Source organism: Carassius auratus, unplaced genomic scaffold (genome assembly GCF_003368295.1).
Source record: "Carassius auratus strain Wakin unplaced genomic scaffold, ASM336829v1 scaf_tig00214548, whole genome shotgun sequence".
In the NCBI taxonomy this organism is placed as follows: domain Eukaryota; kingdom Metazoa; phylum Chordata; class Actinopteri; order Cypriniformes; family Cyprinidae; genus Carassius; species Carassius auratus.
This window is the reverse complement of record NW_020527703.1, coordinates 40,940-185,118: the sequence shown is the minus strand read 5'-3', so window position 1 is coordinate 185,118 and position 144,179 is coordinate 40,940. Positions and strand designations below refer to the sequence as shown.

Sequence of the window (144,179 nt, the reverse complement as noted above, 5' to 3'; positions counted from 1 at the left end):
TAATCTAGGAGCCCCCGACTCAGAGCGTGGGGGAGCACGAGTGGCGACGCTCTGCTTTTGAGCCTCGCGGTATGAGGAGCCTGCTAGTGGCGTGGGTATCTCCCGTCCAGATAACCCACAAGAGCGACGAGGGAGGAAACTCTGGAACGCCGCCACCTGCTTACGGGCCTCCTGGAACCTGTCGACGACAGTATTGACTGTGTCGCCGAACAGGCCCGAGGCTTGGAGCGGGGCGTCCAGGAGGCAGAACCTGTCACGGTCTTTAATTTGGGACAGGTTCAGCCATAAATGCCTCTCCGCGGCCACCAAGGCTGCCATAGACCGCCCAATTGCGCGAGCGGTCTCTTTGGTGGCGCGGAGGGAGAGATCAGCGGTCCGTCTAAGCTCTGCAATATCGTCGGACTTGATCCCCTCTCCCTCGTCTACATCTCTCAACAGGTCGGCCTGATATGCTTGAAGGACGGCCATGGTGTGAAGGCACGCCCCTGCCTGACCTGCTGCCACATAGCCCTTGCCCACTAACCCTGATGTCGTTCTTAATGCTTTAGTAGGCAAGGCCGGAGCCTTCAGAGACGACGCCGAACCGGGTGACAGATAGCCCGCAAGCGTCTGTTCAACCCGTGGCATCGCTCTGTAACCACGCTCATCGAGCCCTGTCACATTCCCATAATACTGCCGCTGTCGGTGTGTGAATGAGTGAGTGGATGGGTGAATGTGAGGCAAATTGTAAAGCGCTTTGGATGGCCATGTGGTCTGTTGAAAGCGCTATATAAATGCAGTCCATTTACCATTTACCATTTACCATACTGCGAATCAGGGCCGAAAAGACGGGTGGAATATGGATGTTTCCACGACCTCGCTATCTCATCATGGAGGTCGGGAAAAAAGGGAAGGCTCCGAGCTGGAGGTGGTTGTCTGGGCCTGAGATACCGCTCATCTAATTTACTTCTCTGCGGTTCATGTGATTTTTGTGGGGGCCAGTCTATTTTTAACTTCTCGACTGCGCGAGTAACCACCTCCAGCAGCTCCTCATACTGGGGCGAAAGGGGTGGCGAATCCCTGCCAACTGTCTCCACATCCACCTCATCAGACGAAGAGAGGTGGAGTGTCGACCCCTCGCCCTGGGCGGAAGAAACCGACGAGCGTGCTTCCGATCCCAGGGTTTGGGCGCCAGATCTAGCAGATGAGGAAGGAGATAAGGACGTGCCCGTCTCCATTCCCTCTGCCAGATCCACCTGCGAACCCCACGAGTGCAGCAGTCGCTCTGCCTCAGCAGAAGCGGGGCCAGAGCCGCGGGGAACGCTGGCGAAGGCTCCCTCCTCGAAGAGAGCCCTCCGGGATCGAAGCGTCCGCATTGGCAATCGTTCACAATGCGGACAGTCGGCTCCCTCGAGAGCCGACTCAGCGTGCTTCGACCCCAGGCAAACCACGCATAAATCATGTGTGTCCCCAGCCGTGATGTAGCGCTGGCATGGAGGAACACACAGTTTATAGCGCGATTTGGTTTCGCCCTTCAAATGTCTCGTCTTAGCTTTAGACTTAGGCATCGTAGTCTAATGATACTGGACAGACAACAGTAAATAAGACTTACAAGACAGACTTAAGAACATGCACACACAGAGCGCTTGCTGAAAGACGCGAAGCTGAAGCCAGCTGCGTGGCACGTGCCTTTATAGCTTCCTGGTCGCTACGTCACCCCGTCCGTGACGTCACGCTCTTCCATTGAACTGATTGCACACGATATTCAGAGTTGTTCTTGCCAAAGGCGTTCCCCAAATGCGATCGACGCAGCTCGAGTTCCCGAAGAGGAACATTAGGATATTGACTAAAGATCATGTTCCAAAGCAATATATCAAAACCTAATTTTTGATTAGTAATATTCATTGCTAAGAACTTCAACTTTAAAGGCGATTTTCTCAATATTTTTTTTTTTTTTTTTGCACTCAGATTCCAGATTTTCAAATAATTGTATCTCAGCCAAATATTGAAATATCAGTTTTGAAAAATGCACCCTTAAGACTGGTTTTGTGGTCAAGGGTCACATGTAGTATAATCTGCAAAAAGATTTCTACATCACCACTTCTCTCTTTTCATACAGGCCACATTATCTTCTGGCTTTAGCAACTACATAAAATATGCCTTTTCTCTCCAACACCTTTGCTTTGCTTCAGTACAAATGATGTACTAGCACAGAGAGATGTAAATCAGGACCACAAACCCTATCAATCCATGAACACAGTTCTGCAAATACAGTATCTCCAAAGTGTGCCTAATGTAAACAAGAGAGGGTCCACTCTCAGGATGGTGTATTCTTTGTTTAACTGATTCGCCTGTTTGAGGAGGGCTTGTGGATCTGTTTTTAGGAACTGTACTTTGATGTCAGATTAATGTGCATCCTCATGCCAAATCCACAGAAGTAATGCAGAACGGCCAGGCACGAGGTTCACTGATAATGTGTGACCGTCTGAGAATATAGACAACAGGTGAGTCAGTGTTTGGACAGACGCTGCAGGTGAGAGGTCGAATTGGGAAAGCTACTTTCAGGGCTGGGACCACTTTCTACAACTGTTGGAACTTTTTCCTTATTTGCTGATTGTAAAGGCTGTTGAGCTAAAAAAAAATATCCTGACATTGTGTGCTGTTTCAAACCTATATGGATATATACCCACACTACAATTCATTTTTTAAAGGAGTCTGTTATGCTCACCAAAAGATAGTGAATAGACAGTTTTTTTGCAAATATTATTATAATTTGAACTTGAAAAACTGTTTTATATGTTAATATATTTTAAGCTATAATACTGTATATTCCTGTGAGGCCAGGCTGAAAGTTTCACGTGATCCTTCAGAAATCTTTCAAGCATGTTGATCTGGTGCTCAAGAAACAGATCCTATTATAATCAATGTTGAAAATGGCTGTGCAGCAGTTTTTTTCATTACAGTCATGATGCATTTTGTTCAGTGTTGTTTGATGAACAGAAAAGAAGAGCATTTATTTGAAGCAGAAATCTTTTTTAACATGATAAATGTTTTTTTTAGCAATTAAAATCATCCTTGCTGAATAAAAGTATTAAAAAAAAAGGCTGATACATTTAAAGAGCAATTTAGGGTGAAACAACAAATGTTTGCAAAGGCATGCTTCAGACTCAAATAGTTCACATACGCCGTCTAAGTGACCAGAGAGGGAATGTTGCAGTGAAACAGGTGGGGTGAGAGTGGGGGGTTCACGGCTCGGGACGCTCACCATCTGAGCACCACGCAAGCAGTGACCTCCCCAAAGGAACCACTTCATCACCTGCTCAGGAAGATCCCCTCTTGTTTGGGAAATGCTTTGCTTCTGCTCACTCGGCGAAAATGTGGAGCATTCAATGACCATCCGCTTGCTCAGACATCTAAAACAAATGTGGACATTCCGGTGGACCGTGGGAGGATGTAAAAGACTGATATCTTGATGCAACAAGAGGAAAGCACATGATATCATGTGGCTGTAGCAGCAGAGCGAGGGTGTGTACTCAGATTCTGTTGCTCTTTTCCCCATTTGCAGATTTGACAGAAGTGCTAGCACTTGCAAAAACAAACGCAGCATATTTCAAATAATAACATGTTATTGGTTTTCCACAGAGGTGGCATTAAAACTTGGACAGAGATCCTTCCTCATAATCCTTCATGATTCACCAACAGTGACAATTCAACTGATTTGGCACTTTTTCAAGGCCCAGGAGGCCACAGTGATTAAAGATGGACATTACAGACACATCTGATGTTAACATGCCCAGTTTGAAAAAAATAAAAATAAATTCACTATACTTACAAGTGGAGCTTCAGCCAGGAGTATTCAAATAGAGTGAACCACTTTAGTCTCCATTCTTTCACGAGGCAACCTGAGACTTGTCATGGAGACACAGCTGGGTATCGATAGACATTTCCTAATTCAATTCATATGGGTATGTTTCACTTACAATGTCCATTTAAATGGTAAATAGCAGGGCTTGAAAAAAAAAAAAAAAAAAAAAATTCAATCGGTTCACTCCAAGCAGAATCAATATTTTAACGTTTCTGTTCCTGTTGGTAGAAAATAAAAAAACACTTGTATAAGATTGCGGAAGTTACGGATCACATCGCATTTTATTAGCCCTATTACTTTCCAAAATAATGAAGGGTAAAATGTCTATAGTCGAATGTTTACAAGCATTATAAAAACAGTTATTAGTTTCTCTCCAAACAAATCATCTAAAGTTTAGGCTATAAAAACGAAAATCCAAAAAACGAATTAAGGTGAAGCTGATGCTTACCTCTCTCATTCGGCATTAATCCAAATGTTCCCATGTTCCTGACATATATGGATGCTAAAATATGATTTATTATATAGTGTTTTTTTTTTTTTACTATTTATTATACAACGGAGCAGTGTAGCTGTTTATTTGATTCTTTAACTGTATTTTATTTTGATAATAAACAGGCTTCAATATAGCAAAATGATGTTGTGTGTGCGCTAGGCGTCGGTGCGATGGTCAACGCTGGTTGGTTTTACAGAAGAAAGACATTATTCAAAGCTGTCAAGCTTTTGCAAAATAATTTAAACTGTAAAGCTTTTGCAAAATAAAGAAAACTATTCTCTGCTGTTTCGTTTTCCTTTCCGAAAACTTTGGCACATTTTTTCTTTTCTTTTGTTTCGTTAATCTGTCGATATGATTTAAGTGAAATATATGTACTGTTTCCGGTTTTCGTTTTCACTCCTTGAACCGGTTCAGAGTCCTGGTAAATAGTAATGATAATGTGAGGTAATTTTATCTTTATTGATACAGTAACCTCTCTGCTGGAATCAGTTCATTAATCAGACTGATTCAAACGTGCTTGTCTGTATTTTTTCAACGATTCTTCAAAAGGACACGTGAGTTATTTGTTTGTGAATTGCACTACACTGGTTGTGTCACATGGTTTTGAATAATTAAAAAGTTATTTCTTAAAAATCGCTAGTTTGAAAATTGAATGCTTACAAGCCTAAACGAATAAGGGAAACAACCAAACTTGTACAAGTGGAGCTTAAGCCAGAAGTATATTTCTTGATTTGATTCTGATTCATACTGTAAGTACATTGTTCAGTTACAATGGCCATTTAAATGGTAAATGGTAATGTGAGGTAATGGTAATTTGATGTTGATTCAGTAACTGCTCTGTTGGATTAAGAACTCATTAGACTGACTCAAACTCCTAAGCTTGTCAGGTTTTTAAATGATTCACCAAAGGAACTGCTCAAAAGAGTCATTTGTTAGAATTACACTGGTTGTGCTGGATGATTTTAATTCACTATAGAGAACGATTTTATAAGAATCATGAGTTCATGAAATAAACTGCACCAGCCATAGTGGAATTATTACATGCAGACTATGATGATAGGAAGACATGTTTCATGGAGCAAGCCATTTTACCTCACACATTCAATTTGGAGGGCAAACTGAGGTAGCACTGCATACATGCATTGGTTGATCCAGATGTGCATGCCTGCCAATGCCTAATGTCCTGACCCGACTGCATGATGCTTATCTGCTTTAAGTCTTTGCTGCCCAGAGAGAATACAAAGTAAACTCACTAATGAGGGTAGTTTTACGAGGGGTAGTATTTCCCCAACTGCTGAAAATATCTCTCACTCAGTCAACTCTATTACCTTCATTTTGGAATCTCAAATTTGGATTCCAGTATATATATTTAACCCCACCCATGATAAGTGTAACACGTCATGTTATGTCTTCTTCTGATAGACAACTGCACTCCATTTTCCTGAAATACGGCAAGCTCAAACATCCAGCATTAAGAGGAAACTTTTTCAAGAATAGGTAAATTTCCATTGCACTGATGGTCTTTGACTTGTGTAAATATTCTCCCTCAACAATAGGATGCTGCCTGTAGACATATGAGGAGTGATCTTGAGTTGTGCTGATATGAAATAAAGCTGCATGGTTGCCCACTTCTGCATGACTGACTCTGAAGCAGAGAATTTATTTCACTGTACATCTGTGGCATTTTCATCGGCTCAAAAATGAAGATTCCAAGTGAAAATTCCACGAATGTGCTCAGAACCATAAGATCATTGTGCTTGTGCTCCCCTTAACTTTAGGGGAGCGTTGGCTATATGGGCCTGCCCTATACTTTCAAGGGGCCAAGCTAAAAAAAAGCATTATTTGTGTTACTTCTTGGGCCTTATTTTGTCATAAATTATTTGTTGTCTCTATTCTTTCTCTACTGCTTTATGTTTTAATATTTCAAGAAGCCACACATCAGTGTTCTCTTTGTTCTTCAGTCCACAGAACTACAAAGTGAAGCTGTAATTTAGGCACCACACAATACGCCCTCAGACAATGTGGCATCCATCCTCTTCTAGTTCAGTGCTTTGAATTTAAACACAATAAACTGATCCAAATTAGTGCCCAGCATCATGATAAAAACAATAAATACTAGTAAAATAAATGTTATTAAAATATATAAAAAAAAAAAAATTGTTAAAATCTTTTAGACAACAACAACAAAAACAAAACTGGGTACACAAAAATATATATAAAAAAAGCTAAGTGTGGCAAATGATTGAAACAAACTTTCACAGAAGTTAAATTTAAACATCAGCATAATTAGAAATTCTGTGACAAATTACGCAAATGCCATTGCAGTTCAATACTTCAGAAGACAGTAATGATCATATGAATTTTGATTAGGAAAAAACTGCTATAGCCTATCATTTCTACTATTTATGAGAACATCCCCCAGGCCATGCACACTCCCAGAACTTTGCCAATGAAGAGGTCAAGTACAACAGACACAGACTTTTAATGCTGCACAATAAGGCTAGCACAAACAAAATTATAATCCAGATCCAAAAGTAAAGCTACACCTTTACATTTGTTCTGTATGTGATTTTGCACTCTGTTTTGCGTTGATGTTCCAGAAAACATCAACAACAACAGCATCTTTTCCACTTTGGTTAGTTACAGTAAGATCTTTTAATTACATTCAGCATTCTGGCATTGTTTCCGTACCTCTGCACATTATTAAGACGTCTTAAGTCTCAGCAAATCTTCTTAAAGGCTACTGACTGATTAGTTTCCTGCAGAAAGCGTCTCATGCCCGCTATCTTAGCGACTCCTTTTAAGGTCATCTTGGTATATGCTGATATGCAGCTGTGATGTAAACATGTAGCCTGTATTGTCTGCTATAGGCTAAATCTCTGAGATAACATGTTCGCCTTGGGACACCCCGAACAAACTGCTATGTATAACCGTCAGATATCAGAAAACAAGCCATGAGCTTTTCGCCATGATACTTAAGCTATAGAATCATAGACAAACATGAATTGCAAAGTATAGTTTTACAATAAATATCACTCAAATTAACATTTTTGATTTCATGGAATACAAAAGAAGATAATTTTTTTCCAGTACAACAAAAATCAATGGGGTCCAAAACAACTTTGACATTCACTGTATGAACAGAAACAAACAATAAAAAAAACATTGATTCTTCAAAATATATTATTATGTATTCTACAGAAGAAAGAACGTCATACCGGTTTGCAGTGACATGGGGGTGGGTAAATGATAACATAACTGTAATTTATTATGTATTTTAATGTAATTTTTTTTATCAACTGTAACTCTATCCCTTTAATTTTCATAGTTCTCAGAAATTTGCAACCACTATATTCACAAATGCTCATTTGGTATTCCAGAGCTTTCCTCATTGGCCTACAAGTTGGCGTCATGATCAAACACCTTTATTGTCAGGAAAAGAAATACTGCTTAACAGCATTATCCATAAAAGCATTAGCCAAAAACTTATTTTGCCTTTTAAATATACTGTACATACATAGCCTTACATACACAGCTCTGAGCCAACGGGTGGAAAGCCATAATGACAAATATCCCAGGCACGTACCCATGACACACTCTCAGGACATACTAGTTCATTAAAGTTTTGAGGCCACTGGGGGCATCAAACATCCTTTTCAAAACCATTAAGCTTGTATTAAATAGTAACTTATATTCACTCTGATTTTGTTAGACTGCTCTGCGTACAGTCTAGGGGCAGCTATAATGATACTAATCCGACTCAGCTAAAGACTTTGAAGTTTTATCTTAATCTATAAATACAGATGCTCAGATTTAATAGCATTTTGTTAATCAGATGGCATCTTGAAATAAATCTAATTCGCCTATGGCTGTCATAAAAAAGTTCAAGCCCAGCTTTAAGTGTTGCCTGGTTTTATATTCAATCTCATCCCTGTTAACTTAACAAGTAAGTGCGAGAAGCCTTATGCGGTGGCCTTAAGGCCGCCCTGCCAGATGGTCTGAGCGCAATCTGTCAATGCAATCTAAACAGTCGGCTACACACAACACACACAACAAATCTGGTGCTAATGGTGGATTTTAACCCAGAGAGGAGTTACACTGCAAAAAAGATTCTCATTAAGGTTGCTCTGTTTATGTTGCCTTAACTCATCAACTTCATCATTCTTTGATGCACATTTGAGGCAGTGGATGCACTATTTTAAGAGGTTTTTGCAGCTATTGCTCTTTAAAATATATAGGCTTAAAGGTGCTATGAATGGAAATCATAAAAAATGTATATGAAATAGGCTAGGATAATACATTTTCTCCTTTCTAGTGAACAGCTGTGCGATCCCAATGAAAAAGTGGGCCGTCGAGCAGGTCATAAATTGTTCTTATGATTGACTGTTTGCAGGTCTGACTTGAGTAATAAAACTGACAAAGAGTAATTCGATGGAGAGATAATAAATCCAATCAGATGAGCTGTTTGTTGATAGAGCTTCTTATCATGTATTGGAGTTTCACATGTATTGGAGCCACACATCATCTCCCACAGTTACTAACCTCAAAAATGAGCTTCTGCTTGTGTGTATTTAGAAATGTGATAATCTGTCAAGCTCATCATATTATTCCCTCAAAACCTCTGCTGGAAGAGTCAACAAATGCTTTTGCAGGTCTTTTTTTATCACCATGCCGAAGTCATCAGCTCTACTGTGAGGTATTCAAATCATTGCCACCAAGGTGAATCATGGGAGTAAGTCTGTTCTATCTGTCAACCTGTGTACACGTGATAGGGAACATCAAATACAAAGTGTGCAAATAGCAGATGTTACAACTGGGAGGAACTCAGTGAAGTTGCCACGCTATATAACCGAGACAAAAATCTTTTATCCAATTGTTTACTGTCCTAAACACATCATTAGATGCAAGGCAGTGGAATTAATAAAAGTTTAGCAGTGCATTTTTAGAATGCGGCAGACATCGCAAAATACGTCAGACACAAGCACAACTACATGTTTACATAGAAGATCAATGGAAAAGCATCACAGTGGAATGCAAAAATGCATTCTGTTTTAGCGCCACCTTAGTTTGTATGTGATATAAAACCAAAAGCAAATATCACAGTTAGAATTTCAGTGCTATCCAAACTATTACTGTCGTGTGTATTTCTGAGCTTATAAACATGGCTTGTTTCCATAGAGAGCGCATTTGATTCCAGCAGGTGTCTATCTGTTTCTGTTTTTAGCTATAATAATTATAATAAATAATAATTCAATCTGAATTCTCTCCGTACGTCAATCAAGTTGATTTGAAAATGAAATTGAAGGGGAAAGAGACACTCATTATCTCAGTCTCTGAAATTGGCTAATAATTATTGCATGAAGCCGAGAGTATCCAACTGATCTACATAAAAAAAAATAAAAAAACATATGGCAAAGACAAAGCTGAGGAAACTATGTGCACAGACAGTCTTTTCCTTCGGAAGGATATGATAAGATAGAAATCAGTGACAGGAAATGGTCTAAACGGTCTTCAGTATTCAACTCGTCACCCAAACTAGAAATAAACAAAGAAGAGCTGTATCTTGACTAAACAAGCAATTGAAAAGGCAATATACAATCATTATTTATCTATTATGATAATTATATGAACATTGCTTAAGAAATATTAGTCATGAGAAAGTAAAAAAATCTAATATAATAAAAAAAAAAAAAAACATATTTAATTTAAAAGGGAAGATTAAAAAATGACCCAAAATGAATTCCAAATCAAACCTTTTTTTTTCTTCTGTGGAAAAGAACATTTGAAAAATGTTTTACAAAAATTATAAAAAAAATAATGTGTGGCATCAACACTCAACAATATTTTATAATTATAACAACATCTAATGTTCAACCAACAACCTACTGAGTTAAAGAAAATCAATCATTAGTAGCATAAACACAAATAATTTTTAACTTTATTACTCAATAAAATTGGAAGTTGTTACAACAATTCCATTCTGGTCCTGGACCAATTATTCTTCAGTTAAAATCAACACCTAACATTGCACATGCTAAATGCAACTTATTTAACAAGCCAAGTCAATGGAGAAGTAATATATTACCTATCAGTAGAACAATCATTGCTCACATAGGCTAGTGCCAAAGTAGTGTTTACTTTAGTCACCAACAAGCTAACCACATCTTCTGTACAGGGGTACATATAACAAACAAACATAATAACAAAGAGTCATTTTTCCAGCTAAAGTCAGTTCACTGATGATTCAGTAGTCAGTAAACCTGCTCCTTTGAACGAGCTCCAGTATATCCAGCACAGCAGTCAGGAACTATTTTGATCAATGCCCATCTTATACATGGAAGTCTTAATGACATTTAGGGAATGCACATGCTTGCCATTCCTGACCTGCGAATCTGTTAGTTCTAGGCTTTCTCTTCCGCATCTGTCACTGCTTACCAAAAGCTCCAAATTAATAAAAGCAGGATAAGCACAGAAGAAGAAAAAATCATCTTTTATGTTTCTTTCAGAGGCATTTCCGTTTCATAAGAATCCCTCAGAATTCCTTTTAACGTGTATGACTTTGTTTTTAAATCCTGAAAATGCTAAATGTTTCAGACTCAACCGACACTTTTATAATCATCTTCACCTCCTACAGATATGAACTGAATGAAATCGCAAGACTTATGTTTGTGGGTGAGCATTCCACATTTGTTCTCAATGCTGAGTATCTGTGGTGGGCTGAATAGGACATATTTCAGCTCTGTGACATTGGGGTCCTCCATTCACTCGCACCCACAGCCGCTCAGCTGTTTCTGCATGTTACTCTGGGTTACTCCGGCTGGCTGACCGGACATGTGACATTCTCCTGTTGCTCAAAGACTCAGCATGTTTCATTGCAACACTGGGACCCCCCATCTGGAATTTTTCCCATCACTATACAGTGATGATAAACTACCTTTAGGAACACAAGATGCTGTTTACAACATACTTTTCTTATGTGGTACCTTACAACTAAAACTAAAGCACATATGGAAGGGCAACGTGTCTTTGTCCATAACAGCCCTGGGTGAAGAACACAGAGAACAGCTATCTTTTCTGTGCATATTTCTCTCTGTCGCTTACTGAACACATCAGAAATGTCAGTTTGTAACTAACAGACATGCCCAGAAGGTCCAGCATGCTTTTCATGAACCCCCAGAAAGCCATTTGCTAGGAAGCAGCGGGTGGAAGAGAAAGCACACTCAGCCTTCTAGGGACGAGCTATCACTTTCACTATTTTTCACTATTTTAAGCTGTATTTAATCTGAAATACTAACAGAACAGATAATTATCAGCATTTTTATAGGCCACATAATGGTGAAAAGGTTTTATTGTTATACGAAACCATGTTTTTCCAAAGTCTGGAGCGTCTGCTGTGGACTTAAATGGAAGGCTACCACTCGTCCAAGTGTTCATCCAAAATGTGTCATCTCAACCTTTGTACTATTCCTGAATCTGTTTTATCCTGTCCACTAAAGCATAACTTGGCACCAAAAGTGTTGGCAAACGATACGGGAGAGTTTCCACTGTACAAATACACTCCAGAGACTAGACACGGGCTTTTAAACATATAAGGTATAACAAAACAAACCACAGAGAAACAGCTTTTGGCAAAGGCTTTCGATTGTTCTGGTAATGAGGTGACTTAAACTACTCATACTCAACTTTAATCCAAACTGCATTACACAGATTAAAATTCCAAGGAACTCATAGATTTATGCTTAAAATTGCTTAAAATCACACTCCACATTAGCTGCAATGTATTTACATAATTATTTACATAAAAAAATGTGCGATGACAGCGAGAGTAATGTGTGCCATTGTCCTGCTAACATCTGCATCTCCTTCTGTTAAGAGTGTCTCACAGATGGACATCCATTATGTACGCAGATGAAAGGAAGGGGACGGTGAGGCATGCATATGTGGCAGTGCAAAGGGAACTGTACTGTAAATGTAAAGGATTACCTTTTTAATTTACAGTCAGATAAATATTTATAGATCTAAGTGACTGCTGAATTTGCCAAATCTAATTGCAAAACTGATTTTAAACATTGTTCTCCTTTTCATAAATGAATTAACAAATAAATGAGGGGAAATCAGGGTTTACATAAAATATGAAATTGTACATTTTAGAGTAGCCTATGTACAACACAAAACAGACTTACCAGCAGTATTGTTGTTTAGTCTGTAAATAAACCCAACAGCACATGGGCCGTTTACAAGGGCCTTAACAAAAAAGTCAAATATACAACTTTTATTTCAAACAAAAGAGAGGTAAATAGAAAAACTACATAGGCTATGTACCGACGAGTGAAACGAGTTCAACAAACTGTCAATATGAATGAATCACAGCAGCAAAGCTATACTGATTATTTTCAGTCCAGTCTTCTGACTGAATTTAATTAAGCTACTGGTCGAGACTAAAGCCTGTGATTAAATTTCAACCGACTTTTCAAAATATGCGGGACACAAAATATGCCATTTTTTTTATTATTTTCCCGAGCCCTAAACTTAAGGCTGGAGTATTTTGCGTGCTGAAGGCAATATGACGCAAATGCAGAAATCAAAGCGCGTGCTACGGCTACAGCGTGGCGCCTGATCCCCTCTCGCGAACACTTCAGGCAGAAAACCGTTATCTCGCAATAAACATGCCCCGCTTCCACTCAAACAGTTTGTAATCGTTTAAAACACTCAAAACTAACGAACGCATGACCCTTCTGAAAAGGCAAAATAGAAAAAAAACATCAAAACACCACTCAGTCCTGATTTGTTCATATCATTTCAAAAACTTCTAAAGCGTGAACAAAGAACTCAGCCGAACGATTCAACAAAACAGCACGAGGACAGCTTTCTATGCGTGTTTTATGGGATTATAAAGGATGTGCTTTAAAAAATCTAATCTAATATTCCAGTGAACAACTCATGAAACAAAGAATAAGGAATTTAGAGGTGTGCGGATTATTTCTGGACAGTCGGACAATCACTCTGAGCGGGATGCGAGTCTTCAGCTCGCGAGGAGAAACATTCCAGCGCGAAACAACCACAGCACGCCACTTCCAACGGAAAACGTTACTTTTATCCCACTTTGGATTCAACAGTCACATCTAACAACACATCTAAAGGAGCTAATGGCTTAGCTCAATAGTTTAGTTGGCTTAAAGAGACGAGCACTTCTGTGAAACAGGATGTTCACTCAAACACATTTCAAGAACTTTGATACATTTTGGCAAACACCAGAAAGTATAAAAGTGAGGGGATGCGTACTCACACTGCATGGAAAGGAGAAGCAGAACGCAAGCCAGTGGTGTTAACGCCATCTTGGAGTCGATGAAATGTTCAGTTTGCCTGTACATGCGCAAAGTCAGAGGCTTTAGGAGAGGATGGAGAGGGCTCGAGTCATACTCGAGCTCACCGACCGAAGTGTGTTTGTGAGAGAGAGGCACGTCGACCTATTGTATTGGGTTTCCATGACTACAAACAGCATCGTCCTCATGAATATTCAGGCTTTTTTTAAGGGATTGGTCAGTGAAGTTGAGCCAGTTCCGATTGGAACGTCATGTTTTTGAAGAGTTTACAATTTATTTCTGAGAGTCACTGCCGCTCAACATCATGACAGACTGTCTGAGGATGTATATGGATGGATCAGGGACGTTTCTACAAACTTTGAAACTTTATATCACACTTATCGATATGACTTTCCATATTTCCAGTCTAGTTTCTCATTATTTTATTATATTTCACAGAGACACGGGCCAAGAGAATTTATAATCAAATAGGCTACAGCAATATCTACCTTTGTAAAAATTAAAATAAAAAAAAAGAAGATTTATTATGGACTATTAATGAAATAAAGTGTACATTTAAGTGTACTTGATGAGAACCCACTTTCATGAATTTATTATTATTATTATTTCGATACATTTAAATTCACATAAAAAATTTTATACTTTGTAATACTTTCAAATTGATGTTAGACAAAGTGATTATAGTGAGGTTGAAGACAAACGCAGTGTATTTATATCTTGATGTTCTGTTTTTTATATACCAGTCAAGACCACTCACATCTGATGTCACAATTGTTTCACAAGCAATATAAATAAATAATACAAATTAATAAACAAAAATTACATTTACAGAAAAAAAGGAAACAAGATTATAAGAATCATATGGACATTTATTGTATTACATATTTATTTCCACACATTCTCTACTTACTAGGCCTACTCCTTGTTGCAAACTCCAAAAACTAAATTATTAACTTTTTTTTTCTTCTTAAAAAACAGTTAAATTAGATCAGTATATAGTCCAAAGCGCAGGACCCGTTGGAGCTCCATTATAAGTCAACATCCATGTTCAGCAATAATAATCTGGTTTAGAATTACATTATCCTAGAGGTTATTAGAACATATCCTTATATAAATAGATTTTTAATACGTCTTACTATACTGTAAAAATACATAAATAAATAAATCCTGTCATAAAAATAAAAATACCCATGGAGCTGTGCTTGCCAGAATAATAAGGAAAGATATATACAAAAAAGATATAAGCATATTTACAAAACAAACAGTAAATTGAAAAGTTTAATACTGTAAATGACCAAAAAAGTAAAAAGAAAAGAAAATAAGAAATAAAAGAAATAAATACATAGAGAGTACACATTGTCAAATAAAACACACCATCATAACATACGTAGGATTAAAATAATGCAATAAACATTAATTTAAGAGCATCAGATGTGACATAAAACTCTAAGTATGCAGAGAACAACTATTATTTACAATATTTTCCATCAGTTATTCCATCAAATGTGATGTGTCATACAGGAAATACTGCTTTCATTTTATGGTTTTCACTGTGAATTACACAAAAACTTGCTGTTTTTATTATCTAAAAGGATTTTACTGTACAATTACCTGACATATTCCGGGAACTTACTGTTAACCATTTCACAGGTTTTTACTGTAGCATTTTGTAAAGTCAGTAAAAAAAAAAAAAAAAAAAAATTACAGTCCATGTTAAAAACTAGTATTAGAATAGAAATATAATTTTTTCCATTTGGTTCAGTTGCACCTTTTCAACCTTAAGACTTTTAATGCGATTTCTTTTTGCACCACAAACAAAGAAACCGAGCAGTGAAAGCTGTTTGTTGAGAGAGGAGAGGCAGATGGTGTGTGTAAGGTGAACAGTGTGGTGAGCTCAGGGGAAATGAATGAATTCCCTTTGGCTTTGCGTGGATTGTGAGCATTCAGGCAGACATTCCGACATCTTCACACACTCACCACAACCCCTGGCCGCTGAACACAGGAGAGCAGTTTTGTGTGTGAAGATGTACTTGATATCCTGGGAGGCAACACAGGTTTGATCTGTCAAAAGAGTTTTGGAGTTTTTTAAAGAGCCTCATGTGAAAACTATACTGGAATCTTCATTAACTTTGGTATTCTTAAGGACATTACACATGGTTTACTGGAAAACCTCAGGCATCTGACATACTCATTAGTCGTCATGTCTGATGAAACAGTCTGGTTAATTGTAGACCAAAGTATAAATTAAATGCATTCTACACTAGAATAAACACAAATTAAACATGAATCTCTGCGTAATCTCAGATCACCCTCTTTTATATTGAGAATGAACACCAGCGCATTCATTTCCAAAGAAAAATTATTTGCGTAATAATAACACTATATATTCAGTAAATACCAAAGTATTTGAAACCATGCCTTTCTGTATTTAGCTGTGCAGGTCCTAATTTTCCTCTTATACCAGTCCAGCAGAATTCCTTTGAACTCTGTGTTAGCACACTTCCAAACCAGTCTTAAGTGTCAATTTTTCAAAATTTAGATTTATATATCTGAAAACTTTATACATCTGAAAGCTGAATAAATAATCTTTCCACTAATGTATGGATTATTAGGAGCAGACTATATTTGGCAGTGATACAACTATTTGAAACACAGGAATTTGAGGCTGCAAAAAAATCTAAATACTGAGAAAATCGCCTTTGAAAATGTCCAAATGAATTCTTAGCAATCCATGTTATTAATAAAAGAATACAGTTTTGATATATTTATGGTAGGAAATTTACAAAATATCTTCATATGGAACATGATCTTAAAGCTGCAGTAGCTAACCTTTGTAAAAATGAATTTTTTACATATTTGTTAAACCTGTCATATGTCCTGACAGTAGAATATGAGACGGATAATCTGTGAAAAAATCAAGCTCCTCTGGCTCCTCCCAGTGGTCCTATTGCCATTTGCAGAAATACACCGCTCCTGGTGAGAAACAACCAATCAGAGCTGAGGTCCGTAACTTTTTTTTGTGCTCAAAATTTATATAATAAGCGAGTATACTATGAATCCATTTTCCAAACTGTGTTATTAGCCTGTCCTGAATCACTAGAGTACACCTATAATAAGTGTTTATATTTGGACTATTTTAGATTAGTTCGAGGGTACCGCGGCGGAGTAACAAAGTACCTTTGTGATTCTTAATAGACATAAATAGAGAGAAGTAGATCCGGCTACGATGTTCTTCCGCAAGACGCAAGCAGATCTGTTTATTAACCACTAGAGCCTCAAAAGTTACCGACTGTGGCTTTAACTTAATATCCTAATGATTTTTGGCATAAAAGAAAAATCTATAATTTTGACCCATACAATGTTTTGGCTATTGGCTATTGTTTTGTGATCCAGGCTCACATATTTCCACCTACTATGCTAAAAAAAGGATGTGCTCATAAACATAAATATTAATGAGTTCAGATTTTTGCCAAAAATGATTAAAACTGATTCAGGCTTCATGCAGCCTAAATGGTCCATGGTCAAAGGCTTCAGTTCTTAAAAGAACATTATAAAATCCTCTTGAAGAGTGGATGTCACTTATATTCAGTGCAAAGCAGAGTCTTCCACTAATTTGGGTGGTAATTTTTTCACCTGAATCAACTTAAAATACATTCTAAACCAGTGGTTCTTAACCCTTTTGACTCCAGGACTTACCTTAATAGGACAACATTTGAAGGACCTCCCATATAAAAAATGTACCTCTGGTACTTCTTTTGTAATAAAAATATACTCAAAAATATGATGTAATTTTAATACAGCACATATTTGTATATTTATTTTAAATGTCTTATTAATCATTTAAATACGTTTTACTAATACTGATAATCAAGTTATCAGTACCCAATGAAGCCAGTTTAGCTTTCCCCTACAACAATGTGGGGACTTTCACCAGGGGAAAAAAGAAAACTGATCATTGTCTAAGCTGCATCTTAGCTCAAAATGAACACTGATCACTTCCTACTTGTGGTGAAACTAAATAAGAGTCATTTTTGTGGTGCTGCATGCTGAGAACAGACAATGTAACAAAACTAACTTCATATTTCAGATTTACAGAGTTCAGATACAGTCTTTCAAATTCCAACTACTGCTCATTCTATGATGAACCAATGACACAACGTGCGGTTGATAGGATTGTGACACTGGGGTGTGGTTGTTATTCTCCTCCACATATTTTAAAAGACAGCTGCATGATAAAGAACGTTGTAACTCTTTGCTTGCATAAACATTTCACGTTGCATAAGAGAGTTTTGTGCAGCTTCAGTGTTTACATCAAATGCTGTTGCCATGTCCGTCGGTGCGTTGTCAGTGGCCGTAACTCCTTCTCGTCCTGTGGGACACCTTTAAAGTCTGTAACACGCAGCATCTGTGTGATGCTGAGCGAGGCACGCCATCCAGGCAGAAACACAGGACAGCTGCATTTCAACTCCAATTAAGTAATGGGAGCTGACAGTGTCGTGCCTACAGTCTCGGTTCAAGGGGAGAGAAAGAGAGAGGGGCTGAAGCTCTAACCCCACACCCCTTGAATCCCTTTGGGCCAGGCTGGAGACAGGACGCAGGCGGACCCCATCAGCAACAAAAAATGATTGTGTATTAAAGTAACTGTAGGTGTCATGTGATATTGTAGCGTACAGGCTCAGTGAAGTCCAGCGCAGTGCAAGGGAATAAATTGCTTAATGCACTACGGTGAAGTGTAAGCACTGCGGGTTTACACACCTAAATTAAGAGGTATCAAGATTCACTGAATCCATTTGATGTGAAGCTCTTGATCCGAGTGGAGCGTCTTAAATACAGTAGTAGAATACTAGGCCATAAGAGGAGCTTTTGTAGAAGGTAAGTCTTGAACCTCTTACAAGTTTCTGTTCAAACTGTAATATGAAGTTGGATTGTGCTATGTTTATGAAATTTTATAAAATGAGTGTAATCTCAATATTTGTCCTGGAAAATGAAAACTTGCGGACAGTCATGTTCCTTTAAGTTTATATAAATCCATCCTTATTTCTGGGTTTGAAATAACCCATACTGGCTCATTAGAAAAATGTGACTCCAGAGTACACGCAAATAAATAAACAATAATAAAAAAAAATTATCTAGTTTTTATATTTACATTATTATTATTATGCACATTTTAAACACTATACTTTGTGTTATATTACCCTGGCGTTAATTGGGTGAGTGTTTATGTATATATATATATATATATATATATATATATATATATATATATATATATATATATATATATATATATATATATATATATATATATACAATGACTCAGCTAGTGCTCTTTTATAGTCATAGAAATGCTATTATAATATTTTTCTTTTGATACTGGAGCAAATAGAAACACAAAAATAATATTTATTGTAGTTTCTGTTCACCATTTAGAGCATAGGTCTTCAGCCCTGCTCCTGGGGATCCACTGTCCTGCAAAGTTTATTTCTAACCTGTTTCAGCACACCTGGTCTGTGACTTTTCAAGTGATCCTGAAGATCTTGATAAGCTGATTCAGGTGTGTTTGATTAGGGCTGGAGATGAACTCGGCAGGACAGTGGGTCCCCAGGAGCAGGGTTGGAGACCTATGATTAAGAGGCTAACAACGTTCATTTCTGAGCACGCTGGAAATGTGAAAAGAGTCCCTTGTGATGCAGAGCACTTAGGGACGAGTCCTTTGAAAACCAAATTTTGATAAAAGACCTCAAAGTCTTGTAGAAACTAGCTAAAACTATATGTTTGCTTTAAAAAATTATTTTGGATCCCATTTTTGCTTTTGGTACACTATTGGTAAGGTTTAGAATGGGGTTTACATACAACAACCAAGGTAATACAACATCGCCAGAGTAATGTTCATGTGTTCTGGATAAAACTGAACTCAGTTTTAGCACCACTCACTGGACATTTCACCTTAAAAGTGTTGCAAAACGAACAAAAGCAATATGTCACATAATTTTGCATTAATTTCACCATTTTCCAATTGGCCTTGTTTTGAATAAATAATAAGCGATTCAGCTCTTATGATGCTAATGAAATAGATCTATAAGCCGCCCAAAATATCAGGATTTGCTTTAAAAGAACCAGTGGTTGCCCATGTCTTTTCACAGCTCCATGTTTACTATTTCCATGTATTTGTCACAAATAGATTAAGTCACTTGAACACGATGCCTCAGTCACATTCCTGCACGTGATATACGTAGGTGTGCCCTTGGCCAATCCTGTACACAGATGGGTCTGCTAGCGCTGGTCTTATCCACCTGTTCATCCAGTCTGCCAAGACGCAGGCACTGTCACTGTCTGGCCCTCCATAATTACATCTGTCATGAGCTCCCAGCGTGTCAGGCATGCATGTGGTCAGAAGAGCTAAAGAGGGCAGAGACAGAGTCTGAGCCAGCCGAAACAGAGAGTTGTCAGCCACAGTCTGGCTGTAATCACAGCTCTAATAGGACAGAGAGGAACGTATCCAAAGGAGCAGACAGGTTAGAATGAGCAATGAAAGAATTCCTTTTAATGATTGAGGATTCTTAAAGGAATAGTTCACTCAATATTAATGTAATCATTGAACCTCTTTCTTTCTTTCTTTCTTTCTTTCTTTTGCAATAATGAAGTTAAAACATTGATTTATAATGCAATGCAGTAACTGTCCTTAAATACTACACAACAAACAAACAAAAAAGTTTTATAATTTAAATCAGTATTAATAAAATACTATAATAAGACTATATTTTTGATTCACTAAAAAAAAAAAAAAAAAAAAAAAACAGACTCAGATTAATTCATTTGAGGATGGGTTACATTGCTGCAATGTATGTTTTGCCACTTTGGTACTGGTAAGATTTCTAACGTCAAGAACAGACGGAATGGATAAACGGAAGTAACAAGAACAAGACATGTATCTCGGTTCCCAAGAATATACTGACAAAGAGAGTGTGTGGCTCTGGATGTCTGCCACAGAGCAGATGCTACACACAGAAACACCTGGGTCTACAGCTTGTCTAACCTCCCCGTGCACAGATTAGCCAAAGCCTCACACTTCTGAAAACCTCCTGAACCAATAATAATTATCCTGGATTGTATTTATAGCTCTCTCATTCACTGGCAGGAAATTTATACACCTGCGTTTATACAACTGTGTTAAGATAGAATGCAACTTGATTGGGAGGCATTTCTCATTTGCCTTTGATAACAGCTGGAGGGGTGAGTTGGAAAAGTGAGTTTAACAAGTTAGAAATAAATGAAATGGATGAGATCTCTATCTATAGATAAACATCATCCTCCCGAGGTGACGTAAGTTTCTGTCTACAAATATAAAGGATTTACAGAACAAAAAACATTTAAAAAAAAGAGCTAGAAAAAATAAACACTTCTTTCTTCTGGTTTATAATATGTGGTTAGGTTACTTGACAAGATAGATACTGACAATTATCTGATTCAGCAAATACTCTGTATAATCTGATATATAGTATAAAATGTACTCTAAACGTTTGCTAAAATATGTAAATAAACAAACTGTGTATGACACTACAGTTAGGGTTCATTGTAGATCCTAAAACTTTCGTACGTAGCCACAAAATTAAAAAAAAATATACAAAATTTTAATAAAATAAATAAAAATACAGATATTACATATAACAAAAAGCCTACTTCGGTCTCCCCTGTACATATTGTAATTACTATCAAGTACTAACAATTCCTTGCTTAATTACTATATTTTATTTTCTAGGATTTTGACTAGTCGCTGATATAATGCTTCACAGATTACTCAAATTCCCCATCGAGTGTGTGTTGGTCCCAGTGGTGTGTTCGCTCTAAAAGAGACTTCCAGTAATGGAAGGATTTTAGTGTTTCCCAACGGTTGTTTAAATTCCTGGCTGGTTGTCCAGGTTACCAGGCCTTTTAAGACTCTGCCAGCTCTGCTCAAACTCTCAAATGCCCTTGGTGAAGTGATATGGCATGCAGATGATGAACTCATAATACCACATTTGGGGCTAACAGGCTAACTTATTCAAGGTGTTTTTTGAAAGAGAGACTGGTCACATCTGGAGCTGGTCAGCTTTTCAACGTCACAAGCAAATTAACTCCATACAGTGTAATATGAATCCTTTGAAAAGCACGCATTTGAATAAATTACATTAAATAGAAGTTTTTGCACTAGTGATTCATACAGGAAACAAAGGTAAAACATTATACGTATCGTGTATTGTCATCTCTTTAGAATATTTACTGTATGTATTCATACATTCATTTTTGATCTATACATGTTTATTTATTTATATTTATAAAAAATATATTTTATTTAGCAGGGATGCATTCAATTGATCAAAAATGGCAGTAAAGAGTTTCAAAAGTTCAAAAGAGCAGCTTTTACTTGAATTTAAAATATTTTGCAACAATGTAAAACTCTTCTTTTATAATAGTCATTTATACTATTATCGTTTGTACTGTACTTTTTATCAAATAAATGCAGCTTTGGTGAGCATGAGACGTTACATACAATAATTTCAATACTAATGAGATCAGAGATCAAAGATGAGCCATTAACTTATATATATATATATATATATATATATATATATATATATATATATATATATATATATATATATATATATATATATATACATACACACACACACACACTATATGGTACCACAAGCGTCAGGTTTACAGATCATAAGAGAGGTGTTTCATGAAGGAGTCCTGGGCATTTTATGGAAATGTTTTATGGAAATGTGTCATCATACACATACACATACACAGATTTAAAAGAAGTTGTCAGCGAGATTTGTGCGAAGCATCGGTCCCACCGAGCGGCATCTTGTGACCTTCTGATAAAAGGAGCCCTTCATTGGTTTGGACTGGCCTCTAATGAGATTTTCAGATTTAAGCGCTGATGCTTCAGCAGGGCTCATGCTCAAAGCTTTCATGCAAACAAGCTTGTGTATATATAATTCAAACTCCTTTCTGTGACTTGCACACTATTTAGTGGGTTTACATCATCAATTTGTTTGGAAAATAAGCCACATATCCCTTCGGTCTCTTAACATTTATTTATATATATTTTTAAAAGAAATATACTTTGTTGTTGTAATAATAATAATAGAAAGACCTCACTGATAGATTATACATCTATCTATCTATCTATCTATCTATCCCTTTTGACTTAAAGACAGAATGGCAAATGCTCTAGACTGCCACTCTGATATCCCGGGCCATTTCCATGCTAAACGTTTAAGCGGCAGGTCTACTTAAAGGTTTGTTTCAAGCCTGCCAGCAGGCAAACTGAGGAGAAACAGATCAGACAGCACGGGAATATGAGGAAAAGCACACTGAGATGCTCTTTGACTTTTTCTCCCAGTCTTTGGAGCTCTAGTCTATATGAATGCATTTTTTTTTTTTTTTTTATTGTAACTCTGTAACCTGTTTCTGGTTTTGTGAATATGTGTTTTAAAATAATAATGACAACACAAGTAATGTTTTAAAATATTAATTGTACAGTTTTGACATCTTTTATACCCTGTTTCTCATGATGATTTCGAAATCAGCCACTGAAGTTCTGAAGAACCATTCTTTCATACCGCTTTCACATATTCATCGATATTTTCCACTATCCACAATGCTTTGAATTAACAGTACTTCTAGGCAGAAAAACACTGCAGATTTTTGTAAATCTACACTATTAACATTTATAAATATGTGATGAAGAATGCATTGAAAACATGAATGAATTATTGATTTCTAGACAGATAACACTGCATGGCAAACCCAAATGAGCAGAGTCAGGACAAAATAAAAACACTGGTTGATCACTGACATCTAGCGGTACAAATGAGACTCGCAGCTTATCCCTGAATTTATGCTTTGAACTTTTTTGTTCAACTATAAATTCGACAACTGCATTGACACACAGTTAAAATGGGCAAATACCATATCTGGCTTAAACTCTATAAGGAACTACTTCTAACACAAAAACACGTTCCTTTATGTCATATACCCTTCTACAGTGAAGATATGCTCTAGACATTATACTGTAGAAAAAAGACAAGCCACTTCCAGGCCCTGGGAAATGTGCTAATCTGACATGAACACAAGAACAGGATTACAGCCAGATTTCACAGACACACAAGGAGAGCAAATATATTAACAGTAAATTGTCCTGATTAACAATTGTTCTCACCTCATAGCTCAGTAAGCTGTACCATATCAGAGAACCATACAGATGGGCTGAAAACAGCACAGAGGAGTAATAGTGTTGCCAGATCCGCTCCTTTAACACTTGCCAGTTTTGGGCTAGTTTTGAGTAGCAATTTAGTAGCAGGTTTTGTTGTGAATGCCCGGTAAATCTGAGTACCAGAAAGCAGCAAATAGCCATAACATACAACTGTTCTTAAATTACTTTCTGGATAACACATTGGCATAAACCTAAACAGTCGAAATTGGTTTGATCAAGACTGCCTGGCAATTCACAATTTAAACACCTAAGAAGTTTGTCAAACCAGAAACACAGAGATTAAAAAAAAAAAAAATACAGATTCGCTTTCTTTTCTGTGAAATACTAAAACAATACAAACAAAGACTCAACATAATATACCCCAAAACAACTGACAATGATTTTTGGGACAATGAATGCCCCTTTCCGCTGATTGGTCAACCAAACCTGGCCCTTAGATGTGTCAGCTGTTCTCTGCTATATAATAATAGTTCTCTGCTGCCATAGCAGTACCGATCCTTAAACTGTACAGGGCAGGGCTTTCTTCTGTGCAACCTCAATTTAAAAAATATGAATCCACTCCCAGCCTATTTTATTTAGCTGAGCGTAGTTAAAGCTGCAGTCGGTAACTTTTGACGCTCTAGCGGTTAATAAACAGAACTGCTTGCGTCTTGCGAAGAACACCGTAGCCGGAACTACTTGTTTATGTCTATGAAGAATCACAAAGGTACTGGGTTACTCCACCGTCGTACCCCCAAAGCAATCTAAAATAGTCAGAATATAAACACTTATTATAGGTGCACCCTAGTGATTCTGGACAAGCTAAAAACACGGTGTGGTAAATGGATTCATGGTTTACTTGCTTATTATATACATTTTTCTACATTTTGAACACAAACAAAGTTACGGACCGCAGCTCTGATTGGTTGTTTCTTACCGGGAGCGCATGACTTTCTGCAAATGGCAATAGGACCACTGGGAGGAGCCAGAGGAGCTTGATTTTTTTCACAGATTATCTGTCTCATATTCTACTGTCAGGACATAATGACAGGTTTAGCAAATATGTAAAATATATATTTTTACAAAAGTTACCTACTGCAGCTTTAAATCTGTGTGGTGAAGCAGCGCCACCACTGGATCAGTGTTCAGTACACAGTAAATACACAGTGGTCACAGTGTTCATGTGTGAATGAGTTTGGTAGTGTGTGTGAGAGACAGTATAGAAGTGTAGGAGAGAGAGCTTGATAGTGTGTGCGAGAATAAAGTTTGAAATATGTCTTGAATGGCCTCTCCTAGATTAATTATTAATATTAATACAAGCAGTACAAGTAGTAGCTGTAGTTAAAACAAGTAGTACATAGTAAAAATCATAAAAATAAAGTTTAGTTTGTACATAGTTATATATTTTATCAAACTGATATTTTTCATAGTCTACATATTTCTTGCAGAATTATGTCAGCAATAATAAGAATAAAAAGATAAAAGCATATGAGCTCAAAGCTCAACACACAGACAATGGCAGTACGGAGTATATTACTATAGGTGGGGATATTTCACTAATATAGCTATATTGCCTGTATGATATGCTTATGTATGAAATAAGGTAGCCTACATTACCTTTTGAGTATATATATATATATATATATATATATATATATATATATATATATATATATATATGTGTGTGTGTGTGTGTATATATTAAAGGGTCCCAGATAAATTGATGATCACCTGTTACCACATGACACTCTGAGGATTGAGGGAGACGTCTCAAATGCACAAACTGAGATAACATCATAAGATTCTGTTTCTATATGAGCCATTAAAAATAGTCAGTGATAATGAAGTTAGTGTAAAATCACATTGAATTTAAATTGCCTTCTGCCTGGATATTTTAGCAGCAGGGTACAAATATTCTGTGACGCCAGTTGGTTCATTTTCGTCTGCTATTATGAGAGGTGTGATACAATATAGTTGAATTAGAAGATGATTAAAGCTTTCCTGTATTACAAATAAAGTTTATTCATGCTCAGTAATGAGTAATGTGCTATTCTGATTGTTTCAAACGGCCAACTTCTGCACACGTTTTTATTCATTATTATATAAATACTTTTAGTTCACTCCTTATCTGCAGTTTGCCTTATTTTTAACTAAGGGGAAGCAGATAGCTAATGCTCTATCAGTCACAAGAACCCGAGGAAATCCAATATAATCCACCTCTATATATCCAATCAAGACTCCCAGCTGAACACCAATCAGGAATTACAAATCGAGCTTGTAATGATTCCACCAGCCATGCACACATAGAAACACACAGTGACGTAAATGCTATCTCTGATCAGGGGTCCTCTGCTGTGGAGTGGTCTTACACCCTTGTGTGACAGCACAACCAAGAGACGCCGTAACCAACAAAAGTTGCTAAGCGATCCAGTCGCCCTGGATTAGAGCGCGAAGGCCCTTGAGACGGCCATGTCTTACATGCAGCATTGATCCCCACGTTACTGAGAGAGGCTAAGAATGAAGGCTCTTGGATTGTTTTTCACATCATATGGTTCTCCTCGTGGGACTCTTTCATCAGTGTACTACATCCATGTGCTCTCTTCTGTTTTTGTCACCTCCATTCACAAATAAGAATCATGTGAACACTATATACTCTATCAGTGTTTCCTAACTTTTATTGTCTTATGTATGCCCACAGGACCATCAAAAAGACTGAAATACCCCATTCACTGACACACACACAAAAAAAAAAAAACTGATATGAGGTTCAAAAATTTGGGCTCAGTAAAGATTATTATTTTTTAATGATTGATTAATTGATTGATTTAAAGAAAAATCTTATGCTCAAAAAGTCAGTAGTTATTTGATCAAAAATACAGTAAAAACAGTAATACATATACTATATATAAACACACACACACACAGGTGCTGGTCATATAATTAGAATATCATCAAAAAGTTTATTTATTTCACTAATTCCATTAATAAAGGAAAAGTCTTTTAATTTTGATGATTTTAATATTTGATGTTTTGTTATAGTTTTTGGAGCAAGCACACACAGGTTTCCATGTTTCAAGGGGAAATTCCATGTACTGTACAAACTTTCTGCATTTTTAGAGAAAAACATTCTGCATGATTTATACGCTTTTTTCATCAGAAAAAAATAAACCAAAAATAAAAAATACACATAGGGAACAGGGAACACACACACACACACACACACACACACACACACACACACACACACACACACACAACCGTGATACCTGGACAATTGGATAGTTGGCCAACAAAAGTAAAAACCGTAAAGGGAATCAATCATGTTAATTTATTTATTTATTCATTCTGATTCATAGTTTTAACAAAACAAAACTGGAACCTGGAATTCAGATTCAAGAAAGAAAAATTAAATAGCAGTAAGAGCAAGGTTCATGCATCTTATTGATGCATTGATTTACATAGGCAGGTATTCTTGCTTTTGTATTTAAAGAACTGAGATAAACAGTATCTAAATATACTAACTGTTAGTGTGCTGAGACTTGGGTGTGATGTTGTATGTTATATTTGGAGCAGGATTCTAGTGTATAATCGTGGTAGGAGCAGTTCCTACCGAAGGAGAGAGTTTTCAGCACCATGTGATTATATCTTTAGTTGTCAATTAAAAAATGAGACAACTACCTGCCATATTTAACAGTTAAATCAGAACTGAGATTAAATAACACATGTAAACTTAGATTAAGTGTAACTGACAGTGAAAAAGATTGTTGCTTTACATACAGCTCTTCAGATGTCTTTGATAAAAGCCATGACAACAGACAGTGAGATGTTTGGTGATTTACACAGGTCCACCTACCAAATTCAGTCAAAAAGTACCTTCAAAATAAGCAGAATGTTCCCGAAATTGCGTCATCAAATGTGTTTAATTTTCCTGTAAAAACTAATTCATTTGTTTGTTAAAAATCTACATTACCATTCAAAAGTTTGAGGTCTGTAAGAATTATTTATTTATTTATTTATTTGTACTGTTTTTGAAAGAAGTCTCTTATTCTCACCAAGAATCTGCTTGAATTTGAACAGTAAAAATCTCACAATTCTGACATTTTTCACCAACACTTTTTATAAATATACTTGTAGTTCTGAGAGGTCGTCTGAAATGTCATATATAAATAAAAAAAGTCAGAATTGTTAGATCAAAAGTAAATAATTTTTTGCAGTGGCAGAAGAGTTTGTGAGATGTAAACTAAAAACTATATTGCAATATTGTGAATTGTGAGATGTAAACTAAGAATTCTGCAATTCTGAGAAAAATTACTTCATCTTCTTCTTAAAAATTCAGTTATCTAGTTTTATTCTGTGAAGAAAACAGATGTCCATCTTTTTCTATCCTAATATATATATTAAAAAGCAACTCATTCCTGTGATGGATGTTATTTTAATATTCTGATTTGTTGCTCAAAAAACATTTCTTATTATTATCAATGTTAAAGACTTAACCTGCTTTCTTTTTTTTTTTTTGTGAAAACCACTATCCCTTTCTTCCGAATTCTTTGAACGTTTAAAAGAAAACAGCATATAAATATAACAATATAAAATGAATATCTTTACCTTCACTTTTAATCAAAACATCCTTGCTTAACAGAAGAAATAATTTCCTTACAAAAAATCTTACTGAAACAAATTTTTGATTGGTAATATCTTATAAAAATGAAATTTATTAACTATTAGGTAGAACACTAGACTAAAAATAGCTAACAGATATGAACTAAAAGTGACAAAACTCTACTTTCATGGCTGCATTTAACTGTGAATTTGTAATGGTTAATATAGTCCATGGTAAATATAATACGGTAAATATAGTCCATGAAGTTGAAGTTTGGGACTACGTTGCTGGTAGGTTCCTCTTCCCTTCCCTCCCCTTCACTTTAACATGCAGGGAGCCACACGAAATATACTGTGACGAATGAGCTGGAAACCATGGCAACAGCAGGGAACAAGCGGCTTGCCATTCTTCAGCTGTACGATCAGAACGACAGTCTGGCTGACCAGCAGAGTGCTAACGGTGGGCCGGCGGCTTGATTCATTGTTGTGAATCATCTCTGTAGGTCTAACAAGCGCGTTCATTTCAACACCTCCTTAGAACATGAGAGGGAGTTCGGTACAAGGAGGGGGGAGTGAGGGCTATCTGTGACTCACATTGGACACGGAGGAGCCGAAAAAGGTAGCTGAAGGTTTCTCTGTCACCCCCAATCCCGTCACTATCAGACCGCTACGAGGAGATGTGCTCTGACTCATGGTGAAGTGTAAGTACTTAATGTACCAAGAGCAGCATGTATCGGCATAGGGATGCTTAAACAATGACGATACAATGGGGCAAGTTGTATGAGCCATTGGCATCAGGTGTGGGCTGTATGTGGGTGGCAGCTGAGAGGAACATGTCATTCAAAAAGGGGCGTGAGGCCTTGATATTATATTACAATTGTGCTGATGTTTTTAAAGGTCATAGATGACCGTCCTACACACTGCAAATTCATCCCTGACCATGAAATCATGTTTTCAAAATGTTCTGTTTCATGCTAGACCCAATTATCTACTAAAAACACATTTTTATTATTTTAAACATGAATTATCTATAATGTGGTTTTCAAGGGGTAGAAACTAAACTTTAAAAGCTATTGATTTCCACTTTCTATGATGTCAGACGGTGCTACAAATCTTAAATAGTTTACTGTAGTATAGTGAAAACTGACTTAAAAGCTGTATTTTCCAAATCTGGTTCAAAATCAAGGAAAATTCCTTAAAGGGGTCATATGATGCTATTTAAAGATAATTTTTTTGTGTATTTGGTGTAACATAATATGATGACGTGCTTTAATGTTTAAAAAACACATGATTTTTCAAAAACTGTACATTATTGTAAGTCCTCTATGCCCCGCCTCTCTCAAACACATAGTTCGAGCCCGAAAGGGGAACAGAGTCGCGTGACAGACAAAGTGTTTAAACTCATATATATATATACACTGTAAGTACACTATAAGTACATGTAAGTACACGTACTGTTAAATAAAGTACAACCAACAAAACATACTTATAGTAGCTTATTCAGAAACGCAAGATTGTCATAGCAAAGTCAGAATGACTTCCTCTCCTAGGTTCACGAAACAGTCATCCATAAAATGCATTGCTGTTCTGTTGTAAGTAATCTTAAAGATTTTTAAATGCATCTACTTTCGGAAGGCCAAATAAAGTGCTTTTGCTTTCGTCTAGATTCACCAAGAGCTTGTAACACTCCAAAGAGAAAGGAAAAATTTAAATCGCATCATACGACCCCTTTAGTAGTGACCGAAAATCTTACTGAAGAACTGGCAGTCGTTTTGATTAAGCGCAACTGTGAACATTTTTCTAGTGATAGCTTTTGGAAATATTTTTCTGATTGTGAAAGCAAGCTCACCCAAAAAGGAAAATCTGCTGAAAACTGGTTCATCATCTCAGGCTGTCCAACGTGTATGAAGTTGCTATTTCATCATAACAGATTTGAAAGATTTAGCATCACATTACTTGCTCACCCATGGATCCTCTGCAGTAAATGGGTGCCGTTAGAATGAGAGTCCAAACAGCTGATGAAAACATCACAATAATCTGCAAGTAATCCACATGACTCTAGTCCATCAATTAACATCTTGTGAAGTGAAACACAAAGCTTTTTCACTTCACAAGATGATTATTATTGGACTTATGTTGGTGTTGATTACTTGTGAACGTATTTTATCAGCTGTTACTCTCATTCTGACAGCACTCATTCACTGCAAATAATTTTTTTTTGATGAGCAAGTGATGCTAAGGAATGCTAAATTTCTCCAAATCTGTTCTGAAAAAGAAGCAAACTCATCTACATCTTGGATGACCTGAGGGTGAGTACATTTTCAGTATTTAATACATCACAACGAAACAAGCGAATAGAGATTTCATCAGAGTTCAAATTTTGACTGAAAATAAACACCAGAACACCAGAACTTAAAACACTGCTCTGTGATGTTTAATGAATTTCTCAGTGAGCAGAATTGTACTAGCTTCTCACATCGGGCAGTTTGTATGCATGAAGAAGTCCTCTTATGGACCCCACTGTGAGAGGTCATGTCTGTGGGCAGAGAATTACATGGACAGTACAGTCATTCAGTGAGTCACCAAGACCTCCTAATGTCCACTACAGAACGTCTTCAGATTACAACACCACCACACACAACAAAAAAAAGAGTACATTAAAGAACACTATGAGAGTATGTGACAAGGTTGACATTTCATAGCACAGATTTGCCAAAAAAGCTCTTTATGGGTAAAAATTTGTATAATGTTACAGATATTTGGCTTAAAACAAACTAAAGTGGGCTTCAACATATAACGCATGGTCAGGTAGTAGGGAGTTGTGAAGACTGCACAGGAACCCTGTAATCATGTAATCATTTCTTCAATAACTTTCTTCATTCAAGCAAGCGCCTCAGTTACTTCATTTGCCTGCAATACAGGGCAAAAGTTGCTCAACGCTTACTGAAGCACTCAGGCCCTATGGAGAGATACGAAGAAGTCCCTGGTGAATGAACCCAGGTCATTCTGTGTAATGAAAACTAATGCTTATTTTACCCCATACACACTCTAAAATTCCTATAGAGCGTAAGAATGTATAAAGTGTGTGCTCCTGAAATCATAAACTTGATATGCTATGCTATGCTATGGAGAGATACGAAGCAGCCTTGTTTATGTCCCACTCATTGATCAAAATCTTGTGAGGGATCACAGCAGATGAAGCAAGGCATCGTGTAAAAGTGATGTACTGTGTCACAAATAGGTTTGTGGGATAATGAAGAGGACTGCTCTCTTTGACTGTGTCCTCTCTTTTCTTTCCTCCCTCTTGGGAAACGCTTCTCATGTTTTCCTCTCCTCAGCACTAATTCGAGGAGAGTCTGGCACCCCCACGCTCTCCCACAATTCTATTATACTGAACCTGCTGAAAACTAAACATGGAGACCAATGATTGCAAAAACCACCATGTTGCCCAGTTAGAAATTCAACCATTGTTTCTCACACATCTTGTAAAGCCTTTTAAAGTGTTTCGAACAACCTTCAGCTGAGCATGCAAGCTCAATTATCATTTGAAAATAAGTATGATTAGAAATCATTCTAAGCACAATGTATAGGTAATGAGACTCGCATTTAAGGGGGAATTAAAGTACACTAGAAAGTACCAAAAGCTGTTTGGAAAATCGGTTCAGACTGATTAGGGCCTTCTCTGCTACTTGCTGTTTTTAAATAACATCTTTGTCATATTGAGGCACATTTTTTTTTTTTTACTCACTCAATCAAATTGTGAAATGGTTATCTATGTGTAAATGTTTATAGAATTTCTCATAAGAAAAAAAAATTAAGTGAAGTGATGTGTGGTCAAGTAAGATGTCCCATATTTGAAATTTGTGGTCTGCATTTCACCCATCCAAGTGCACACACACACACACACACACACACACTGTAAACATACACCCAGAGCAGTGGGCAGCCATTTTTGTTGTGGCACCCAGGGAGCAATTGGGGGATCGGTGCTACCTCAGTCATGGTATTGAGGGTGGAAGAGAGCGTTGTATGTTGACTCCCCCCACCTACAATCCATGCTGGTACTACAATATAAGATTATATATATATATATATCTTAACATACATTTTGCTTTGCAACTTTAAAACAAATTATTTATTATAGATTTAAAAACAAATCACTTCAATGAAGTGGAACATGCATTCATTTCATGCTGAGTTGTAATTTCATTACAAAACTCAAACTATATGTTGTCTCTACTATTTTAGACACATCAACATTGTGACATAATTCCAACATTGACTCTGGTTTGGGATAATCACTCAATTATGGTATGTATAAGTTTTTTTTTTGTTTTTTTTTTGCTTTGTAATATAAATAAACTTTACTGGCTTAATTTCTTTCTAAACATGATGATATTTTATCTCTCTTTTTGTACTTTTACGTATGTGCGTATATATATATATATATGCGTTTTTTGACCTTGCATGCATGTAAACATATTGTAGGAGACCCCCAAAACAATATTAGGAACCTTAAAAGGAATGTATTATTGCCCTTGTATAGTGTTTAAAGAATTAGAAGAAAAAAAATCTGTACTTACTGCATGATTAGGTTTTGTGTATAGATGCCAAACAAAATGCTGAAGTCATCACAACTTTAGGGTAAGTAACTAAAATGGAGCCAAGCGAAACCCTGTTCCTGTTTAAAAATCCACTGTCATACAGCTGAAATTTTAATAGATTTATTTAAAAGGATGAATTCAGTTATTCCAGCATGGGGACTGAACCCAGGTCATTCTGTATAATGAAAACGAATGCTTATATACCCCATACACACCCTAAAATTCATATAGAGCGTAAGAATGTATAAAGTGTGAGCCCCTGAAATCATAAACTTGATATGCTGAAATAAAGCAAACTTTTATTATTTTTTAAATTCAATTATTGTTATTTTTTTTTAATGTATTTGTCCATTTCCAGAAGGGGTTGACCCTTAAGAGCAATAACACAATTTACACAGTTTATCACAACCCAAAGAGCAACAATAACACTGACAACACAACCAGTTCCTCCTCTCCAGGAAGTTACACTCCTATTTCTGAGGCAAGGCAGTGTTGGATTGCAGACAAGTCAGCCTCATCATTTCATTGTCTCAGAAACAAGCAATGTGTACCCATCTTTTACAGAAAGTCCACACTGGCTTTTTTAATGGATATGTGGGACAACTTGGCCACGCGGTGCCCTGCTGAGCCATATGAATGTGACTCAGAGTGTAATAACCAGAGAATGAGGCCATTAAGTCTGTATGGCAGTGTTCTGAAGACCCACTTTACATCTGACAGGGGGCTGTTAAAGGTCAAGGCCACATCCAGCGCTGTTATTCCTCTAATTTCACTCCCTGTCAGAATCGTTCTGATATCTGTTTGTGTGAACGGTTTTAAGTCGTTTTATTCAGGCCCATAATCCAACACTATTAATTGAATTATCAACATTTGTCATGCAAGACAGTTAATGCAAAACATGGATTACTGTATGGCGAAATGTTACATATCATACAAGACATGAGATCAAACATGAATGTTTCTGATGCTGAATATATATTTAAAAAAAAATGGGTCCAAAGGGGTAAGCTGGTCATGGTCTATATCAAGCTCATCAATCCAATGATGCAGAAGTGTGAATTCTCCTCGCACACAGTCATTTACAGGTCACATGATGATAAAGTGTCTGTTCAGTCATTTATTAATGTTAACATTTCACACTAGAAAGAAACCTTTGGGCAGTTTAAGGCTCTGTAATATGGTTTTGAATTTAAAGTTGCAGTGAAACAGAAGTAGCGACCAATCTTTTCTTTCATATTGTGACATTTCACAATCTGAGTTTGAATATTTGAAATTAATATTTCCACAAGCTATGAAAATTAATGTTTTTTTTTTTTCAAAATTATTTAATTAGTAGTAGTAACTTAAATCAAGGCACAGCTGGACACATGATAAAAAGTACATTTGACATTAAATGTCCATTCTCTGTTTTTAAGTATTTGTTACAAAAAGAACATGGAATAAATATTAGCTCATAAAGTCATTCATTATTGCTACATGATATTACATTAGTTTCCATTCATCATGTGCTGTCCACTACTGCCCATAGCGCAGTCTGTTATAGTTTACATCCAGGAAACCTGTAACTGTCAGTGAAATTAGGGAAGCAGGGATGCTCTGCCGCTACACTTTGTGCATTATGGCTAGCAATGCACCAAGACTGCAAATTTTCCCACCTGAAAAATTTGGGAGAGGCTGTCAGTTCACCGATTAAAAATGTAAAATCGGCCAAGGAAAATTGGCTTATATGTCAGATTGGATCTGTTATAGCCTGCATCCACAAAACCCGAAACCGCTTGTAAAATTAAGGAGAGACCTCCTTTACTGGCTGGTGCAGCCCTCTGTTTCGGGGTTGGTTGGTTGCCAAAAAAAGAAATAAAAAAATTCCCAGCAATATGCTACAAATAAGAAGTTTGATAAAACCTATTAATGTCGTCTTGTGTACCACTACTTAAGATGCAAACTCAAGTGCAAATATAATATTAATTAAAGCAAAACATGCTATTACTTATTTGATTAATCACAAGTTGTGCTTACCCTCGATTTTATATTCCGTCAAGAACTGTGACCTTAAACTTCTTGCAAATTCTGCAGAGTGTCAGCCAACTTCAAATCAATTGGTAAACTCCCAGTAGAGTGCATCACAAGCATTTGCATGCAGGTTCATAAGAGCCTTAGATATCCTTATATACTTCACAAACCTATTGGTTTTGGGCAAACATAGTTTATAAGAATAACATTATGTAAATTTGTATTAAATGAGATGCAGATATTGGCCTGTAAAGCATTCAGGCTTTGGAGGTCGAGTGCTATCAGAGATGGAGAAGTGATGCAGGAGCTAAAGCCATGATGTTATGAGCTAAAGCCGTGATGTATCCGAACTTGTGGAATAGACCTTGGTGTAGCTTGACATGTTAATGGAGGCCTGCTGTGTTTCAGGATAATCTTGTAAGCACTGTTTGTTTTCTGCGTAATTAAACAGAGCGAGTGCCTGCTAGTGTCCTCTCTAATGTGTGCTGCCTTCTCTTTTACTCTCTCACTTATCTGTGCATTGCATCAGGTTTGCAGGCGATTCCTTGGACTCGTTCCAGCCCGACCAAACATTTAGGAAGAAAAAGAAGAGAAGAAAATAAATAATATAATGTCACATAAAAAATGCAGGATAATATATAATATGATAAATTATGATGTCACTTGTATTTTTACTTAGAAAACTATTGATTATGATGGGAATTTTTTATTTATTTTTTACAGACAGTTGATCTTGAATTGCATTACACAAACAAACTCTAAACAGGCTGAATTCTCATGCCTTTAAATGCCTCCACATCACAAAAGTGATTGAGCTCAACTGGAGGTGGTCCTCAATATGCCAGCAATTAAGCCTGAGTACTGCTATAAAGCATTGACCATGGGGTCGAAGCACGCTGCACTCTGATTTATTGGCCCCTCTCCATTGAGAAAATGAGAATGTATATGAGGTAGACGTTCCACCGAGCATCTAATGAGGGCATTCCCGCTTCACTCCACTACTGCTGACTGAGGCTCAAGCTTTATTTCAGTTATCTGGCTTTAGTAAGGCACAAGTAAAGCCTGATAGCTGACACATTAGAAAACGAATGAACCGTCATTTATCTGACAAAAGTGCTGCTGGGAATGTCCGGATGCTGGAATGCAGCTGAACAGATGTGTATGCAAAACCTTTAGTTGGTGTGTAAATTACGTGCCGTTTACAGTTATAATCAGCTTTGAGTGATTTGACTCCAGGGCACGAGTGTAACTATTCTGATTATGTTTTCCTCAATAAATGAACTGAACGATGATTTTCTAATGCACCTTGGCTCCTTGTGGCATTAATGTGTTGTATTTTGTGTAATCTTGTCTGAAGGCAATGTTTTAATGAAATATTACCGTGATTACAGGCCACCCAGAATCCCGTTATAAATTAGAATGACTCAGGTAGAAAACGTCAGTGTGCTATTCATATTTACTTTATTTACAGAAAAAGCAGCTTAAGAATAGCTCCGTTTCTGTGTTATACCTTAAAAAAAAAAAGATAATTATCACAATAAATCAAGTGGTAAAACTGAAGGCCACATGACAGATTCGTCAATCACTAATAAACAATATAGAAATAAGACATTATCAGCACACATGGTTCCACAATAAACATTAACTTAATAGCATGAAATGCTCAAATGATCATGATAGATATAATATAATTTAAGTTATGATAATACATGTATGTAATGAACAAGAACTACTACCTTGCTATGAGTAATCCATAATATTTAATGCATGCAATGGTTCTGAGCGTTTTCATTTTTATCATTTTGCATATGGTGCTTGCAATGATCGCTTCAAGGTAAGGTCCATGTCTAGAGCAATTTAACAAGCTTATGTATAAAAATACATAATTCAAAAAGTTTACATTGGTTTCATTCTTTTCATCCATCCCAACACTTGCATGTCTTCATTTTTATTTCAGTCTGGTCAGTCGTGAAACTATTGACAATATATAGCACAACTAGCATATATTCCTCTGGGAAGGGAGTTATGATTAATTTTGTATCACCAGAGATGACATCAATTCTACGCACTTTACAGTTGCACAGATAATAGTGCACACACAAGAGTTGTGAAGTCTCAACATAGAAGCAGCTGCTGTGGAGGAGGAACATTTATGTAACTTGCATTCCCTGGTCAGCGTGATTTCACGTCAAGTCAGATGAGTAATGAAGAGCATGATTATGGATACATATTCAGATGGTCTTATTAATAAACATATTCCTACTCATTTATGGATGCTCATTTTATGCCTCTTAAGAAATCGTGTTGACAAGAGAAAAGAGTTTCTTATCAAAATATGTATTAGCCAATAAACTTGTGGCTAGTGGCAATACATAGTGTAAATACATGATAATAATAATTTGGCCTTTTTCAACAATTTCCATCCACCGGCCATTTAATGTACTCTTTTTTTCCCCATACAGGGTCAAATGATTCACATTACACTCCCTAACATGCTAATGATGGTATATGTCATATGAAATAACTGGGAATGACTTGAAGTGTTCAGACCAGTCTGACGCTGTCATAGGTCAGTGTGATTTTGGCAGTGTAAGATGAGACACTGATCCTGGACCAGCTGTCAGGTGGCCAATAAAGAAAAAGAGCTATGTGACAAGCAAATTACGATTTGCTCAAACATACATTTTGTTATCAGCAGTACGGGTCTAAAACATATCTCACTAGATTCAGAACACAAATACTGTTTTTAGAGAAAAGTATAATTTTTTTATACAATGTTCAATGTTTTAAAGAGAAATAATGACAATGCACTTGGATGTTGAGCATTACTAAAGACTTTAAAAGGTGTCTGGCGGCGAGAGGACAGCTCAGTTCAATTACATAGTTCAGTGGCCCAGAGCGAACAAACAAGTTCTACCTCGGCGATGGGGTTGGATTTAGATAGAGCTTTAAATCTTGCTGTTGGATTCTTTTCATACTCTCATCTTCCTTCCTGAAACAAAGACAGTTTCAAACTCTCTTCTATTGCAGTCTGAGCATCCATCCCATGTGTTGACGTGTATGTATCTATCTGAACTTGATTGACGGCAGTGAGCAACACTTTTGGCTGAGGCCTGGTGCAAACCCCAGTCCGGTGGGCGAGAGAGTCAGTACGAATGTTCCAGTGTGTCACTCAGAGCTTGATTCCTGATATCTCTATGAGAGCTGCGGGTTAACATGGTCTCAACTGGCTATTCTTTGACTGTCTGTCCAGAAATTATTTTCTAAACTCTTTTAGTCGGCCCGTTCCGGCACAAGGGAGGATTATATTTAGAGCGTCTCACACATGTCTCTTTGTGTAATCTCTCTGAGGTGCAAACTCAATGAACAGTTATTTAGAGCTCATTTTGCTGACTCACTCCATAATATAAAGGGTACTTAATAAAGGGTAATTCACGTTTTAATTAATCTAAAGATTAATTTTAGAACATAATGGTAAGTAGTTGAATAAAACATCTGCCAGAAGACACATTTAAGAACAATTGCAGTGTAAGTAATAAAATGATAACTCTGTTGTAACTTCAGAATAAAAAAATAATAATAACAACAAGTAACAGTTTGACTTAATATTTCACAATGTGACTTTATATCTCACACCTAGACTTTATCTAGCACTTGCAATTTGACCTTTGTATCCCACTATGTGACTTTATATCTGACAATTGTAATTTTGTTTCTAGTAATTGCACTATAATTTGTAATCTGGCCTTTATAATATTTCACAAATGAAACTGTATATCTCACACCTAGATGTTTTCTCACAATTATGACTTTATATCTCACAATACAAAGTTGCAACTTTGTTTTATTGTAATTGCGACTTTATTTCACACAATTGTGACTGAAACTTGCACATATTTACATCACAATTTAGCCTTGTATCTCAGAAATGAATCTTTATATTTTACAAACGAGATGTTAGATCTCACAATTGCAACTTTGTTTTAGAGATTATGATTTTATGTCGCAGACTGCAACTTTATATGTCACACCTAGACTTTATCTCTTAATTACAACTTTCGCATTTGACCTTTTAATCACATACAAGATTACTCATTTGAAACTTTATTTGACAAATATCTTTTTTATTTTTTACTGCGAGATAGAAAATCCCATTTATCTGTATGTGAAATCACTAGTCTTTTTAAAGAGCAAAAAGATTCCTTTTTCAAGCAATTAGAGAACTAGTTTTTTTTTCAAGAAGAGGGATATTTGAACCATTAGCTATAGCCATTCGGTCTCCATCAATTACAGGTATAACATTTGGCATATATGAGCATAAACTATGTTTATAAGCAGATGATCTCTTATTATTCTTAACTAATCCAATTAATTAATTTTCCCCCATTATTTCAGTGCCTAGAACAATATAGTGCTGTATCTGGTTATAAGTTAAATTACTCAAAAAGTGAGGCCTTTCCAATTAATATACCAGACAGTGATATTAGAATTCTCTCTGGATCTCTAAAATGGTGTCCCAGTGGTTTCAAGTATTTGGGTATTAATATTAGTGCCTCTCTTGATAAAGTATATCATGATAATTATGTTAGGTTGCTGAATCAAACTAAAACTGATCTTCAACGGTGGATGGATTTACCTCTATCATTAATTGGTAGAATCAACACAATAAAAATGAATATACTTCCCAAATTCATTTACTTTTTGATAGTTCCCTTTTAAAATTCCAAAATATTTTTTTAAAGACCTTCACAAAGCTATTTCCAAATTTTTATGGCATAAGAAAACCCCAAGAGTGAATTTAACCACACTTTAGGCTCCATATGCTAAAGGAGGCCTGAATCTCCCAGATTTTAGAATGTATTATCTAGCATCACAGTTCTGACAATTGTGGATATGGATGCATCCAAAAAACAATGATGTGAGATGGGTCTCAATAAAGCAGCATGAAATGAAAACTACCCCACTAAAGGTTATTCCATTTCCGGGCACAAGGAAGAAACTTTCTGTGATTACGAAAAACCCTGTTCTCCTGGACACATTTGATGCATGGCAGGAATCACATAGACTCTTGGGTTTAAACACATCATTACTTGTGAACACTCCTTTTGATGGAAATCCTAATATCCCAAGTGCCATTGTTGACAAAACTATACAAAGATGGATTAAGAAAGGAATTAAAACAATTGGTGATCTTTATGTAAATGGAATATTTGCTAGCTTCCTTTAGTTATCTGAATTATTTAACTTGCCTAAGGACCACCTTTTTAAATACTTACAAATAAGACACTGGGTAAGAAGTCAATCATTGGTGTTCCCTAATATATCTGAAAAATCCCTATTTGAAGACAAACTGCTCGATATTAGACATACCTCTACAAAGGGCTTAACATCTCCTATATACAAAATTCTTATTAGCAATCTTCATGCATACCAAAGATTTTCAACAAAGCAAAAGTGGGAATCAGATCTGGAGTGTTCTTATGATGTTAATGATTGGTGTACTCTTCTAGAAAAGTCACAAACAGTTTTGGTTTCAACCAAGCATAGACAAATTCAATTTAACATTTTACATAGAACATATTATACCCCCTACAGACTAAACAAAATTAATGATGGGATCTCTGCCAAGTGTCAACGATGTAAAATGTCTACTGGGACTCTTCTTCATATGCTCTGGAGTTGTCCAGCCTTAGAGACATTCTGGAAGTATGTCATTGCAACAATTTCCGAAATATCAAAGAATCGTATCGATCCTGATCCTAAGATTTGGATAAAAGGTGATATCAGTTCACTTCGCATGACCCATCATGAAGGCTATTTTATTCTGCTTGCAAGCACTGCTGCTAAAAAATGCATACTTAAAAACGGGAAATCCACGAACCCTCCAGAGCAAAAACACTGGATTAATGAGCTTCTATCTTATAGTACCCCTGAGAAAATACTTTATTCTGTTAGGCAAAAACCCACAGACTTTGACTATATTTGGGCTCCTTTTCTTTGTTAGGCTCTAATGATTGACCAGTTTGTATATTAATTGTTATGTGTATTTTTCCTTTCTCTTATTTTCTTGCTTCATCTCTGGACATTATTGTTTATATTTATTATTATTGTAATTCTATCTAACGTTGTGACAAATGTTTTGACATACATCTTTTTGCTAGATGTAAAAAAAAAAGGAAAATTCTGATATTCTTGGTAATTTTTCTTACTACATAATTTTATGTATATTCCCAATAAACATATCTTTACAAAAAAAAAAAAAAAAAAAAAAAAGAAGAGGGATATTTGGTGAAAGGGCTGTTCTCTAATTTAGAACTTTTGAGCTTTTTGAACAGTTTTGAAACTTTTTGAATCTTTATAAAGCATATCTTTAAGACTTTTATTTTTTATACCCAGACTACAAAAACTGTGTCAGAGTTTGATGATGCATCACTGAACAAGATGTTTGGAGAGGCTGTTCTATTCCAATAAATCTTGGCCGAGTGGTTTCATCATCGTGACTCTGAGTGACACATTCACAGCACAGTCTGTCAACAGTGTGTCCATCACACATGCTGTGCCTGGCTCCACTAACCTTTAACTCTTAGTCAGAAGTGTGGGATCCCAACTCGCACCTCAGACCTGACAGCAAAAACAAAGTTTGAAACATATTAACTGGTCTGTAACAGAAAAAAATAATAATAACTTGATGAAAATGTTCATTTCACAACCTAGCAGCTTGAAAGAGTTGATGCACAGGACATTTTCTCTATCTCTCACCTGAGAAAGAAGTATTAGAGAGTTTCAACATACTTAATGAAGTTTGTCAAGATTAAGTAGGCTCAATTACAAAACATCTTGCAGTTACTCAAGCAGCAATTTAGGAAGACACTTGACATGTCTTAAACTAAGCACACAATTCATTTCAATATAAATATTGACTTGAAAGAAGTTGTCTCACCATTTTAAATCACAACATTTGCTTTCACTGGGTCGTCATCCATTGTGCATTTATCCTTCATTAAAGACTCTAAGTCATCTCATGATTTAATTACTGTCGGCTTTAGGAAACAAAACGGTTGGAACAAAAGTGATGAAAAGTAGAAAACAATTTCCATTTTATTATTCACTGAAAACTAACTTATTTATATAAACTGGAGTAATGATGCTGAAAATTCAGCTTTCCATCCCAGGAATAAATTGTAATAAATAATGAATAATTAATAAGTTCTATTTCCAATATCAGTGTTTTTACTGTATTTTCGAACACATAAATACAGAGCATTATTTAAACTTTAAAAAATCATAATGTTTCCAAAACTTTATACAGAATACATTTCCTTATGACCAGTCAGTATACATGTATATGTATCACAGTATATGAATCTGTCAAATAAAATCTGTGAGTTTTCTGATTTAACAGATCCATACACTTTCAATTAGACAATAATGCAAAGTACAATAATTTCCACTTGTGATCTCAGAGTATTGGATCTCACTGAATAATTTGAACAAGTTGATTTGTATTTTATCTTGTGATTTAGGAATACTTTCCAGAATCGCTGTGACTGTTGCAGATCTGTATGAGGATGGTTCTTGCTCCTCGTAGTTAATCACACTTGCACCTTTGGCCTGTCAATAAGAATTGCAGGCCTGTAATCCAAGCCCAGGGGCATATAACTGAGGAAGAATCCATAAAGGCTGGCGTTTGTGTCAGCATTATTAGGAATGAGCAGTGTGAAATTTACAATCATACTGAAGCATTGCCTTCAGTTAAGGGAAGATAGTAACAATGGCAATACTAGAGATTGACACAGAGGACAGAAGTGGGATCTGTGCTTTCAACTGAATAACAACGCAATGACAAAGATGTAGTGGAGAACAGTGTGTACAGTTATTATCCCGACAGCAAATGATGATGTAATCAAGTGTTTTATATGCAGAAGGAGAACATATCTTATTGTTGATGAGTCAGGGGTGCTGCAGTATACTGTTATTAAATGCTGAATAACAGGATGGTAAAAAATAAACTGACAGTTCCTGCTGTTTACGAACACCGTTACTCTCAGTATCCATCATGTCATGTTTTATTGTGTTTACTGATGTCTACATAATGCCACTGACATGTTTTTCATTTTCTAGAAAGTCCCTTAATGGGTTTCTTGCATTTAGGAGTTGCACGCTGTTCAAACCTGAGTCACTCATGTGGGTTTAAGAATGTCTTGCTCATCACATTTGTGTAAAACTGAGTGTCCTTAGAAGACTTCAGTCATATTTATACATCCTCTGCTGGTAAAGCTTTGCAATTACATTGACAATAAGAGAAAGAATGAGAATAAAATAATAATTATAATTAAAAAACCTTGAACGGCAAGAAAAAAAGAAAGAAAAGAAACGAGAAACAAGAAAAAAATCTTAAGTAGTGTCTGAGGTCACAACATTATCATTTCAGTTTTTGTGTGACACGTGACAGCACAGACTGTTTTATGAACCTGTCTGTCATAGTGTAATGCAAAAAAGGCTGTTATTGAAAGATGGGTCAGTTATAAACTATAATAGACAAGACAGCAAACCTGTGAGCAATGAATTACAGCACTCAGCTCTGCTGCTGGTTTCACGTTAAAAGGGATATTTAAATAAGGGTCTTAAAGGTGCAGCAGCATATTAGCAATATTGTAATATTGCAGAACAAACCAAGCAGTTTTCTGTTAGTCAGCGACAGCGTGGAAAATTCAAGTGATCAACTGGAGCAAAATCTTCGTAGGGATTTTTTTTTTTTTTGCCCTTATACAAAACTCTCATTCACATAGATTCCTATTGAAATTACTCAGTTTTGTCAAACAAAGGTAAACTTGACAGCATCTTAAGAGGGTGGAAAATTTTCTAATACTATATGTAAATATAAATATTTAAAATGACACATTTTGACATGATGACTTTACTAACTAAGATATGATAAATGAGATATAAAGAGACTGTAATTTTGTCATATTGAGTACATTGCTTATATATGTCAAAATGAATGTTTATCAATGAGCCATACATTTCTTAATTGTCAGTGTATTTGAAACTGCATGTAAAGAGCAACCCAAAACAGTCATTATGTGCCTACAGTACATCAGTTGATGATCTGCAGCTCAACACAATTTCTAATTTGGCTATATCTCCACATCATTGAAACTGTGTCCCCAGAAGAAGGAAAATAATTGTTTATCAGGCCTGCATGATACACAGTGTTTGCAAAGCAACGGATCAAGCTCATGGCTTAAAAACGCAATGCCACTGAGCTTTATCCGATTACAGTCCGCAGCAACACAGTTTATTGAATGATGCTCTGTTACAATTACTTTTGATCTACTACTCTCATTATATATGCCAGCAGAACAATTTAAGGCAATTTTAATACTTCCATCATGAATGATGTTGTACATATTAAGAACAATGGAATAAAATTGGTTCACTATTCACTAGGGCATATTTGCTGTTTTTCATAATTTAATAGCACTGACCTCCGTTTTTGGATAGTTTATCATAAGGTAATTAATCTCATTGCTTCATATATCCATGGCAATTATTCCAGGGCAGTTGATTTCCCTCCCTCCTTTTTTTAATTAGCACATTGTAGGATTTTATGAATAAAAATGCTGGTGCACTTCTCTATGTGCTCACGGGGGACTCGTTTTGCCTTTTGGCCCAGTTTCTTTGCTTTAAGCTTTCGTTAGGTAATCTCACTGACGTACAGTATATTACCTATCCTCTCGCTCTCTCTATCACACACACTTTCCCTCTCACTCCTTCATTAGACCTCTCTTGCAATCTTTCTGTGGCTCAGCAGTTTTCTTCCTTCTAAATAAAAACCAATTAGTCTTGGCACCTACATTAAATATAGGCTAGAGGAGCCACCTATTCATCTTTAGAGGCTGACACATCTGTTGAGGAGCTGGAAGACAAAAGGAGGAAGCATTACAATGTCTGTGGACAGGGGATGCAGCCGAGGAAACACTATCCCTAAAATAAATAATGATCAAGGAAAGTTCCCAAAGTACTAAACCATCAGAGTTTGGTATAAAAATCATACAGTTCAATAAACAGGTTAATATTGAGTTACCTACATTTTACACACAACATTGCCAGTTCATTTGTTTATATGTTTGTTCCAGCAGTGAAAATAGCTCCAAAAGATGCCACAGAATAATCAACTATTGTGCATTCCTGGGAAACACACACTAGTGGTGCTATTGAATAAACCAGCATCTTTGAATGAATTTGGTTGAGTAAATGATTCAATTACTCATGCATAAAAACACTGGCTGTGTCCAAAATTGCATACTCTCTAAAGTAGGTTCTTCTTTTAAATAAATTAAGTGAAAGTGACATACAGCCAAGTATGGTATCCAATACTCAGAGTTCGTGCTCTGCATTTAACCCATCCGGCACCCGGGGAGCAGTTGGGGATTCAATGCCTTGCTCAAGGGCACCTCAGTCATGGTATTGGCAGCCCTAGATTCGAACCCACAACCCTAGGGTTAGGAGTCAAACTCTCTAACCACTAGGCCATTACTTCCCTTTCCCACTTAACAGTTCACATTGGTTATGCTTAATAGTATGAATGAAATCCGCATGTACCATACTGTATGTGTCATGTTGTCATTGTCATGTGATACACCAGCGTTAGTTGCATTGCTTCAGTCTTATTCTTAATTCCTCTCCTCTGTCTGAAATGCATAAACAAGCAAGCAGAATAATACAAAGAGTAAAATGTTCTAGTGCTGTTTGAAAATCTGTCAGAATATGTCAGCCCTGTAAGAAAATGTCAATTTTGATTCGCTTGTGGTCCAGCACAGTGTGAGGGGCTGTTTTATACACACAGATGCCCTGGAAGATCTTAATAACTGCCCTTCACTTTATAGAGGATTATGACCAGAAGCCAAATGACAGGCCAACTCATTTCACCTATTCTTCCCTCAGGCATTACAGCCAAGTATTCTCGTCTCAATACTCAACCTTTAATACACATAGTAGAGTGACATACTGTAAGCATTCAATATACTATATATAGATTTACTCACTCATGAATCTGAAATACATCATATAAAGCTCTCCATCTCCAATCAGCCTGTCTCAAACTGTTACCATAAGAAATGCATCTTATTCCCAAATGAATATGGTATAGCCGCATGCCATCTTAAGTATGACTAAGAGTCTACATAATTAAAGAAAATCCTCATGCTTTTCACCATTAGTACATTCTGCAGCATGTCATGACTTTGGGTGATATATAATGTTGAGCTGCACCAACTTGGCAAACATAAAAGTAAACTTAGATCAGTGCCATCACAAGTGTTGAAATTTATGTTCCATCCATCCATCCATCTATAAGGTCTATGAACCTTCAAACTCCAAAGCTGTTTAAACTTTCATATGGCAACATTTGAAGCTGGTCCTGAAAAATTAGATTCAAATTTCCTCATTTCAAAAACATTAACATTAAAATTTGAACTGCAAATCCGCATCCTGTTTGCTAATTGGTAACATACTAAAAATAAGTTGTGTCTGATAGGACATTGACATTTAAAACTGATCTTTGGTTATAAATCTTACATAAGGCTCAACAAGTGTAATTTTGGATCACATAATTCAATAACATCTTTCAGACGTCATGTTTCAGTCACCCATGTGGACAACAGATCATAATTCAGTCAAAACTGTTTTGGTGATAAACAAATACAGCATACAGATCTTTTTCTTGTTGCTAACAAGTGGAACAGATGTCTGATTTTCAACTGTAATCATTAGGAAAAGTCTGTTCACTGTTATGGTTGGATGTGAATTACACTCTTAGGCTAGATGACATCTTTATCTACGATGTAACAACAGTAACTGCAATGACCTTGAATTATGTACATATTTACACATTGTGTTTGCTGGTGTAAAATCTTACATGCTGGTGATAACAAGAGGACAGTCGACAGCTCAGTGGTACCGCTGACACACTAACAACCCGACATATTGATCATTAGGGCTGATTTTGGGCTTTCAACACAAGTACTTACAGTTACTATGGTTATAGTCGCAACACTTTCCAACTAAACCAAGAGAGCTGATGCTTTTGAGTAGGGCTAATGAATTACTAGTAGGGGGTGATGGTCACAGGCAGACTGTAGCTGACAGGAGGCCATATGACCTACTTTCCACCCCCCCCCCACCATCCCCAAATCCAAAGTGCCATGGCCAGGCGTGTATGCCAGACTTCCCATGGGCACAGAGATGGAGCAGTGCCAGCAAACAGCTATGCAATTATTTGCAGAATGAACGGGGATTACTTTAGCTAGTTCATTTGAAAGAAGCTTTTAAAGGTTGCCTTTATTGTACATATGCCATGCTGAAAAATTTGAAGAAATTAAACAGCTGACCACTTATCAACCAATCTAAACAGCCTGTAGAGTAGATTACGGCAAACAGAGAGAGGTCATTTCTAAATGAAAGAGCTTACTGTAGATGCAGTTTTTGGAAACATGACATTCATGGCACTCTAAACAGAACGGGTAAACACAGATACAATTACAAATGTGCTAAGGGTGAGTGTGCACATGTTTGTAATTGTCTACAGTTCTGAGATAACAAAACGAATAAAAAAGATTCTATTTTTTATTTTGTTATACTTTCATATAGACTCAGCTGTTCAAAAGTTTGGGGTCATTTTATGAAAGAAGTCTCTTAACTGTTTCATAACTTTTCTATTTTATCATCATTTTAAAATGCAATTCATATAAAATGTCATTCATGTAAATTTTCAGGAGCCTCAGACTCACATATTATTCTTTTTAATTTAAATTACATAAAATACAATAAAAAAATACTTAATCACTAACTTTTTAATACCACTATTTTCAGTGCGGTCTCAGATGTTTGAACCCCAGTTAGACTTTTTAAACATCATGGGATGGTGTATAGGAAACAGTATGCAGAGAAGTGTACTAGCACTTGATTCTGAGTGTTACAAGCATAAAGAAGGAAGAGGAGGATCGATATGTCCCTTCCCATATGTGGTGCATTTTGTCAATATGGCCCCAATATGGTGCTAATGCATGCAATAAACCCGTTCTGCATTGCTATACCTTTTTCTGTGAGATGATCTTCTTGATTTTTTGGGTAATGAGGTTCATCAGATAAAAACCATTATGTCATTTTATCCAACTAGTTATGAATAACCAAAGTCAAGCCCCTTTCTGTTCATAGAAAGGTCAAATACGGTTACTGCTATGTCTCATAACAGACTAAAGTAATTACTAGGCTGAATTATGTTCACATTCAGAGAGAACACAATGGTGTCGCAAACTGATATAAAACTTGAAATCAAAACAAATTCAATAAAAAAGAACCTTTTGTGTAATTATCTCAGTATTTTTCATACTAGTGTGTTTTGCCTCAAAGAGAGAAAACATCCAGCTACATGCAGCATTAACATTAGCCAGTATGCTGGCAAGCTATTTATCTGTCGTGGTTGTGTTTTTTTTGACAGTCGACAGTAGTTAACATTTCATGAAATGCCAAAACAATAAAAAAAATTTAAAAAGTCCAAACAGTATATACAGTATATATACAGTATATATACAGTACAGACCAAAAGTATGAACATTTTAGATTCACACTAAAGGCATCAAAACTATGAATTAACACGTGTGGAATTATATATGGAATTATATACATAACAAAAAAGTGTGAAACAACTGAAAATATGTCATATTCTAGGTTCTTTAAAGTATCCACCTTTTGCTTTGATTACTGCTTTGCACACTCTTGGCATTCTCCTGATGAGCTTCAAGAGGTAGTCACCTGAAATGGTCTTCCAACAGTCTTGAAGGAGTTCCCCGAGAGATGCTTAGCACTTGTTGGCCCTTTTGCCTTCTGTCTGCAGTCCAGCTCACCCCTAAACCATCTCGACTGGGTTCAGGTCCAGTGACTGTGGAGGCCAGGTCATCTGCGCAGCACCCCATCACTCTCCTTCTTGCTCAAATAGCCCTTGCAAACTTTTGGTCTGTACTGTATATATATATATATATATATATATATATATATATATATGTACTGTATATATATATATATATATATATATATATATATATATATATATATATATGCAAATCTTCTAATGGAGTGGAAAAACACAAAAGTCCTATTTATTATCCCCTGTGGGTACATGTGAAAAGTTTAATGCATTTCACGACTCGTGCCCTGGACGACCTACTTAATGATGCATACACATTTAATATGAATTCTTATTATGCAAAGTGCTCCTGACCTTCCTGGTCAGCATTTTATATATATCCTTTAAAGGAATAGATCAGTCAAATTGTTCTATTTTGTCATCATTTCATCACCCTTAAACTTAAACATGTTTGAACTGCATTCCTCTGTGGAACAAAAGAAGATATTTTGAAGAACAACACTGGACCCCTTTGACATATGATCAAAAAACACACATCCAAACCTCTTCAGTTGTGTTCCACTGGTTTAGAAAGGCATATGAGGGGGGAAATATTCCCTAATGAATCAGCCATGAATCACATTAAAAGCTTGTGAATCAGAATTGAACTAAATATGAACATGCTGATTAATACCCAGTCCTACTCACTTTACCTTGATCCAATTATTGAAAATGTTCACTTGTGGCATAAATCAATCTCTAAGTCCAAGATGTCTGCAACACTGGGCTGTGTAACATAAATCCTGAGCATGCCATTATTCATACATCTGTACTATTATAGCAAAAAGTGTGGATCTCCAATCACAAGTTTGGTTTTGTGAAGAGAAAGTTAATATAGATCACTGGAGAACACTAGTAGAAAATATATCCCTTTACACAAATACAGCCCTTTAAGAGCTCTGACACATCCCATTTGCCTTTATACAGCGAAGATAGGTTTAAAAGGGTTGTGCCTAACCCTGTCTATCTCTAATATCAGACATGTCTGCAATACTCTCATATACTCCAGTGTGAAAACAAACAAAATAAATCACAAACCCAGACCTTGCCCATATGCTTTGCAGGTCACACAACTGCACTTGTATGTCACACATTCAGGGTAAAAAATAAGATCCCATCTGCTTTGAGTGTTGAGCTCTGCCAAGGTTTAATGTAAAACAAGAAGGACTGAATACAAGCTAAATCAAATGTCTTTCAAGGTTTTTTTTTTGTTTTGTTTTTTTACTCTGCTCAATTGAGTGGAAACCCACTGAGAAGTATAAATATATTTATAAAATTACTTATCTTGTCATTGGCAATAACAGCACTGAAAGCGCTCACATTTCGCTCTGGAGAATTTTGATTAAAATGTAAATTTTTGTAGTCATTCAGGCAGTCAAAGCTTAAGATTGAAGGTGTTGCATTCTAGCCTTGTTATTATTCTGTGATACAATGTTCTAGTGAACTCTCCACTACAAGATGATTCATCACTCGTATAAGTGCTCAAAAAAAAAAAAAAAAAAAAAAAAATTTTTTTAAAGCAGTTTTAACCCTGAAATGAATAGTAACTTTTCAAAAGATATGTTTAAAAACACATATTTGCATGAGAATCTAGTAATATCATCAGCATAATAAGTTGGTTAATGACCATGATCAGCCACATACTACACACGTATAGAGCTGGATAAAAATGCAGATTTTCATTTGGATCATGATACAGGTCCTTAAAATCCCAGATCAATCCATCACACTATAGCTATTTTCGGTGGCTGTGTGAACCGCTTTTCAGCACCATGGCAAAATAAATCACATTATACGTGAATTGTGGATTTGAGTTTAAAACCTAAATCTGTGCACTACAGCAAAAAAATAAAAAATAAATTAATAAATTAATAATACTACTAATAAAAAAATCCTGATTTGTCCTTTTACCATGCCAAAAAGTACCAAACATGCCAAATTTAACTCAATTCATGAACAAATGACTCTTATGAGCTGTTTTTTTTTTTTTTTTTTATTTTATGTTTTTTTATGAATTGCTTCAAACAACAAGTTTTGGTTTGAAATAGTCTGTATCATTTTGGTATGCAAGCAAAATAGACATACTATTTGAAAAACTGAAATATCCTAATGAATCAGCATTGAATAATGCTAATTGCCCTACTTTATCTTGATAATCACTGAATGTGTACACTTGTGAAATAAACCAAATCAAGAAAAAAATACATAGCACATATTTAACAAAAAATAAAAATAAAATAAAAAATAATTCCCTGTCTCATTACAGCATTATGCATGGTTTCCTTAACAACATAATAATGTCCTATGTAAAGGTGAGTTGTAGGGCTTAGCTGAATATCTTTATCTGCCCTTCAGTTCTAAATTGGTTATTTAAATTGAGAGCATTTTGATGCCTGTCTGTTATTTTCAGTTCAGGTTATGCAGCTGGGGTCAAACCCAACAGATGTGTATTTCTTGCACATCTTTATCTTTGTACCTGAGGGAAAACAAGCACTTCTTTCTGTGAAGTAATGTATATATAACTACCAGTACAACTACCTACAAATTGGCTGTATGCACAAGCAGGTTAATAACTCATAAGGGTGAGTGGGTAGCATGAAACTTAGTAATAAATATACATACTGAGACAGATAAGTGAGAGGTTACAATAATTCATAAAGCCTCCAAGTGTTTTTTTAAAGTTGCCTCTGAACAGTGTGTGTGTCATTGAATGTGGGTTTATACACAGAGTGGAAAAGGACAGTACACTCATCGGCTAAAAACAGTCTGAATGGGCATATCAGGAGAATTTTGTTTGTCTTTATAATAATAGCACTATGGTATTAATGGTCTAATCAATAAATCCTGTTATTCTATTCTGAATAGAACATTATTCATTTGATAAAGCTTATCAAACTGCATTAGAAAGTCAAAACTTTTTGTAAATTAGTGCAAGATTTATTAGTTCAACCTATAGCTTTAAGATTTGTATTATTTGTATGTTTCTTGTCATGAAGTTTACGAGTCTGTAGTAAAAAAACATTGAAGACACTGGTTGAGAACTGTCAGTCCAAGCTGCTTTAAACTCTCTGCAGAAGTGGATGGAAGTGTTAAGGTCTAAGCATTGGCAGAAAACCAGAATTGCTATTAAAAACATTGCTCAAATGGACTGTATATAGCAGGTTATTCCCTTTAAATTGGAAGCAAGAAGTTACATTTGAATTTACAGCTGTCTCCTATTGGGTTGATTTGTGGATGTTTAGCAAAGAACACAGCATGTCTTAAACATTATGCTGCTGTACACAGTAATTATTTAACACCTCTGAATTCCTGGAAATTTGATTTTTAAACATATTTTATTTGGACTGAAAACTGCCTAAAATTCTGATATGTGAGAGATGCAACAGTTAAAATTATTAGATACAGTAATGTAAACAAAAAGAAAGCGCTTTAATGGAAAATTCTGTTATTTTTTCAGATGTCACAAGTAGAGACCGTGCTACAAATAACCGTTACCCATTACTTTGACAGAAAAGGTTAGACTGGGGTAAATTTTAAGTCAAGTACCTACTAGTATTTTTAACCATAGTTAAAGGGATGGGTTGTCAGTTTTTGGCCTTCTCTTTGAATCTGCTTTCATAACATGAAAAAGGTAACCGGCACTGTGGTCACGCAATCTGTTCACCCGGTTAAATTAACAATATCCCATAAAATCTTTAAAAAAAAAAAAACACTTCAGATCTTTCTTTTATCTCCACAAATGTCTCAATCTGTCTATTTTGTAATAGTAAAACTATTTTCTCTCTTTAGCACCACAGCTGTTCCCTTTTAGCATTTTCTAAATTAGGGAAATGCAATGGACAAGATAACTTTTCAGAAAACAGGTGACAGAAAACATTTTGAATTATCAGTCAATATTTAAAGTTTGGAAATCAGTTTTCAGTTTGGACATTATGAGCTATCACTGTATGGAAAAGAGCTCTGTTAAGATTCTTTAAAAGTTCTCATTTTTTCCCAACTGAATAAAAACCAACAACATGTGGGTTAGGAATTACCCCAGGACAAACAAATGACAGAATTGTAATTTTGGGGGTAGTATTTTTATACATTTAAAATGTTAATGTTGTATTCTTTATCGAAATCATATAAAAATATATTGCACTCACTGGGGGCACAATTCCTTCTATGAAACTATTTATTTATTTAGGTGCAATGCAAAACAAATTACCTACAGTAAAGTTTGGTACTAACTATCCACTATCCAAAAGTTTTACAGTATCATATCATTACAATGCTTTATTTACTTGCCTCCTTAGAAATAGTTTAGAGCTGGAAATTGGGTTTAGCCATGAGGTCACTAACAAGTGACATCACTACTACCAGAGAATTCAGTGTGACTCCAGATTCATATCTCAATATAACGCGCGCATTGCAACTGATGGCATGAAATGGGAATGACGCATAAAGGACAGGTTGAGGATTTCCCCCCCACACATGAAAGTGTGACGTCTTCCACCCCTCCGCGCCTTTAACTTTCACAACACGCGAAGCCTTGTGCCTACGTTGGACATCCGAAAGGCTGCTTACACGACTTTGCTTTTGCGCATGATACTGCGGACCCGACGCCACTTCACGCTCCAACTCACCTTGAAACGCGGGTGCTCTCCGATTTTACATGGAGAGCGACGGGGAGGCGACCAATCCCCGCCCCGACGCCTCCCCCACATGCCAATGAAATTCGAGCGGAGGCGGAGCTAACAGCTAAATTGTCACGGTTGGTTTCACGCTGACAGTGCTATCAAGCCGCGTCTGGCTGCCGTGCGCTGGTGCAGGTGCTCTATTTCATCGAGAGAGGATGCGAAAGGAAAGAAGGGGAGGGAAAGAATGAAGGGAACCGTCGGAGAAAAGTATGCAAGGCATGAATAAAAGGGTATCAGCAGCTGACAGTGTGTCTAACGTCCAGGAGCTCGGCTAAGAATGATTTATTGAAAGGGGCACTTTGAGATATGATAAGGTTTCTCTCTGGTTGGCAATAGTACTATGATTTGGTATGTGGCCACTTTGATAGCAAGTGTATTCAGCACCAGAGGAACAGCTGCTCAAGGTGAGTTGAAGTGCAATTTATTATATACAGCCTTAAGTTTGATAAAAAAAATTTCAGTAGTTAATATTTAATCTTTAATTTATATATATATATATTGAATATTTTAAAGTTAAAAAGATAGCAGTTCTGTTTTTTTTTGTCTAATTATTTTGGATTATATATTTCTCTATATTCATAAATAATATTGCTGTGTCATTGGTTAGTGACATTTCTGTTGAAGTGCTTGTTTTCAAATAATCTGGTCTTGCAAAACTAAAGGGTTTGAGCTGGTGCTTTTTTATTCCATCCATTTTCACCTGTTCTTCAATCCCATTAGCAACTTTTGGCTTATTTACTTCATATTAAGTAGGTTCTGTCAAATTAAAGGGTGTGATCTCCACAAAGTGAACATTTTGTCATGATTTACCCACCAAAAAAGAGATGGTACCATTGGATATTTGTGGTAACTGAGTCTGTCATTTTTTGTAGCATGTCCTGTATGGTTTGCAACCCTTATGAGATTGAGTAAAAGGTCATTTTCAGGTGAAATATAATTTTAAATTCTGAGAATATACATGTGGACCTTTAAGTACACATAATGGTGATACTGTTAAGTATAACTGCTCAATAGTGTTTTATTAAATCAGTTTTTTTGGCTGAATGCTGTATTAGTTATTCATTTTTGAATATATTAGACCTTGCAGATGGCTTTAGCCTAGTTCTCACAAGAGAACTTAAAAGGAGCCATCATAATTGTAATCCAAAATGTGTTCTGTGCATCTGACTGACCTTCTGACTAGTTGAAATAAGTGGTGTGTCTTTATTTCAGATGTTGGGTTCATGGACTCACATAGCCCTGCATTTTACAGTTTGTCCACAAGAGGGCTGCTAACGTATAGTGAGGAGAATCCAATCTTGGGTCACGTGAGAACTTTTTCATAGCATGAAAAAACTTTGAATAGTTATGCATTTCCCACGTTGATAGGGCCATTATACCAGTTTCAATTTATGGCTGTAGACGTAGGTGATATTTAACCCTAATTTTTATGTATATAAAGCATAACGTGATTATCTTACCTTGCTAAACTTGAGCTGTGTCATTCACTTTATGTGACAGTGAGACATGTTTCACCTTGCTGTTCTGACTGTGCACTTTGCCACATACGCTCAGTGTCTCCCTCCTGTGAGCCAAGAGTCATGCTGAACTACCCCAGCCCCAATGCAGCTCTCTCCCTGCCCTAACACTTGCGTCTCAAGCTGTCAGCTGGCAAACAGGCCCGCAATCACCAGCTACAAACCTGGCCAGGTGCCAGATCTCTACTTTGTTGCTCTATCTAAACTTGGAATCAGCAGACTGAGAGCCATGAGCTGATGTATTGCTCCGGGTAGGCCCTCGAGGCTCAATACTAGCTGACCTCGCTGAACTTGTTGAGACCTCCAGCAGTCCACTTCAGGAGCAGGCCATCTTCCCTCATGATAAGAGCTTGTGCCTAACAGCTGTCCCCTTTAAACTTGTTTTGCCAAATCAACATGTCTGTTCAGTTGTCATTTTGGCAGGCGCTCAAGATGTTATTTTTATCTAAATTTATCTAGATGCACCAATGAGGTTTATAATACCAGGAGAGATCAGATCGCATTCCTGTTCATGTTCATCAATTTCATAAAAAACTTGTTGACCCCAATCTTCTTTGACATTTTCCACATTATTATATTATATTATATTATATTATATTATATTATATTATTTTATATTATATTATATTATATTATATTATATTATATTATATTATATTATATTATATTATATTATATTTTTGGAAAATTACCTTTTATTCTCCACAATGCTATATTTACAGCATATACCAGAAACTGCTAACAGGCCATGTTAACCAGCTACTCCTTGATTTGAACAGACAGGATGTTATTTGAGCTGATGTGGATACATGGGAAATGATTGTGATTTGTTTTAGCAATTAGCACCTGCTAGCAGACTAGAATCTGCCACGTTCTTAACCCTTGCATTGTTGATATAGCTGCCCGCTGGAAATGGAGAATGTAAAGAATGCTTGCTCTCAATTTTTGTATCGGAGTCTATGATTCATGGAAAGCCTGGTGGAGGATGGCCTGGGGGGGGACCTGACAGGTCTTTTTAAGCAGTGTTGGATAGCACTGGATGTCTTTTCCAACAGTCATTACTTCTCCTTCATCTTCAGGCTGTGATGGCTTTACCCTCATCCTAGTGGAATGATAAGAGTGTAGGCCTCTTCCATGTGGAAAAATTAACAACAAACAAGCTGCCTGTCATCGCATCTGGATGGGTTTCCAATTTTGGATGGGTCGATTTTATAGAGACGTTTCTGTGTTTTGGTGGTATTACAAAAAAAAAGAACCCACAAATTGCTATATATCAACTCACTGGCTCTCTTGACAGATACTTTTGATGTCTTGTAATTATGATTTATAATGTCAGCTATAATCCAGCCAAATCCATGGCAGGCGTTCCAGTCAAAGAATTGAAAGCAGCTGACTTACACTGATTGTATGGAAAGCTGCAGAACATGAACCACAGAGGGCACAGCTGAGGCAGCCAATTTCCAAATGCATTTTGTTGGCTCCAGTGATTCTGAGTGAGGGGTAATGCTTTGGGCTACAAAGAACAAAGTTGAGTTACAACTATTAGAACACAAAAAGTTCTTTATTTTACATTTACTTTTTATTTGTTTTTGTTTTGTTTTTGTTTTTTGTTTTTTTTGGGGGGGGGGGGGGGTTTGGCTTTTGCCTTTATATAGGACAGAAAAGTAGAGGGGCAGGCAAGCTTGAAGCAATAGAAGAGTTTGTCTTATTCAGAAATTTTGTGGATAGAGCTTTTCAGAACTGGATGTGTCTATTATCCACAGACTCATTCAGCTGTTAGGAAGATGAATTCTGGCCATTACCTGAGCTTCTGTCTTTCTTAGTTAGAATAAGAAAGTTAGTTTGTTAGAATCTTCCTAAACAAATGGTACAGTATGTTGAACAATTGGTATGTTATAAAAAATCAGCACTGTACATCTCCGTCCCTCACAGCATCGTTTTTATTACTGTCAGAAATGAAATATGGTGCTACCCTAAGGTCTGTATCTTTAAACCCTGGTCTTGATTTTTTTTCTTAATATCTTCCCCAATGAAATCATTTACCACACACATCCTGTAGAAACCCCATGAACCTTGAGTGCTCTAGCATCAGTTTTTCACCAAAGGCAATTCTGCATCCAATTGATGTGTGGATAGAAAGTAACTGCTGGCCACTGCTGGCCCAGGGCGAATGGCTCGTTTCATAAAAGTCACTAACCCTTAAATGTCAATCAGCTGGTATTTTGGCCAGCATTGACTCAGGTCCCCCTCCCCCAAATGCAGTCTTCCTCTTTCTCTGTTGATAGATGCATGCAAGACAACACAAGATGTTCCATATATAGATACCTTCAAAAGAGCCCTGTGGAATTTGGTTAATTATGCATGACTTAGCTCTGGCATTGAAGTAAAACAGTATGTTTCTAAATCAAGCTCATCAACAGCTGAAAAACCCCTCCCATGTTGGAGAAAACATGTCAGGTACTCACTGACTCCATTTGGGTGTCATCAAAGATCTAGATTTTATACAGTAATGTAAAATGATCAAGCTTACATGTATGCATTTGGTAGACACTATGATCCAATGTGACTTTTACATTGCCACCACCACTTAAAGAACCTAGTTTACCTTTTAACCTTCTCTTTGGGTTATTTTATGCATGTATCGTCCACCCTGGGAATGGAAGAACTGGGTTTTTTTCATGAACTGTGTGTTTAGTAAGTGGAAAGCAGCCTCTTGGTTAAAGTAAAAGCTATAGCTTAAAGTCTACTTTAGCACTGTGGAAATCACTGAACAGAAAGCCTCTGATCTGTAAAGAATTGAGAGCATGGGCCTATTGATCGATACACTCTTTGCTCTTGTTCAGATCTGCATCTGTGATGTGGCCACAGCCTACAGCACACCAGAAGGATCACTAGTCATCTCAGAGGGCCATTGCGCATGGAGAACCTTGTTTGTGTGTCGTTTGTGGATGATGCAATGCAGCGATATCTTGAAACACTTCCTGATTTCACAAACAGAAATGTTCCTTTTTTGATTGGCATGATTGAAAATGATGACACTCAAGGACACTTGGAAGATGGTACTCCGTTAGTGTGGTGAGATTGCTGACTAATGGAGGAGTGATGCTGGGCGGAGGTGTTTAGTCTGACTCAGCGTCGGGGGAGCAGAGGGAGATTCATGATTCAGCACATGGTAGAAACGTGGTATGAATTATTTGGTGGTTCAGAGATTGAGTCAGTGGAATATTATAGGATGCATTAAATTAATAGTAAAGGCATTCGTAATGTTACAAAGTATTTTTATTTCAATTATATGCTGTTCTTTTGAAATTTCTATTTTTTTATTATTTCTATTTAACACAATGTATTTCAGTTACCTCAAAAATATTAAGTAGCATTGTTTTCAATATTGATTATTTATTTATTATTATTTTTATTTTTTTTGAGCATCAAATCAACATATTATAATGATTTCTGAACAATCATATGACACTGAAGACTGGTGTAATGATGCTGAAAATCAGCATAGACATCAAAGGAATAAAATTGCAGTTTGTGATATTTCGGTCGTTTTTTTATTTGGTGCAGCTTAATGTATTTATTATGCAATATATGATTCTAAACTAACAATCAGTCTTATTTTGTCTGTACACTGATGGCTAAGATTTGAAGTATGGACAGTATATCAGTATTGTTGGCTAATTTTAGAGATTTTTTAAATTTATTAGCGTATATCAGCTACTTGGATATTTAATGGTTTTTATTAAATGCTCATTTCCTAGTCTTAAGTTAATTTTTAAAACACTAATAATTGAATAACTCTGTTAAATTAACTTTGTATAAAATCTCATAATAATAATAAAAAAAATGTATACTGCACTTTATAATGCAGTGATGCCTAAATTCCCTTTTAGCATTGATGACCGTGTTTAGAAAAAATGACTGATTTTAGTGTTTAGTAATTAATTTATTTTGTCAAAATAGTATAGAATGAGATTTCAGTGTTGGCTGGGCTACTCAGCATGAGGCTGCATAAACCGTGGCTGATTAGGACAAAATCTCTGAGAAATATGGAAAAGATCTGTCTGTAATGTTATCACTTCATGTCTGCTAAATACACAGTGTCATACAGGACACCATCCTCATCGAGATGCCAGACTACATGTGCGCTCTCAGATCCTGCTGTATCGTGTGTGTCAGAAAAAGCTGCTGGACTTCACAAGGAATTGACAGAGATGTAGAGAGCATGTGTGAGCGTGTGACTCCGCTGACGTGCGTGGGCTCGGCAGCCAGCCAGCCAGCCAGCGTACTGATCGCCTCTCTCCCCGTCCCCCATTACCGGACTGCTTCCCCTTGCATCTCATTTTTCAAGCTGTCCATTGATGGAGCAGACTCTGCCTCCTCCCGCCCTGCTCCACCACATCCATTAAACATTCATACTCTGGCCATGAGATACTTCAGTACTGTACCCCAGGCTCTCTTCCCAGGATACTCTCTTTCTCGCTGTTGCCGCCCCTCTCGCTTTTCTCCCCAGCCCTCATTTTTCTCTCCTCCGCTACCATCCTTCAGAGGGCAATCAATTCTGAGTGATCACTATCTGTGCATCCATCCCTCTCAATCTGTCTGGCTGCACTATAGATCTGTTCAAATTAGATTCATCATTCGCCACGAGTCCATGTGTTTGCTCACTGTGTACTGCGGCAGAAGCCTGGCACGGGACGTGACACAGGCAGGATTCTGACTGTGATGAATCAGGCCCTCCTGAACTGCCTCTTCTCCTTCTCATGCTATGGTGCCTATATTTGATAAACTTTTCCCTTCAAATCCAAACTATCCAACCTTCCACCCCAATCATACACCTGCTTCTTTCGCTAAGAAATCAACCAGACCACTAATAAGATTTTAAGGAAAAAATTATACTAATTAAAGGGGCTATATATGATTTTTCAACCACTAGATGTCACGTAGGAGCACTACATCTCAAACCAAAAGAAACATGCACTTTGACCACACCTACACCCTCCTTTTACCCCCCCCCCCCTCTGCAACAAATTAAGAAAATAGGATATATAACGAAATTGAGATACCTTCGGCTTTTGTGAACAATGTCAAGTGACCTTCAGCTTTTGTGAACAATGTCAAGTGACCTTCGGCTTTTGTTAACAATGTCAAGTGACCTGGTAACCATTATGCTGTAATTGTAACACTGTCCACATGTTAATAATGTAGCTATTACAATTTATGAGTCAAATTGGATCCTTTAGCAGCTCAAAGGGCTCTTCATCTCAGGAAAGCCAGACCAATGTTTATTCTGGTCTTATATTCCTCTCTTTGTCAAAGGCCTTGTTTTCTTTTCTTTTTTTACAGAATAACATGTTTTTCTTTGGAAGTTGCCATTTAGTAGAAAGCTCCGTACTGTGGTCCACCATCTTGCTTTTAGAGAGTGGTGCGGGAGGTCAGTCCCACAGTCTACTTATAAAGGGAGATAGCGCCAACAGTTTAAAAGGAAAGGTGTTCACATACAGTATCAAACACACCCCAACTAACACAGATGCTCGACACATGCACAGAAGAAATATTAATTCTTCTGTAGTGTTTGCGGAAATTTTTTTTCTTTTAATATCTTCGCCTCACACAAGCTCTCATCAGTGTGCGCGTCTCATTGTTTCTTTTTCCTCTGTGAAACAGCAGGCTGGGTTAGTAGCCACCTTGTGGCTTATCATACACATAAAACCCAAAGTAACATATTCCTTGGGTTTTAGTTCCATGTTTAATATTATATCATTTATTATTATTATTATTTTTTAAAGTAAGGTTACATTATGATGAAGTACTTACAGTGGAAGTTAGGGATGTAACGATTCACCACGAGCCAGATGAAAATCGATACAAACATGTGACGATTCAAATCGCTTGAGATGCTAAACAAATCGCAGTACAGTTGGGGGAGGATTTTATGTACTGTAGCATAGTTTCACAAAAAGTCAGAGCATTCGGTTTTTATTTTAAAATTTCTAATTATATAATTTAGATTTTTTTTTAAACTGCTCATGCTGCATGTTGTTACAGTTGGGTATTTGCTGGTGTAGGAATAAAGTGCTCGAGGAGGGTCTTGATCAAATGAGGAGTTTACTGAACATCGAAGGAGATTACAGACTATATACAACACATTAACATCATTATAACATCAACTGAACTCACATCACATTAGGTTAGGTTACAATAATCACGGACGAAGAACTGAACAGACGGTATTTGAGAACACAGGAGGTAATCAGGGAACTGGAGACAGGTGGGGATCAATCAATTAACAAAACTACAACAGGAAGACCAAATAAGGAAACAAAGTTCATAAACATTACAGTTCGCCCCCTCCCGGAACGGTGCGTCCTCGCACCGCAAGAGGAATACCAGCGGAGGGAGGGTGGGGGTTCTGGAGGCGGGCATTGGGCAGGCAAGGGGCAGGCGAAGAGGGAACAAGGAGCTAGGAACCAGTGCGGAGTGGATGGAGGGAGGAGCCAGGGAGGAGCCCGGAGCAGGAGGAGCCAGATGGTCCTCCAGAGACCAGCCAGGATGGAGATCCACAGTGGAGTCAACGGCAGGAGGAGCCATGGTGGAGAAGGAGCCGACGACACCAGGGGGCCGACAGATGGAGACTGCACCGGTGGGTGAGGAGCCCAAGATGGAGCAGCACAGCCGCGGAGCCAGGGTGAAGCCGAGGATCCGGAGGGCGGAGCACAAGACTCAGGCAACCAAGGCGAAGGCAGGGCTCTGGAAGACCACTGCAGAGCCGGATTAACTGAGGATGGAGGTGGAACCAGAGGGAAGGAGGAGCCTGACAGAGCCGGAGGGATGGAGTGACGAGGTGAAGCCAGAGGAATGCAGTCCAGAGGTGGCGGATGGTCGACGACTGACCAAGGTGGAGCCGGAGGGACTCGGTGGAGATGAGGGAGCTAAGAGCCAAGGCGGAGCCGCTGGGTCGAAAGACTGAGGAGGAGTCCAGGGCTCGGAGGCTGGAGGCGGAGACAGGGAATCCACACACCAAGGCGGAGCTGGAGACTGGAGGTCCTGCGGCGAACCACTGTGCCCAGATGGAGGGGACTGAGGGTGAGCTGCGGGACTGACTGGCACCAGCAGAGGTGAGGTCGAGGAACTGGCTGGTTTAGGAGGAGATGAGAGAGGGAGGATGGGAGGAAATACAGAAAATTCAGGGCTGGGCGGAACCAGCAGAGAAACAGAAAATTCAGGGCTGGGCGGAACCAGCAGAGAAACAGAAAATTCAGGGCTGGGCGGAACCAGCGGAGAAACAGAAAATTCAGGGCTGGGCGGAACCAGCGGAAATGGAGCAGATGAACTGACTGGAGGAGGTGAGAGCGGGAGACTGAGAGGGTATACAGGAGGATCAGGGCTGGATGGAACCAGCGTAGAAACAGGGGATTCAGGAATTACCTCCATAAACCAGTCCATAAGGTCCATAAATTGCTCCATACAACTTTCAGAAACGATATACAGCTCACCCTCAGTAGTAGAAGTGTGGCAGGGCTTTCCTCCACGCCCTCGATCTCCACTAAAACTCCCACGACGCACGTTGTTGCCGGCTCACACACCTGGCCAGTCGTGCTCTCGTGGTCCTGCTACCATTCGGCGAAAGGCTTTGGCTCTTCGGCCGCGGTGGGCTCTGGCTCCATGCTGCGTGATGGCGTGGTTCGGGAGTGGGGCTGGAGATATCCTCTTCGGTGGTGCAGATGGTAAATGTGGATCCATTTTTCTCGAGCACCCACTCCACGAAGACGGCAAAATCCTCTCGGGGACCGTTCGCTGGTAGGCGTGCCTTACACCGCTCGCTCAGGCCGGTGTAATAGAAATTAGAGAGCGAGCAGTCGGGGAAGTGGGTAAGGCACGCCAGATCAAGAAAGTCCCTGGTATGGTCCTCCAGCGAACAGTCCAGTTGCTCCAGGCATAGGAGTTGGAATCGCCATTCCGGAAGAGGGATGAGAACAAAAACCAAAAAGAAAAAGAAAAACGCAGCTAACTAAACTTTTTTGGTCCGTGATTCTGTTACAATTGGGTATTAACTGGTGTAGGAATAAAGTGCTCGAGGAGGGTCTTGATCAAATGAGGAGTTTACTGAACATCGAAGGAGATTACAGACTATATACAACCCATTAACATCATTATAACATCAACTGAATTTAAATAAATAGGTTACAATAATCACGGACGACGAAGAACTGAACAGACAGGGTATTTGAGAACACAGGAGGTAATCAGGGAGCTGAAGACAGGTGGGGATCAGTCAATTAGCAAAACAGAAAGACCAAATAAGGAAATAAAGTTCATAAACGTAACACATGTATTCAGCATCTTTGTTTGTACTGTGATTCAAATGCAGTGGTTGTCTATAATTTTGAATGGAAAGAGCACAGGCAAAGCCTTTGTTTATGATGACAACATTTTTTGTCTTATTTATTTGACTAGATTTATTTTAAAATTTCAATTTAGTTTCGTTATTTGACATATATCTGTTTCACAAAGAAATGTGCAGCATTTTGTCCAAGCAATAATAAAAGGACACCTTTTCATTTATTATTTGTCTTAAATCTAATTTTGTTTAAAAAAATTGTGAGAAAAATGAATCTTGAAATCAGTATCGTGAATTGAATTAAATCGTGAGCTGAGTGAATAATTACATCCATAATTTTTTATGACATTTAAAAGCAGACATTCTTTTTAGGTTTATGCATTATATTGTCAACAAAGTTGTAAAATTTGATATAACATTGAACAGAAAAGGTGAGTGAACAATTCTTCACATTTATGGCTATACAGCCGAAACAGTGAGTATTGAATGACAGTTTCGTCCTATTCACTTCCGATGTAAGAACCAACTTTTTTTTAAAGAGAACTGGAAGGAGAAGTTGTATTAACATAATGCCACAAATGCTTTTGATTAAGCTTAATTTGTTTTTGGAATGTTCCTTTAATGTAGTGTAACGATCGTGACCCAGAGAGACACAGGGAGAGAGAGAGAGATCCAATCGTAGATGTCTTTATTAAGGGATAATCCAAATAGTAGTCAACACAAGCCAAGGTCAAAACCAAAAAGACAGTCCAAAATAAACAAACAAAGGAAAGGGACAGGAAAATGAACTCGGGAAACGAGAGGACTCGGAGGATGAGCAGACCAGGAAGAATCTCGGGGGACGAGAAGGCTGGATACTCGAAGGGTAAGGACTCCATCTAAACAACAGGAAAAGACTGGTATTTATAGGGAGGCTAATGACGATAAAGTGACTGTACCTGGTGCAATTAGCAGGAGTGCAATTACTGTGATGACAGGACAAGACTAGAGGAATTCTAGTGCCTACGGTGAAGTGCCTAAGGGGAAGTGAGCCCACTAGTGGACACCCAAGGAAACAGAGACTAGACAGCGTGACATGTAGCCATTAAACTGGCTGATTTAAGAGCAGATCAGCAGACTTACTAGACTAGGGTACTGCTTCTTCACAGTGCTGCAGAGCCAGATGGGAGAATGTTGTCAGGAGACATTCGCTGTGCCATCTTGCTGTGTACAAAGTGTGATTTTCTGACAGATTGATACCAAGCCATCTTTTAGCCCCTGTTTTTGGGAGAAGAAAAGACCATGTGTTCTGTGTGTGGAACAGACACATTTCTGCATTGCTAATGTCTGTTGAACAGTGCAGATGAGCATTATCACACCAGATAGACCAGCACTAAACTAGCAGCATGGAAATTCAAGCTGGTCTAAGCTGAGACGTGCATCTGTCCAAAACTGCTACTTTCATTGGACCAACAAACAATTTTGTCTGGAAACAGCTTACTGACTGTTTAGCCAGTTGCTGTAACAAATGAAAACAGTTTGCTGAGCTAGTTTGCTACTGTTAGCATGTTTTCTGGTCTGTCTTGTTCTCCAGAGTGCAGTGGAATGAACTAAAGCATGCGGAAAGCATACTAGGTGCACACAGTGAAAAGGTGAAGGGGAGGTAAACAGGGAATTGCTGTCAGATAGAAATAGAGAGATATATTGCCAGAGAATTCAATTGCTGCTTATATAATGCTAGCCATTGCTGAGCATCGTAGGTGTCTTCTGCCATTGCTAATCCAAATGTGCATGTGTTTGGGAATATATTTAGATACAGTTAATTTTTTTTGTCTCAGTTATTTTGGTATTCGATAAGATCAATGACCTGTTTTTTTGAAAGGTGATCCCGGGAATTGCTGTATTGACTAGCACTGCTTTTTTGAGTAAAAATGTGTAAAGAGAAAAGTACAAGAAAATGCCTTGTACTTTTTTTTTTAAATGAGCATTTGTATGTCATCGACATTTTCTGGTTAAAAGCATGGTGCATGTGTTAGCATGTGCAGGTTTCAGGGGATAATAGGTTTTAATCATCCCATCCCAGAAGTACTGTATAGTTTTCCCTCTTTTTTCTTAGTGCACACCATTGAGAAATACATTGTGGGATTTGGATACTTTACTTTATTAAATCCACTCAAATATGCAAAACATTTGTTTTAAGAAGTTTTATTTATTGGACATTTTAACTCTTCATTTTAACTTTTCAAAAAGAAACAAAGTACAATTGTCAGCCATTACACCTTGAGAGACAATTATTCCCTCTGGAAGACATCTTAATTACACTAGAATACCTCATTTTGGCAAATATATTATTCTTCATGGTGAAAACGATTCAAAAATGCATTATGATCAGTGAAAAAGATGAGATAAATGCTCATTATATGTAAACATAGTTGAATATTGAAAAGTATTAGAGTATCGTGTTGTTAACATACTGACATGCTAATTTCAAACCCCTTTAAAATCAGTGATCAATTTGGAGTTTCCCATGCAAAGTGCAATTTTTGAGTTCTGCCTCTGTATTAGAGCATTTGGTAACGATCATTTATGAGATACCCTGACAGTTTGGATGTTACAGAAAGTAACTGCCTATTAAGGTTTTGAAACCACTAATCTTTCACTCCCATATTTCCTACACAGAGCATGTTTAATCATTAATGTGCAGAGATTTTCCAGTAAATTATTTTGGATCTGCTGTTTCAGTTGTAGAATGTGAAAGTAAAGTGACACGCGGCATATGACATCCCATGCTCGGAATACTTGTGCTCTGTATTTAACCCATCCAAGTGCACACACACCCAGAGCAGTGGGCAGCCAATGATGCAGCACCCAAGGTGTTGATCAAGGGTCTCACTTGAGCTTGAGACTTGTACCCACAAACCTCGGGTTACTAGTCTTGCTCTCTATCCATTAGGCCACGACTGCCCCTAACAGTGATGCTGGAAGGCTGCAGATTAATCACTGACTCTTCAGCATGAAAAGTTGCTGACTAAGAGGATTGAATACAGTCAACATTTCCCCAAAAATATAGGATTAGCAGCTGGTGTCTGCCATAGATGCCTGGATATGTGCAAAATCTCATACATTATATTACAGTGCACCCACCATTGTAAGATTTGCTGTATTTGCTGGCAAATGAGCCCAGTTTAGCTTAATGGAATTTCACAAGTGCTTAAAGCTTTTTTAAAGCTTTAAGACCTCATTAGTGGAAACCAATATTTTGTTTCTGTTTCTGCCTGGCCTGTTATTGAGTCAGCCTCTAACGTCATTACTACAGAGTCATTTACACACATGCCTAAAGGAGGAGTGAACGCTGCCTGTGAGAGTTGGGGAGGAAATCAGACTATACTCAGAGGAGTTTGTGGAGCTGGATCTTAATCATGTGGCATCTCTCTGGAGGATAGATTAACCTCTGCCGCCCTGACAACGCACGCTCACAACAACTGTGGGATATTGAAAAGAGAACTGGCAGTGAAACGAGAAATAAGATGCGTCTAACAGTTGTCACATCAAAAATACAAGGGAATATTTTTTTTACTTAACAAGATTTATATGGTATTTTTCAGTGCAGGATTTCAGCCCTCTTTAGCTCATTCTGAGTTTTCAGAAGATCAGGTTTCTTGACCACACAGCCAGCGATTCACCTTCAAGACACCCTTCACATTAAACACACATCGGTTTTGTACATGTTTAGTGCTTCAGTGAAATCAAGGTCCTACTTATTGATGTGCTAATCTACTTCATGCATTGTCCCTAAATGGAACAAAAATGACTCAAAAACAGAAAAAGACACCAAAAACTTTCCAACACAATCAGTTGTGTTGACATATGATCAGTTTACGCCCCACAGATGGTTCAGGTTTAGAGCATTTTTACACGTTCTTATCTATCTTATCATCTTTCTTGTCTCCTGTGTTTCTTCTTCACTGTTGAAAAATCCACCAGCCAGTCTGAAAAAGTGATTGTGCCCCTGCGTTGAACATTGTATGTACACTATATTAATTATATTCTCTATTTCCTTCTCTTTCAGAGCACTGTGCTAGAGGGATGAAAAACATCCAATTAAGTGATTTTCCATCATTGCATTTTAAGTGTTAAGTGTTTAGCATTGTTGTTTTTAATGGTAGGTTAGCATTTCTACAAGCTGAGCCATAGTCTGGAGTTCTCATTGCAGGTCAAATGCAGATGAGATTTGCCAAAGTAATTTCTAGTAATTTGTTTTGATTTTCTTCAGACTTTTCACTGCCATCCGAATTTCTAGAAAACATAGTCTTAGGCATTACTGTATATACAATGTAATCGTTTTGAATCGAATTATATTAAAAAAGAAGCAAATGTGTTAGGGAATATAAAGCAATATTTGCTGGTCTACCATGAAAAGTGCTGTGTCGTTCAGTCTTAAAAGTGCATGAACCTAATGAAAGAAAATGGATTAAACCATTTGTCAGAATTAAGTACTGAATTAAGTATTTTTATGATACTCATGTTCCAATTGGCTTGTGATGCTAAAGTTGAAGGAAAGGACGTTTCTGTGTACACAAACAATAATTTGTGCTCTGCAGTTTACCCATCCAAGTCCACACAAACAGCAGTGAGAAGTGGACAAACACACACACACACACACACACTCACACCCGGAGCAGTGGGCAGCCAATGCTGTGGCGCCAGGGGAGCAGTTGGGGGTTTGGTGCCTTGCTCATTGCTCAGTACTAATTATTTAAAATTAAATTAAAATATAAGTAATAAAAAAGTATTAATGTTATATCAGTAATGGGTATGTCGAACTACTATATTGCCTTTTATTTTTCTAGGTCTCATATGTACAGTACATTTTCTATAGACTGATAAGATCCCGGGATGTACCTCAATGTCAAATCATTCTGGAATGACTTGGCACTTTAGAGGAATAGAATGAAAAGGATTATTATGGGATTACAATTCAAGTTTAAAAGTTATTATGTTGGTGTCAAATACCACTTGGACTTTCTGAAATAATGAATTCTCATACAATATCACAACTTTGTGACAGTGTTGTATCTCTAAAGCACTGTAAAACTGTAGCTTCCAAACCTTTACGATTTATCTATACTAGTGGCAATTTTTAAGTCATTTTTTTAAACTACAAGCTGTTAACAAAACTGTAGCGAGCAGTAGCAACATAGCTAGCTAATTTGAGGAAGCATACTTTTAGAAGTACGAAACAATTAGGCTTTTTAAGTAATTTATGATATTCAACTATAGACTAATTGTAGTCTGGTTGTGCTACACTTATGAGCACTTATGACTGAAGTTAAAAGTAGACCTGTTGAACTAAACCTGAAAACCTTAAAGCAGGACGAATAAGAAAAATTTATTTTGGGGCTTGTACTATATCTTAAAATGAATTCATGTGAAGTTGAATTTGCAGAAGCCATTCCTGTTAGTCTTCAGAAATCATTCTGACTTGGTGCTCAAGAAAGATTTCTTATTATTATCAGTGTAGAAATCTGTTTCTTTCCAGATGTATTGATGAATAGAACAGCATTTATGTAAAATGTAATGCCTCCCTGCTGAATTAATGTATTAGTTAATAAAAATAAAATCGTTCTGACCCCAATCGTTTGAAGTATTATGATATTAGTAGTTAAATCTACATACTAAGGTATATGATAGCTTATTGTTAGAAACAGATCAAAATTGAAGTCATTTTTCAATGATAATTGTTTCCATTCCAATTGAATCAGTGATTTGAACTTGAGAGCTGAATCAGTCTGATTACTAAATGAGTACTTCTGAACAACTGATCACACAATGATTCAAAATGAACATATTTTGGTAAACTATTCATTTAACTCTGTCCAAATATTTCCTTCACGATAAGCATAAAAGACATTACAAAATAAGTGCAGATTCTTTTTGGGTCTTCTTATAGCATCCATTGTATGTAGTCTTATCAATAAATATAGTTTTCAGTTAATTGTTATGAAGGAGAGAGAATTTCAGTTATTTATGGTCTGCATACGCAGTAGAATGAAATAATCTAATTATCAACATTTGAATGAAACTGTAACATTAACGATATCCAGGAATCATTAACTAATTAGCTCAAAATCCTCTGTATTCTTCCCAAACTGTAATCATAAGATTGTTGTAAGTCACCTGAAATCAGAACGCGGCTCTGCTGGAGGAGTCAAGAGCTGGTCGGGACTCAGCTTGGGCAGTTTGACAACAGAGAGACTGAGTCTCTGAGGGTTTTGTGTGAACTCTGTGAGTGATCAATGGCAGGGGTAGTGTGATCCAGCCAAACTAGGTCAAGTCCTTCCCTTCCATTAGAGCATCATTAGTGTTCAAAGCCACCATGATATGTAGTTTTTTTATCAGCCTTGTCAGAATCCTCTGATACAGATGAATGGGGAAGCTACAGCCTATTGTTCACCAAGAGGAGGTAATGTCATTTAATTTGCACTGTACAGCTGAGTTTTTATTCTTTTTCTTTGGATTTGCCCATTTGCAGTCTTTACACCTTTTTCTTTTCTTCCCAAGTCATACACAGACCATTTTAACTTGTCATCGGGTTGTTCTGTCAGACAGTGAGCTCATTCAGCTGTAATTGCACAGTCAGGATCCATGCTGTTTATTTGCTGCGTGTGATTTTTACTCTGCAAATCAGAAATTCTCATCACCACTCATTAGTTACACAACAATCTGACAAGACTTCTGAAATAGTCAGATGCTTGATGGATGCTAACACAGATGCTTGATTCGTTTTTTTAAGCACAACAAACTTAAAAAACAAAAACAAAAAAAAAACAGTGTTTTAAAACTGATTAACATGAATATTAATTGAACAGGTGAAATATGTTAATTTAATGATATTTGTTTGAATGTTCCAATTTTTTTCATGTAGTGACATTGTATTGAAAAAGTATATATTTGTAATAGCCAGTAGCCTTTATTTTGTGTATTTAAAGAACTGCCACAATGATGATAAAACACTTACTGGAACATTTCCTGTATATAGATATTTGTTTAATAAGATTTCAACATTTTCTTGCTATATTGACTTTGTTGCTGGCTGAAATAGATGGCAATATTAGACTATTGGGTGTTGATTCAGAGTTTTCAGAGAAACACACTGTTCTGAATCAAATCCTGTACAATCTCGAAACACTTACGGGTTACTTTGACCTACTTTCCTAAGTGGGATTTTCAAAAGAAGTACGGTGCCTCCAGCCTTCTGCTGCATTTATAATGTTGAGCAAGATCTGTAAAGTTCATATGCTGCTAGATTGTTAATGTATGACTTATATATTGGTGCTTTTCCACAGTATATTTGTGCGAATTTGATGATAAGATTGTTGTACTTGGGCAAAACTCTGAAATCCAGTTTTCCAACATCTACTGATGGCGGTTTTCAATTTATATTATATTATATTATATTATATTGATTCATTTAAAAGCAGTTGAAAATCTAATAAAATATAACAACCATCAAACTTACAAAATGGCTTTTGAAGATAAGTTAATTTTGATGCACGAGATCAAGCGAGAGAGTCAGTTAAATGATCTGATTTTCCTTTCACTTACTACTACTAATAATAACTACACATTAATATCAGAAATAGTGATCTGGATAAGTAGCTGGCTGCTAATGAATAAATGTAAATTCAAATGTTAATAATTGGGCAACTTAATTCCAATTTATTTATTTAATATTTGTTTGTTTTAAAGGGGCACATGCAACTGTATTCTGCCCGAAAAAAGTTGTTATTAAAAAACATGGACCACTTGGATTTTTAGCGCACAGAATGCTCAAGTTCTCTCTGTTGTAAATTGACATCATTTTTCTCTCTGAGCTCAAGTGGTTTGACTGGCTCGATCCCTTGTGTCTTTCATTGTAAACGGGAGTAAATCTGGAGGGGAGAGGAGAGAGAGCAGCTTGTTAACCGCTTGTTGCTCTCAGTTGTGCAAACAGTGAAGTCATAGCAAGGCTTGTTTTGCTCACTGGTGATGTCACCAGCAGCCAATCAGCAGGCGCTGCTGCAGTAGGTAGTGGGTGCAGCGGGAGTCTTGGGTATATGCACGGGAACGCGCTGGAGGCACTCCGGCTCTCATCATCACCTCATTATAAGGATGGAGAGAGAGAGAGAGAGAGAGAGAGAGAGAGAGAGAGGAGAAGCATCAGCTGACTATATCTAATCACAGTTGTGAGTCACTCATTTGATTCCCCAGATTTTTGTATGTTATGTGCCTCACAAAGAAAATTACATACTGAATAAATCAATTTTAGTCCACCTGGGCTTGGATTAAGCCAGACTGTTTTCGTATCCTTTCTAATGCAAATGTTATATTTGATGAATCAGTTTTGATTACCTATTTATTTGCTGTGTGCAAGATAAGCTTGGATATCATGGTTACTGTAGCAAAGGTTGAACGGTGGATAGCAGTTTTCTATTTCATTAAGTCTCTATGATACTGTGTTATCGCTTATATAGCTTTTTACAAAATTGTGATTTTAATAAAACTCACTCACACAAAAAAACAGTATAGTTGTCATCGTAGTGAATAGAGAATGAATGTGTGTGTATATTGATACTGTAAGTAAAATAGTTTCAGGATATCCGTACAAGTTCATTTATACAGAATAGAACTTGAGTCAATGCTTTAGTCTACAAGCCTACTTGATCTACTAACCAAAGTCTGTTTCATCTGTTAGATGAATCATTGCTCCCCAAAGCAGTTTCAGAGTGTTTGGTACAATCCTATCCTCATGAAAGTCCATATGTTCTCACAGGTGCCCACGGAGTCAGAGAGGAGCCTCAGTTTGTGACGGCCCGCGCAGGGGAGACCGTGATTCTGGGATGTGACGTGGTTCACCCACTCAACGGCCAGCCCTACGTGGTGGAGTGGTTCAAGTTTGGAGTGCCCATCCCCTTCTTCATCAACTTCCGCTTCTACCCTCCTCACGTGGACCCCGAGTACGCCGGTGAGCTCGGACTTCCACTACATTTTATTATATTTTCCACAGAAATAATGCCACTTTGTATCATTTGGACAGTGTTGTAAATATGTTTTTAATTAAATAATTAATTATTACATTTAATAATGGAAATTCACTCATGTTTTATACATTCTTTTTTTTCAGGCAGATTTGTTTTGCATTTTTGCAATGCAACATTTAATTTTATTTTATTTTTCATTTTGCATGAATGAAGCTTTTTCATGAACCAACATGCCCAATAAATTGTATTAAAACATAATTTGGCCTGGTTTCTGAGATAAATACTATTGCAATGTAATTTTTCTTCAATTATTGTTGTTCTATACTTATTTTTTTCTCATGTGGCTCTGATTTGTCACATGAAATTAGTGAACAGTAAATGTCTGTTTGGTCTGAGGTCATTATTTGCAGTCTTGCAGCCGTGTCAATAGATTATGAATCAAAACGCGTGGGCTGGTTTGAAGAATGCTCTTATATTTTGCTCCTGTGTATCTGACGGTCCAGATCTGTGGACAAGTGGAATACTGTAGGTGCTGATCTCAAGAGTAAAGCATCAGCCAAACAGATGAAAGGGGTTTTGAGATGGAGTGGAGGGGAGCGCGGGAGATCAAATATGATCCTTTTCTTCCTAATTGAGATGAATTACATCATTGATAAGGAGTGGAAACAGAAAGGGCATAATTTAAGAGCATGTCAGATTCATAAAAGCAAAGAAACTGTGATAGTTTATCAGATGTGGCTTGGGGCAGGATATGCAATTTTAATGGCTCTCACTCAGAGTGAATGTTAATGGGATTGGAACGTGTTTTTTTTTTTTTTTTCACTTTCTCTCATCCTGAATCCACAGCTGAATTTCCAGCAGCGATTGTTCGGTGCTGAGTTGTATATATTTTTTAAACAAATTAAGAAATGAATTAATCTCAAAGACAGTTGCTCTTCTGGTGCTTGAAACCTGAGTTGAAATCTTATTAGAAGTTTTTTGAAATTCTTATTAGAAACTGCCACTGTAAATCTGGGATGAGTCAGGTCATTTTTAATATAACTCTGATTGTATTCATTTGAAAGAAGAAAATCATATACACCTAGGATGACTTGAGGGTGAGTAAATCATAACATCTTTGTTTGTTGCAGTAATATGAACATACTGTTCTATTTCTATCATTCCACACAGGAAACACAAGTTGAACATGTCTTTTTGTTCCGCTGAGCAGGATCCATAATGTCCATAGATGGCCTTGTGACCTGTATATACATGAGGTCTCATTCAGCAGTGTATTTCCTCTGACCTCTGGCCTTATACTGGCCACTGCCTCCTCCCGATTAATGGCTCTACTCTGCACATCTACAGTAGCTCTGTGTCTTAGTGTGTGAGACCCCTGCTGTAATAGTGACTGGCGTGCGTCCAGCATAACTCAGGCATAGATATCAAATGCCCACCACAAAAAGCCTGCTTGTCACCAAATGACGCCATATGAATCCCATGTATTGGGTTTTTGTGTAACCATGAGATTGAGAGATGATAAAGCGTCCACATATCTGAGATACACTGTATTATTCATTCATTCTAAGTAGAGCTGAAACAGTGATGCTTGAAAAGTTTTAGTCTCGTTTTCCCCAGAAACTGCACAGAAAAGGCCTGTGGTGTTGGAGGCAGGACTCTGGTTCCCATCATGCATCAAAGCATGTCTGAATTATTTTAATTACAGCTTTACAGCAAAACCCTTACTATTTAAATTCAAATGTATAAAATAATTTTATTTTATTTATATACTATTATTTTATTTATTATTATATTTAATTTTTTATTCATATATTATTTTTCATTTTCTTTTTAATTTATGTTCAAGTCCTAATATTTTGTTATGTGCTTTTGTCAAATTTTATATACACATACACACACACACACACACACACACACACACATATATATATATATATATATATCAAAGTGGTAGAGCAAGGTTGTGGGTTCGATTCCCAGGGAACACATGTTAGGTAAAAACTGTTAGCCTGAATGCAGTGTAGGTCGCGTCTGCTAAATGCATAAATTTAATTTTATATATATATATTTTTTTAGCTCAGTTTTTTATATTTTAATTATTCAACTTAAATGTACTGTATATATTTCAAATGTTTCTAAGTCTTGTTGTATTTTTTATTTAGCTTTATTTCAGTGAACAAAAAATGATTTTTTAAAAGTGTTAGTTTTAGTGAACAATAATAACACTGCATAATGTACACACCCTCGTCTCAGTCCAACCCTTTTTTTCTTCCTTTTTTTCTTTTGACCATTTGAAGGTCAGTGGTGCGAAATTCTTCAAAGTTCTCCAAAAAAGTCTGCCTCTGTCTTCTGCATACAGGTTTGAACTGTGCCTCTAACTTAATGAGTGAGAGGGAGAAAGTACAAGAGAAAAAAATGAAAAGAATATGAATGTAGGATTAGGCGGTTTCATGCTTCCATACTGTATTGACCTCCATTATGTCACTTCCTGAGGACTATCTTTTAACTTACATCGCATGTCAATGTTGTTTCTCTAGCTCCCATCAACACTCTCTCACAGGTGTAAAAATAGGCCAGGCGTTTGACCGCTCTCGTTTCACTTCTACTATTATTTTATTTTGTATGCTGTGGTACCATAACAAATTATTTTCAGACTGTCTATTGGTGGTGGTACTGCCTTTTTTTGTATTGAAAAAAAGAGTTTTGAGGACAAACACAGGCCTTGCAATCCCTCTGCCTGTGCTGATATTGTTTCCTGCCATCTGTCATCACTGTTGGCAGAATATAGAGAAAAAAGGCATAAATCCCCATTTCTGCTTGATCCTTGGAGAGAGCTAGCTAGCTATATCATAGTGCCATGATGGATTTGCCCATGACTGGCACCAGAGACATCATGCTCATTTCAAAGTGATGGGGCACGCGCCCCCTCAGATTTTTGAGCTAAGTGGATTTTAAATGCAGCATCCAAAAGACAAAACATAGCCGATCAATATTTTCTATATTTAATACAACCACACCAGCATGATTAGAGCGTTCAGTGCATCATATCATCAGCTGCTAAATACAAATCTGTGTTTGCTGGCTGGCGCTGAGTCAGAAACAGATGTTTTTTTCAGCACTGTGCATTAACCAATCACTCACGATGCTGCTGAGCTTATGAATGCAATGACCAATCAGAGGTGCTCAGATGAGTAATCGCTAAAATGCCTGTGTTTTTTTCACTTTATCGCTTAAATATAAACTCAGTCATATTAAAAATACTGTATGTTATGGCATGACACCACACCCATATCTGTTAACAGACAGGTTTTTATGCATAGTTAATAGATTACATTAGGTTACTTTGGCATAATCTAGAAAGGTCAGAATTAAGATATTTCACCATAAATAAATAAATAAATAAATAAATAGATAAATCAGAAAGTTGTAGCATTTATTAAAAGACCGTTGTTGTTGATGTTGTTTATATATATATAAGTATACAGATAATTTTTAAATAAAATTAATTGAGATTGAAATAAATGTTTTAATTATCTGTTCATTATCATTTTATATGTAATTTGGAATGAAAACAGAGTAATATTTGTGTTTCAAACTGATTTATTTAAACAATTTACTTTTGGATACCATTAGAACATCTCTTACATATTTTGTGCTTCTCTGAACTCCACAGGCCGAGCCAGCCTGCATGGCAAGTCATCTCTACGTATTGAGAGGGTTCGCTCAGAAGACCAGGGCTGGTACGAGTGCAAGGTCCTGATGCTGGAGCAGCAGTACCACACCTTTCACAACGGCAGCTGGGTGCACCTCACAGTCAATGGTGAGTCTTTGACCTGAGATCAGTTTTTCTCTTATGTCACTTTCAGCTTTTGTTTTTAGGCTGAGGAAGGTGAGCCTGGATCAGGCTGAGAATGTCAGGTTCTTCTCAGAACATGTTGTTGTCAGTTTATAGTTTACAGTTTATATTCTTAAATAAGGTTGTCCTAACCAGCTGTAATTCAGTCTGTCTTGTTTGACTATTTGATTTTACTTTCTGTGGCACAGCCCTAATGATGATGTAGTTTGGGGAAATTAAGTCTCTAATGTTCACCAAAGTTGCATTTATTTAATCGAAAATACTGGAATTGTGAAATTGTGAAATATTTTGAATAATTTATGATAACTGATTTCTATTTGAATATTATTTAAGATGTAATTTATTTCCGTGAGGCCAAAGCTGAATTTTCAGCATCATTACTCCAGTCTTCAGTGTCACATGATCCATCAGAAATCATTCTAATATACTGATTTGGTGCTCATCAAGCTTTTCTTATTATTATCAATGTTAAAAGTGGTTGTGCTGCTTGATATTTTTGAGCAAACATGATACAGTTTTTTTTTTAACTTTTACTACACATTTATTAAAAGCTATTGCTGAATAAAAGTATAGTAATCATGATTTCTTAAAAATATGACAATTATTTCTTTAAAAAAAAACTTTTGAATGGTAACTCGTCAATGCACTTTTCTGATTGGCTGCTGCATCGTGCCTGGTTACGCCACTGTGTCAGTCTTCCTGTTGAATGCATCATGTCACTGTGGCTTCCAGATTCCGTTGCCTAGGTAGCAGACACCCAATCCCCAAACTGGTTACAGCACATTAACTCTAGCTCATTGCTGTGTGATATATGTTCAGCCTCTTCTAATACACAACAGCTGTGAATCAGCTCACCCTTCCAAATGCACAGCTCTGCAGTTACACACTGTGTTGTAATCCTGGGCATCTTTTTATTTGACTCCCAAGTTTTTGGAGGATGAAAGGGCGCCCCTCCTTCCTCATGCCTGCTGCAACATCGCTCTGTGACATTGTGGATGCTTGTATCCATTTGTGTTGTTGCTAGTCTTAAATCCAGCAGGTCAGCACACAAGTTGGAGTGTTGACAGGCCAGTTTATCAGCCGCGTGTAGATGAGATGTGTGTGTGACTGTGTGCCTTGCGGCTCTGTGTGACTAACACACTAATATCAGCAGTGTGTCTTTTATGAGAGCACAGCCAATCTGTCTAGCGCTGAGGAAAGCAGCACAGGATTCAGAACCCACAATAAGAACTCCACCGATCTCTTTCACACAGTTTGATCAGAGACTAAACTGTACTTTAGGGTGTACTGTAATATGTTTGCTTCTCATCTGTATCACAGGCAGGTCTTCGCCCCTCATTAGTGATTCCCGCTCTCTCTGAGGTGTTTCTGCAGGCTTTTGTGCAAAAAAAAACATTTGCATATCTTTATGAATATATGCATGGGGCCGGCTGATAAAGTGCTTTCTGAAGGTTATTGTGTGGAGTGCTGGTGTGTTTGAGGCCATTTAAGGGGTGGTTAGCACGGCTCTCAGGAAAGTAATTAGCTCCATGTTAGCTGCTTTCGCTACATTCCTCAGAGCTGTTGTTTTACAGTTCTTGTGATATTTTCGCAAACACAAATTTGCACTTGTGTCCCTCGAGGTGTGAGGCACATGTCAAAAGTGATAAGAAGGGGGAGAGGAAGTGATGTAATCAGTGCAGCAAGGTGGAGAGACATTGTTGAAGAGAGACATTGGATTGCACTCTTTGATCTGTGTGTTTAAAACAGAAACTCAACCAAAAATGAAAATCCATGTACTCGGCCCCTTGTTGTTCCAAACCTGTATCACTTCATCATGTTTCTGCTGTGAAACACACCTGGAGAAAGAAATATGTGGTGCTATTTTTCAAGCAATCAGAAACAACATTTAAAAAAATAACACAAACAATTCTTTCTTTCTTTCTTTCTTTCTTTCTTTCTTTCTTTCTTTCTTTCTTTCTTTCTTTCTATTAAACAGGTGAATGAATGAATAATGTCCAGAGCAGCACTAGATATCTTCTGCTTTCTCTGTGATCTTAGAGTAGATTTATATTCCGCTGCTGGGTAGCCCTAATCCTTTGGATTTCAGATTAAATTTCTTGCAAAATTGGAGATGGGAAACACAAAACTCTCACTGAAATCAAAACCTTGTGGTGACTTAATGAAGTTAACTTGACTCTTTAAGCTAGGAGGTCATGTCCTGGCCACAAGGTAAGAGGTTGGTTTGTTGAAGCATCTCGTCTTTTTAATACTCAAATCCCCGTGGCATGGTCAGAGAAGAGAGCAGAGCAGTTAAATCTATTCCAAACTGACTGTGAGCTAAGACTAATCCCATGGGATTTAATGGGATACCCGCATGAGGAGAGAACGTCTGTTGCTTAGTCTCAGGGCAGTCCAAAAATCGTACAGCATTTTCACTCTCATGCTGTGACATTGCTTGATTTCTGGTGGCAGTTCACTTGCTGTGAATACAATCAAGCCAAAAGGTCTCCAGATTCACCTTACTGTATAAAGTTTGAACATTTTAAGGAATAACTTTCTTTTAAGTTCTTCATCATATTTTGTAGAATCATTTATTTAAATGTACACATATTGTCTTAATATAAAGCTTCATTCATTATAATGTAATAAATTAATCTGAACCATTTTTGACTCTTAGTTAATTTTAAATGATTTTAAGATGTGACCATACTGTATGAATGTATTTAGTTGTTTGCTTGTTTTAAATGTACAGTTATTGCCTCTTTTGATATGAGGTTGTTAAAAACGGCATGCACAGTAATTATAAACAAGTGTCTGTTTAAAAAGTTTTAATTAAATACGGAATGTCAACATTCCAGAAGATAAAGGCTAATAAACCACCTTAATGGTTTATATTTATAATAATAATAACCATATTTTTAAATGTTTCAAAAACGCAAAGCAAAAGGATACAAGAATAGTGATGTTACTCTTACTCTTATGTTTAACCATGAATGATGAAGTAATTGTCATTTTAAACAGGTGCTAATTACCTGCTATACATTTTATGTTTAATTAAGAGCGTGCATTGTTGGTTTAGAGACTTGTGACTTAAAAGTCTCATTTGTCTTCGAGCAGGTGAATTCATCCAAAAGCATAGAAGTGAGAGTTCAAAAAGCGCTGTTATATATAAATCGGCTTAGATGAACTGCAATTTTGATAATGCCATTACAAATCTTCTTTTCCACAAAGCTTGTTAAGCAAATGAAGTTGTGACCTCTTTGCATAGAGCACAAGCCCTAGTAAAGCCAGAGAGACAAACGAGCACAACAGGCTTTCTATAGAGCTTCATTGATCTTCAGGGTGAAGCGTGGCCGTTTGGATGATACTGTTGCTTATGCTGTTATTCTAATTGGCTCATTATCAGGTCTGTGATGAATCAAACTGACCTTACAGCAGAGTCTACAGAGTTGAGTTAAGGAGCTGTCCGTGGTGCTGATGGTTGTGAACAGGGGAGCTGTCCATGGTCCTGATGGTCTCACAATCTCATGTGGGTGCTAAATGCCATATGAGGCCATATGCTTCAGAAACACTCCAGATGGCATCATGGCATGAGATAAAGTCTTTTAAACGATAGCACAAGGGTAGGCACAGAATTCTAGAACTGGCATAATTGATATTTGCAGCTCTGATTGTGACAGAATTTTGACCAGCAGCATGTTTGTTGGTTTGTTAATGGGAATGGAAAGTGTGAGTTTATCTACAGGCACCAGACAGGCCTATTTGTTCAGTTTTAGTTGAGGGATGGCCTTTGGTTTGTTGTCACTGGGTCTAAATGAAGCTGACAGCAGGCCAGCCCCTCGGGTACCATAGTGGTAAGAGTGATGTCATTGTGCACTACTCTTACTAATAATGACTTATAGCCCTTATTCCAGTCTGTTCACTCGTTTCATTCATGTTTGTGAGAGGATGTTTGATGTTCAACCCTTTTTTATTGAAGCTCTGATTTTTAAGCTATTGATAATTTTACTAATTAAAAAGGGAACAACTGCTACAGGATTTACACAGAATGGTGGTTTTACTTCAAGACCCAGGTTTTACATTGGAGATCAAGTTGTTTGTTAGATTATTTTGATGGTTTCATGCTCATAGCAATGTTGTTTTTGTCAACTAAAATTTGTTCATTAATTTAAATAAAGCTGAAATTAAATTAAACTAAATATTAGATGAAACACTTGAATAAGACAAATAAATGAAAATAAGGGTTGTCTTAGCACCTATCTGAAATAAAATAAGATTACTAAAATTACTAAAATGAAAAATGAAAAATAAATGTAAGCTTAATATAACTATTAATAAACGAATAAAAAGTCAAGCAAATAACAAAATTACTAAAACTTTTTATTAAAATGAAAACTGAAATAAACGTATTTAAGCATCATGGCATGGTAGTGTGTAAAAAAAATATAGATTCATTTTGGGATTTGGGGAAGATTACATTTAATAGTATTTAATAGTAATTATTAGTATTTTTTAAAGATTACCTTTTAAATGAAAGTTAGATGATGGCAGATATAATTTTAATGTTTAAAAAATAGGGGAAATGAGCATGGAAACCCAGTACAGATTAACTGAAAAAATACCAGCTGGTAATCAATGTAGTCCCAATATATTGTGTCCCCCAGCTCTTTTTCATACTGTCTATGTTGAATTACATAATTAGTACTTTTTTTTTTTTTAGCTTTTTGGATCATCTTCCAGATCTCCATCATTGTGAGATAAAGAGGATTTGTACATTATGATTAGTGTTTCAGAATAGTGGTCTGGGGGCTGGTTCTGGCTTTTATGTTTGTGCTTAATTAGCTTTCTGTATCACTTCATCTCCCCTTAAACTCCTTACCGGCTCCATTTTGCTGATTTCTTTCATGTTGTAGCAGGTTTCATAGTTGCACCATCTTTACATAAAACACAATATGAACTGAGTGAAATTTGTCCCTGCGGTTTGGATTAAAAATTGTTATCTCAGTCTTGCTTCTTTGTTAGTGTACTGTGATATGAGCAAGATTTTATATATTTTATTTAATAAATCGCCCTGCACCATATTATCCACTTGATAAATTTTACTCTACTGAAAACCTGAATAAATAAAGACAATCCGGAATGAAGTTCACAGCTGGAGCAGTTTATGCAATCTGTTCTTACTAGCCGTGTCTTTATGAAAGTGTCTGCGAAGCTACTTTGAAACACACACTCACAAATTAATAGAAAATTGATGTACATAACGGAGTAGAACAGTGATGACAAGCAGTATTTAACTTAAAGAAATCATTTTTGCTGAAAACCAAATTTCAGGCCATCCAAAGTGTAGATGTGTAGCCATATGTAGTGTAGATATGAGTCCATAATAATGCTAGTTATATCTAGTTAAAAAAGTTTTTTTCATCTCACATCAAAGTCTTCATTTGTGCATATTTCTCTCCTGATTCAGGGGAGACTACCTTTTTGCTGGAGAAAGCAGTATCATGCATAGAGGACCCTTATTTAAGCCAGAAACAATGTTTGAAGTTAGAAACATCTTAAGAATGGCAAATTTTTACTTCACAAGTTGTTAATTGACAGACTGTTGTGTGGATTACTTGTGGATTATTGTGGTGCATTTATAAAATGTTTGAACTCTCATTCTGATGCTCACATTCACAGCGGAGGATCCACTAGTGAATGATGTAATGGTCAATTTGTCAAAATTCTGATGAAGAAACGATCTCGTATACTACTTATATGGTCTGAGGATACATACATTTTCATTTCTGTGTGAACTATTCTTTTATCATAATACTTTATCTGAACAGTGAATCGTTTACTGCAGTGAAAAAACTGATTCACTAAAATGAATCAGACTTATCACACCTATATGCATATGTGAGAACATAACACAGCCACTTCTTGTAGCAGTGAGGTGAACTACTCTTGCGTTTTTCATGGAAGGAAGTAACAGAGAGAGAGAAACATGAAGTGAGGGTCAGTTCTCATCCTGGGCTAATTGAATCAGTGCTTGTTTCAGCAGGGACAGTGGAGTTGGTTTGGAGAAAAAGCAGTGATGCTCTGCACTTTGTATCTTTTTGGGTTCTGTTGAAATGCCCATCATCCACCAGGCTTTCAGTTTCCCCTGTCAGCCTCTGGTGAGGTTCCAGTCTTCTCTGTATGTGTCGCTCACATTTAATTTGTGTTTGACCAAGAGTCAATAGATAGATAGATAGATAGATAGATAGATAGACTGTAACAAATTACTGCACGGTAATGGCTGTGGTTTTAACGGTAAAGAACTGTGAAAATGCTAAAATGCTAGGGAAAAAACGTAAACTTACGTTCCCAGAATTCTCTGCGTTGCATTTCAAATCTTGTTTGAATTTGATGTTTTTTCTTTGAAATAACTATGTTTCTTCTTAATTTTTTCTCATCTGTTATGTTTATTAGAGTTGTATGTTACATATAATGTTGTTAAATTAATGTTTATTGCATATTTCAGTTTAATGAGTCTCACCATGATGGTGTTTAGTGCTTGTGTGAATGACATCGTGCACCTTCTATGTATCTCATTCTTTAAAAGCTGCTTGTGATGGGCTTTGTTTTATCACATTACTTTCTCATCACCACCTGTGTAATACAAAGGTACCAAACGATTTCAATTCTTCAGTAACTTGGTATATTACTATTATAACAGTTAAATGATGGTATTAAACTTTAAATTTAAGGTAATACCATTAAACCTAAAATATAGTTACTGTATTTTTTACAGTACAATTTTGGCAACCACAGCTGGCTTTTTTTTTTTACCATATATTTTATGGAATATTTTTTACAGTGTAAATAGATACAGACAGACAGACAGACAGAGGAAGATGAGCAGGATGAAGATATTCATTTGGGACTAGCTCCACGCAGCCCTCTTTCCTTGCTTCTCCTGCCAATTGGTTCAATGCGTGTGTTGTTATCGTGTGTATGCACTAAAACATCTTCCTGTGTGGCCGGTGTAACCACAGAGCCTTATTATAGCTGAATTCTTCTCACAATCTGTTCCTGTGATAAGAGCTTGTGATTTTATCACTGGCTGCCGGCTGACACACACTCATTGCATAAGAGATGATGTCATCTTGCCTCAGAAATATCAGAGGGATTATTATGTAGTTCCAAAGACAAAATGTGTTTGTGTTTTTCGTTTTTTTCGTGAAGGTGTGTGTGAGTACGCACAGAGGGTGAGCAGGTGATCGTTTGGCAAATTCAACAACTCTATTCCAGGACTCTCACTGTTTGCCTGTGTGTTAGCTGAAATAATAAAAGGACATAATTATGAACACACAGACCTCCTGCTGTAATGGGGTTGAGTTAGAGGCTCTTGTGTGCTTCAGTCATAGAAAAAATTGCTTCTGTTATGGCCACACAGCTAAAAACAACCTGTTGGAGGGCTCTCAAATCCAGCTTGACTGTGAACTGCTACATACTGGTTATGTTAATGCTATAGCTGGGTGATAACATGCAAAAAATTCAGCTTTTCAGCAGAAAAAAATATAGTAAGGGAATTTAAATAGAAAACAGTTATTACACAATAAGAAATAAGTGATTCATTTCTCAGTATTACTGTATATTTGATCAAATAAATGTAGCCTTGGTGACCCTAAACTTCTGAATGATAGTGTCACGTCTTATAATAATGCAAATTCATTGTTGAATCTCGTTTTGAAATCATTCATGGAAATGAACTGAATACCACTTCACACATTTTTTTTTACTACTAAAGTTAACTTGAAAACAAAATGTACAAAATGCTTTTTTTTTTAATGCCAACATCAAAACAAAAAATATTTCTGAAATGAAACCGACAACTTTCATAATCTCATAAATTCCTGATTCATAAAAAGTTTTTTTCATTGTCTGTCCTTCTTCATTCACATACCTATGAGCTCCAGTATTTTAGGAACAAGTCATGATGGACAAATAAAAAACCATTTCAGTATTCACTAGGTCGCCTAATTTCATATTGACAGAATAGTAATCTTAAACCTGTTGGGTTATTTGCTAAATCACAGAGTAATATTTGGAACAAGGCATTTCAGTCTGGTGAGACATATTCTCAGTTATCTGGTGTTGGGCAGTTGCTCTCTCTGCATTTGGTGTGCTGTGGCAGGCATTTAGCTAATGTCAAATGGATTCGCCTGAATGTTTAGACACTAATGGGAATGTAGATTGAAAAGCAAAGGGAAACGTTGATGTCCATATCAATTAGCTGCTTTCAGTGACTATGAAACATGAAGACAATAACAGATTAGTTTTTTTATTTATTTTAGACCCACACAGCCTCCTCATTAGCCTATAGTGTGCCTGTGCTTTCTGCATTCATTAGTGTGTGAGTGTGTATATGTTTAATCAACATCACAGGTCAGCAGTGTGTGTAAGGCAGTAAACGGAGACTCGCAGCAGATGGAGGCGTGTTTTGCGCAGATGTTTTAGCGGCTGGCCTCAGAAATGTTGCCTTCAGCACTCTGGTCATGTGCCATCAGATCTTGGGGGTTCCTTCAAAAAACTGAATGCGTTTAAGTTTTAATTAAGCACAATTAATCAGTGCTGAAAATTGAAAAACGAGGTATGAAAATTAGTATTATAATCAGACCAATCCAGAATAAGAAGGCTGAATCAAAGACGTTTCTCAGACAGTCAGGTTTTACTGACATTTAGAGCCATGTAAAATAGATGCTTGGCTTGAGAAGGGTTCAGTCCAGCTCTCTGTAAGTGAAGAGATATCGCTGAACCCATATTTTCTTTGCTGCTGAAGAGCAAGATGTTCCAGTGATGTATGTGGTAATGTGTGACCCTCTTGTCAAAAGTACTGTCTTAAATATTTGAACACGATTTAAAATAATAAGAAAAGTTTCTTCCTAGTGTTCCTTTGTCATCCTCTGCTCAAGCGTCTACCATTGTGCCTCGAAATAATTGTGTAACCACCAAATTAATTTTAAGAGACGCAATAAACAAAATTGTGGAGACACAGTAAGAAATATGACCAATTATGCAACAAGTCACTAATAATTTGCTGGTTCTGAATAAAATATCACGCAGCACAACATAATTGCCCCTCGAGTGTTAAAAAACTTAAACCCATTTCAAGTTATCACACACAGGAGATGCATTGAGCTGCACACTGAAACCATACAATCTCACAAAAAAGCATGTATGGTGCCACTTTATGATTGCTTTACTCCATTTTTATGACTCATAGCCAGTTATGTGAGCATTTTTTACATATACTGGTGTACACGTATGCATGTAGATGTATAAAATTAGACGTAATTATGTGTAATATTATTTTTTTTTTGTATTATGTGTTGTTTATATCAATTAGCTGCTTTCAGTGATTTTGAAACATGAAGACAGTCAGAGATGAGGCTGTATAAATTCAATAATTTGTATAATAATAATAAAAACTATAAGTGGTTTTGCATTAAGTATATAAAAAAAACATGTATTGTGTGTGTATATATATATATATATATATATATATATATATATATATATATATATATATATATATATATATATATATATATGCGTGCGTGCGTGCGTGCGTGTGTGTGTGTTTGTGACCCTGGACCACAAAACCAGTCTTAAGTCGCTGGGGTATATTTTTAGCAATAGCCAAAAAAACATTGTATGGGTCAAAATTAAAAAATTTTCTTGTATGCCAAAAATCATTAGAATCATTAGATCATGTTCCATAAAGATATTTTTTTATTTCCTACCGTAAATATATCAAAGCTTAATTTTTGATTAGTGATATGCATTGCTAAGAACTTAATTTGGACAACTTTAAAGGTGATTTTCTCAGTATTTAGATTTTTTTGGACCCTCAGATTCCAGATTTTCAAATAGCTTTATCTCAGCCAAATATTGTCCGGTCCTAACAAACCATAGATCAATGGAAAACTTATTTATTCAGTTTTCAGATGCTGTATAAATCTCAGGTTTGAAAAATTTAAGACTGTTTTTTTGATCCAGGGTCTCACACATACACACACACACACACACACGCACACACACACACACATATATATATATATATATATATATATATATAGTATATATTACCTACACACATTTATATATATATATATATATATTTATAAAACATTTATTTCCAGCAGTGAATTTCAGTGTTGTGTATGATTTGTTTGTAAAACAGTACAAAGAAATATTTAATGATTTATTTTTGCTGTATGTATACATGCAAATAGTTATGTTACAATAAAAAAGATGCATGCAATTAAGTGTATTTATTATTTTAATAAAACTAATTTATACAAAGTTGTTTTGTGATGTAAATGTTAATTACATTAATTAAAATCATTGTGTAGGGCTTAATGTTTAATTGCTGTGAGTTTTATTAATTGATTTGCATTTATGTAGTTATATTTATTTATTTAGAGTAATCATAACTGTTCTCTGTTCATTCACCATTAGCAGCAGAACCATTTCAAACATTTTATACATTGAAAAGCTAGCTAAACTGTGACGATGGCTTTCTGAACTCCTATTGCTCGATCCATTAGTGATGAGGCTTGCCTTGAGTCATACTTCAACAGGGTCTGTAAAAGACACGTAAATGATAGGCATAATATTGTTACGAATGAACGTGCCTTGATATCACCAGCCTAATTAATTTCAGTGAATAATAGAACAGACAGGGAATTTTTACATCCTTTCTCTGTGTCACAGCTCCCCCAACTTTCACGGACACGCCGCCGCAGTATGTGGAGGCCAAAGAGGGGGGCAGCATCGCTCTAAGCTGCACGGCCTTCGGGAATCCCAAACCTTCAGTCAGCTGGCTCAGGGAGGGAGACCCCGTACAGGACAGTAGCAAGTATAAGGTGAGCAAACACATAGATCATTTATGAATATTAACTGGGTTTGTCTCCCTGATGTCCCTAAAAAAAAAAAAAAAAGTTTTTTTGTACCGAAAACTGTTATTTATTTTTCTCCCTGTATCTGACCCTCTGTTATGATTGGAGGTGTAGACTACTCTGGCCTTCATCGGGACAGTACATGCTGCTCAGTACTAAATATGTCATATGCGGTGTTGCCGTTTCCTTAGAATGAATGATTTTGGGCTTGTTTTATTTCCGTGAGTTTTAAAGTGCTTATAAGTAAAATGTAAAAAAAATGTATACAACAAAACAAAGAGGACAAAGAGGATTATTTCCAGAACACAGTTGGGAGATATGTAAAGTAAATTACATTTATTAATTAATGCAAGACATTTTATCTGTGGAGTTTTTCATCATATATGTTATATGTAATTTATGCTACAATAAACAAGATGAATGAAATTTAGAAGTTTTATTTACTTACATATTCATTTGTATATTTGTGGTGTGGAAAACCACTTATTTTCAGCCTGTTTTTTTCACTAATGTTTTTAGTGAGATCTGGCAACAGTGGTCTTTCGATTTATTTATGCTCATGGTTATGATGCCATTCGTATAGCGGTTTCTAAATGGTCATCTTTTGCAGCTTAGTTTTTTCAGAGTTTGAAGTCAGTACGATTTTTTTCATGTTTTTTTAGATCTCTTATACTCAGCAAAGCTGCGATTATTGGATGAAAAATACTATAAAAAACTGTAATATTATGAATTATTGCTACTTTTAAATAACTTTTTATTATTATTATTGTAACAGTATAAAGTCTGTATTGGCACTTTTTTAATTCCCTTAAAAATGTTTTTTTTTTACTGAGCCCAATCTTTTGAACAGTAGTGTATATTTTTGTTTTGTCGCAGAGCCTTACCATATTGGTCATTTGTGCAAGCACCTTATTATGATCTATATTTACGTTTTAAAGTTTAGCGCCCTCTAGCGAGTGTAAAAACAATGACAGTATCGTGTTGCATCTGTCGTCATAAATGACGTATAACATCATTACCAATCAAAATGCACATTTATTTAAATGGTACATGTGGACTTTTTTACACCTATCTCACAGTAATTTGTAAATTTTTCTAGGTGGCTTATTCGCTCGAATGACCACACATAACCCCACCCCTCGTGGGTCGTATTTCAGGGATTTGGATAATCGACCTATATGAACGTATTGGTTGGAGGACTGGTTGGAAAATACAGTAGCCATCATTAGGGCATTTAATAATGCTATATTTTCCATCAAGCCATCATTAGATATTGTAGCCAATTTAGTACTTTAAGATCATGGTTTCAAGCATTAGTAATGTGCCAGAGCCAAGGCTGGCCTCAAAAAAGCACACTGTCAGTCTAATACCTAATTGAGATAACAGGACAGCGAAGTTATACATGACAGACAGAGACTGTGTTCAGAATCCAGAGCTCTGACAGATGAAAAAATGATAGTGTTTGCACTATCGACTCTGGGAGAAGAAAACACTGTGCTATTATCACCTCACTTCTATTGAAGATGCTTTAGTGGTCCAGCACCCATGAGTGTCAGTGAAGTCATTGAGCCATCTCCAACTGTGTTTCAGATCTCTCTTTCAGTCAGTGAAACCATATCAATATATTCTATACGTGTTAAGAGATGTGGATGTGTGCTATGGGTTTGTGAAGAGTAGTTAATATATAGTTTAAAAGCATGTAGACAAGTCATTTTTACTTAAATGAGAAATACTTGCCATGAGTTTTTTGGTATTTGTAAATTTTAAAGCATTTTTGTTTTTGCTTTGGTATTGAAAATCGTGATATACAGTACTAAACTTTAGTATGTGACAGACAGCCCTAGTGTTGTGGATCCTTAAGAGTTCCTATGATGTTCTGATTGATATCAAATACATGATTGGAGTTGTCACAGTGATAGCTTGGGATATTTGATGAACGTTAAAATGAGAGGTCAAATGCACTTTGACTTTGGCTTTGTCTCTTTATTTCTTCCTCTCATCCTCTGTCCGATTTACCATCGTCACGGCCCCAAATCCAGCCCTCCATGAGGTTATCAGTGGGCCACCAGCACAATTCATTTTCTGCTTCTGTGTCTAAACTGCCAACAAGTGACATGCAGAGAGAATGCCACAGCACTTAAAGTGCCTTTAAGGAAAACAATTGGAGTTTCCTGCTGTATGTTTTAAACTTCCTCTGTCAGATTGAAGAAATCAAGCAGCAGTGTTAACATGCTAATCGCACGGCCTGTAGGAAGAGCTGATTAATCCCCCTCAACCCTGTCATATTCCCTAATCATTTAGCACTAGCCCTCTGTCCATCTCAGTGCTGTAACTGTGCTCATTTTAACTATGTGTCGTAGAGGCGTCCCTTGGGCCTGGTGTGTTAACAGTGCTATGTAATTAGGAACAAATAAACCATCCTAGTATATCAATACTAGTGGAATTTCTCGACTTGAGTGACGTATTTTATATTTCATCAATTGAGCCGTCTGTGATATAAAACAGACTTTTAGATTTCCTTGTCAAGGACGGCGTATAAAAACACAAGCTCTTTTCTCACAAGCGATCCATTGATTGTGGCTCATCAAAACCGTGAAGCCAAACATACTGAACCTAACCATCAAACGCTTCCTGCATATAAACCATCTGCTCACTGAAGACTAAACACAGAGACTCTTACAGGAACGGAAGGCTCAGTTCTCTCCCTGAAAAGAGTTTGATTTACAAGAGCCCGTAGAGAGATCTCCATCTCCTCACACACAGCAGAGAAATGACAGCCTGTCAGGGACCAGCTTTTCTCAGTGATTGAACACTTTTGAAGTAAGGTGAGATAACATCAGGAGAGGAACAACGGTATTCGTTGCTTGTTAATTTGAATGATGGCGAGCTCTTTGTTCGGTCAAAATAGAGCGTTGTTTTGACTGATTAGATCTCTAATGTTGTTTACAGAGGAAAGAGGACAGCTTCTGGTTACAATTGCTTAGCTTTTTTGCTGGATGTGTTTGAAGCATAATGATGTGGTAGGTTTGTACAGACTCACCTCTTGTAATTGTCTTTAAAAGAGGGGAATCCCCATCCTAAATCAGTGTTTCCTCACCTCATTTTGTCATATTACCTCCATAAAGTACATCAGAGCTGTCCCAAATTGTATTACTTTTTTTTTTAGCACACTTGGTTCCAGAAGTATCTTTCCTATAAAGATTCTTCAAAAGTCTTTGTGAAATAAGCCACGAACAAAACAATCTAGCGAGGTGAATAGAAGAATGTCCAAAACTTTTATTTGAAGCAGAAAATCTTTGAAAATCGGACAAAAAGACAAAGGTACAAGACTACACAGTGGTGCTCGAATACTGTACTGAATACTGTTTCTTAAAGTCATGAGTTTCAATTTACAACTTGTTTTACTTCCATAATGTGACATATTTCAGAGGTTGAACGAAGGAACATCACATTTTTTCAAGTGACTCCTTCAAAGATATAGCTGTGGATTCATTTAGCCAATATCAGGGTTATTTATGAATGGAAGGTGAAATGGAGTCTTTGAATAATGCTAAATAATTTGTGTCAATCATAGTAATGTTTTTTATTTTTATTTATTCTAAAGTGGTGTTTACTAGACGTGTGTTGTTGTTGGGTCTGCCGTAGCCTGGCCGTACATCTCCGTCTGTGTAATTAGTGTAATTATGAAGTCTGGGATCCACAGTGGAATCTCAAACTGTTGCCGTTTGTTGAGTAAATTTGCCACTGTACTTTTCCCTAAAAATAACTCATTAATTTTAAATTCACTTTTATTTATTTTGTATTTTTTTCAGTTTTAATTGTAATTTTAATATATTTTTTTAATTGTTTATTCCCCCTGTATCTTGTGGCTTAAATGTATTTACATTTTAGTTGTAATAATTTTTGTATTTCAATTTTAAACTTAACAGTTTAAGTTATTTTCTAAGGCATGTATCCATCTAATATTTATCTAATTTCTAGAAAAGTCACGCATGCTAGATATCGCATGAACTTAAATGATGATGCTTGCTAGTAGGTCTTGCTATTACACTGTCTGATGGAACGCTGAATAGTTCATCAGACAGCCCCCTCAGCGAAGGCTTAACTTTACCACTCATGAGTCCTGTAACAGATGTCATTCACTTTTGTGGGGGCTTTTTGACCTTTTGACACTTAAGCTTCTTGACTTGTCCTAATGTTAATTTTTTTAATTTTTTTTATTATCTATTATCTATTGTTATCTATTGTTATTTGGTATTATTGACATCTGTGTGGTGTTATCACATTACTTATATTGCGCTAACAATTAAAGCTTATTTCAGTGCCCACGCAACTTAAATGATGTCAGCTGAGAAGAAAGTTATTTTGATGATAAATTACAAAGACGGACATTTTTTTCCCTTTGCAATAACAGGCACTGCTAAATCATGTATAGTAAGGATCAGCATCCCGCCCCTTACCTGCCCCTCTGCCACAAAACACACACTCTTGTACAGAGTAAATCAATTATTCAGATTATTCGAGCAGAAACACTCTCTCATAAACGTGGCCTTGTCCTGAAAAGATGACTGCGAAACCGAACCAGCAAGCTTGAAAAGAGCTTTAGAGTTCATAAAGACCCTATTAATGAATTACGACTTGCATGTTTTATATTATTTCAGAAGTCACAGAGCAGTCTGGCCTAGTATTTTACTAAAAACAAAAGAAAACATCAGAATAATATATGGACTGGGATAATTTGTTGCACAAAAGGCTTAGCTCATGATTAATGATTAGTTTATCCTCAAATAATTTTAAAATCTTTAAAGAAAATCTTTAAAATTAATCAATTATTTGTGTATTATTATTATTATTACTACTACTACTACATAATTAAATAGAGCTAATAAATAAATAACAAATGTAGATGCTTCCTCTGAATTGGATGCATCCCAGCTATTTAATAAAGTATTGGGGACAAAATTGGACATTACTTAAACTCTCCCCACTCTAAATGATGCTTTTGGATCCTAATTTCTAAAATGTTGAATAAAAACACTAAACCCCCCTCGGTCCACATGGCACAGCCTATGTATCCAAGAAAATCCAGAGCATAAACACAAGAACTACTTTGCAATTGATAAAATGCAAATAACCCTTGTGTGGGCACAGAAAGAGAGATGCATATTGATCTTGAAGTCTCTGTTGGGGTGGTCTGGTTTGTTTGATCTCTTCTATGCAGTCTCTGTCTCCGGTTCACAGCGATTTCACTGCAAAGCACTTGTGTTTATACTGTGTTTGAGACAATTTGTTTTGTCAAATTGAGAAGTGTTTTTTAAGCTTGTAAGAGTGGCCCCTGTCATGAGACATGTGTTAAATGTAAAGAAACATAGCTGTGGGTACTATGGCAGCAGGAAAAATGGATGTATTGTGGGATGCTGAGCATGGTTCCCCCATCACATCATTTCTACTGATCTATGTGTTCATATAAGAAAAAAGCTAAATCCGTCACAGAGATAAATTAGAAGTTGCTTAAGACTTAAGGCGCTACTGTTGACTTGAAGCAGATAGACTTTAAAAAACCCTCCTGAGCTGTTTAAAGAGCAAAAGGGAGATTTATATTGACTTATGAAAGATTGTTAAATCATGATTTATATATATATATTTTCAGAGAAACTCACTTTCCCTGAAACAAAGTCATTTTCTTGATCAGTATTTTTTTTTGTCTTGTTTTCCAGTATATGCACTGAATCAAAATAAATAAAAAAAAATAATAATAATTTAAACCCAAAAATGTAATTTTAAAAGGTGATTTATGTATTTTTTTTGAATGTGCTAATGCATAAAATACTGAAGCATAAAAATGTTTGCAGACATTTAGGAAACATGCAAAGTTGACACTTGTATCTCAGAAAAACAATGCTACAGCCAGTTATTCTACTTTGAAATGTGCGTTCTGTGTTGGAATGTCTGTTTTTGTTTTGGTTAGTGTGATTCAACCCACTGTCAATTTACCCAATAGTATTTTGACACCACGGGTTGCCAGTTGGTGGAAAACACAACGTATTGCAGCCATGAAAGCAACCCAACAAATTGGGTCAGAAATTGTGCATTTTACCCACCCTAAACAGCCTTGGCATGACCAGAGGCATAGAAACCAACTCTGAATCAACTTACAGTGTAAGGCTTGTCACACTCCATTTTCATTTACACTCATTCCTGTTGTGTGTTTTCAGTCTGGCAACTTGCATGGGCACTGAGTCAGAGGAGGAACAACGTTCTCCCATTTTTAATTTTATTTTGGACTGCTGTGCCCATTTTAACCTCTAGCAGTCAATATTATGTATATAGAAACACACAGTATATACACAAATATATACATACATACAGTGATGTGTGTGATTGCCGTCGCTTGTCATCATTTTCTTTATGTTAATGAGATTATTGAGAATATGTATCTCAGTAGGTGATGCTGTGACGTCTCTCCACAGGTGAGTGATGGCAGCCTGACGATTGTTTCCATCAGCCGTGAGGACAGGGGAGCGTACACATGCCGAGCGTACAGCGAGCAGGGAGAGGCCATCCATACCACACGCCTACTTGTCCAAGGTAGCCCCACATCTGACCTAAACTGTTTCCTCATGACACTATAGTTCGCTATGGATTGAATGACATCACCATCATGCCGTGCGGTGTGTCTGAACAGTCCTCTGTGTGTCTGTGTATGTGTGTACAGTCATGCTTGCAAAGCTGCATGCTGCATGGCACCCATGCTGGAGAGCTACAGAGATAATTGGACTCCATATGTTGGCTGTCTGGTACAGTATAAAGCAGTAATGGTTCCACTTGCAAGAGTTTTTCCACCATAGTGTTGCCAAAGAAGCTTTTTCCTGTTGGGTTCCCTATCTGTTCTGTCTGCTGCTTTTAGCATGCCATGTTAGCATTTAACCCAGTAACGCAATGGATTTATAACTTTCATTGTCTATTTGTAATGTTTTTTGTGTGTGCGTGTGTATTAAATGTAATTATCTATGAAGATTCGGGAGGAGCGCGTCAGATACTTAGCCTAATCATCACAGGTGGACCACAATCAAGTAATCAATCCCACAGTATAAATATCGCTGACTTACCTCTTTCCATTGACGGTTTATCAGCATGCTGGTTCGCCTCGTCAGTCACCTTATCACAGACCCAATTTTCGTACCAACGAAGAGTGCTACACAGGGGATTTATAAGACCTGCTGCTTTTGCCGGACCCGAGATCATTTCTACCCAGCCAAACACGGCCGTTGAGCAGCATTAAGCGTCATCGCGACAGCTGCTATCCTCGCCAAGCCACACATCGTGGCCAATAGACCGTGCAACTCCGAGCTTGCCTGCTCGATACACGATCGCGCCGCCCGAGACCGAGCTCTCGTCGAGCGCTGGATTGCAGCAGAAAGAATCCAACCACGGTTCAGCCTTTCACCACGGCGTTCCGGCCGAGTGGCAGTTTAAGGCCGCTTCCTCTAGCGGCGCGCAGACTAATACATTTCCAGGCGAAGACGCTAAAAAAAAAAAAAAAAAAAAAAAAAAAAACAGGTTCTTCTTTTCTTCATTGGATTTTTACGGCAGTTTGCATTCAAAGTGTTGCATCTAAAAGCAGTTTTGCGGCTAAAGTTTTGTTCCGTCTTCTTCTAGTAGTGTTTTACGGAGGTTTTGGCAAACCAACGTAAAGGTGCATTACCGCCACCCGCTGATCCGGGGTGTGGATTCCGCATAGATTTGGACTACAGATACACCGTTCCGTCGGATGATGATGCCACTTTTTAACCACGAAGCCAAAGGCATTAGGTTAGATTATTGTAATGCCTCGTTCTCAGGCATTCCAGCTAAATCGTTGAGCAAGCTTCAGTATACAAATTCTGCCGCACGCTTGTACTTCTCCTCGCGAACACATTACACCGGTTCTTTCACAATTACACGGGCTTCCCGTAAACATGAGAATTGATTTTAAAATTCTTATCTTAACATACTAGGCACTTCATGGGACTGCACCTGAGTATTTTTGTGAACTCATCAGTCCTGATATTCCATCACGCTCTCTTCGCTCTACTAACTCTTCACTTCACCAGCCATAATGTGAGCTAAAGACCATGGGGGAAAGAGCCTTTTCATATAAAGCCCCTACGCTATGGTATGTACTTCTTCTGCATGCACCTATGTTGGGCGATTTTTGTTGATTAAGTCACATTTATTCAAGACCGTCTGTCTTTAATGAATTATTGTATTGCTTTTGGCGTTTGTTCCTACAAATAAATGCATTATTATTATTATTATTATTATTGTTACATTCGCCTTACCGCGCACGTTTAAACCTCGCCGAAATGATACAGACATAAGTTCAAAAAAAAAAAAAAAAAAAAGTCTCTGGATAAAAGCGCCTGCTAAAGTAATTTAATAAAGCTTAATTTAATTTAAAAATTTTCATTTGCATGCAAGTCTTCTGGTAGGACCAAATCATTTAGGGACCTATTTTACCATTCACTGGCGTGATCACTCAAAATTAATCTAAAACGCATCTGCCCTCGTGTTTTGATGCAGGATAGCAAGCATGAGTAAAATTACCATCGCCTTTTAAGGACCGTAATACGGAAAACCGGAAAGTAAGTCTCTTTAGAAACCACTTGGAAGCAAATAGCACATAACTGCCGTTAACCCATTTGCTGCAAGCATCGCCAACGGCCCCAGTCTATGTTTCGTTTTCACAGCACGTTAAACATCACTCTCTTACTTGATCTGGATAAGCCGCGCATCAATTGAAGTCCAAAGACTTTGGCTTTTATATCTGACCAATATTTCGATAAAACATAATTCCAGTGATTAATTTTCCATCATGTCAGGAAAACTATTCCTATTCCTGAACGGTAAACGTCAAAGTGTTAGCTCGTGGACAAATGTTGATCATGGATCTAGTCAGAAAGAATCATGAACAGAAACATCTTTATTTTGGGTATATAATTTCTGCCTCCATGCCAAAAATGGGGGGTATCTTGTAAGGGGTTAACATTACTGCTATAATCATGTCTTTCGGTACAACGCCTTACAAGACTAAACATGCTCAATCGTTTCCAAAAGCCTCTGTTTCCACAGTCCATAATACAACGTGAAAACAGCGTTCCAAACGTATCCACTCGGGAGTCCGTCTAAAGAGCCCGGAGGCCAAATGAGAGGAAAGATGCTTTTCCAACAGGAACATAATAAGGTGGACAAGGCCTGAGGAATCGTCAAATCAGGCAACAAATTGCTAAGCTGGTAACACAGTAGGCTACCCATCCATTTTTAGCTTGCCCCATCAAATATTACTAACACTTTTTACTCTTCCCACAGCCAACATCTACAGCAGCCGAAGCAAGTAGCCTTTCATGTACCTCCTCACTGCCGCAGCAGTGTCTGCTCCCGCAGGGGCCTTTCCTGTACCTCCCCACCGCCGCTGCAGTGTCTGCTCCTGCAGGAGCCTTTCTTGTACCTCCCCACCGCCGCTGGAGTGTCTGCTCCCACAGGAGCCTTTCCGGTATCTCCCCACCGCCGCTGCAGTGTCTGCTCCCGTAGGAGCCTTTGCCGTATCTCCCCACTGCCGCTGCAGTGTCTGCTCCCGCAGGAGCCTTTTCCGTATCTCCCCACTGCCGCAGCAGTGTCTGCTCCCGCAGGAGCCTTTCCCGTATCTCCCCACTGCCGCAGCAGTGTCTGCTCCCGCAGGAGCCTTTCCCGTTCTCCCCACTGCCGCAGCAGTGTCTGCTCCCGCAGGAGCCCTTCCTATACCTCCTCACTGCCGCGCAGTGTCTGCTCCCGCAGGAGCCTTTCCTGTACCTCCACACTGCCGTAGCAGTGTCTGCTCCCGCAGGAGCCTTTCCCGTTCTCCCCACTGCTGTTGCAGCGTCTGCTCCCGCAGGAGCCTTTCCTACACTTAAATATATATATAAAAAAAAAAAAAACACACATCACCTCCGCCTAAAGGCATGCCATGCATCTGAGGTTGCGGTGATAGCATCATGTATCGACAATAGCCAAGACGATATTAGGCCCATTCTCCAACCAACGTTTTTTATAATAATCATTAGGCGGCCTACCTTAATTCGGCCTACCTTAATTAATCAAACCGCTCCGTTATCCCATCTCAGCACTGCATTTCCCGCTCGCCCGTGCCCTCAAAGGACGATGTGAGCCCGTAGGTTTAAAAAAAAAAAAAAAAAAAAAACATTGGACAAGCGAGATGATCGTAATGCCGACTACATGAACTAGCAGTATTTAAATATAGTATTTATACTTAATACCAGTGTATCAGTACTTCCGAAAGTATATATATATATTTTTTTTTGATTATGGGCGATTCCATAGGCTCTTTTCGTGCACCTGCATGGTCAAAATGGTAAATAGTAAGCTCAGACAGTATAAAGAATCTTTCTCTTACTCCACCCATGCACGATTACATCGTCGATATGTACCATCGATCTCACGTGCTGACAATGACCACATCGCCGATACATGGCACCCATTTGGGGTACACTGGCACAGGAAATCCTAATTTATTTTTGCACGCTTAATTTCGGATACTATGACTGCACCAAGATTTTTTCGGACTCATTATCGGAAGCAGCTCATTGGATGTGCTAAACAATTATCCAAGTAAGCCTCACAGCGTCTACCCTCGTAGACAAATAAATCATCCTTAGTATCGAACTCCCTGCCAGGCGCTGCAAGAGGGCTCCCGGTTGAACCAACCTTTGCCTTCTCCATTCAACTATTATAAATCATCCTTAGTATCAAACTCCCTGCCAGGCGCTGCAAGAGGGCTCCCGGTTGAACCAACCTTTGCCTTCTCCATTCAACTATCAGCAAAGCTTACTCGTTTGACAACGCAAATATTCAAATCCTGCCAGATGCTTTCCCACTTAATCAATCTTGGACTTTCCATCCAACCACCAGCGAAGCTTACCCGATTAAAAAAGCCAAAAAAAAAAAAAAAAAAAAAAAAGCGACATTTACCTATCGAACACCAATGAGTACATTGCAGCCCAAATAAATTTTCCCTTCGATGGCAAGATGTACCCATTCAATACCGCAAGTTACGCTTTCGCCGAACACTAACGGGCTCTTCGCAGATAAAACAATCTCAATTTTCCCTCCGATGGCTGGAGAGACTACCCATCTGGTGTCGCAAATTTTAATAAATATAATAAATGAAAATACAATAAATATAGAAAATAAATAAATAATAAATAAAAAGACACCGGATGCTGGCCATAGCCTCCCGACCAGATAACCTTACCTTTTTTCAATCCTATGGCCGGCAAGGCTTCTCTCTTCGATGCCAAGAGCTTGAGCTCCCATCGGATGCTGACGAGAGCCTCCCGGCCAGACAACCTCACCTTTTCCATTCTGCGGCCAACAAGGCTTACCCGTTCGTTGCCTGGAGCTCACACTCCCTTCGGACGTAGGTGAAAGCCCCCGGCTACCTGCTTTTCCATTTCTGTCTTTCGTACGGAGAAGTTTACCCGCCCAACGCATGGAGTTAAGGCTCCCATCTAACGTAGGCGAGAGCTTCCCGGCTAGACAACCTTACCTTTTCCGTCCTTTGGCCAGCGAGGCTTAACCGTTCTATCCGGGAGCTAAGCTCCTGTCGGACGAAGGTAAGAGCCTCCCGGCCGGACAACCTTTTCCGTCCTTCAGCCAGAGAGGTTTACCCGTTCGATTCCTGGAGCTAAGCTCCTATCGGACGTCGGTCCGAGCCTCCTGGCTAGACAACCTGACCTTTTCCACCCTTGGCCAGCGAGGCTTACCCGTCCGATGTGAGTGCTCCCATCGGACGCCGGCGACAGCCTCCTGGCCAGCCAACCACGACCCTACTGTGTGTTTCAGGTTACTAACCTACAAGCAAGCTGCTTAAATGCTGCAAGTACCTAACACACAATAAACTCTCCTTCCTTCCTATGGTCACCAAGGCTAAACCGTCTCTTGCCAGGAGTAGCAAACTCCCTTAAACGCCGACGACAGCCTAACGACCACGCAAACTTACCTTTTCCAACCTACGGCCTGCGAGGCTCACCCAGTTTGTCCCCGCCGGACGCTGGCAAGAGCCTCCTGGCCACCTATCGTTACCTTTTCTGTCCGCCATCCGGAGAGGCTTACCCGTTCGATGTGCGTGCTCCCTTCGGACGCCGGCGAGAGCCTCCCGGTTAGACAACCTTACCTTTTCCTTTTCTATGGTCAGCGAGGCTTACCCGTTCGATGTGTGTGCTCCCTTCGAACGTCGGCAACAGTCTCTCGGCCACACAACTTACCTTTCCATTTGACGGTAGGCGAGGCTTAACCGTCCGACGCCACGAGTCTCGTCCTCTCGCCAAATCCTGCAAAAAAAAAAAAAAAAAAAAAAAGCTACCCTCAGCTACTCTCACATCTTTTAACCCCGTCTGGCGAGGCTTACCCGTTCGATGTTCTGAGTTTGAGGCCCCATCGGATGCTGCGAGAGTCCTCCCAGTCGGGTTTTCCTTTCCAACCCTCCCCGTCCGCCGAGGCTTACCCGTCTGTCGCGTGCGCTCCCTTCAGACGTCTGGCGAGAGTCTCCCGGACGGGCCTATGCTTGCCAGCCGCAAGTGAATCTCATCCAGCCGATGCCGTGAGTCGGGATCTCCCTTCGGATGTTGCCAGAGTCCTCCTTGTCGGCTGGCCCAAAAGCCTTTTATCTGCCTAACCGAGAGGACCCAGACGTCCGTCATCCTGAGTCTCAATCTCCTGTCGGAGGCTTCATGGGCCCTCTCGGTCAGCGTTAGGCCCTTCACCCACTGAATAGCAGGGGCTATCAGCCAGTAGGGCCCGTACGCCGACACCGTGACCTATTCCGGTCGAGGCAACTCGGGTCCTCCCGGTCGGGCACCACAACCACGCCGCTCCTCCTCATCGGCCGGCAGGGCTCACCGATCCAACGCCAAAAAAAAAAAAACTCCAGTTGAGCATCGGCCCGAGCCCTACCGACCGGGCGCCAACAACCACGTAGTTCACTAGCTGCAGCTGGTAGGGCCTACTCTCTCAACGCCCAAGTCGCTCCCTCCGGAGTACGTAGGCCCTTCCAGCCTGCCAACGAGATAACTTCTCAAAAACCAAATCAGCCCCCGCCAGTACTCTGCTTTTTGGGGGGCATTCTTTAAACTGGCGGCTGTCCTCCTGTACATTTGCCTTTTTGGGGGGTACTCTAGCTTCGGGCAATTCCCGAGCTCGGAGCCCTTCCCCGGACAGCACGCCAAATACGCATACCATACCTCAGCTAATTATATGTAAGCGTGAACTAGTGAAATGTAATTATCTATGAAGATTCGGGAGGAGCGCGTCAGATACTTAGCCTAATCATCACAGGTGGACCACAATCAAGTAATCAATCCCACAGTATAAATATCGCTGACTTACCTCTTTCCATTGACGGTTTATCAGCATCCCTCCTCCACCCCATCTCCTCACTTCAAGTTCACTTTACAATATACGGGGAAGGGGGGGTACTCTAGCTTCGGGCAATTCCCGAGCTCGGAGCCCTTCCCCGGACAGCACGCCAAATACGCATACCATACCTCAGCTAATTATATGTAAGCGTGAACTAGTGAATAATAAATAAAAAAAATTAGTGGCTGTGGCCCACCCATAATCATAAAAATTATTTACTTTACTTTTTAAGATTTTTATACAAATATAAGAGCTGTCAAAAGATTACAATTTCAGTGGCAGATTTCGGCAACAGTGTTCTTTATTCACCTTATTCACACTTCTAGACAACAATAAAGCACTCCTTCCTATTTTTGTCCCATCAAATGTCAGTCAAACCAGAATCAAAATCAATGCAGTCATAAAATGACATTCCAATTTTTTCTAAAACTGCTTCTTTTACATTTATTTTTCACCCACTGTACTGAATGGTTTAAAACTGAATCACTGTAATACCTTCCATTTAATTGTTATATCTATAATGCTAAATGATATCCTGTATAATAGCACAATCAATAATGATTTGGTATTGGTGAAGGTGTGCTTTAGTATTGAAACCTGTTTCTGCCATAGTTGGGTAAAGAAATTAAATCCTGTAATTCCTGATAATGAGAAACTTTCTTATTATAATGACTTAACAACTGTGGACCAGACCAAGAAGGTATTCAGGAAATGTCTGTACTGGTCTAGGCTACTTTATCACACATTTAAAGATGTCAAGTGGTCAAACAATAAAATTTATACATAAAATTCAGTTGAGAAGTATCAAAAATAAATGAATGCAAAACTGAGTGTAAGAATTGCCATTTTAGTATCATATAGATCTTCACTAAACAAAAAAATAAATCTGTTAGTTGAAACAAAAATCAACAGCTGAGACATAAAAGAGGCAAGTTGCAGAAACATTGCTTTGTAGACACGTTGGCGGTCTAGCGGGTTTGTTTTTGAAGTGTTATGTGTGTGTGCTGTCGAGCAGGACGGAGAGCATCTGTAGAGTCCGTGCCTGCACGGGGAGCTCTCTGCAGGCTTTCTCCACAGAAGAGCCCTCTCTTTACACTGGCACTGCCAACTGAAACCATGCCCACAGTGGGCGGTAGAGTGAGATCTGTGGGTAGGCCTTTGCAGATTGTCACACTGGGTAGAAATCTTATCATCTTGGCCAATGATATTCAAATGATAGCTGATCCAAATATGTACAGTACAGCTGAGCGGAACCTACATTATTAACCTCATTTAAATCTCTATTAACTCATTCTGTATGATATCATTCGGTATTCAGAATGTAAACTACTGAAATATTGATGAATCCAATATTATATGATTCACTCCACAGTCAACTGACATTGTCTAAGAGCTGTTGAATACAAATGACAGCATGCAAATATCTATTATTAGAAACTTTTACATGAAATCTTTCTCCGGTTCTATTGTTTTTAACTTTGAAGGGGACTTGAAGATTGCTATATGCTCCAATAGGATGTGACACATCCTGATATGTAATGCTGATTTATTATGTGTCTCTTTTCTATTTCAGGACCCCCATTTATTGTTTCACCACCAGAGAACATAACCGTAAACATATCCCAGGACGCATTCTTCACTTGTCAGGCTGAGGCATATCCTGGCAACCTAACGTACACCTGGTTCTGGGAGGAAGATAATGTCTACTTCAAGAAGTAAAGTTATGATCGGGTTCATTACTGTACCATACCCCCACTGTCGTGTGTCCATGTGGAGTTTGTCACAGTCCATGTATTTTCATCATCATCATTGAGGCATCAGTGAGTTTTAGGGACTATGGCCATTGTGAAACTGTTTTAGGCTTTGGTTAAACCGTTTGTAAACCTTTGTGTTGTGACATTTTCATAGTAAACGAAATGTTATCATAGGTGCACAAAATCAACTAAATACCACCACTGTACACTACTGTTCAGTAGTTTGGCGTCAGTTAGATTTGGTGTTTTTTTTACAGATAATTTGTATAGATTTTTTTATAGATATTTTAAAAAATAAAAAATAAAAGTAAATGCTGTTCTTTTTAAAGATTTCTGGAAAAAAAAATCTCGCAATTCTGACTTTTGTCAATTCTAAGTTTATATGTCTTTTTGTTTTTGCCACACTCTTTTTTTTTTCTTCTCAGAATTTGTTTTTTTTTTTTTTTTTTTTTTTTTTTAAATCAGGGCTGAATTTATTTGATAATTTGATTATTTTGTGGTGTTCATCCATTGATAAACAGATGCATTTTTTTATTTAAATTTATTTTTTAAAAGTTATCAGTCAAAAATAGATTAATTTAGTGCCAAGTGTGAGCCCCTTACAACTGAAATCATAGGGGGGGAATTTTAAGCAGAAAAAAAGTGTTACAATCAAAGTTCACTGTGACAGTTTGTTATGTGTTTCTCACTTGTGTTTGCATTACGTGCATGTGTCAGTCACGCCTCAGATGGTCTCATTTGCGTCTCACTTTCCCTGTGAACACCTTCATGAGCGTTCTGACGAACTGAAATACTTTGAGGCCTTCTGAGTGACTAATTGGGAATGTTTTACACAGAAAGCAACACCTCATATGAAGACCAACTGATTTCATTTGACTTAACCAATAGCATGTTTCTAAGGTTACAGCAGGATAGTCTTGTAAACATAGAGACACATAGTACACATAGCGCTTGTGTCATCATACGCTCCGCTAGCACTGATTAGAAGTGGTGCACTGAGCCATCCAAGACACCCTCCTGGGTGGCCTCTCACTCTATAGAAAAAGGTTATTATGGTTTTTCTTTTCTAACAGAGGCTCTGTGCAGCAGGACAGGTGGAAGCACAGGCAAGAATAGAAGCCACACAAGCATTATGTCCACTGGAGCGTTTTTTCTTTTTTGTCCTCTGACATCTGTCCCGGACAGCCCATCTGTTCTTGTTGAAAGAGTAGACTGTAATTCATGAAGCTTTGAATTGTGCTTTATTATCTTATTTTAAATACATAGGGATAGTTTAAAAAAATCATTATTTACAAACTATGTTGTTCCAGTAAGTGGAAAATAAAAAAAATACTGTACACTACTGTTCAAAGGTTTGGGGTCGGTAAGATTATTTTTAATGTATTAGATCTCTCTTAGGCTCACCAGGGTTGTGTTTATTTAGGTTACTTTTCTGTTTTAATTTCTTCCCCCCTGTGATGACAAGCTGAATGTTCAGCAGCCATTACTCAGTCACAATATATTTCAGAAACTATTATAATATGCTAATTTGGTGCATCAATATCAATTTTGAAAACATTTTTTTCGGGATATATTATTATTTACAACAGAACAGCATTTATTTGAAATATAAATCTTTTATAACATTATAAATGTCTTCACTATCATTTTGATCAATTTAATGTGTCCTTGCTGAATAAAAGTAATAATTTATTTTACAAAATCTTACCGTCCCCAAGTTTTTGAACGGTAGTGTATGTATAAGCTAAGAGCTTTGTGGGAATAACGTCTTGTAAGTAGTGTAAACTGTGTTATTCGTTACTACTGATGCTAATTCAACTTTCCCTTTTGATTCTTCTTTGTCAATCTTTCTTTCTCTCTCCAGTGATCTAAAGCGCAGAGTGAGTATTCTGATCGACGGTTCACTCATCATCTCCCAGGTGAAACCTGAGGATGCTGGGAAATATACCTGCAGCCCGAGTAACAGCCTTGGGCGCCCACCTTCTGCATCAGCGTACCTGATAGTGCATTGTGAGTCAGTCTACTGATACACAACTAGATCTTAGAAACACTACATCTTTGTTTTTCATCTGAAAACATTTTTCCTTTTCTGGTGCCCCTACAAATTCAGATGCTGAACTACAACTGCAGTATGTAGGCGAGAAACCACCAGAATACAATCGATTTGGTATTTTTACTTCTTGTCAATATATCCCGCTGAACATACAGTGGGTTCAAAAATCTGAAAAACTTCTGTTTTGTTGAATGTGATCATCATGTATGTATGTTATCCAGCATGATTTTAGAATGACCCAAACCATATTGCGCTTCTAAAACTAAGAACATCTGACGTTTGTAAACAATTTCACAAATTTGCATACAGTACATTTGATTAGTGACCTTGTAGTCATAATGCCATAAATGTTCTTCCAATTTGTTGATTTTAAGACTTCCTGGTGTAGGTCATTTATACTAAATGATGATGTCCTGTATTACTTATGATACAATGACAGCCATTCACTGTAACAAATCCTTTTTAGATGAAGCAGTGATTCCCAATTTCCTATTGTATTCCGTTATGTCATACATGACATAATAGAGGAATTCTCCTTGATCCTAAATCTATGACAGTGGTCTAACTCTCCTTCAGCACATTATGCCTTTTCATCTTGGGGCAAATCATTTTTACGTTTACATGTATGCTGAATAACGGTGGTATATAACAGATTTACTTGCAGAGTGATCTTTTGTAATTGATGAAAGGGTTACTTTAGTCTCCTGTCATATTCCATCTCAATACATGGGCACGAGGGTGTATTAGCTTCAAATGCCACTGTTGGGCAGGCTGATACTTTCTATTTGCAACCGAGAGATTGGAATGGCCTTCCGTCCCCGGAGTGTGAAACAGAATTGAAACAGTGACCTTGAGTCAGTAAGCTAGCAGATCACTCAGTCACGGCTCACGTCCTCCACACAGACAGACGGATGCAAAGAACACGGGTTTCTAGACATTGTAGAAAAAAAACATGTTGCATTTGCAGTAAATAGCGATGGGAATGAACGCTGCAGAAGTGGCTGTGGTATCCAAGGCAACAGACATTTCAGATTCCCTCTCTGGGAGGAAGCCTGTGTCGGACCAGCTTGGCACGGTTGAAGTGGCGGAAAGGGATTACATCATAGCAGAAAGCCCAGACTGCAGGAATTTTCACCTGTCCTCTGAAACAGTGTTATCCGCTGGCACATAGCCTGGCCGCCCATGTGTGTAGCGAGCAGAGGCACAGGGAAAGTGTATTTGACAGTAAGTGAGAAAAAAGGAGGGGGGAATTTAAAGGGATGACATCATCCTGTGTGGAAGCCCTCTTCTCTGCAGTGACATCACCTGCAGACTCCGGCAGGCTGTTAGCATGGGCGATGGCGGCCCCGTTGGACGTCTGCCGGCATTGCAGGTCTACTCCATGCATTAAGACTGCCTAGATTTTTTTCTTTCCTCCTCCTCTTCCTTTTCTTTGCCTTAGCATTCCTGTCCTCCATCCTCACGACTCCCTTCTGTTCTTTTCTCAACTCTACACTTCTTTCTGGTCCACTCCACACACCATCCCGTCCCTCAGCTCCACACAGGGTCTAAAAATAGACCCTGGCACTTTGCTAAGCGATAAGATGGAGCGGTGGATTTCTTCAAAGTGTTCGTTTCGGAGCACCGCTCCCTCTCGTTCTCCAGCATGCTGCGGTTGGCTGGAGTCTTCACTAATAAGAGACTGTGGTTTATGAGTCACATGCAACTGAATCTCTTTTTACAGTATTATTGATACACTTTGCTTTAGATGTTGTCTATGCATTATAAAGAATATAAATAATGCTGTTGTTCATGCTTTTTTGCTCAAATTAATTAATAGTGGCTTTCCACAAAATGTATTGTTTTTTTCCCTTCATGGCCTGTGATATCGCACAGTTCTGTACATGCAGTTGATTGACCAAATAATATGTTATTCATGGTGTTTATTTGTTATATTTATGTATTATTTTTTCATTCAGAAGTTTGGGGTTGGTTATGAGCTTATGCTCAATAAGACTGCATTTATTTGATCAAAAGTACAGTTAAAAGTAATATTATAAAATATTATTAACAAATAAAATAACTGTTTACTTTCATGTATTTTAAATGTCATTTAATCCTGTGATTGCAAAGCTTAATGTTCTTATGATCTTTCAGAAATCATTGTAATATGCTGATTTGGGGATTAAGTAACAGTTGTGCAGCATAATATTTTTGTGGACAATTTGAAAAAATCTCTGGAGGAAAAAAAGTGAATTCAAAAGAACTTCATTTATTTTATATAGTTTTTTTAAATAACATAAATGTCAGAATGTCTGAAAAAAAAATGACAGTTTTGATTAGTGCAATGCATCCTTATTAATTATTATTATTATTGTTGTTGTCATTATTAAATCTTACTGACCTTAAACTTTTAAATGATGAGACAACTTAAGACTCCGTTCTACAGTAAAATAAATATTGTAGTCACTAAATATTTGCATAGTTATCTCTCAAAATTGAAATTGTTTTATACAATTAGAAATGCCATTATTGTGCCTTGGAAGCCAATTAATTTTCCTTGGGAAATGCTTTCTTACTCTAAACACTCCCTGTTTAGTCAATTGAAAAGGTAAACCAAATTTAGTGACAAACATTTCATAGGGATTTGGGATCTTTTTTGTGGCTCTCTCAATTAAAATCAGCCCACAACACCATCGAGTTATGCATGGGCAAACACATCTCACATTTTCTGTAAAAAACATATTTTAAACACAACATATAAAAAACATAACATACCAGTCTCAGTGTGAGCTAGTTCAGACCTTTCTGCCTCATTTCACACTCTCATTTTAGGTACGTAAGAGCGAAAAGTTCTTTATTAGTGTATTTCTCCAACCGTAGTTGATTTATTCAGAGGATCTGTGTTAATGTTCCAGACTAATGGCTCAGAGAGACATCCAGTTCAAACTCCTCTCATCTGTCACAGTTTAACAATGTCTAATTTTATAACATCTCTTTATAACAGCGCTTATGCTGTATTCAATGTTTTTATCTCGTTATATCCTGTAGACCCTGCCCGTGTTGTAAACATGCCGCCCGTTATTTACGTGGCTATCGGACTGCCGGGGTTCATCCGCTGCCCGGTGGATGCCAACCCGCCTGTCACTTCAGTGAAGTGGAAAAAAGACGGCCTGCCTCTGCGGATAGAGAAGGTGAGTCCAGCAGGACAGTGATCTCAGTGTTTTCACAGATGCTGTCATGTGGGCCTCAGCGCTCTCTCTCTCTCTCTCTTTCTCTCTCTCTCAGCTGTGTGTGATGGGTTTCATTCACATTTCACATTGATCTCAAAGTCTCACACAGACAAAGATCACTGGCTCCACTTCATATGCTATAAAGCAAAACGTAGAATGACTGACCTTAGTGAAGAAACAGGATATCACTTTCATTCTCAAACCCTGTTCTTCCTCAGTACAGTTGGCTTTTGAGGATAGTGGCCATGTAGCTGAAAATGTGCAGGCTTGTCATGTTACATCTAAAGTGCTCTGAGAGCAAATTCGCTCCACTGACTTCGCTGAATGCAATAGTTGTATGGCTTGTCAGGGGTATAGCAACCATTATAACAAGAAAAAAAAAATCCTCAATGGTTTGACCGTGTCAAAAACAGCTCTGTTCACAGTGACCCGTTTTGGTGCATGTCTTTATAAAAAGTGCTAATGAGCACATGGAAGAGGAAAGGGGATTTGCAAATAATCATAAGAAATATAAAGTGAAGGCCTTACTACTTCTGGAGGTGCAGCTGGATCACAAACAGTGGGTACTGATCCATCCTTGAGTTTGAACTTTTTAGCAAAACCTGCCTTGAATTGTCTCTCTTTCAGAAAGCAGTCTGGAGTAAAATGATTTGCGCAGGCATAAACTAATTTAGGTATATTCGATGGTACATTACCATCAAAAACAAAACAAATTCAGTGTGTCTACAGTGGCTCTGATTTCAGGAGAAAATGAAATTTTTAGTGCATGTTTTTATGATTTTTATCTTTCTTCTTCAACGGAAGAGAGAGGCGGGGTTAGCAGAGCACATCAGCATTTAAAGAGACATGCACAAAAAACGGGTCGCTGTGAACAGAGCTATTTTTGTTGCAGAATGGTAGATTTTGAGATATGGGAAACAATTTTGCTGATTGTATGTGTGCTGATGTTTCTCTCTGTTGCAGTACCCTGGCTGGAGCCAAATGGAAGATGGAAGTATTCGAGTGTCTGAGGTGACAGAGGACTCTCTCGGCACCTACACCTGTGTGCCTTACAATAGCCTCGGTACAATGGGACAGTCCCCTCCCGCCCCTCTGGTGCTAAAGGTAAAAAATTTTACTTGTAGGTTTTATTTGAGTTAACGTTTCTTTATTTACCTTTTTATTATATCATTTATCTGCATCAGTATAATGTGTTGTTTGCAATGGATAGGACCCACCCAAATTTCTGGTGGTTCCTGGAGGGGAGTACAGGCAGGAGGCTGGTCGAGAGCTGGTCATCCCCTGTGAGGCAGAAGGAGACCCATTCCCCAACATTACATGGAGAAAGGTAAGCCACATCCATAAGGATCCTTAAGTAGGATCATGTATCATTGAATGAACTGAAGTATTTGCTAGAAATGTTTTCTTTTATTGGAGAAGGTAGGGAAGCCCAGCAGAAGCAAGCACAATGTCCTACCACGAGGCAGATTACAGTTCAAATCTCTCAGCAAGGAGGACCATGGGGAGTGGGAGTGTGTCGCCTCCAATGTCGCCACGAGCATCACTGCCAGCACGCACCTCCTAGTAATCGGTATGAGGTGTTGAGACAAATAGAGTAACCCCATGACGCGCAAACACGACTTGCGATAAAGTGATTTTTCCATATAGTGATGAGTTTTGATCAAATTAGATCAACAAGCGTTAAAGGTGTTATTTTCCTTAAAGGTGCACAAAGATTTTAGTTTATATTTTGCAGGACACCATTGGTCTTTGACTCTGGATTCCCACAGTCATTGAATTTTTTTTTTTATCATGGAAATTTTGATATTGAATATATATATATATATATATATATATATATATATATATATATATATATATATATATATATATATATATATATAATGTTTTTTTTTTTTTTTTTTTTTTTTTTTTTTTTAGTTCTGCTCTGATGTAAAATACTTTTTGGCTAATGATTATTTCTGATTTCTATTTTTTCATATTAGTATTAGTATTTTGAATTACCTGTTATTTCTATATGTTAAGTTTGTTGTAATTTTAGCATAAGTTTTAGTTATTTTGTTATGTACTTTTGTTATTTTTTCAAAAAAAAAGTTTTCTTTTCTATTTCTATTTTTTTTTTTTTTTTTTACTTATTTTTTTCAGTTTCAAGGTAGCATTTCCACTTTAATTTTTTTTAGTTCTAGTTTTTCATGTAGTATTTTATAAATACTAAGATTTTATTTCAGCTTTATTTAAGTTATGGTAATTTTATTATTTCATTTGAATAGTTTTAGTTTTAGCAGTAACTCCTGTTCACTTTCACTAAAACTTTGTTGAGCAAATGATTCTATAAGGACTTTTGTTTCAGTGAGCTGGTCTAACAGGTCCACAAATAAGTCTAAATGACTCCTTTCCAAATTATCTAAATAATAATAAAATAATAATAATAATAATCCTTATCTAGAAATAGTATATCAAAAATTTTGAAAAAAATGAAACATGTTTTCTGAGAAGGTTAGTTGGTATCTCGGTAATCACCTTCATTATATTAATGTAGCTCATTCTAGGACATTGATATGACTGGTGTCTTCATTTCATGTAAAGCACATCACATTAATAGCACTTGTCAAAAGTATACACTTGGTGTAAAGATTACTTGGTATTGCTATTAAGCTATGCAGTATCTTACTTTGAAGTATATGTGCATGCAGACTTAAACTCTTCTAATAGAATATATTCTACATAGAATATATCTTATAAATTCAATAGAGGAAAGTAGTGCAATTTCTGACGCCCTCATTTTCTTTATCTATTAGTGGTTATAGTGCAGCTGTAGATCAACACTGCTAGCTCAGTCCTTATATTGCTGCCCACTGTTTTGGCATGTCCAGATGTCCAGTGTGCTATAGGGCATGTTTGGATTTATGTGGCTGCAGTGAAACTGTCAGCTAAAGAAACTCTGTTGGGACGCTGGTTAGTAGCTAAGCAGCAGCTGCTAGGTTAAACTGTTAGCTATTCAGTGAGTTCCTTTCAAAAAGCTCTCTGAACAAAAGGATTTTCCTCAAAAGCATCCCCACTGGCTAACGGTTAGCTGTAGAAAAAAAGATAAAGAATAAATGATGCACACAGAGTCTGTTTGTTTGTGTTAGCCCAAGTGTTTGTGTTAAGACAAGTGATCTAATGGCTCTGACCGAGGGCTTTTTACAGACATACAGACACAGAAAAATAAAATATGTGACCTTGCTTTAGATTTTGTGTACAAGTGTGTGTTTATATCGAGTGTGACACGAGTTGTCCTCCTCCCACAGGCACAAGCCCACACCCCCCCGCCAAAGTCCATGTTTCGGTCTCGACGACCTCGGCCAACGTCTCTTGGGAGCCCGCTTACGACGGCGGCTTTGAGCAGACATTCTCAGTCTGGTACGGCCATGTGTGAGTCATCCCAGCATGCTTTGCTTTCTGCTTCTTTTCCTAACTGTTGACCTGAGCTCCGCTGCTGCTGTGAGGCTGCTACATCTGGGGGCACTGGGTGCAATGGGGCAAAACCTTTCCCCCTAGGGGTGAGATGACCAGCAGGGCCCTCTGATCATGAGTCGGACATGCTGTTCAAATTAATGTCAGTGCAGCTAAAATGTTAAGAGTTGTAAGAGTTATAATTATGGGTATAATATGGCATGGCATATAATTAATTTCTAGTTTTATGTAACATTTTTCAAACTCTTCATACTGGAAGTCTTGAACAAAGATAGTCATCCATGAGTAATCTAGATTCACTCTTTTCTTTATTGAGTTTTCTTGTTCTACGAGCAGTTAGTTAGCATGTTGGCCATGTTAATCAGACTCATAATGATAGAACTGGAATGGCATGATACGGCAGTAAAATCCCTCCACAGAGTCGTTATGAGTCGAGCTGCATGCAAAGTACCTTATTAAGTTGACGAGACAATGTTGGTGTCGTGTGCAGTTCGACTGCTTTTTAAACACTTCAGCACACTAAAAATAATTCACTTATTTCAGTTAGTTGCCAAGGGAACATTCTTCTGCCAAGAAGGTCTTTTTCAAAAGAAATGTACGTTTTTGTGCATGAGTGTAGGTAAACGATGACCAAATTTTCAATTCAAAGACAATATAAATGTCTGGGTAATATTTATTTTGAGTTTAACAGTACATGTTTAGAAGTAGAAGTACACAGTACATCTTTGTCTCAACCCCAGTTTTTTTTCCAAAACATTTTTTTATTGGTAAAATAAAACAATCTTGTGAAGTGGATTGAAACGGTCATTTTATTACATTTGCTAGATATTTACATTTACATTTAACAGACTTGTTTATCCAAAGGGATAATTAATAATTATTGTGTATCATGATTTTTGTCACTTTTTTGTTATAATTTGGATTCATTGCAGAAATGATAATATTGCACATAGTGTTAATCATAATATAGAAAACATCAAGTGTAATTTTCTAAACAATGTTAAGTCCAGTAGAACTTCTCAGATGTGATCTTCCAGTTTGTACATACAGTACAGTTTTGTACAGTACAGTGTAGAGCCCGGAGGATTCTGATGATTCTTATGCATGAAAAGTATTTATTAAAGTAAAGATTTTGTCTTGTGCCTTCGCGCAGTTCAGTGATATTTCACAGTTTTGATATTTTAACCATACGCAGAGAACCAAGTATATTGCAAGTAATTACTGTATCATAATTTGATTTTGATTTTAAAGAGGTGCCTCCGAGGTATTTTTCATAATGACTTGATCCATAATGGCAAACTCTCGCTTCTGGCTTAATCATGCCTCTCTTCATCTCTCTGCTGCCCATGCCAGCGCTTCTGCATCCCTGTGATTCTGTTCCCTGTGTGGCGCTGTCCTCTTCGATATTCACCCGCAATATCAGCATTCTATAGCTTTCTGTGCTCCTTCCCCTATAGAATGATACATGCTTCGCTATAACCGTTGTTTGTTTGCTTTGGTGGGTACGAGCAAGAACATCTCAAACGTTTGACTTTAAATCTCCTTCAAAAACTGTCTTTTTTAGTGATATTTGGTACTTGCTCATTTTAGAACATAATTCTGCAGTGTCACACCAGGTGACAGATGGCAGCAGTGTTTCATGGGAATGTAGCATGAACAGGTTTAGCATGTCGCAAGCCCTGGAGACAGATTTCACTCCTTTTTGAGCTATAAATAGTAATGAAATTTAGTTTGAGAGTTTAGAGACATGCATGACTGTTATATGGAGGAGAAATGGAGGACAGTTTAAGGATTATATGGCCTGGGAAGTGGGAAGAGAAGTGTGTATAGTTTTATATACTATGTATTTTCAACACATCTTTTGTTGTGTTATGACTTCCATTTCCACAGCATGAAGGAAAGATATTACGAATTTATGAATGAACTGGTCATTTTAAAATCTTCCCGGTCTACTGACCTTTGTTTTGTCATCCACTTCAAACATTACAATGCTTATGATAACTTTCATTAACTCTACAGAACTTGTTCTAAGGTTCTAAAGATGGCTGCACACATGTTACTCTGATGGTCTTTATATGTATACACTATGCTTCAAAAGTTTGGGGGTCTGTAAGTTTTTATTTTATTTTATATTTTTTAAGAAGTCTCTTATATGCTCACCGAGAATGCATTTGCTTAATTAAATATACAGTAAAACAGGAACAAAAAATAATAGTACAATTTAAAGTAACTGTATATTTGAATATATTTTAAAATATGATTTAAAATATGATTTATCCCTGACATGGCGAAGCTGAATTTTCAGCATCTGTTACTGTTTCACGAGATCCTTCAGAAATCATTCTAAAATGCTGAGTTTGTGTTAAAGGGGGGGTGAAATGCTCGTTTTCACTCAATATCCTGTTAATCTTGAGTACATATAGAGTAGTACTGCATCCTTCATAAATCCAAAAAGTCTTTAGTTTTATTATATTCATAAGAGAAAGATAGTCTGTACCGATTTTTCCCGGAAAAACACGACTGGCTGGAGGCGTGACGTGTGGGCGGAGCTAAAGAATCACGAGCGCGAATAGGCTTTTGCGTTGAGAGCGTTTGGAAGCTGTGACATTACCGTGAGGGAAAACCCATCATTCAAAACAAACCATGGCTTTCAGTCAGATTCAGCCGTTTATTTATGATCCAGAATCAGATCCCGAGGCTGAAACTGAACGAGAGCAGCAGCAACGACTCGCTCCAAGCGGGGCTCGAACACGGGTCTCCGGCATGGGAGGCGGACACACTAACAAGGAGGCAGAGATATCTGAAGCAGTTTTACTCACTGCCTGCGGTTCCAACACACGATCGTGACCCTTTTTCGTTGGGATTGCATCATCCTTAAGAAGTAAACGATACGCAAATCCGTCGTCAAACTGGGCCTTGTAAAACAAGCATCTTCGAAATGCAGGGAACAAACAAAAACACTTGCACAACTCCGTTGATTCTCTGTAAAAATAAACTCCATCCACTGGTCCCTTAAAGGGGGGGTGAAATGCTATTTCATGCATACTGAGTTTTTTACACTGTTAAAGAGTTGGATTCCCATGCTAAACATGGACAAAGTTTAAAAAATTAAGTTGTATGTTTGAAGGAGTATTTCTGTTCCAAAAATACTCCTTCCGGTTTGTCACAAGTTTCGGAAAGTTTTTTTCGAGTATGGCTCTGTGTGACGTTAGATGGAGCGGAATTTCCTTATATGGGTCCTGAGGGCACGTTCGCCAGAAGAGCGCGCGCTCCCGTATAGCACAGCACTGAGAGGCTGAGCACAGATAATCACTGATCAGAGCGAGAGCGTCGCGAAATGTCACAAAAGGAGTGTGTTTTTGGTTGTCAGGGCAAGACGACCCTGCACAGATTACCAAAAAAAAAACAGCATTAAGTGGATGAAGTTTATTTTTACAGAGCATCAACGGAGTTGTGCAAGTGTTTGTGTTTGTTCCCTGCATTTCTAAAATGCTTGTTTTACAAACAAAGCCCAGTTTGACGAGGGATCTGCGTATCGTTTATTTCTTAAGGATGATGCAATCCCAACGAAAAAGGGTCACGATTGTGTGTTGGAACCACAGGCGGTGAGCAAAACTGCTTAAAATATCTCTGCTTCCTTGTTAGTGCGTCCGGCTACCATCGGAGACCCGGGTTCGAGCCCCGCTCGACCGAGTCCTTGCTGCTACTGCTCTTGTTCAGTTTCAGCCTTCACAGCTGTCACAGCTTCCAAACGCTGTCAACGCAACTGGCGCTCGTGATTCTTTAGCTCCGCCCACACGTCACGCCTCCAGGCGCTCGTGTTTTTCCGGGAAAAATCGGTACAGACTATCTTTCTTTTATGAATATAATAAAACTAAATACTTTTTGGAGTTATGAAGGATGCAGTACTACTCTATAGGTACTCAAGATTAACATGATATTGAGTGAAAACAAGCATTTCACCCCCCCTTTAATGCAGTTTTTTTTTTTTTTTCGGTAATCTGAGCAGGGTTGTCTTGCCCTGGCAACCAAAAACACACTTCTTTTATGACTTTTCGCGACGCTCTCGCTCTGATCAGTGAATCGCTCTGATCAGTGAATCGCTCTGATCAGTGAATGTCTCTGCTCTGCTATACGGGAGCGTGCGCTCTTCCGGCAGAAGTGCCTCAGGACCCATATAAGGAAATTCCGCTCCTTCTAACGTCACACAGAGCCATACTCGGAAAAAAAACTTTCCGAAACTTGTGACAAACCGGAAGGATTATTTTGGGAACAAAAATACTCCTTCAAACGTACAACTTAATTTTTGAAACTTTGTCCATGTTTAGCATGGGAATCCAACTCTTTAACAGTGTAAAAAACTCAGTATGCATGAAATAGCATTTCACCCCCCCTTTAAGAAACATTTGTTATTCTTATCAGTTGAAAACAGTTTGTGTGCTGCTTAATATTTTGTACATATTTTTATCAGGATTATTTGATGAAAGGAAAGTTAAAAAGAACAGCTTGTAAGAATGTAAGTCTTTACTCTCATGTTTAATGCATCCTTGCGGAATAAACATATTAATTTAATTTTATGAAGAAAAAAAAAAGCTTACCGACCCCAAACTTTTGAACAGTAGAGATTAAATGTATGTATGTTAAGTCAGCAATATGCAGCTACATTGTGGCTAAAGCAAAGGCACCCAATTTATGATTTTCTACTTGAATCTGATTTATTATTAAAGTCTTAAGGCTTTTTAATCATTCTGGGTCTGTATATACAAGTACTTGTAGTCATTTATTTATTTATATATATTTTTGCAATAGACATTGCAACTCTAACTGAAAGAATCGTGGCATATATTAATATATGTATATATTTTTTTATTGTTGTTTTCCATCTTCTTCATGCTAAGGATGAATAGGATGCAATTATAAAAAAAATAAAAATAAAAATAAAAGTTGCTTTAGATTGAAAAACACTGATGTGAATTCTCACCCGAAAGTTCAGAGTCTGTACTGAGTATTAACTGAGTCCTTCCACACATCCAAAAGCCAAAGAAGAATAGAAGCCCCATGGAGGATGAAAGCATGTTAATCCTCACCCAAGGGCCAGACTTTCCTCACTGTTATGCTTCCGACTTCTTAGATCATCCTTATCCTCTGGCCTGATGTGTCCACCACAGGTGCCCATGCGATCGGAGGCCTGTGCCAAGAGCTGACTAAAGGTGTCATTTGAAGCATTGGGCAGTGTGACTCATGCTTTAAAGGTTGTGTGTGAATGGCCTTTAAAGGTGACCCACGTGAGATTAAACAACAGCTTCCATCAGCCTTGTTGACGCAGATAGTTGGCGTGTTCCTGCTACTTCCTGTGCATTGCAGGAGAGGTGCTGAGCGACCGCTGAGATGCTGTGAATAACACACATCTCAAGAGCCTGTGAACTATGCTATAAGGGCATGAAGGAAGTGATCAATTATACCTCAATGGAATATTATGACTCACCAATAGGATCGGGGTGAATGACGTAAGCACTCAATTCCTTACTGTTTTCTTTTTGAAAGTCATCAATATTCCTAACACAGTGAAATTTCAACATCTAAAATGATGCCTTGTGTTTAGCACAGCATTCTGTGAGAGAAATTACATTTTGAACTTTCTTGACCAACTTCTTGCTTCTTGCATTAGAACGATATAATTTTATATATATATATATATATATATATATATATATATATATATATATATATATATATATATATATATATTTCAGTTGTTCATTTATAACATTAGAAATATAGAATGAATTTTCACACCAAAAAATTATTTTGATATATTTTATATTTTTATATTTTATATATATTATTACATACAATATTGCAATATTTTTATGTGAAAATTATTTATATATAATTAATGTTATATATATATATATATATATATATATATATATATATATATATATATATATATATATATATATATATATATATAATAAACATTTCACATTTTTTAAGTATTCAAAATAATTTTTTGGTGTGAAAATTAATTCTATATTTTTAATGTTATAAATTAGAAGAGAGAGAGAGAGAGAACTAGAAGTTTTTTAATGTAATATTATTTATTATTATTATTATTATTACTGCTATTATTATATAGTTTTTTTATATTAGACTTATTATTTCTATATTAATATTTTTTAACATTAAAACTTTTATGATGGATTGTCCTATTTTAAGACGGAATATATATAATAAATATATTATATTTGAATATATAATAATTTCAGTGTGAATTTAGTCAGGACGTCCCGTGGGAGCCATTCCATGCATGCCAAGGGCAGCAGTTTATCAGAATGAAGCAAGCTGACTGTAGGTGCACTTTGAGAATGCAAAACTACTTGCAATGGATATGTGCAACAGGACATGATGTCACACTCTAAGGCAAACAATACATTACCAACATAAAAAAAAATAATAATAATTTCTCCACAGCATTGTAGCCATTCTGACTGTTTTCTAACGGAGATGTATTGTCCATAAGACTCCTTTAAAGCCATATATTAAAAAAGGGCTGTAGGGCATACAAGTCACACTGAAGATCTATGAGGATATTTTTGTAAAGATCAGCTGTCAAAATGCAATTGCATTCTTCGGAATTTCCACTGGGAAACCGTGAGACAGTTTTGTGTTATTGGATATCACTGAGCACTCACACTGAGCCAAACAAGCTGTCTTTTTGCGTCTAGCTACAGGCAGTGCTCTCATCAGTATCGTGAGCGACATGGCAATCATTATTGGAGCGTATGTGCATGTATGCTTGTGCCGCTCTGAACTCTTTCCATCTGTGCATGTGACTCCTCCTGCAGGGTGAAGAGGGAGCAGTTAGGACCGCATGACTGGCTGTCCATGCCTGTGCCCAGCGGCCAGCACTGGCTCCTGGTGCAAGGCCTGGAGTCTGAGACGGCCTACCAATTCAGCGTCCTGGCCCAGAACAAACTGGGGACGGGCCCGTTCAGCGAGGTCGTCACTGTGAACACACTAGGTTGGCCACCTACATGATACAACTTTCAGTGACAAGATCATCTCTGCCTGACAGAAATGCTGTTATTCCGACTTCTAATGGTTTTAATACATGATCCTAACTATATTACACTATATTATATATTTTGCTTGACCAAGTTGACCAAAAGTGACTGAAAAACAGTATTATTTTAGTATCACTGAGATACTATTACAGTTTTTATTGATATTGTAATAATTTATGGTTTTATTTTTTTTTATTAAATGTTAGGTTAAGTTTTGATAATTTTGTTGTGTTTTTTGTTGTTGTAATTTTTAGTAGTTTTGGTTTTATAAATTTTAGTACATCAAGTTTAACTGAATTAAAATGAGAAATGTTGCCTTGGCGACTAGCTGAAAGAAAAAGTTTTTTATATTTTTTTTATTTAACTTTATTCAGTTAATGTTACATTTAAAATGTCCTTTTTTATTGTAATAACCAAAATGTGTGTGTGTGGTGTGTGTATATATATTTTTTTTTTATTTTAGTTTAATAAATTTAGTTTTAGTTTTAGTTAACTATAATAACCCTGCTGTGAAGACATATTTTTAAAGACAAGTATTGACAGTGCTCCACTTTTCCCACATTTTGTTATGTTAAAGACTTAATAGATTAAAATCATTATTATCTGGTGCATCCTGTTTCCACTGGTCATGCCTTGCTCTCTCATTGGCTGTAGCTTGTCAAGACACTTGGCACACGTGATGTCGAGTCGACAAGCAGGGTTGAGGCTAGTCAGTACCTGGATAGAAGACCTCCTGGGAAAACTAGGTTGCTGATGGAAGAGTTGTTAGTGATGCCAGCAGGGTGTGCTCATCCTGGGGTCTGTGTAGGTCCTAATACCCCAGTATAGTAATAGGGTGTCCAGGCCAAATTGCCACCACCAGCCCTTGTAGCTGGTGTGTGGTGAGCACACTGGTGCCGTTGTCCTATGGCTGTCAGACTGGGGCGAAGGAACACGACCCTAAGCACACAGCCAAGATAACAAAGTAATGGCTATGGAACAACTCTATGAACGTCCTTGAGTGGCCCAGCCAGAGCCCAGACTCGAACCCGATTGAAAATCTCTGAATAGATCTGAAAATCTGATGTTCCCCATCCAACCTGATGGTCCTGTAAAGATGAATGGGAGAAACCGCTCAAAAATAGGTGTACCAAGCTTGTAGCATCATACTCAAAAAGACCTGAGGCATTAATTGGTGCCAAAGGTGCATCAACAACGTATTGAGCAAAGAATAATTATGAACAGTACTGTACATGTGTTGTTGTTTTTGTCATTATGGGGTATTGCTTGTGGGATTTTGAGGAAAATAATGATTTTAATCAATTTTGTATTAATAAGGCTGTAACATAACAAAATGTGGAAAAAGTGAAGTACTGTAAATACTTTCCGGATGCACTTAACATATTTATATATTTAATATATATTGTTTCCACAATATGTTAAGTAGCTCAACACTAATAAGAAAGAAATGGTTTTTCAGCATGTTAAAATGAACCAGTGGTTTACTTTGTTGTCTCTAGTATTTCCTATAAGTACCCCAGAACCACTGGTGCTGCTTACCCCACCACGGTGCCTCACAGCCAACCGGACACAGCAGGGAGTCCTACTCACATGGATCCCTCCAGCCAATCACACGTCGCCAATTGATCACTACATCATGGAGTTCCGTCTCGGGGAGAGGTGGGATGTTCTTGATGATGCAATCCCTGCTGCAGAGACAGAGCTATTGGCTAGAGACCTGGTTCAGGTATGTCTGTGATGGCTATTTCAAAAGACTGACATATGGCTTGTATTGGCATTCCTGCCAGTGAAAAAGTGATTTCTACTACTGTTTCGCTAAAAGAATAATTCACCTAACAATTATGGTTTAGTCATCACTTAGTCACAATCATGTTTATAAGTGTATATTATTTTGGTGAAACAAAAAGCAAAAAGTTGGGAATATCTCCCTCAAGGAGTAGATTTCTCTTTGTGTTTCTAATGTTTTTTTTTTTTGCTTTTTAGTTTAGTTTTTAAATATATTTTTAACATCTAGATGCAAATTCATTTAAATTATTTCAAACTCCTTGCAGCTTTCTAATCTATTAGAACTAAACTTTCATGTCTCATTGTTTTGCAGGAGGCCTGGTATGAGTTCAGAGTGATGGCGGTTATGGAGGACGTTGTCAGTGAACCCAGTAACCTAGTGGGAGTCTCTAGCACAGGTCAGTGCTCTGAGGATTTTTATACTTCGTATGGTTTTTGAAAATGTACTGAAATTTACTCCACATAATATCATGTTATTTAGTGACATTAATGGAAAGAGTTGATTCTGAAATAATGATGGTTTGATGAGACTCTGCTGCCATCTGCTGGATTTAATATGAATTACACAGTTTGTTTGAATCTTTTTGGGGAAATAAAACAAGTCCATATTTAGAAATATTGTATGTATTGTGCTCTTTTTTTCACTCAAGTAACTGTATTAATGTTTCTGTAAAAAATGTTTAATCTCTCAAACCACAGTTTACTGAAATTCCTAACTGAAGAATAAATATTGTCCAAAGACAGTGTTAATTGAAACTTGAAGTTTTTTTAGAAGTCACTCGCTCACCAAGACTGCATTTATTTGATCACCAATTCAGTAAAACAGCAATATTCTGAATTATTATTACAATTTAAAATAATTTATATTTTAATATATTTTTTTAAATTGTACTTTGTTCAGTGATGATAAAGCTAAATGTTTAGCAGTCATTACTCTAGTTTTCAGCATCATGTGATCCTTTAGAAATCTTTCTAATATGCTGATTAGAACTATATTTATTTGAAATAATGTTTTTTTTTTTTTGTGATTAAGATTTATTTTATAATCGTTTCTATTTTATTGACAGTCCTAGTTCTGTTACCACTTTCCAGTTATTGACAGTCACCCTTGAAAGGTTGAATTTAATAAATAGTAGATTAGCTTATGTAATGCAGTCAGAATTCAGTCACTACTTGAAGTCAAAATAAACACAAGGCTGCCATTCAGTCTTTGTTTTCCTTTCTCAAAGCTTCCCACAGTGATTTTGAATGTATTTTGAATGTTTTTATGAATCGAGATAGGTGAGTATTTCATTCTGTTTCAGTCTTTCAAATCTTTCCTTCTGTAAACTAAATCAGCCCACACTAACATTGAAAGAGCTGCTGTGTGTGTGTGTGCTGAATGCGAGCTTGTTTTGTGTCTTTCAGACTACTTTCCGCTGCCTGAGGTGCCAGACGAGGGGCTGGCGCGGCCGGTGGTGGCAGGCATTGTGGCCACCATCTGTTTCCTGGCAGCAGCCATCCTCTTCAGCACGCTAGCAGCCTGCTTCGTCAACAAACAGAGACGGCGTAAGCTCAAGCGGAGACGAGGTCAGTGGTGCCCTCGCGGCCAGAATGTCCTCCTCTTTCTCATCCAACCCCATGCCCTTCACATCTTACCCTACAGATGGACTTGCGACTCAAACAGACTGGTCGTTTTTTTAATGATTTATCTAAGTAGTTCTGGAAAACACGGAGAAACTTTCCATGATGTTTAACTTTCAAGACCTTCCCATAATCTTGTTTCCTTATAGAATGAAGAGGTTAAAATAACAGGCAGTTGCCACAATCACAAAACTGATGATGCAGCGGAATTTCTTTAAATTTTTCAGGATGCTTTTCATCAGGAAATGAGTCTTTTTATGCGTGTCTGAAACCTCTAATCTGGTTTTCTCTTCAACAGACCCCCCTCTGTCTATAACACACTGCAGAAAGAGCATGGAGACTCCGTAAGTAATGTCTTTTAAGACTTTTCCCCCTTCTCCCCTCACACCTCAGTTTATTCAGACAGAAAGTGGAGTGTGCTTCTTAAATCAAGGCATTCGACAGGCACGCCTCCTCGTTTAAAAATCCTGTAAGAAGACCCATTAATTACTGCTCAGTGATAGGCCGGTGATTCATGGATGTAGTCTAGGTTAATTTAATCAAAGAGTTTTTATTTTATTTTACCATAAGTATGGAATTCTAAATAGTTCTCTTGTGTGTTTGCTTTAATTTGCACACTTAAATTTGCATAGATCAATGGCTCTCAACTGTTCTCAAGGTCCCCTATTGTCCACAGCAATATTTAAAGTTTTTTTTTTTTAAAGGTTTAAAACTCAATTATAATTAAAATCACATTTCAGGATTTCGGTTTTAGTGCCTGCATGTTCTTCAGGGTAAATAATGAATTTATCCAGTAAAACATTTTAGAGCTTGGCTTAACTTATGTTAAATTTATATTCAATGCACAAAATGCACATGGTGTTTTATAATCTTATTCATTGTCATGATTTTTCCAGTTCTGAAAATCGCACATTTGGAATTAGGCTTTCTCATACTGTATATCCAGGTTTTCCGGGTTTGTGTGAATCTTGGTCTTTCAAAGGAAACAAAAACTACAAAAACAGTTCACTGCATTTTCAATGGTGCCTTACAGCATTCATTAATAGTATTTGAAGTTTATTTCTATTTTTCTGTAACTGCTTTTTTGTTTTATCACTGTTAATGAGCAATTTGAGATATGAGTGTTTTACTGTGGGATTTATATAATACTCAGTTATTATAGGGAAAAAACGCTGTTCATGTATTACTGCTTGTTAAATTGACTGTGGCGTTCACCTCCTGTCTATGAATGGTCAAGGTTTTGATGATACTTCCTACCCTGGTAAAGAAAGTATTGTAGGTTTGGGTTCAGGTTCATCCTCATTTTTTTCTGCACAGACACCGATTGAGAGTGACCCTGCTGCTTTTGAGTTCCCATGGCAACAATCAGACACTGAAAAGAGAGTATACAACAGTATAAGCACTGTAAATGATATGCAAAATCTGTGCAAAAAAGACTCAAAACAGATAGAGACTGTATGTGAATATTTAAATAGTGGGGGAGGAATTTTTCAGTGAATATTAAATTAAAACTGCTAATAAAAACATTGATATTTAAAGCATTGCAGATTTTTATGAATAGTTGTTTTATGCTTAACATCAAACAGTATTTCATTACCCCCCAACCCATTAAAACCAGCGCTAAACGCCTTTCAAAATTGCGACATGTAGCTTAACCCAGTGTCAAAACTGTATTTTAAAAAGATGATAATCCAGAGTTAATGTAGTATGAAGCAGAGATGACCCCGCTTTTTAAGGTGAACTCTTTAATAACATTGGTTGATAACAACAATATCTGTGGATTCCCTATTGAAAGTGAACTCCACGCTGCATCCTCTAGAGGGCGCCATGGGAACTCTGTAAGTGTGACCGGTGTTGAAGCATGAATGAAATAAGGACAATGAACTTGACAACGGTAGGCGGAAGCCTATGACGTAAGCAAATGAGCGACTGCGGAGAACACATCATCCTCTTTTCTGTCTTCAAGAGACCTTGTGTAGGAAGCACATATGTGTTTGACTCACGAGAGAGAAGGATGGGCTCACTGTAGCATTCGCGGAATTACTCCAGATTTTTGCCAGCGTTTGCACGAGCGTGTTCGCCTCACAGTCTTTTTGAGTTGTTAGGCTCTAGTTTGAGCGACTTCTGCTCTGAGCCTCCTCATCCTCTCAGCCTAGGTGTGATTCTCTCTGTGAGCCTCCCTGATCAGCTTGAGCCAGGTAGCTCCCATCCCTTGCGAGTTGCTATGCCGAAATCACAGTTCCCAGTGCTGATTACGACACCTAGGAGCATGGTTAGTACTCTTAGCTTAGTACTCTAGCTATTGAGTCTTTGGCAGTGAGCTCTGCTTAGACAGAAACTATTAGTATGTAGGCTCTATTGAGAGCTTCACTAACTGTGTCTAGCATTTAGTAGTCGGGTCTCCTCTCATTTTAGAGAGCCGTTATGTTGAGACCGCCACCCTTAAGAGCTCCTCAACCAGGTTGGGTGTTGTTAGGCTTCCTCTCGTTTAAGGGAGTTATCCTGCTGAAGCCTCCACTCCTTATAGCCCCGCTTAGACAGCACTATTGGTTTGTAGGCTCTTTTTCTGTGAGCTTCGCTAACTGTCTTTAGCGCTGAGTCTAGTCAGGTCTCCTCTCGTTCTAGAGGCCTCTATGCTGAGGCCTCCTCTCCTAAGAGCTTCTCTAAGAGGGTTGAGTGCTAGGCTTCCTCTCGTTTAAGAGAGTCTTCCTGCTGAAGCCTTCGGTCTCAGAGCTCCATCATGGGTAGTGATTGAGTTTGTAGGCTCTTTCTTGAGCCTCGCTTACTGCCTTTCCTCTTGTTCTAGATAGTCATTCTGCTGAAGCCACGGCTCCCCAGAGCTCCGCCTAGGCAGTAAGAGAGGGGAAATTGTGTCCTAAAGTTTGACTCCTAAACCTAAGGAGTGGGTTCGAGTCTCGGCAATGCCACAACTGGGTGCTTGGGCAAGGCACCGAACCCCCAACTGCTTCCTGTTAAGGAAGTGTAGGCTCTTCTATTCTGAGCCTCACCAACTGCCTTTGACGCTGAGTGTGGCTAGGTCTCTTCTCATTTTAGAGAGTCGTTCTGCTGAGGCCTCCAGTCTTAAGGGTTCAAACTAGGATTGAGTGTGTAGGTTTCTTCTCATTTAAGAGAGTCATTCTGCTGAAGCCTTCACTCTCCATAGCTCTGCTTGGACAGTTCTTTTGGTAGGTAGGCTCCTCTTCTTTCTGGGAGCCTCTCTAACTGTCTTTAGCGCTGAGTGTAGTCAGGTCTCCTCTCCTTCTAGAGAGTTGTCATGCTGAGGCCTCCACTCTTAATAAGCTTCACAAAGAGAGTTGAGTGTTAGACTTTGTCTCCTTTAGAGAGTCATCCTGCTGAAGCCTTCGCTCTTTAGAGCTCCATCATGGGCAGTGATATGAGTTTGTAGGCTCTTTCTTTGAGCATCGCTTACTGCCTCTGGTGCTGGGTGTAGCAAGGTCTCCTCTCGGTTTAGAGAGTCGTTATACTGAGAACTCCACTCGGAAGAGCTCCCCTGCCAGGGTGAGCATTGTTATGTTTCCTCTCATTCTAGAGAGTCGTTCTGCTGAAGCCTCCGCTTCCCAGAGCTCCGCCTAGGCAGTAAGAGACAGGAAGTTGTGGCCTTATGGTTAGAGAGTCTGACTCCTAACCCTAAGGTGTGGGTTCGAGTTTTGGCAATGCTTCGACTGGGTGCTTGAGCAAGGCACCGAACCCCCAACTGCTCCCGTTAAGGAAGTGTTGGCTCTTCTTTTCTGAGCCTCACTAACTGCCTTTGACGCTGAGTGTAGCCAGGTTTCCTCTCATTTCGAGAGTCATTCTGCTGAAGCCTCCACTCTCCATAGCTCCGCTTGGACAGTACTGTTGGTAGGTACGCTCCTCTTTTGGGAGTCTCGCTAACTGTCTTTAGCGCTGAGTCTAGTCACGTCTCCTCTCATTCTAGAGAGTCGTCATGCTGAGGCCTACACTCTTAAGAGCTTCTCTAAGAGGGTTGAGTGCTAGGCTTCCTTTAAGAGAGATTTCCTGCTGAAGCCTTCGGTCTCAGAGCTCTGTCATGGGTAGTGATTGAGTTTGTAGGCTTTTTCTTGAGCCTCGCTTACTGCCTCTGGCGCTGAGTGTAGCCAGGTCTCCTCTCGCTTTAGAGAGTCATTTTGCTGAGACCTCCACTTTTAAGAGCTCCCCTGCCAGGGTTGACTGTTGTTAGGTTTCCTCTCATTTTAGAGAGTTGTTCTGCTGAAGCCTCCACTCCCCAGAGCTCCGTCTAGGCAGTATAAGGAGTGTAGGCTCTTTTTTGAGCCTCGCTAACTGTCTTCAGCACTGAGTGTTGTCAGGCCTCCTCTCACTCTAGAGAGTCGTTATGCTGAGGCCTCCACTCTTAAGAGCTCAAACTAGGACTGATTGTGTAGATTTTCTCTCATTTAAGACAGTCATTCTGCTGAAGCCTCCGCTCTCCATAGCCCCGCTAAGACAGTACTATTGGTATGTAGGCTCCTTGTTTTGTGAGCCTCGCTATCTGTCTTTAGTGCTGAGTGCAGCCAGGTCTCCTCTCGTTTTAGAGAGTCATTATACTGAGACCTCCACTCTTAAGGGCTCCCTACCTGGGTTGAGCTTTGGCATCATGCCTGTGTCTTCTCGGACAAAAAAGAGGATAATGTTTTCTACAGATGCTCTTTTATATCCGCAGTTTCTACCATGGTAAATGTGCATGCTGTGTTGTCTCTACTTCCAAGAATGCGTGTAACAATACTTTCATATTTTTATTTTGCATTTACCATGGTATAGTAACACACATCTGAAGAACAGGGGGTTTCTTCTCTCCGGTACTATACTATAGTATACCACTCTAACAAACTTTACTCATCTTAACTTACATTTTACACTAACTCTGTTGTTTGTCTTTCTTCCCATTGCTAATAACAGTGGACATCAGTGATTAGTATTTTCTTATTTATACATTTTAGTAGTATTTATTCATATTATTTCTTCATAATTAAATATATAAAGTATTATCCTATCACACTATTCAATACTGCTTTAAACAAACAGGAAGCTATTTTACTTGATACATCGGCTGATGCCCTCTAATGCTTGAGAAACACAAACTATGAGATTTAACTGACTAGAGAGCATTTAACGGTGTTTATAGTACTTGACCCTCCTACGTGCATCTTTCAGTAATCTAAAGCTAAGTAGGTTTACTCCAGTATGATGTCAGTCATACACTCCATCGTTGTGACATTTAAAAACATGCAGTTATTGCAGTTCACTTAATTTTATGATATGCTGGGATATGGCATCTCTTTGTGGCAGTGCTTTAGTATGAATTTATTCTGTTTTAACCAGTAATGTAACTGCTTTTATCTGCCGTATTGTTATGGCATCAAGTATTCATTTTTCACAAAATATACTTTGTGTTATTGTACTTCTTTTTACATAGGCTTGTGCTTTGCAAAATCATACAGTGGAGGCAAACGCATTAAAAATCTGTTATTCAGTCTGAACAAAGAAAGAAAGAGAGTCATTTTAAAAATAACTGTTACATTTGGGGGAATTTAGAAAATATAAAATGAAGAAATGTTAATGTAAAATGAGTGAGAAATGCTTGACATTCTGCACTATTCCAATGTCACTGTTTAGCATAAATAAGCAAATTTCAGCCAGTATTGCTTCCACTGAAGCCCAAGATGGTCTTTGGAGCATTATCATCACAACTTTTTCATGCAACTCTGTTGAGTGCTGTTGTCATTAAACCTAAAGACTTAAAAAAAAAAAAAAAAACACCTTGTGCCGATAATAATTTGCACATCAAAAGTATATATATTTCTTTACATCTAAGTTGGGAATATAATAAAAAATATATATATACTGACCTGAAGCATTTAGTCTCAGATCTTTGCACTCCACTGCATATCAGCTGTTTTTTCCAGGAATCTCTGAATGTCTGTTGGTGTATCAGAACAAGGAGACTGCATGGATCCAAGCTGGCCTTGACATCCCTGCATGCATAGGCCCTAAAATGTGTGAAAGATTTAGACGAACTTAAGGCGAACTGTGTCATTTAGTAAATGAACAATCCAGTGCCCTTAATCATCATAGTTTCTTATGTCCTCAAGATCTCCCTTTATCTTTCCTTCACTTTTATCTTTCCATGTCACAGTTGTTTTTGCTTTCTTTCTGCTATGTTGGTATATAAAGCAGCCTCGTTAATGGCCAACATGACCCCTCCCCTCCCCATACCTCCCATCTCTATTGTGTTTCCTGCCGCAGGAGTCCTCTTACCCCTCTGCCTGGCATAGAACCCTACTGGGAAGGGCAGGAAAGGAGCAGCTGCAGGCCTCCATCCTCCAGTCCTCTGTGAGTGCCTGCACCTTGTTCAGCAGTGTGCACTGCCTTATGTCGCATGCGTCCCATGTGCGCTGCTGGCCACGGTTGTTTTGGCAGGCTGTGAACCCATGTGCTATACACACAGGAGACTCAAATCTTAAGAATATGCCACCTTTTGGCACCACACATTTATGGTTAGCACCTCGAAATTAAAGGCACTTTCTGTTTTTTTTTTTTACTTAATTTCTCTTTTAGCCTATGTTAATACTTGTATACTTCTAATGGAAGCAGGAAAGTGTGCCAGAGGGTTACACATCAGAAATGTAAAGCTTGTATCATTTTTAAGCCCCTACAATAATTTAAGTTAAAACTAATTTTTGTTTGAAGTTATCTTTATTTTGAGGTGGCAGTATTTCTCTTGGTGGTGTAATTGGTTATGTACTACACAAATAATTCCTCTTATCAGGGTTTGCAACGGTTAACTAATATAGAAATACTAGGGATAGTTACATAAAAAAAACTTCACACAGCTCAAAAATGGAAAAGTTTCATCCACTATAATATGCACTACATGAAGCTTTTTGCTTATTAGTCTTCCATTATAAGTGTATTTACCCGCGTTCCATTTCTAAATTAGGGACTTAGAACTGTTGGTGGAAACTGACAGCATACCAAACTACAGTCAACTTTAGGTTATAAATAACCTAGTGCAAACCTTTAATATGTTAGTTTTAACGTGACCTGCAGAGGGCGACACAGATCATTTAATTGGATTATAATAAGGCAGCACAATAAGAGCGGTGGAATCCTCTTCACTGAACTGGGTCAAATTAGTCATGAACGCTTTTCATAACACCACATTTATGCAGAATTAAGTAAGCAAGCAGACTTCAAATAATTTTAGCCTTTTAATGAAATTTCTGTCATATTTCACACAATCATCCCTGAATCAAATTTAATACAGCTCTCTGAACTCTCATCAAGTCACCCATTACATGGCTGGCCCTACGCTTTGAGATGAATCCGAGGTGTGTGAGATGAGAGTGTGGATGTGAGTTTTGATGCTTTTGTGATGCATTCACATCTTTTAGTTAAGCCTCCTCAGTTTGCTTTCAGTTCTTCTTAGCGTTATTCTCTCTCCCAAATGGGTATCTGGGTGATCTGCTACTTTTCCTCCATCTGCCAAATGTTTTTTTTTTCCTCAACAGGTCCACATTTTCAAAAGTAGCATATCTATCTATCTATCTATCTATCTATCTATCTATCTATCTATCTATCTATCTATCTATCTACCTACATGTCTGTTTATCTGTGTCATGCATTTATAATGTATATGGTAAACACACTTATATAATTGTGTATAATCTATTTCATAGCTTCAGTTTTATAACAATATTAAAATATTTTTACTTCCTGTATTCTAGATAATGCATTGCATGTGAACTTTTCTGCTACCACACATTTAAAGCAGTTTAAATAACATTGCACACATTAAGCCCACGGGCTGCCGAGGGCTGGCCTGCACTCTCTTTCATGTGTCTTAATCACCCCCATAATGTTTGTTTCAGATTTCTCCCTCGCAAGCACCTGAACCACTGCCTGTATTTCACCAACACACCCTTGCACACCAGAGGTTAATGTGCAGCAGTTGGTGTTCCTGCGTTCAGATTGCTTTTTGTTACAGTATTGTTTTGTTAGTAGATTTAACTTATATAAATGATAAAAATTGCACAGTCCTGGCATATTGTGAAGCTTATGCACTTTGTGTTGTTATTTGTAATTGCTTTTACAGTAAATGGTAATAGTAGTTTGAGCTTTTAATGAGATATCCTGTGCCAAAAAATGCATTAACTGTGGTACTATATTGTCTGACAATCATTCTTAAATGTTCAGCTCAGTTATTCCAGGAAGATTTTGAATTGTGTGACCTAAAATAGCAACATGTTTGTATGCATTTTTCATTTGCCATAGAATCTTGGTTTGAAGGTTGTTTTAAGTTATTATAAAGTTTAGGAGAAATTAGCATGGAAGGATAAGTACAGTCAGAAAAGGTTTATTTTGGTGGCCTCTTTGGTGGTCTGATACCATCTTTGTGTCGGCAATCCTGAGGTCATTATCTTTCATCACAACATTTAGTAGGAAAACAACTTGAAATGATCAGCTGATAATGATAATTAAACCTAAAACCCACACAAAATCTTTGATGTTCTATCATTGTTTTTATCCAACTTGCAAAATGAAAGCACAGCCTTGTTGACAAGCAAATCAATATCCGATCAAACCGTCTGTGCATTTAGTTTTCTTTTCATTCTCTTAACGTATTCTGTGTTCTATATTATGCCTCTAAACATTTGTTCGAGCAATGGTGGGGACTTTCTTTTGCTGAAGAGTGTGTATTGTGTGTTCCCTCTCCTTGGCTGGGGAAAAGCCTGCTTTATGGTGCACTGTATTGTTGCTTGGAGCAGGCATAACGTCATTGCACCTGAGTGGTAGTCATCAATAGGCAGTTGCCATGGAAACCAAGCTCCATCACCGCAGCCATTACAAGCGAAAGTGTGCATGGTGTTATGATTCAGCAAAAACAAAGCTTCAGCCATTACATGTATATTTGTTACTGAATAAAGTATCATGGCTCCAACATTTTCAGATTTTCTCTCTTCTTTTCTGGATTATGCTTGTTATTTCTCGTTGTTTTGTCACATAAATACTCTCAGTTGGATATCTTGGAAAATGTCACCATCTATGATTAATGAGGACCCTCATTGTGATGTCTACCATTCACACACTTAACACATTTCATGAGAAAACAAAAAACTTAAGTAGTTATGGCATTCAAATAGTGGTGACTGGAGAGTAAAAGGCCTTAACAAGGATGAGTTATGACAAGATATTTCCAGAAAAAAAGAGTGAAAATTACAACCAACAATCAGACTTATTGTAATCATATGAAATCATCTCTTAGATTTCAGGGTGCTACTTTATGCAGCCTAAAATAATTGTGTAATTATTCTCAAGACCTGTGACCTAGATATTTTCAATCTGATTTAAAGATTACTGATCGTTTTTAATATGTAAAGTAACATAAAGATGCCTAAAAAGCAAGTAATCTAAATAATAGTTTACTTTTAGCTCACATGATTATGACCTTAAAGTAAACAAACCACTTAAGCAATCATTCTGGGTAATGCTTAAAAAGCAGAAAGTTGCAATTTTATCTTAAGAAATTACGGAGTCCCGCACATGACATTCAAGAAAAAATAAATAAATTGTGTGCATGATTTACTAATTCTTTCCCTTGATGCACTAAACATGCACTGGATTTACTAATTCTTTCCCTTGATGCACTAAACGTGCACTGGATTTACTAATTATTTTCCTTGATGTACCAAACGTGCATACGATTTACTAATTCATTCCCTTGATGTACTAAAACGTGCGCACAATTTGTGTACACGATTTAGCAAATCGAGGGAATGAATTAGTAAATTGTGTGGGCAAAATATAAATCGAGGGAATGAAATAGTAAATTGTGTGCACGATTTAGCCTACTTTTTTCCTGCATACCATGTGTGGGGCTCTGTAAGAAATGTTTCAAGCATGTCAAAAAAATTTCAGAAAACTGTTAACTGACTTATTAACAATGATAGCAATCATTTCAAGTAAATAAGCAAGTTTCAGTTGCTGACATGTATATATACTGTTGGATTTTATAGCTTACGTCATGCTGACTTTACCTGTCACTTCAAGAGTTTTGGGTGTGATAGGATACTTTGAGGTACCTTGTGTGCAAGACTGTCAGAAAATCTTTCACATTGTGTATTGGTTTATTGTGGTGTGTTATAAGTATTTCTCACTTCAACAAATGCAAGCATTTAGATGAGTGACAAATATTGTCTAAGACATATTTTCAATTATAGGTCTCTGCAGAAAAGTAATGGGAGTTACCAGATAAGGGTGTTTTTACACCATGATACCTGACTGGTTGACGTTAAATGACGTTAGGTTTATGGGTGGGGTTAGGTAAGGGGGGTCATTTAGATTGCATGATTTAGAAACACCAAGCAGTTTGAAAACACGCACAAGGTGATAAACGCCCACTTTTGCTCTGCAGGGACCTAAGTCTCCATATTTTAACTTGAAACTACTATGACCATTACATAATTCATTATTAATTATTGTTTTCTTTTTTCTTTCCCATTTTTATAGATCATCTTCTGGAAAGGTTAGTCCAGAAAGTGTCCGCTCCATTGGACCTCCTTCAGAGTCCTCAGACGATGGTTTACGAGCTAAGAAGTTTCCTCAAAGTCCTGCCAAGGAGAAGGAGCTGTCTTTATACATGAAGACCAAGAGAGCAATAATTAGCAAGAAATTTAGCATCTCTAAGCATGAGGCAGAGGCTACCACCCCAATTGAATTGATCAGTCGTGGCCCAGATGGGCGCTTTGTCATGGAACCCACAGATGTGGAAACCCCAGTTAAGGCACGGCGCATTGAGGGCTTCCCCTTCGTTGAGGAGTCCGACCTTTACCCTGAATTTCGACAGTCAGATGAGGAGAATGATGATCCGGGGCCCATGCCGCCTATGATGGCTACCCTCAGACCCCATCAGATCTCCCCCATTTCTTCTAGCCAGGAGTCTTACTTGCAGCCCCCAGCCTACAGTCCCCGCTTCCAAAGGCCCATGGAAGGCATGACTATCATGGAGACCAGTCGACTCCAGGCTACAGGGCAGATTCGTGGTGCTCCTCACTTTCGAGCCTTTTCCCATGGCCAGTTCTACAGCTACTTAGGAAGTCCAGGGGAACCAGAGCCTCCACCTCCTTTCTACATGCCTGACACCAGCCCTCTCAGCTCAGTAATGTCTTCTCCTCCTTACCACCTGGAGGGACCTTTTGGTCATCCCACCATCCCAGAGGAAATCGGTGAGGGAGAGATTCAGCATTATGCAGTCTCTGGCTACACCCTTCCCCTGGCGCACCCCTCAACCTCACGCTCTCCAGATATCTGGCAGCGGCCTGATTTTACCTTTGCCACAATTGAGGGTCCTCACTTTATTTTTCCACCCCCACACCCTTTGCATCTTCATCCGGAACCTCCCCTTCCTCCCCCTCTTGTTCTTCCTCCTAGTGCCCTCCATCCCTCCACCCTTCAATTATCTCCTTACCCTGGTATCCTGCAGCTACAGGCCCCAAAAAGCCGCCCCGGCAAGTCTCCCAGCAAGGTCAAGCCTCAGGGCCTTCCAGCCAAGCGTTTACCTATGCAAGAGGCACAGAGTTTAGGGCAGCTAAGACACACAAACCACGGTATGGGTGTACCAGTATTGCCTTACCCTGACCCAGTGTCTCACATGGTTGGCCCAAGCTCCTTCAGAAGCCTGGATACTCGATGGTACGAGCTTACACCCAGGCTTAGCCCAAGGCAGCCCCGCAGGATGGAACCCAGCATGGTAGTTCTCCAGCCATCCCGCCTCTCACCTCTAACACAGAGTCCTATTAGCTCTCATGAAGGCTCACCGGAGATTGTAGTACGCCCCAGGCCCCGTCCCAGTGTCATCCAACCCCAGATCCCTCCTGATATGTCTGAGATCACCCTTCAACCTCCTTCTTCAGCTAGCTTCTCTAGAAGGTCCACCCCCTCCTCCTCTCCTGCTCAAGGCCAAGGCAGCCGAAGGGCAAGTCCCAGCTATCGATCCCATATGGCATTTGCAACCTCAGCAGCAAGCTATCCGTCACAGTCCCCTTCACCTCCTGTAGAAAGCAGCAACATTTTTGGGCAGATGCCAACTCAGAGGAGGACTGAGGAGGAGATCCTTCCATCAGAACCTTCTCCACCCCAGTTATCAGCTTCAGGGTAGGTGCACTAGGCCTGCAGTGTGTGGACTGATAAACCATTTACCATCTGGCTTAAGTGTAACATCTAGGATCCTTCAGGGGTCTCAGTGCAGAAATAACCACACTTTTGATTTTGGTATAACGCTACAGTTTGCACACATGGGCAAAATTATGTTTGCTGCTTGCCTAAAGCTGGTTTTAGTAATGTTAGAACTCATGCTTTCATAGAAACACTGCCCCAGATGCCTTGAATTATTCAAAACCATTCAAAACCATTTTCTACATAGACAAGTAGTGTTACAATTTTCTATGCCACTAATTCTGCTTTTCATGTCAGACATCCGATTTCATTCATAAGGTCTGTGAAGCACTTTAAAGCTCTTGTCTCAGATCAAAAGTGAGCGACATTAACCAAATGTGGTTGAGGGGGTAACAGATTCAAATCAAGTCAAGATGGATTATTTGCTTCACAGACGTGGTGACAGACCTTTTAGGGCTACGTTTCTGGAGAAATTTTAAGTTGTTTTAAAATGCAATAACGAAGCCCCTAAAAAGCCTGGAATCAGAGGCACACCACCACAGGATCTCAGCCTTTCATTCACTGTCATGCGTTACCCTGCTTTTCACCCAACAGGAGGAACCCCACATGTACAATAAAATTGACCAATCCCAGCTCAAAATGAAGCCCACTGTTTTGACTAACTCCAGGCTTTTTAGGCGACTCTCAGAGTGTATGGTTGGTGTGTCCAGCGCAACAGGCACAGGGCTCTTCTCCTCTTCCAAAGTTCAACACTTCCCCCTCTCTCCTGCCTCCTGTCACCCAGGTCACCCCAGGTCTGACTGCCAGGGGAGGCTTGTTGGGCGAATTGTGTTGCAGGGACTGTCTGCTCTCATCTGTTGAAATGTCGCCATCATCTTAAATAGGGCATTTGGTCATTCTTGATGACTCCTCGAGTCTTACCTGCTTTGTTTTTGATTGATCTCAGCTATCTGGGCAGCGTTGTTGTGACCAGGTCTTCTACACCGCAATAGGTAAGGGTTGGATCCATGTCTGAAAGAGGGGGGGGCAGCAGGTGGGGCTTTTATTCACCTCGTCCTTTAAATGGGAATACAAGTCTTTGGGTCTTGCTTTCCTTTCGTTTATAACCAAGTTTACAGCTTTTTTTTTAAATACTTGTTTTCAGATAGCCACATATTTTAGTTCTGCAGTCTTGAATCCCATATGCATTCTGGTCTTAGTATGCATATGTACGTTTCCCAGTGATTGATTAGGAAACCCAGCACATTTCATTTAATTAACAACACAACCTCATGCTTGAGACGCAATAAAAATAAAAACAGAGCTTTAATATTGATTTTATGAGAATTTCTCCTTCTGAAATATGGTTAATATTAAATGACAACACAAACACTACTTGGAGTAGCTAGGAATTTAAACTCAACCTGGAAAAAGTAGACCATTCATTAGGGACCGTCTCAAGCAGGAGTTGCATGTAATACTTCATTTTAGGTATTGGTGCTTTATATTGCTTGAAAGTAGTTCAAGTGATTTAAAAACCACAAGCCTTCTACAGACACCTTGTATTATAAAATGCAAAAAAAAAAAAAACTTTATCACTTGTTTTGTGTAAGTTTGGACTGCAGAACACATTTCACAATCATGTAAAGCAAGTTTTCTTCCAAAACAGTTTCTGCACTTCCTTTACGATGGGGAAAGTACTATTGGCACCAGAAAATGGACCTTTTTAAGTTGTGGCTTTCACTTAATGAAGTGCTTTTCCAGAGTATTCCCCTTTAAAGTTCTGTTCCATGTGCAAATTGCCATGCATGCCATTGCTAAATATTGCTGTTCAGTTGAAAAACAAACAAATATCTGATTAAATTCTTGTTACATTTGTTGTCCAAGTGCTTTGTTTTATTTTTCATTATGTGACTGTTCCCAAGTAGCCATTATCCCCTCCCGCCATCTCTCCCCCTGTCAGCATGGTGAAGCCCATTTGTAGACAGTATTCATGTCTATGAGCACATTTCTGACAATGCTTTGTTGCTGAGCTGTGATTTTCCCCCCTCTACTAATGGCCTTTAATTTCTCTCGGCAGCCTCAGCAGAAGGACGTCCCTTCTATAATACTATTTCTGTTATTTTATTGTGCCTAGTGAGAGCTGTGAGTGTGTGTGTGTGTGAGAGAGAGAGTACTGTATGTGTGTGTGTGAGGCAGAGTATGCAGGCTGCCGGTTTAAGTGCCTCCATTCTGTATTTGGATGGGAAGACTGTACATACAAACTTAAATGTCTGCCATGGATCGATAGTTTCTATATGTAAATGTTTTTATAAGAAATAAAAAAATAGTACTTTACCATTACAGTTTTATTGTATTATGTATTTAAGTATGCTCAGCCATTGTAATTACCCCGATCTATGTCAGGATTTCTCTCTAAACCGTTACATAATGTTGGCATATTGATGTAATGTACACATTTAAAAAATAAAAAATAAAAATTAATTTCTTAATGATGAATAAAATATTTACATTTTATATATATATTTATAAATGTAATTCTGGGCAGGAAATTCCTGAAAATCTTTGATTATACCTCTCTTTACACTCAAATAAATGTTTTGCATCATACTTATCATGATAAACTGGACCATGCCTGGGTCAGATCATTTGAGTGCAAGAGATTCATGGGTAATCTGAGTTGCCTATAGCAAAAGTAACTTAATCAAACTCCATGTGATCACTACTATTAACAGTTTAACACACATGGCGAGCCACCGCACTACCCTTCCCATGTGTGATGGCTTTTCCTCTCTTTGCTTCCTGCACAGAAAACGTCGAGGTGCACCAAGTGGCTCTGCAGGGTCTGAGAGGATAGAAGTGCTGCGATATCAACGAGTGAAAACAGCCAAGAAAGTCAGCATTAACAATAACAACTCCAAGACCAGACAAAAGATGGGTGAGAAACAAGTCACAAGCTACTTTAGTTTGTATACTATATGGATGCTGTACAAAATTTAGCCTGATAGCACTAAAAGCAGACATCCCACCCACCCTCCATGCAATCGCCGTCCAAAGCCACGCCCCCTGAACGCATTTATGCACACAGACCTGAATACTAGAGACAACATTACTACAATAGGCTTCATCAGCGGTTCCCAATTCCAGCCCATGTTCCCAAGTGAAGTAAACCCCTGCTCAGGGAGTAGAAAGCAATGCACCCGGGGATTTTATCGATAGGGATTTTATCGATCAGAACACAGTTCATTCACGCACAATAGCTCACTTCTAACGAGTTGGTTATCTGAATCGGGTGTGTTAACTAAGTGAGATGTGCAAAATATGTGCGAGAGGAGCGAGCGATTTGATAGGACGTACATTTCATTGTCCTACGCCTCCCACAGAATATATAAATACAGATAAATATATTAAGACCACTTAACATAATGATTGCTGTCGGGATGTGAAGAGACTTTCAACCAGCATAACACAAATGTTTCTGAAGACAATCACCTATTGCACCTTTAAGAGCGAGCATTTTCTATTAAGGGAAAATTAGCATTTTCCTCATGGGTCATTTAAAATAAGATGCAATTTATGTTTGTAGGGCACTGATGTGTGAGAAGATGGTGTTAAGAGAGACTCTTTATAACAGAGGTTCTCCACATTGAAGTGCTCTCAGTGCTTCCTTTAACACTATAAAACCTTTTCCTAGAATACCTTTGGTCACTGGCACTGTACTGATATGCTCACATTATAACATTTCATTATCACTTATTGTGTAGTGTGCAAGATGTAAGAAATAAGAGCTTATAATTCACAAAAAGTTGATTTTCCTTGATTTTTGCAGTGGTTTTCAAATGGTTCCACTTCAGAAACCCAGATTTTACATTGTTACCCATTAGCAACCCAGTTAACACAGCAGTAAAATTGTGTCACTTACAAAAAAAGAAAAGAAAAGTCATTTTAAATAATAATACAACATAAAATACATTTCATGTTCCTGGCACGCAACAAATGTTTATTGTAACTTAAAGGGTGAGTTTACCCAAAAATAAAAATTAGCCTATAAATTACTCATCCTCAAGTCATTCTAGGTGTATAGGACTTTCTTCTTTCAGACGAATGCAATTGGATATATATTTAACTTGTGTTTGATCTTTCAAGCTATTTAATGGAACTCAGAAGGACTTTGTTCACCCGCCGGAGCCATGTGAGACACTTTTTATTATGAATGGGTGCTTTTTATTTAACTTATTTTGGACTGATGCACTGCAACACTTGCTGAATGCCATGAAACAGTTTGAAAGATCAATGAGAATTTTTATATTGTTTTTTTATAACACTGGATATAATTGGATTTGTCTGAAAGAATAAAGTCATATACACCTCAGATGCCTTGAGAGTGTGTAATTCTTATATTTTCATTTTTGGTTGAATTAACCCTTTAAGATAACGTAATGTAATCTGTATTTTCTTTAACCATGCGTATTTTTGTTCATGGTTAGGTTTTGTGATGCATCCTTTACCCAGTGACAGATGAATTCATAATTACCATTATTTAATGTATATTTTGGTTACACTTTACAATAATGTATAATTTGCTAACATTGGTTAATGCATTAACTAACATGAACTAACAATGAACAATATATATATTTACAGCATTTATTAATCTTTAATGTTAATGTTATTTAATATAAATGTGTATGTTCATGTTAGTTCACAGTGCATAAACTAATGTTAACATACAAATTTGGATTTACAATTGACAATAATGTATAAGTAAATGCTGAACTTAACATTAACTACATTAATAAATGCTGTATAGGCACTGTTCATGTTAACTAATATAGTTAACAAATGAAACCTATAACTATAGTTGAATGTGCACTACTGTTCAAACGTTTGGGGTCAGTAAGATTGTGTGTAGTAAAAAAGTGACATTTATGTTACAAAAGATATATTTCAAACAAATATTGTTCTTAAGACATTTTTATTCATTAAAAGATCCTGAGAAAAAACCTGTCACAGTTTTCACAAAAATATGAAGCATTGCAACTGTTTTCAAAGTTGATGAAAAATGCAGGCTTGGTGAGCATATGAGACTTCTTTCAAAAATAAGTCTCAAACCTTTGAAGGCTAGTAAACATTATATTAAAGCTTCCACTAAGAAAAAACAACTGGAGCACTGAAAACTGTAATAATAGCAATACTAAAACAGAAATTTTCTGTTTTGTGATATAAGAGGCATGAAAGTATCACTGGTTTTAGTTAACGGATGAATGTTGAATATTAAAACCTATATTAAGACTAGATGAAACTCTTTTTGCTACTGGTTTACCTTAGTGTCTCACTGTAGAATTTTTTTCTCACTTTTTGCACATCTGTCCTCACATGCTCATCAGTCTTTCTCTCTATACAGGTGTGCCCCCCTCTCAGACCCAGCAGCCCCACACCTCTCAGGTCCTCCAGCCAGAAGAAGCTCTCTACCTCCGCAAGAAGAAGAAAAAGTTGACTCACCAGGACCCGTACACCCGCTTTTCTGCTCTGCTGTACCTCCGCCCGCCCCGAGAAGACCAGAAAGCCATTTTGGCTAGTATGTACACAGCAGACCCAGACCACGCCACTCTCCTCTGATGTCCCAGAGATTACAGGCCACACTCTCCTCAAACTCTGAGCTCCTTCCACCCTTGCTCAGCCAGCCAACGTCTTCAGATCCACCCCTGAATCCAATGGTTTACTCCTCTTTTCTGTTACGCTTAATGTATCACAAAAACATGCTTATGTTCCAAGGTTTTGCTCTAGTCCATTTACCTCAAATTCAGAAGGATAGGTCATCTTGAGCAGATTTAAAAGAATCTCTTAAATGCCTCATTTCATCTTTGTGACTCTTAACAGATGGTGCGTCAGATAAGGGAATAGCTGTCAAGCTTCTGTTTCATTCTGCCAACAGTAGATCACAGGGTTTTCACAGGTATACCTCAAACTCACCACAATCTCACTGCTGCTATACTGACAAACACAGAAGACGTTAGCAATCCGAACATTTGTTTGTATTTTTCTAATATGACATTCCACAGTGCATATTTCGAACATTTTAGCAAACCATCCATCATAAAGTGCAATGGTCAGTAAGATTTTCTGATGTTTTTGAAAGTGGTCTCTTATGCTCACCAAGACTGCGTATATTTGATAAATAAATACAGTAAAAACAGTAATATTTTGAAAAATGAATAGAATTTAAATAACTGTTTTATTTCAGTATGTTTTATAATGCAATTTATCCATGTGATAGCAAACTTGAATTCTCAGCAGTCATTACACCAGTCTTCAGTGTCACGTGATCCTTCAGAAACCATTTTAATATGTTGATTTGGTGCTCAATAAACATTTCTTCTTATTATTAATGTTGAAAACAAATGTACTGCTCAATATTTTTTGTGAAAACCATGATACATTTTTTTCACAATTCTTTGTTGATGAAAAGAACAGCATTTATTTGTAGAAATGAAATAGAAATCTTTTGTGACGTGAAAAATCACTTTTGATCATTTTAAATGTGTCTGTGCTAAATAAAAGTATTAAAAAATCTTACTGACCCCACATTTTTTAAAGGGAAGCATATGAATTTGTAACATTTATAAGCATCCTGCACTGTGGATATTAGTGATGGTATGAAACAAGATTATGCATACGTTTGAGATCTCTACTCACACACACTATACTAAAACTAAGGAGGAAATGGAAACACTCTTTTACAAGCACAACAATTCATCTGTTAAAGCTACAGTACAGGCTAACACACAGGCTTGGATGGCAGCAACAGCCATTTGAATAAGGGAACATTTCATTTCAATGCAATTTTTGATAAACATATGCATACTCTATTACAGAAGCTGCTACAGTATATCCTTCTACACTTTTTGAACACAAACTTGCACTGAAGCAAAACCTTGGTGATTACTGTGAGTGACATTTTTAGTTTATGCCAACCTCACTTCTCTTTGTTATCAAGCTCTATTCAGAAAGTACTGTAGTAATGCCAAAAATACTACAGCTTCTTTAATCAATAAGACTATAAATTGTACTTTACTGTGAGGAGGATAGGATTTTGTGCCATAATAAACTATAGTATTTTTGTCATCAACATGCGATGCCCCCTTACATAAAAAAGGCATACAATAGGGCTTAATGCTTTTTTTTTAAATGATAAAAAATTGTATCTACTGCCTTTGTAGGCCATTTTCAAGCCTTTTAGTTTTTTTGGTTAAACCAGAAACGGCAACCCAGCGCCTGTCTCTTTCCTCTGTGAAGACCCTTTGGGGAAAATCTCTTTGGGATGAGAGGGCTATTCCCAGTGGCCAAAGGTTTATATTGTGTTTCTATCATCTAACGGTGCTTCTTTTCTACAGAAAGACATGTATTTTCACTGTCTGAACAGACATACCTGGGCAAATGTACATTTTAGTGTGCTAGCCATTGTCCAAAGGGGATGTAATGGCCGTCAGACGAGAGGTGGCATGTTCTGTGTCTTATCACTTGTACAGATGTGCATTGAAAAATGTCTAAAACTGTATCAAATGGCTGAACATTGTGCTGTTTCTTCAGCCTGGGAAAATTATTCAAATCGAAAAGCAAGTAAAGGTGAACCCTCGACCTCCAAATAGCAGGTTAAAGGGGTTATTGGTGCGTGGTTCATGGCTAAGCCCCTCCCAGCGGCCAATCACCACATTATAAGGTGCTATAAAAAGTCTTCAGACTGAACTCTGTTAATAATATGTATATCATTAATTTGATCTTCCAGCAGATAATGGCTGCTGCTTAAAGGTGCCGTAAGGTTAGTGAAATTTCAACAAAATTTTGTGAGCAAAAAAGTTTTGTTTTGCGGTTGAAGTCTCATGTTTGGAAATTTTGTGTGAGGGTGAAAGATTTCCCCTTGTAGATTTCGCAATAGGTTTCAATTTGTCAGCAGATTCGCTGCATTGACAGAAAACTTGGTTTGAAAGTGAACTTTGTCTGAGCTGTGCAACGTACATCGCTACTATTATTCATAAACAGTGGCCCTTTTTGGCCCTGCGAAATTTCGTCAAAATTTTGCTAATGCGAATGCACTTCCTGCTGTCTGCTGTGGCATTTTGAGGGTCATCAATGATATCGACATTTTTACTTGACTAGCATCAGAGCGTTAAACATTAGCGAGTGTGAGTTTTGAGATATGAAGCGTACATGTTGGTTGGAGAAGCTATGCTGTAGTTGTAGCTCCCGTCTGGTGAAGAGTTTATAAGTTTGTTTGGATGTAATGTTTGCTTATACATGACAGGCCAGAGCATTACATGCTCCCTTGTACCTTTTAGGCGTCAGAAATGGTCAACCTTTGTGGAAGATGTTGATTTGGATCAGGGGATTGATTGATTTTCAAAGAGTCAGACACCATTTTAAGCTTTAGGCTTTAAATTTTGAGCAAAGACTTGATTGTTCACACTTGTAATTGTTGTTTTATTTGTAAATCAAGTAACCAGATTAGATGAGACCTACTTGCTTAGGTATTCTATTTATGTGTCAGAACACACTTTTTTAGGTAGATAGAGGCATCTGATAATCTCGTTCATTCGGGATATGTGCCTATCTTAAGTATTTTTTGATCCATTTCACTGGGCAATTGTCAAATATGGTGCTTTCTAAAAGATATACAACTATTTAATTATCTAAATATTGTGTTCCTTTTTTATTTAAAGCCTTCATACAAGAGAATCTATCTCTTGATTAATATCGAAATGAATATCCAAAATGCTAGGAATGTACTGTAATATGTCAAAAAAAAACTGTATATAATATAATAGCATATATTGCACAATGTATTATAAAATTTTAGTCATTTTGAATAAATTGGCCAAATATATGCACGCAACAGAAACTATTGATATAAAACATATTGTCATATATTGGATTCAGTTTCCAATATGTTACTTTTTCCTGAGGGTTGGAATGTATGAGAGCATTTTTGAGCCAAAAGAGCTATGTTAATGTGTTGTAAATGATTCAGCCCTCTTGCATTCACCCTCACATTGGATTTAAAACTTGTTTATTTTGTCAGTGAACGTTTATTATGTCTAAACCCAAAAGGATACCAGTCTAGCTAACATTCTGCTTTGCAGAAGACTTCTGCAACTGTAGCATCAATCATTGAACAGATTGGCTAACTCTAGAGCGGCCGGTTAAATTAGATGTTTTTGAGAGGCAATTAATGCTAAATTGATTCGCCTCATGGGTGGTGTAAGATTCATTGTAACACTTTCTGAACTTTTTAGTAGCATTATAGCCATGCTAGAGATTCATTCATGCATTAGTTATTTATTATTATATTGTACTGATTTTATAGGCCATTAATATCTAAACAATGATGAAAGCATTTTATTGCTTTTGACAAAACATCTCAAGATTAGACTTTTTCCATTCCAGATCATTCTCAGAGGTGCATAATTTTTAATAAAATCATCTTAGTAAATCTCTGTTCCTTTGTATTGTTTTATTATGGTCATGTCATGTTGCTAGCATCTTCTACTTTGCATCTTCTATTTTTTTTCATGACTCGTTCACATTCACATTTATGTCCTGAGCGGACACTTGCTTACCAAAGCAACTTACAAGAAAGTGCACATTTCGCAGAACTGGCAAATGCCCAAATACTACTTCATCTTGGAATGAAAGATGCTTTACTCATAGGCAATCCGGTTTTAGCTTGTCTGTCGATTGTTAAGTTGCAGAAGATGTTTGGATCCTGATTTATGCCACCATTGGCATTACTTTAACCGTTTGCTTCCAGTCACAGAGAAAGAGCTAAAATGTTTGAAATGTAATTTATGAAAGTCTAGAGAAGTTTTTGAGAGTCTAACCCTGTTTATTATATACATGTTTACATAATAAACAAAGAATAGGTTTCTATTTATTACCTTTGTAGCATGATTTTGGGATTTTGCTGAATGTTACTGAACCAATCAATCATAATATTGGTGCAACAAGATATGATATTATATCTTATTATATAATGAAATATAATAAGTGTTTATTATACTTATTTAATTTAAACAGAGAGGAACATTGCACAAAAAACTGGCACTTGTAGATACACAATTCTGTCATTTACCTTCATGTTGTTCCAGAATTTCTTTCTTTTGTGTAAGATACTTTGAAGAATGCTTCTGTTCACAAAATGAAGGTCAGTCGAATCTAAAATAACATGGAA

At 37.6% G+C, this 144,179-nt stretch overlaps 2 protein-coding genes across 2 annotated transcripts in view; one reads left to right on the top strand and one right to left on the bottom strand.

Moving 5' to 3' along the window:
• Positions 1 to 13,791, bottom strand: part of LOC113092290 (junctional adhesion molecule C-like) — a 32,535-nt gene extending 18,744 nt beyond the window's left edge. Inside the window, exon 1 of the mRNA XM_026257870.1 lies at positions 13,624 to 13,791. Within this exon, the coding sequence (XP_026113655.1) occupies positions 13,624 to 13,708 (85 nt within the window). The 5' untranslated portion in view covers positions 13,709 to 13,791. The remainder of the gene's footprint in view (positions 1 to 13,623) is intronic.
• A 40,012-nt stretch (positions 13,792 to 53,803) lies between these two features.
• LOC113092292 (protein turtle homolog B-like) lies at positions 53,804 to 140,268 on the top strand. The gene is made up of 20 exons (XM_026257872.1): positions 53,804 to 54,168; positions 72,414 to 72,605; positions 76,295 to 76,441; positions 87,203 to 87,354; positions 93,858 to 93,975; positions 102,410 to 102,551; positions 104,455 to 104,600; positions 107,674 to 107,816; positions 108,819 to 108,959; positions 109,066 to 109,182; positions 109,275 to 109,425; positions 111,146 to 111,257; positions 118,160 to 118,335; positions 119,878 to 120,104; positions 120,477 to 120,561; positions 121,571 to 121,732; positions 122,085 to 122,130; positions 132,311 to 133,954; positions 136,765 to 136,892; positions 139,359 to 140,268. The coding sequence occupies exons 1-20, from the start codon at positions 54,105 to 54,107 to the stop codon at positions 139,571 to 139,573; spliced, it is 4,308 nt and encodes a 1,435-aa protein (XP_026113657.1). The 5' UTR covers positions 53,804 to 54,104; the 3' UTR covers positions 139,574 to 140,268.
• The last annotated feature ends 3,911 nt before the right edge of the window (positions 140,269 to 144,179 follow it).

Excerpts from the sequence above, each read along its gene's own strand:
- LOC113092292 (XM_026257872.1), top strand. The coding sequence starts at position 54,105 with ATGATTTGGTATGTGGCCACTTTGATAGCAAGTGTATTCAGCACCAGA. Across the intron at positions 121,733-122,084 it reads TAAGCTCAAGCGGAGACGAG|ACCCCCCTCTGTCTATAACA; the intron begins GTCAGTGGTGCC and ends TCTCTTCAACAG. Across the intron at positions 122,131-132,310 it reads AGAAAGAGCATGGAGACTCC|ATCATCTTCTGGAAAGGTTA; the intron begins GTAAGTAATGTC and ends CCATTTTTATAG.